General features: G+C 41.2%; 1 protein-coding gene across 1 annotated transcript; it reads left to right on the forward strand.

Annotated features, from left to right (window-relative positions):
• The first annotated feature begins 52,990 nt into the window (after nucleotides 1-52,990).
• On the forward strand, nucleotides 52,991-121,564 carry LOC132402343 (calcium-activated chloride channel regulator 1-like). The gene is made up of 14 exons (XM_059985222.1): nucleotides 52,991-53,152; nucleotides 53,326-53,469; nucleotides 64,385-64,535; nucleotides 71,197-71,305; nucleotides 76,057-76,222; nucleotides 80,140-80,361; nucleotides 92,260-92,484; nucleotides 92,566-92,743; nucleotides 95,150-95,256; nucleotides 95,341-95,562; nucleotides 108,497-108,758; nucleotides 110,757-110,924; nucleotides 117,598-117,825; nucleotides 121,128-121,564. The coding sequence occupies exons 1-14, from the start codon at nucleotides 52,991-52,993 to the stop codon at nucleotides 121,562-121,564; spliced, it is 2,781 nt and encodes a 926-aa protein (XP_059841205.1).
• Nucleotides 121,565-127,986: the final 6,422 nt, after the last annotated feature.

A 127,986-nucleotide genomic window follows, 5' to 3' on the forward strand; every position in this document is an offset into this window, starting at 1 on the left:
TGTGAATAGTTCACAAGGTGTAAGATAAATATATCCCACAGAAGAAGAGTTCTTAAATGGCAAGGGTAGGCAACCGTGGCTGTCAAAGGAAGTCAAAGACTGTATAAAAGCCAAAGAAAGGGCATTTAAGGTACCAAAAGAGAGTTGGAAATTGGATGATTGGGAAGCTTTAAAAATCCAACTAAAGGCAACTAAAAAAGCTCTAAGTAGGGAAAAGATGCAATCTTAGTGCAAACCAGTCAATAATATAAAGCAGGATACCCCAAGTTATTTCCAGTTATATCAAGAGTAAAATGGAAGATAAAGTTGATATTGGACCACTGGAAAATGATGCTGGTGAGGTAGTAATAGGAGACTAAGAAATGGTAGATGAACTTAATGGGTACTTTGCATCTATCTTTACTGTGGAAGGCACTATCAGTGTGCCAGAGGTCTGTGAGAGTCAGGCAGGAGGAGTGAGTGCCATTGCTATTGGAAAGGAAAAAGTGTAAGGCAAAGTTAAAGGTCTTAAGGTGCACCTCGACCAAATGGACTATAGCCCAGAGTCCTGAGAGAGGTTGCTGGAGAAATAACAGATGCATTGGTCATGATCTTTCAAGAATCACTTGATTCTGGCATGGTCCCGGAGGTCTGGAAGATGCCAAATATCACTCTGCTCTTTCAGAAGGGGGGAAGGCACAAAAAGGAAATTATAGGCCCGTTAGCCTAAACTCGGTGGCTGGGATAGTGGTGGAGTCTATTATTAAGGATGAGGTTTCAGGGTACTTGGAGACAAATGATTAAGTTAAAGTAAGCATGGTTTCTGTAAATCTTGCCTGACAAATCTGTTAGAGTTCTTTGACAAGTAGTAACAAGTAGGGTGAACAACGGAGAGGCAGTGGATGTCATTTACTTGGATTTTTTGAAGGTGCTTGATAAGGTGCCATGCATGAGGCTGTTTAACAAGATTAAACCCTATAGCATTACAGGAAATATACTGACATGGAGAAAGGCATAGCTGTCAGGAGACAGCAAGCGGGAATAAAAGGGTCCTTTTCTATTTGGCTGCAGTTGAGTAGTGGTGTTCCTCAATGGTCAGTATTGGAACTGCTGCTTTTCACATTGTTTGTCAGTGATTTAGATAATGGAATTGATAGCTTTGAAGCAAATTTTGCAGATGCTGCGAAGATAGGTGGACGGGTATGTAGTTTGAGGAAGCAATGCGATTGCAGAAGGGCTTAAACAAATTGGAAGAATGGACAAAAAAGCTGCAGATGGAATACAATGTTGGGAAATGTAGGAAAAAGCATTTTGGTAAAAAGAGCAATAGTGCAGACTATCATCTAAATAGGAAGAAGGTTCAAACATCAGAGGTGAAAAGGGTCTCTCAGAAGGCTCCATGCAAGACACCCAGAAGGTTAATTTACAGGTTCAATCTGTAGTAAAGAGGTCAAATGCCAATGTTGGAATATATTTTAAGAGGAATAGAATATAAAAGCAAGGAGATAATGCAGAAGCTTTATAAGATGTTAATCAGTTCACACATAGAGTATTGTCAACAGTTTTGGGCCCTATATCTCAGAAAGAATGTGTTGTCATTGAAGAGTCCAGAAGAGGTTCATGAGGATGATTATGGGAATGAAAGGGTTAACATGGAGGAGCATTTGCCAGGTTTAGGTCTGTACTCACTGGAATTCACAAGAATGTGGGAGGATCTCATTGAAATTGACTGAATTAGCAGCGGACCAATCAGTTCGCAGAGAGAGAGAGACCTTCACATAGGTCGGAGAGTAAAATTTAAAAAATGCTCAAGAGGTTTCGGTGAGGAGGCAGAGGTAGGTAACAGGTAAGACTGTTGTAGTATTTGAATAAAAAGTCACTAATTTACAGCTAATTAAATAAAGTAGGAATGATGCAGGATCAGGTGATGTGCTCTAGCTGCATGATGTGGAAGCTGGTGGACCCCATCTGCAGCTAGTGTTGGCTGCTCGAGGAACTCAGGCTCAAAGTTGATGACCTGGAATCTGAGCTTCAAACACTGCGGCACATCGGGAAGGGGGAGAGTTACTGGGATTCTCTGTTTCAGGAGGTAGAGACACCCATTAGATTAGCTGCCTCAAATTTGGTCTGTGGTCAGGGACAAGAGGGTGTGACTATGAAAGAGTCGGGCAGTGAGATCTAGAGACTGTGCTGGAGGACCCTCAGCCCTTGAGATTGTCCAACAGGTCGGAGATTCTTGCTCCCTGTGTGGATGACAAGGGGTGCTGTAGGAAGGATGAACAAACTAACTATGAAACTGTAGTTCACGAGGGGGAGAGAAGATAAATGTCGTGGTAGTTGGGGATAGGATAGTAAGGGGAATAGACGGAGTTCTCTATTGCGAGAATAGAGGATAGAAGGCTGTGTTGCCAGCCTGGTGCCTGGGTTCAGGACATCTTATCCAACCTGCAGAGGAATTTGCAGTGGGAGGGGAAAGATTCCATTGTCGTGGTCCATGTGGGTACCAATAATATAGGTAGAATGAAGAAAGAGGTTCTGCTGAGGGAATTTGAGCAGCAAGGGGATAATTTAAAAAGCAGAACCAGAAAGCTGGTCATGTCTGGATTACTACCAGGGCCACATGCAAATTGGTATAGGGTCAAGAAGATTAGAGAGTTAAAGGATGGCTCAAGGATTAGTGTGGGAGAAGTGGGTTTGAATTCCTGGGAAATTGGCACCAGTATTGGGGAAGGAAGGAGCTGTACCAATGGGATAGGCTCCACCTGAAGCATGATGGGACCTGGATTCTAGCAAATCACATAACTAGGTCTGTGGATAGGGCTTTAAGCTAAATAGTAGGGGAATGGATCCAACAGATTGGAGAAGTAAGGATAAAGTAAAAAGGAAAAGTGTAGATAAAGATAAAGAAAAAGCAAAAGAAAAAAAGTAAAGTAAGAGTGGGGTGAAGAAAAGTCAACTGCAAAAGAGTAAATGATTACAAGATATTAAAAACACAATGAGTGTAAGGGCGTTGTATTTGAAAGGGAGGTGGGGTAGCCCTTTTAATTAGAGATGAGATCAGGGTGTTAGTGACAGACGATATGAGATCTAAGGAGCAGAATGTTGAATCACTTTGGGTAGAGATTAGGAGTTGTAAAGGGAAAGAAATCACTGGTGGGAATTGTCAATAGGCCACTGAATAATAAATTTACAGCGGCACAGGCAATAAAGAGGGAAATATTTGATGCATGTCAGAATGAGACAGTAATTGTAGGAGACTTTAACTTGCACAAGTTGGTCAAGGGAGTTTGAAGACTTCATGGAATATATCCATGATGGCTTTCTTGAACAGCATGTTAATGAATCTACCAGGGAACGTGTTATCTTAGACCTGGTCCTGTGCAATCAGAGCGGTAAAACTAGTGATCTTGTAGTTCGGGATCATCTTGGAAAGTGTGATCACAGTATTCTTGAATTTCTCATACAAATGGAGGGTGCAATAGTTTGATCTAAAACCAGTGTATTATGCCTAAGCAATGGAAACTATAATGGGATGAGAGACTGGGAACACAGGCTATGTGTTGGGACAGCTGAGGAACAGTGGGAGACTTGCAAAGAAATTTTTCACAGTGCTCAACAAAAGGATATTCCAGTTAAAAGCAAGGACAGAAAGGGTGGGGAGAGCGAGCCTTGAATAACTAAGGAAATAAAAGAAGTATCAAACTACAAACTTGTGCATACAAAGTCACCAGGAGTAGTGGGAAACAGGAAGACTGGAAAACTTTAACCAGCAACAATGTACCACTAAGCGAGCAATAAAGCAATAAAAAAAGGGAAGCTGGAATATGAAAATAAACCAGCACAAAATATAAAAATGGATAGTAAATGTTTTTTTATAAGTGGAAAAGGGTGGCTAAAGTGAACATAGGTCCCTTGGAGGACAAGAAAGGGGAATTGATATTGGGTAATGAGGAAATGGCCAAGGCTTTTAATGACTACTTTGTGCCGGCCTTCACAGTGAAGGACACATCTAACATGCCAAAGAGAGATATTATGAATGCAATGGGAAGTGAAGACCTCAATACAATAGATATCTCTAAAGAGACAGTGCTAAGCAAACTTGTGGGTCAGAAGATAGATAAGACAGAAGGAATTATCCATAAGATAAGGATTTATAGAGTTGGGGGTGATGTCTTAGCATGGATAGAGGATTGGTTAACTAATAGAAAGTAGAGAGTTGGGATACATGGGCATTCCTCTGCTTGGTCAATCTGGTTGCCACAGGGGTCAGTACTGGGCCTGCAACTGTTCACAATATACATTAATGATCTGGAAGAGGATACTGAGTGTAATGTATCTAAGTTTGCTGATGACACTAAATTGAGTGGAGAAGCAAATTGTGCAGAAAATATATGGAGAGTCTGCAGAGAGTTATAGATAGGTTAAGTGAATGGGGAAGGTTCTGGCAGATGGAGTACAATGTTGGTAAATGTGAGGTCATCCATTTTGGAAGGATAAATGAAAGAGCAGCTTATTATTCAAATGGTAAGAAATTGCAGCATGCTATCATGCAGAAGGACCTGGGAGTGCTTGCGAATGAATCACAAAAGGTTGGTTTGCAGGTGCAGCAGGCTATCAAGAAGGTAAATGGACTGTTGGCCTTCGTTACTAGAGGGAATAAATTTAAGAACAGGGGGTTATGCTGCAACTGTACAGGATATTGGTGAGGCCACATTTGGAGTACTGCATGTAGTTCTGGTCTCCTTAATGAGGAAGTGCACACTGGCTATGGAGACAGTGCAGAGGAGGTTCACCAGGATGATCCCGGAGATGAAGGGGTTAGACTGCGAGGAGAGATTGAGTCACCAGAGACTGTCCTCATTGGAATTCAGAAGAATAAGAAGAGATCTTATAGAAAAATACAAAAACAGTTTTGAAAGGAATAGAAAAGATAGAGGCAGGAAAGTTGTTTCCACTGGTGGATGAGACAAAACTAGGGGACGTAGACTCAAGATTTGGGGAAGTAGGTTTAGGACGGAGATGAGGGGGAGTTGCTTTTCCCAGAGACTGGTGAAGCTGTGGACTTCTCTGCCCAATGAAGCAGTAGAGGCTACCTCAGTAAATATGTTTAAGACAAGGTTGGATAGATTATTGCATTGAAGGGGAATTAAGGTTTATGGGGAAAAGGCAGGTAAATGGAGATGATTGCATGGTCAGATCAGCCACAATCTTACTGAATGATGGAGCGGGCTCGATGGACCACATGGCTTACTCCTGCTCCTATTTCTTATGTTCTTATGAATATTGATAGGATTAGATAGGGTGGATGTGGAGAGGATGTTTCCGATGGTGAGGGTATCCAGTACTAGAGGGCACAGCCTCAAAATTGAGGTGCGACCATTTGGAACAGAGGTAAGGAAGAACTGTTTTAGCCAGAGAGTAGTAAATCTGTGGAATGCTCTGCCACAGACTGTGGTGGAGTCCGTGGGTATATTTAAGGTGGTAGTTGTTCATTTCCTGATCAGTCATTGCATCTAAGGATACGGTGAGAAGGCACATGTAAGGGGTTGAGAGGGATCCGGGATCAGCCATGATGAAATGGCCGAGTAGATTTGATGGGCTGAATGGCCTAATTCTGCTGCTATTCTTATGGAACTCAACAGATTCGGGGTCATCTGTGGAGAGGCACCAACAGTCAGCATTTCAGTTCAAGACCCTTCATCAGGACTGGAAAGGAAGGGGTGACAAGCCAGAATAAGAAGTTGGGGTGAGGGGAAGGAGTACTGTACAAGCTGTCAGTGATAGGTGGAAAAGGTAAACGGAAGAAGATGATTGGAGAAGAGTGTACCATAGGAGAACGGAAGGGGGTATGGTTTCAGATAGAGGTAATGTGCAAGAACAGAAAGGGAAAGAGGGGAACAAGTAAAATCTGTATGTCCCAGAGAGATGCAGAAGCTACATTCTGGAGTCAGAGTTCTGTATGAGCAGGAGGAAGGTGTTCCAACCCCTTGAGTTCGCAAATTGGTGAGGCTGTAGCTCAAAGCCTATGTTGGTGACTGGCGCATCCTAAGAACAATGTCGAGGATCAGGTTCCAGGTATTGAATTGGAAGTCTGGGGGTGTTGTTAATGCAAACAAGGCATTTCACTGTAAGTTTCAACGTACACATAACAAATAAACTTGAATGCTGAATCTTGAAGGAAATGCTAAGAAAGTTCAAAGTAAGCTAAAAGGATCTTGGCACAAGCAATTAAAATTCTCAGACTTCATTGCAACATAATCACATGGTTATTCTGCCAGAAACCTTGAAACAGGTGGTCATGGTAGAATTCATAGTGACTGGATTGAGAAGGCATTTGAACTTACAAAAACTAAATGCCAGTTGTTGGTAGGGCAGTACACTGTTGAGTTTAGAGGTTTTGCTGGTTGTTCTCTCCTTGGCATTACGAGGGCTGCAAAGAAAAGAGCCATTAGGGCCATGACAGAGGCTGCCAAGCAAGCCTCCAGGTGGCTATAGATCAAGAGATATGACCCATGGACCATTGCTGCTGGGACACAAGTAAGTGCTTGATCAATCCTGTTTGGGATACCTGGGTGAGGGTACCTGATTGTGTAAGACCTGAAACCCCCAATGACCACAGGTTACATCACTGATGATGTGTCCCAGTCCATCCTAGGATGTATCTCAGAATCAAAAGCCAAGTTATCTCTCCTCATGTCTATATGAAATCCAGAAATTGCCTTTCAATGGAATTGGCAAATTTTAATCCATTCTGCTTATTTCTGTCAATATATCATTGAAAGCCAATTGATGCATTTGGGGTAATTTTCTCAAAGTCTTCCGCTGTTCTACTCTGCCTGCTATTTTAAGCCATTTTAAACCTATGGCGTCACATGGAGGAATTTTAAACTCAATAGTTCATAAAAATTTCTGTTTTTCTGTTAGAATATTTTGGATCCAACCACTTCTACTGACCTCGGATTCTTCTGACATACAGTTCTGCAAAATCCGTTCAGGATTTTTATTTTTATCTTCATTCCTTTTAAAAGCACTATAGCAATGCAGGTTGTTACCATTGTAAGAAATATTTCAACTATTAATGAATAACATATCCAGAAATTGCAGTTGTAGTGTATATGGATTTTAGCAAGGCATTTGATAAGGTACCCCATGAAAAGCTTATTGAGAAAGTAAGGAGGCACGGGATCCAAGTGGACATTGCTTTGTGGATCCAGAACTGGCTTGCCCACAAAAAGCAAAGAGTGGTTGTGGATGGGTGATATTCTGCATGGAGGATGGTATCCAGTGATGTGCCTCAGGGATCTGTTCTGGGATTCTGACTCTGTGATTTTTATAAATGACCTAGATGAGGAAGTGGAGGGATAGGTTAGTAAATTTGCTGATGACAGAAAGGTTGGGGATGTTGTGGATAGGGTGAAGGGCTGTCAGCAGTTACAGTGAGACATTGATAGGTTGCAAAACAAGGCTGAGAAGTGGCAGATGGAGATCAACCCAGGTAAGTGTGAGGGTGTTCATTTTGGTTGATCAAATATGATGGCAGATTAATGGTAAGACTTTTGGCAGTCTGAAGGATCAGAGGGATCTTGGGTTCCAAGTCCATAAGACACTCAATGTTGCTATGCAGGTTGGTTCTGTGGTCCATAAGACATTAATGGTAAGACTCTTGGCAGTCTGAGGATCAGAGGGATCTTGGTTTCCAAGTCCATAAGACACTCAATGCTGCTATGGTTCTGTGGTTAAGAAGGCACATGGTGCATTGGCCTTCATCATTCATGAGATTGAGTTTAAGAGCCAGAGGAAATGTTCCAGTTATATAGGATCCTGGTCAGACCCTACTTGGAGTACTGTGCTCAGTTCTGGTTGCCTCACTACAGGAAGGATGTGGAAATCATAGAAAGGGTGCAGAGGAGATTTTCAAGTATGTTGCCTGGATTGGGGAGCATGCCATATGAGAATAGGTTGAGTGAACTCGGCCTTTTCCCCTTGCAGCAACAGAGGAGGAGAGGTGACCTGATAAAGTTGTACAAGATAATGAAAGGCATTGATAGTGTGGATAGTCAGTGGCTTTTATCTAGGGCTGAAATGGCTAGCACAACCGGACATAGTTTTAAGGTGTTTGGAAGTAAGTACAGAGGAGATGTTAGGGTTAAGTTTTATATGCAGAGAATGGTGAGTGCATGGAATGGGTTGCCGGCGTGGAAACTATAGGGTCTTTTCAGTGACACCTAGATGGATGCATGGAACTTAGAAAAATAGAGAGCTATGGGGAAGCCTAGGTGGATCTACTATAAAGACATTTTTGACACAGCTGTGTGGGCCAAAGAGCCTGTATTGTGCTGTAAGTTTTCTATGTTTCTAGTGTACCGTCTGTTTGCATTTTTCCTACTGCAGTGCAACACCTCACATTTATCTGGGTTAAACTCCATCTGCCATTTCTCAGTGCATATCTGCAACAGGTGAATATTGTGCTGTAATATTTTCCAGTCTTCTACACTAACTACAACTCCACTAATCTTGGTAACATCTGCAAATTTATTAACCCAACTTTCTATAATTTCATCCAGGTCATTTATATACATTGTGTCGAGTCCTTGGATTTTCCGAAGGCCTTTGACAAGGTGCCACACAGGCTGCTTAACAAGCTACAAACCCATGGTGTTACAGGAGAGATTCTAGCATAAATAAGTCAGTAGTTCATTGGCAGGAGGCAAAGAGTGGGAATAAAGGGAGCCTTTTCTGGTTGATGAGTGGTGTTCCACAGGCTCTGTGTTTAGATCAATTCTTTTTACATTATATGTGTACAATGTACTGTGTATGTTAATCAAAATGGCTTCTTTGGTTTGCTGGAGTAGGAATGCTTTTATTTTTGGTAAGTGTTTTCTCTCGCAGTTGTTTAGCTTTGGACTTGCTGATATTGGGATTGCATTCATTTTTTAACCAATGGGGAATGTTATTTTGTCTTGTGAGGCTGGGTGCTTGGAGGTTTCGCAGTCTTTTCAAGGGAGGTCAAAAGGAGACGCCAAGGAAGGTGGACGTGCGTTGCACTGCTCAGTCGACCACCGGGGCTGGTCCCAGGTGCGAGGATGTGGAGGTCGGAGGAAAGTGACGAGGGGTCGAATGGTTCGATGGTTGAGCTCCAACGATGTGCACTAAACTGACTGAACTTTGATAAGTTGGTGCCTTTTACTTTATTTTCTTTTCCTTCATATATACTGTATTGCATAGTACTCTTTTAGTTTTAGTAAAATCTTTAAAGTGTATTCCATAACGGTATTTGGTGTGAGTTTGATATTGTGTGTGTACACGCGGCATAAACTTGATTCTCACAGCACCTGCGTGTACGGGAGGTGGGGTTGGTGAGTGGCGGGATCTCCTTTTCCCCTAGACGTATACCAGCCTGTTGGGTAAGTGTTACATATGTCAATGATTTGGATGATGGAATTGATGGCTTTGTTGCAAAATTTGCTGATGATATGAAGGTAGGTGGAGTGGCAGGTAGTTTTGAGGAAGTAGCAAGACTATAGAAGAACTTAGACAGATTAGGAGGATGGTCAAAGGAATGGCAGATGGAATACTGTGTCAGGAAGTGTACCGTCATGCACTTTGGTAGAAGAAATGAAAAGACTGACTATTTTCTAAATGCAGATAAAATACAAAAAAACTGAGGTGCAAAGGGATTTGGGAATCCTTGTGCAGGATTCCCTAGAAGTTAATTTTCAGGATGAGTCTGTTGTAAGGAAGGAAAATGCGATGTTAGCATTCATTTTAAGGGGACTAGAATATAAAAGAAAGGATGTAAAGTTGACCCTGGTGAGGCCTCATTTGGAGTATTGTGAGCAGTTTCGAGCCCCTTATCTTGGAAATGATGTTCTGAAACTGGAGAGGTTTCAAAGGGTTTGCAAAATTGATCCCAGGGCTGTCATATGAAGTACATTTGATGGCTCTGGGCTTGTATTCAATGAAATGCAAAAGAATGAGCGGTGACCTTATTAAAACTAGGGATGTCAGTGGTAAGTTTCTCACAGAGCGAGAGGTGGGTGCATAGAATGCATTGCTGATGATGGTGGTGGAGGCCAATACAATAGGGTCTTTTAAGAGACTCTTAGATAGGTCCATGAAGCTTAGAACAATAGAGGACTATGCAGTAGGGAAATTCTAGGCATTTTATAGAATGTTACATGGTCAGCACAACATTGTGGGCTGAAGGGACTGTAATGTGCTGTAGATTTCTATGTTCTATGAAGGTTGAAAGGACTCGAAAGAGTGGACATGGTGAGGATGTTCCTATGGTGTGAGAGTCTAAGAGCAGAGAATACAGCCTCAGAATAGAGGGCTGTCCATTTAGAACAGAAAAAAGGAGGGATCTCTTTAGCCAGAGAGTAGTGAATCCTTGGAACTCTTTGCCACAAGCAGCTGTAGAAGACAAATCTTTATGTATGTTGAAGGCAAGGGTTGATAAATTCTTGAGTGATCAGGGCATGAAAGGGTACAGGGAGAATACCGTAGATAGGGGCTGAGAGGAACATTGTATCAACCATTATGAAATGAGACAGCAGTCTCGATAGGCCAAATGTTCTTGTTCTGCTTCCATGTCTTATGGTCTAACTTTAAATTAGCAGCAGACAATTAGACTGAGAACAGCAACTTAGCAATGAGTGTGTATGATGGTAAGATTTCCAAAGGTGAAAATGTTCTCATTTCATTGTGCACATGACCAAATACTAAATCAACTTAATCTGATCCATTTTCAATGCCACCTGGAGTGAATTGTGGTAGCGTTCACATCTGCGAGAATAGGTCAAATGTGTGATTTTATTGTGGGGGCTTTTGGTAGGAATCCATGTCAACTTCCAACAGCATCAGACCTACAAGTGATAATGACATGATTCCCGCAGAGTCTACTTCTGCCCACTGGGACATCTAGAGTTTGAGGTTTCAAGCAGTGATTTTCCTTGAACATTCTCCCCGAAACTAGTGATCCAGAAAAGTGCATCTTAGTTCTATACTCACTCTTTAAAGAGACAAACCTATAACCTCTCCCACCAAATAAGACAAAGTTAACACCACCAACTACAGGTTCTCTTTTAGAATCAGAATCAGAATCGGGTTTATTATCATTGGCATATGTCATGACCTTTGTTAACTTAGTGGCAGCAGTACAATGAAATACATGATAATATATGTAATCGGGTGACCATGAAATGCTATTCATTATTGTTAAAAAGTGTACTCAGGCATCCATCTGGGTAATGCTAGAATAGTCTGTGCCTTTAAGTGGAGATGGTGACGTCATTACGCACACACGGGATAGTGGGAGACCATTTTGTTTTCTGCTGAAGAGGCTGGTGGGGCATTGGAATCGAGTTCCTCCCAGAGGTACTGGGCTCGGTGAGGAAAGGTGAGCATTAATTTATAATATCCATGTGAATTAGTTTATGTTTGTTGGTGAATTGAGAATATTGGTAATTTGGCATGTTTTATATGTGGATGCTTTAGATTTTCATGAGTAACGTACTCAACGCTGGATAGCGTGGCTTGTGCAAAGTTCCTTACCAGCCAAGTAGGTCAGTCTTCCTGTAATTTAACTACCAGGCAATATCTTGTAAAAGTTATGCTAAAGTGTACCTTTTGTCTAACTTTATTGTCTCATGACGGATTGTGCATGTAACAGCGTAACATGAATGTTTAGTCTCTGTTCGGGATTTCAGCACGTGTGTACTTAAAGTAGTAGATGTCTTAGATGAGATGTATTTGCTTATATTTTTCGCTGCTGTGTATAAGGTCCAGGCTTGGGGGATTCTAATGTTGTTTGTATTGTGTTCATTCAGAATTGCCACTACCGTATTAGTACCATATTAATTTTGTGTGGTTTTCTTTAAGTCTTTTTATACTACATATGCAATTGGTCAATACACAAGTGTGTGGATCGAAGGTTAAATGGAGATAGACAGACAGACAGACAGACATACTTTATTGATCCCGAGGGAAATTGGGTTTCGTTACAGTTGCACCAACCAAGAATAGAGTAGAAATATAGCAAAATAAAACCAGAAATAATTAAATAATAATAAGTAAATTATGCCGTGGAAATAAGTCCAGGACCAGCCTATTGGCTCAGGGTGTCTGACACTCTGAGGGAGGAGTTGTAAAGTTTGATGGCCACAGACAGGAATGACCTCCTATGATGCTCAGTGTTACATCTCAGTGGAATGAGTCTCTGGCTGAATGAACTCCTGTGCCTAACCAGTACATTATGGAGTGGATGGAATGCAACTTGGACAGCATCCTCTTTTCAGACACCACTGTCAGAGAGTCCAGTTCCACTCCCACAACATCACTGGCCTTACGAATGAGTTTGTTGATTCTGTTGGGATGGCAGGACCTGATTATAAAGTCGTTCGTTTTGTTTTAAGGCCCTCTTCTGGCACTTAAACATCTAAAACAGATAAAGGAATTAAAACCTGAAAAAGTATTTGTTGTCCTGAGTGTGTACTTTTCCCCAGGCTACAACATATTAAAAAAAATAAATACATATATTTATTTACATACATGCATATTGTCATTAAATTAAGAATAGTGGTGCAATAGTAATTAAACAAAAGTGAGGTAGTGGCCAAGCATTCAATGTCCATTTAGGAATCAGATGGCAGAGGGGAAGAAGCTGTTTCTGAATCACTGAATATGTCCCTTTGGGCTTTTGTACTGTGTTCTTGGTGGTAACAATGAGAAGAGGGCAAGTCCTGGGTCATGGGGATCCTTAATCATAGACGCCACCTTCCTAAGACACCGCTCCTTGAAGATGTCCTGAGTACATTGTAGGCTAGTGCCCAAGATGGAGCCGATTAAATTTACAGACCCTCTGCAGCTTCTTTTGGTGTTGTGCAGTAGCACCCCGCTCCCCATACCAGACAATGATGCAGCCTGTCAGAATGCTAGCCCTCCACCTATCTTCGCATCATCTGCAAACTTTGCCACAAAGCCATCAATTTCATTATCACAGTCATTGACAAACAATGTGAAAAGTAGCAGTTCCAATACTGACACATGAGTAACACCACTTGTCACTGGCAGCCAAACAGAAAAGACCCCCTTTATTACTATTCGCTGTCTCCTGCCTGTCAGCCATTCCTCTATCCATGAAATTATCTTTCCAGTCTTTCAAGTAATGCCTTTGGATTTTATCTTATTAAGCAGCTGAAGCAGGGACAGTGGGCCTTGGTGATAGCAGAGAGATACAAGGTGAGAACAGAGTACTTTGACGTCTTCCTGATGGGAGATTGAGGTGTATAGGGTACTGGACATCCATAGTGAAAATAAGATGATGGGGCTAAGGAACTTGAAATCATTGAAAATATCCAGAGCATGTGAAGATAACAATAAGATGCGGGCATGTTCTGGGTGCCTTGCCCCCTACACCAGTCTCATAGCCATGTACTAATATGCCTGATCATGCTATTCTTGTGCTTGTTAGCACGTGGTACAGGCAACAATCCTAAGATTACGATCCTGGAGGACCTGCTTTTCAGCTTCCTACCCAACTCCCTGAATTCTCTCTTCAGGACCTCCTCCCTTTTTCTACCCATGTCATGGGTACCAATGTATAGCAAGACTTCTAGTGTTCACCCTCTCCCTTCAGAATACTCTGCACCCGATCTGAGACATCCCGTACCCTGGCATCTGGGAGGCAACGCACCATATGGGATCTCTATCAGGCTGACAGAACCTCCTGTCGGTTCCCCTCACTATGGAATCCCCTATCACTACTATATTCCTCATCTTTCTCTTTCCCTTCTGCACCACAGAACCAGGCTCAGTGCCAGAGACCCGATCGCCAAGGTTGCATCCTTCAACTACATCCAAATGAGATAACAATTACTTATAGGGATGGCCACAGGGGTGCTCTCTACTATCTGAGCTCTTCCCTTCACTTCCCTGACCATCACCCACTTATCTAGGCTTGAGGTAACTAACTCCCTGTAGCTCCTCTCTATCTCCTGGAGGTCACCGAGCCACAATTCCAGACATAATCTCTCAAGGTCTCTCAGGAGTTGCATCTCGACCTTTTTTCTTTTATTTTTTCATTGTAACATCAGTATTGTTTTCAACCTCTCCTTGACTGATGAATCCAATTGCAGCCGAAGTTGCGAGGATGAACATTGCTTCTGACTGATGACAATCAATTTGAATTCAAACTTTCCCCTTCAGCAACTCCAGAAGATTTTTGTGCATTTATCAAATATTCCACCAAAAAGATATTCAATTATTTCTAATTTATGGCTACCAACTCGAAGTCCCAAACCACTAGATACAGAAGAGCTACATTTCCATATATTCTGTGTAGATAGGACACATAGAGAGGTAGTTACATCCAAGGTTCAGGACATAGGAAACTGGGCGACAGTCAGGAAGGGGAAAGGGGTCAAGGTGACAGTGCAAAGTACCTTTGTGGCTCAGAAGGGAAAGGGGGAGAAGAAGCATTGTGGTGATAAGGGATTTGTTAGTTAGGGGAGCAGAAAGGAGGTTCTGTGGGTGATGACAAGATTCACAGATGGTATGTTGCCTCCCAAGTGCCAAGGCCAGAGATATCTCAGATTGAGTCTTCAGCATTCTTAAGCAGTAGGATGAACTGCCAGTGTTAGCAATGACATGGATAAGATGAGAGACAAAGTTCTGCTTGGGGAGGTCAGGTAACTAAGTGCTAAGTTAAAAGGCAGGATATCCAGAGTTGTAACCTCTGGATTGCTACTCATGGCACATGCTTGTGAGGCCAGAAATAGGAAGATTATACAGTTTAACATGTGGTGAAGGAATTGGTGTAGGAAGGAGGGCATAAGATGTTGGATCACTGGGCTTTCTTCCAGGGAAGGTGGGACCTGTTCAGAAGAGACGATTTACACCTGAACTGGAGGGGGATGAATATCCTAGTGAGAAGTTTTGCTAATGCTGCACAGTGCGGTTTAAACTAGAGTTGCAGGGGAATGGGAACTGGAGTGTCGGAACAGTTAATGGAGTGGTTGTGGAGCCAGATGTTGGTTAGATCTCAGGCAAAAGTCAAGAATCAAAAGATTAAGCATGATGCTACTCGCATCTTGAAATATGTATATTTTAATGCAAGAAGTATCGTAGGAAAGGTTGATGAGATCAGGGCATCGATCAACACCTGGATATTGCAACACTTGGTTGCAAGAGGGACAAGACTGGCAGATGAATATTCTGGGATTAGCATTACTAGTCAAGAAAAAAGACATGACAATCCACTGCCAGGACAGACTGAAGAACCCAACAGGGGAAACATTATGGGTGAAACTGAGTAATAAGAAAGGTACGGTCATATTAATGGAGCTATATTACAGATCAATAAAAAGTCCTAGGGATTTAGAGGAACAAATTCGTCAAGAGGTTGCAGGTTAAGGGTGAACGGGGAAAAGTTTAAAGGGAACATTGGCTTCTTCACGCAGAGAGTGGTGGGAGTGTGGAGTGAGCTGCCAGATGAAGTGGTGAATGCAGGCTCACTTATAACATTTAAGAAAAACTTGGACAGGTATATTGATGAGAGGGGTTTGGAGGGAAATGGCCCAGGTGCAGGTCATTGGGACTAGGAATAAAAATGGTTTGGCACTGCCAAGAAGGGCCAAAAGGCCTGTTTCTGTGCTGTAATGTTCTATGGTTCTATGGTTCTACTGTTGCAAGAAAAGTTAGTTTGCTACAGTAGGTGATTTTAAATTTCCATATATTGACTGGGAATTCCATACTGTAAAAAAACTAGATGGAATAGAGTTTGTCAAAGGTGTTCAGGAAAGTTTCCTTCATCAGCTCGTAGGAGTCCTAATGAGAGAGCCTGTGATAATAGATCTGCTATTAGAGAATGAGTTGGCCTTTATAAAAGTTAGTACAATGATGGGATGTTATACTGAAGTTTTATAAGATATTGGTAAAGCCTAATTTGGAGTATTGTTTGAAGTTTTGGTCACCTACCTGCAGGAAAAATGTAAACAAGGTGATGCACCATCAATAACTCACTCTGAGATGTAAAGGCGAGATATCGGCTTTTATTGACTGGAAGAAGGAACCAGCAGTGAGTGACCACCATACTACATCCTGGAGACTGAGAGGCCGGGCCCAGGCTCTGATCGCCTTTACACAGGGGTCTGTGGGAGGAGCCACAGGAGCAGTCAGCAGGGGGCATGTCCAGACAGGCACACGTAGTTCACCACACAAGGTTGAAAGAGTACAGAGAAAATTTGCAAGGATGTGGACGGGTCTGGAGGTCCTGAGTAATAAGGAAAGATTGAATAGGTTAGGACTGTATTCCTTAGAACGTAGAAGATTGAGAGGAGATTTGATTGAGGTATGAAAAATTATATGGGGTGTAGATAGGGTAATTGCAAGCAGGCTTTTTCTACTGAGGTTGGGTGGGACTACCACCAGAGGTCATGGGTTAAGGGTGAAATGTGAAAAGTTGAAGTGGAACATAAGGGAAAGCTTCTTCATTAAAAGGGTCGAGAGAATGTGGAATGAGCTACCAGCACAAGTGGCACATGGAAGATCATTTTCAACATTTAGGAGAAGTTTGGATAGATATATGGATGGTAGGGATATGGGGGGGACTCTAGTCCCGGGGCAGGTCTATGGGAGAGGGCAGTTTGAACATTTTCAGCATGGACTAGATGGGCTGAATAGCCTGCATCGGTGCTGTACCTCTCCATGATTCTATGACTCTATAACCAACAGGTTCTTGACCTTACCTGGGCAACTATTACTTTCTTCACAGTCTGGTATAATTTTTATGTATCATTTGGGTATAATTTATATTATATGCATGTCCTATACCAACATGCATAACAGAATTTAAAGATTAGCTTTATTTGTCACAAGTACATCAAAACATTCAGTGAAATGCAACATTTGTGTCACCAACCAACATAATCTGAGGATGTGGTAAGGAAAACCCGCAAGTATTACCATGCTTCTAGCATCAACATAGCATGATACATTTTACTACCCAAATCCATACTTGGAATGTGGGAGGAAATCGGAACAATTGAAGGAAATGCACACAATCCCTGGGGAACGTAGAAGTCCTTTATTGCTGGCACGGTAAAGCATTATGCTGGCCGCTACTCTGCTGAGCTACATTTTCTCTGTACTTTACTGAAACTGTTGCATTGTATTCTGCACTCCGCTAATTTTTTACTAGTGCTAACTCAATGCATTGTGGTAATAAAATGATCTGTTGAGATGCCATGCAAAACAAAATTCTTTCACTCTGCCTCAGTACATGTGATAATAATGAACCAATTGAACAATTTACTTTGGAAAATTTAAAAATAACTCAACTTCAAATTAAAAGCAGATAATTAGACTGAGAATAGAAACTTATTAATAAGGGTGTATGATAATGAGATTCTCAAAGGCAAAATAGTTCACATTTCATGGTTCACATGACCATAACTTGACTCAACCAAATTTGATCCAGTTTCAATGCTACCCAGAGTGAAATGCAATAATGTCCTCATCTGGGAGAAAAAGTTCCAGGCCTGGTTTTACAGTGGGTGATTTTGGTAGAGATTCAAATCATCTTCCAACAGCAACAAAACTGCAACTGATAATGACATGATTCATGCAAAGTCCACTTTTGCGCAACAGGGACATCTAGAGTTTGAAGCTTCATACAATGATCTTCCTTGATCTGTCTCCCTCAAACTAGTGGTCAAGATAAGTGCATCTTAGCTCTTTGATCCTTCATTAAAGAGCCACACCTACAACCTCTACCACCAATTAAGACAAAGGTACCATTTGCTCCTACAGGTTCCCTTCCAAACCACACAGCAACCTGGCTTAACAATTCTATATCATTATTGAGTCTAAATCCTGCACTAACTATCCAATAGGGCCATGGGAGCATGTTTATCAGTAGTTCAAGAAGGAAACAGAGTAGATTTAGTAGATCGCACATCGCTTTACAGAATCCGTGATTGGGATTCAATTCTTGCCACTGACTGTGATTTATTGCATGGGTATCTTCTGGGAGCTCCATTTTCTGCCCATGTTCCAAAGATATACAGGTTAAGATTAGTCAGTTGTGGGCATGTTATGTTGACACCAGATGCATGGTAGCACTTATGGGCTGTCCTCAACACATCCTTAGATGAAAATGTCACATTTCACTGTATTCTTTGATGCACTTGTTACAATTAAAGCCAATCTTGGAAAAAAATCTTAACTACCTACTTAAGTGCAGTTGGGGATGGAAATAAATGTTAGCTTTGCTGATGGTGACCAAGTCTCAAATATAGTTCAGTAAAATGGATTCTTGACCTCAAAATCTACCTCATTATGATCTAACACCTTATTGTCTACCTACACTGCACCTTAGAAAACATAAAAAACCTCCAGCATAATACAAACCCTTCAGCTCACAATGCTGTATTGAACATGTACTTACTTTAGAAATTACCTATGGTTACCTATAGCCCTTTATTTTCCTAAGCTCTATGTACCTTCCAGGAGTCTTTTAAAAGACCCTATCGTATCCACTTCCACCACCATCACCAGCAACCCATTCCACCTGCTTACCACTTTCTGCATAAAAAAACTTACCCCTGGCATCTCCTCTGTACCTACTTCCAAACACCTTAAAACTGTGTCCTCTCATGATAGCCATTTCAGCCCTGGGAAAAAGCCTCTGACTATCTACACAATCAGTGCCTCTCATCATCTTATACACCTCTATCAGGTCATCTCTCATCCTCCACGGCTCCAAGGAGAAGAGGCTAAGTTCACTCAACCTATTCTCATAAAGCATGCTCCCCACACCAGACAACATCCGTCTCCAGCTGTTATACTTTATTCAGCATTGCTATTTAACCTTGTACTATCACAATGCACTATGTAAGAATTGATCTGTATGAACATATGCATCAAATGCCTTTCACACTACTGAGATGTACGTGGCAACAGTAAACCAATTTATTATTAAGGAATTGATTTCTCAAAGTTGTTATAACCAGGAGTGATAGTGGGGACAAGCTCCCACTACCTATCAAGTATTCCCAATGGCATGCACCTCAAATATCCTCTGACAACCAAATCCAGCTCCTGAATTTTGCATGCAGCTTAGCTTTTAAGCCCAGTGGAACCATTTTGTGTGTGTTGCTTGAATTTCCAGCATCTGCAGATTTCCTTGTGTTTGTGATAGAGAATATGTGCCAGGCAATGATGCTGAACAAATAATTTCACTACAACACATACAAAATGCTGAAGAAAATCAGCATGTCAGGCAACATCAATGGAAATGAACAAACAGCCGATCCCGATTCTCCCGTGATCTTTAAGTTCTTGAGGCTGTAGTGCTTTACATAGCAAGCCAGCCATCCCTTACTAGATTTAAACTCCTTCCTCTTGCTCACAACACAAGTAACGAACGAACGAGATGTGAGCCAAACAATGCTCAACTTTAGGGTTTTCCCGTTCTGTGGTAGGTTAAATCTGCGCATGTGGAACCCGCGATTAAGGAGGGCTGACTGTAATGGAAAGGTCATCCTATAACAGAAGGATGGACGGTGTTTTCAGTTTGAACAAGCATTAAGACCAAAAGGTACTGGAGTAAAATTAGACCATTTGGCCCATTAATCTGCTCCACCATTCAATTGTGGTTGACATTTTTAAAGTTTATTCTCCTGCCTTCTCCAAGAACCTTTAAATTCTTTTCCAATCAAAGGCCTGTCAATTTCTTAAAAGTATCCAATGACTTTCCTCCTCATCTCAGTCTTAAAGGGAAATCCCTTTATTGAAATGCTGTGCCCTCAGATCTTGTACTCACCTACTAATGGAAGCAACTTCTCCATATCCACTCTATTCAGATTAGTCAGTACCGGTAGGTTTCCTTCCTCCTTCTGTACATCAAGTACAGGCTCAGAACCATCAAATTTTCCTCATACATGAAGCTTTTCATTCCTGGAATCATTCTTGTGAACTATTTCTAGGCCTCTCCAAGATCAAGCCATATTTCCTTAGATACAGGGCCAAAAATTGCTCACAGTATGGTCATAATATTGACATATGGTCTGACCTTATATAGCTTTAGCAGTACTGTGGAAGTTCCGGCAAGGTTTAAGGTAATGTCTAGGCAAGTAGAGTTTACATATAATAGCAGTCAACCCAGGCAAGAAAGGCCTTTGAAGAGAAGCCTTTGATGAACATAGTTTCCCGGAGCCATTTGTCATGATGAAGTCTGATAAAGGCTATTGGCCGGAAAAATCCATTGTTTACACATTTCATTTGATGCTGCTTGACCTGCTGAGTTCCTCCAGCATTTTGTGTGTGTTGCCGCAGTGTGATTGGTGACTGATTATGAGAATTAGGAAGCTGATCATACACAAGGTTACTAATTAGTCTACATCTGTATCCTCATTCGATTTCTGAATAAAAGTGGTATTTGTTTGCTCAAACTTCGGAACAGTGTGGTGACAAGAGACTTGCTGTTTTCCTTGTGCACAAGTAAATGAAATGTGATTGAGGAGCAAGTGTGAGTTTCAGAGTTCAGTTAATCGGAAATGACAGTACATCCTTGCATTTATATTCTTGTCCTTTCAAAATCAATGCTAACATTGCATTTGCTTTCCATACTACTTATTCACCCTGCGAACCACGCACAAAATAAAAGGTCTGAAGGTAGATAAGTCACCTGGACCAGATGACGTACACTCCAGAGCTCCGAAGGAGGTGCCTGAAGAGGTATTAGTAATGATCTTTCAAGAATCACTGGATTCTGGAATGGTTCTGGGAAACCGGAAAATTTCAAACATCACTCTTCAAAACGGGAGAGACAGAAAAAAGGAAATTTTAGGCCTCTTTGTATGATTGACCTTATTAGTTGGAAAAATGTTGGATTCAATTGTTAAGGATGTGGTTTCAGGGTACTTAGGGGCACATAATAAAATAGGCTGTAATCGGCATGATTTACTCAAGGGAAAATCTTGTCTGACAAATCTGTTGGAATTCTATGGAGAAATAACAAGTAGGATAGACAAAAGAGAATCAACAGATGTAGTGTACTTGGATGTTTAGAAGCCTTTAATAAGGTGGCACACATGAGACTGCTTAATACATTAAGAGCCCATGGTATTACAGGAAAGATACTAGCATTGATAAAGCAGTGGTTGATTGGCAGGAGGCAAAGAGTGAGAATAAGGGAGCCTTTTCTGGCTGGCTGCCAGTAGCTAGTGCCGTTCCACAGTGATCGGTGTGCTTCTTTTTACATTATCTGTCAATGATTTGGGTGATGGAATTGATGACTTTTTTTGCAAAGTTTGCAGATGAAATTAAGAAAGGTGGAAAGGCAGATAGTTTTGAGGAAAGAGAGAGGCTACAGAAGGACTTAGACAGATTTGGAGATGGAATACAGTGTTGGGAAATGTATGTTCATGCACTTCTGTTGAAGAAATGAAAAGGTAAACTATTTTCTAAATGGAGAGAAAATTTAAAAATCTGAGGTGCAAGGGCATTTGGGAGCCCAGTTGCAGGATTCCCTAAAGGTTAATTTGCAAATAGAGTCTGTGGTAAGGAAGACAAATGCAATGTGAAAAATAACAGAATTGGAGTGGAGTGTGTGAGATATCATTGACACTGCGAGGGATCATTCGATGTGGAGAGCCATGATCTCCCAAGTGTGTAACGTGCAAGGCACATGAAAAGGAAGATCTCAGAAAGGATGTATTGTCATTGGTGAGAGTCCAGAGAAGATTCACAAGGATAATTCTGGGAATGAAGGGGTTAATGTATGAGGAGTGTTTGTCAGTTTTGGGCCTGTTCTCACTGGAATGACACAGATGACACAGGTGCAGAACTAATTTGATGGGTCAAATGGCATAATTCCTGACCTATGTCTAATGTGTTATGGACATAATGCATTATGTTATTAGACATTGGGGTTAATTATGTGCAGTGTTTGGGAGCTTTGGGCTTGTACTCACTGGAATTTAGAAGAATGCAGGGGGTATCTCATTGAAACCTACCGAATGTTGAATGGACCGGATAGGTGGATGTGGAGAGGATGTTTCCTATGGTAGGGGTATCCAGTACTAGAGGGAACAGCTTCAAAATTAAGGGGTGACCTTTTAGAACAGAGGTAAGGAGAAATGTTTTTTAGCCAGAGAGTGGTGAATCTGTAGATTTCTCTGCCTCAGACTGGAGTGCAGCTAGGTCTCTGGGTATAATTAAGGTGGAAGTTGATCATTTCCTGATTGGTCAAGGCACCAAAGGATATGGTGAGAAAGCAGGTTGAGTGGGAATCAGGAACAGACATGATGGAATGGTAGAGCAGACTCAATGGGCTGAATGGCCTAATTCTGCTCCTATGTCTTATGATCTTATGGAAACTATGCAAATGTACACATTTTAAGTATTTCTTATGGTAAGACATTGTCTAATGGACAACCTCTCTTTTTATTCAAGAAAGCACATTTGTAAAAATGTTCTTTTAAATTAGACAGAGCTCTTGGAGTCATGGATTTCACCAAGCATGTATAATCACAATGAATCACGGAATTTCCTGTCTTGGGATGCTGAGGGAACAAATTGTCAGTATTGAACTTCTCTGATAGCTGTACAGAAATTAAATCCTGGAGAATATATTTTATATGAACTATATTTCCTTCTGGGCTCTTGTCTTATGATCATGTCATCAAGTATCACAAGTTATCATATGGTTCCAGTGTGGTAGATCCTGTTTTCAGCAGGACTTGACAGCGTAAACACCAGGGGAAAAATTGTTACCAACTCTCAGACTGCATATAAACTCAGACGTCCTCCCCATCAAAGCATGGTTGTTGGGTTAATTTTTGGTCATCAAATATCCCTATGCTGGACATGAGGGACCAGAGGAGATTCACAAGAATGATCCTGGGAATGAAAAGGTTAATGTATAGGAAACGTTTCATTGCTTTGGGCCTGTGTGCTCTGGAGTTTAGAAGAATGAGAGGGATTTCATTGAAACCTATTGAATATTGAAAAGCCTAGCTTGAGTGGACCTTAAAAGGAGGTTTCCTATAGTTGGAGGAGTCTACCTGAGGGCAGAACCTAGGGGTAGAAAGCTGTCCCATCTGAAAAGAGGAATTTCTTTAGCCAGAGGATGATGAATCTGTGGAATGCATTGCCACTGATGGCTGTGGAGACCAAGTCATTTGGCATATTTATAGCACAGGTTGATTGGTTCTTGACTAGTAATTGTGCCAAAGCTAAGGGGAGAAAGCAGGAGTACAGGGTTGAAAGGAGTAACCAACCAGCCATGATGGAATGGTGGAGCAGGCTCAATGGGCTGAATAGCCTAATTCTGCTTCTATGCCTATGGTCTTAAATAATTTCCTTGCCTTAATATTCTTGTCTTCTTGAAACGAATGCTAAGTTGTAAACGAATACTGATTCAACCTGCAAATTAATCTTTAGGCAATCCTGCACAATGACTCCCAATTCCCTTTGCACCTCAAATTTTTAGAAACATAGAAAAACTATAGCACAATACAGGCCCTTTGGCCCACAATGCTGTACCGAACATGTACTTACTTTAGAAATTACCTAGGGTTACCCCTAGCCCTTTATTTTTCTATGCTCCATGTACCTATCCAGGAGGCTCTTAAAAGACCCTATCATATCCGCCTCCACCACTGTCGCTGGCAGCCCATTCCATGCACTCACCACTCTCTACGTAAATAACTTACCCCTGACATCTCCTCTGTACCTACTTCCAAGTATGTTAAAACTGTGCCCTCTGGTGGTAGCCATTTCAGCTCTGGGAAAAAGCCTCTAACTGACCACACTATCAATACCTCTCATCATCTTATACACCTCTATCAGGTCTCCTCTCATCCTCTGTTGTTCTAAGGAGAAAAGGCCAAGTTCACTCAACCTATTCTCGTAAAGCATGCTCCCCAATCCAGGCAACATCCTTGTAAATCTCCTCTGCACCCTTTCTATGGCTTCCACATCCTTCCCATCGTGAGGTGACCAGAACTGAGCACAGTACTCCAAGTGGGGTCTGACAAGGGTCCTATATGCTGTAAGACTGACGCTGATTGAAAATGAAAAAGAACATCTTATGCCCTTGGTAGAATTCCAGATTCTTAGTGTAATTAGGTTACACAAACTAATCCTTTATTTATTTAAGGACTCCAGTCAGCATGGTTTCTCAAGGGAAAATCTTGTCTGACAAATCTGTTGAAATATTAACTGTTTGAATTCTCTCCTCCTTTAGAAAATAGTCTGTACATTTAATCCTTCTACCAAAGTACATAACCATACACTTGCTGACACTGTTTTCCAACTATCACCTCTTTGCCTTTTCTTTTAATCTGTCTAAATTGTTCTGCAGCCTCTCTGCTTCCTCAACACTACCTACCCTACACCTATCTTCATATTGTTTGCAAACTTGGCCACAAAGCCATCATTTTCATCATCCAAATTGTTAACACACAAAGCAAAAAGAAGCAGCCGGAATGCTGACTCCTGTGGAATACCACGAGTCACCGACGGACAATTTGAAAAGGATCCCTTTATTCCCACTCTTTGCCTCCTGCCAATCAGCCAATCCTACTATCTTTCCAAGGTTCCAAAGTTGTCAAGCCAAGGAGTGGTAATAGGGATAAGCTCCCACTACCTAAAAGTGCTCCTCACAGTATGCGCCTCAAATAGACTCTGACAACTAAGTCCAACTCCTGGCCTTTTCATATGGCTTAGCCCCTAAGCCTGGTGGTACTGTTTCTACTGACATGAGAAGGTGCGAAGGCGGGTCCTGGCACCTTAATATCAATGCTTTGAGTAGATGGAGCTCATCAGCCCAGGAAGGCAGTTCATCTGAGAGAGGGAAAACTCTGATTTCAAACCCCCACTGCCTTGCGGCCATACCCACTCATGGGAAAGTCTTCGGGAGTAAACTCTAAGGACAAATAAGGAGTTGGAGTCCCTTAGGCAGTCTGACATTGCCTTCAACCTCATTCTGGCAACTCCTACGATGACACCGGTGCCAAGCTGTATTGGCCCTTGCCCTTCCGTTAGACAACATCACTGGCATCGTGAGGGGAGACTCACTGCATGGGCAACTGCCAATCTTCCATACAACCTTGCTCAGGCCTGCGCCCCGGAAAGGAAGACTTTCTTCCTTGGGCTCTTATCTTGTTTATCAGCCTCATGTGACAACTTGTCAAAGGCTTTCCGATTCTCCTTTGCCTATCCTGTTTGTTATTTCTTGAAAGTATTTGAACAGATTTATTACCTTGAGAAACCATGCTAACAGGAGTCTGTAAATAAATAAAGGATTAGTTTGAGTAACCTAATTACTATAAGATTCTGGAATTCCACCAAGGGCATAAGATGTTCCTTTTCATTTTCAATCACCTTCAATCTAATTTGAAATGATTTACTTCACTAGATTTTCAAACGATCAAACAAAATGTTATTATCATGTGCAGTGGGACATTGATAGGATGCAAAACTGGGCTGAAAGGTGGCAGATGGAGTTCAACGCAGATAAGTGGGAAGTGGTTCATTTTGGTAGGTCAAATATGATGGCAGAATATAGTATTATTGGTAAGACTCTTGGCAGTGTGGAGGATCAGAGGAATCTTGGGGTCCATAGGACACTCAAAGCGTCTGCGCAGGTTGACTCTGTGGTTAAGAAGGCGTATGCTGTATTGGCCTTCATCAATCGTGGAATTGAATTTAGGAGCTGAGAGGTAATGTTGCAGCTATATAGGACCCTGGTCAGACCCCACTTGGATTACTGTGCTCAGTTCTGGTTGCCTTAGAAAGGTTGCAGAGGATTTTTACAAGGATGTTGCCTGGATTGGGGAGCATACCTTATGAGAATTGGTAAATGAACGTGGCCTTTTCTCCTTGGAGCAAAGAAGGATGAGAGGTGACCTGAAAGAGGTGTACAAGATGATAAGAGGCATTGATCATGTGGATAGTCAGAGGCTTTTTCCCAGGGCTGAAATGGTTGCCACAAGAGGACACAGGTTTAAGGTGCTGGGGAGTAGGAACAGAGGAGATGTCAGGGGTAAGTTTTTTATTCAGAGAGTGGTGAGTGTGTGGAATGGGCTGCTGGCAACGGTGGTGGAGGCGGATATGATAGGCTCTTTTAAGAGAATTTTAGATAAGTACATGGAGCTTTGTAAAATAGAGGGCTATAGGTAAGCCTAGTAATTTCTTCATTTTTATTATTTTTATTAGATTTACAATGAAAGAAAACAATAAAGAAGTTTGTACAGTGCAAAACAAAGATATTGAATGTACAGTTCATAACAGTTAAAAAAAAAACACCCCACCCTCCCATTGCCTGACTCCAAGCCAACCTTACAATATATAGAAAAGTTAATCAGAACTTTTATCTCCACAGAGCTGTTTTTATAAAAAGGTATATTGTACACTACCTGGACTATACTATGTTTACACATCAAAAACCGTAAATCTTAAATGAAAGAAGTTGGAAGTAAGGGATTTATATGCAGAAGGAAAAAAATGGATGGACCTTTAATCTGTGGGATTATGAAAATATTCAAGAAAAGGTCCCACACCCTTTGGAACTTTATGTCCAAATTAAGAAGTGAATAATGAATCTTTTCAAGGTCTAAGCAGGACATAATGTCTCTGAGTCATTGAGCATGACTGGGTGGGGCAGCATCTCTCCACCTAAGAAGGACTGCGCGTCTGACCAAAAGAGAGGCAAAAGACAGTGCACGACGTTTAGTCGGACTCAGATGCATGTCAACCTCTCCTGAGGTGCTGAAAAGAGCAATCAGAGGGTTAGGTTCCAAATAGTAATTAAGTATATGGGATAAAGATAGAAAGACATCTCTCCAGTATTTCTCCAAGCCAGGACAAGTCCAACACATATGAATAAGGGAAGCTTCACTCCCTTTACACTTGTCGCAACAGGGGCTAATTTAGTTTTAGACATATGAGCTCTGTGTATGACGTTAAGCTGTAACAGGTAATGGCGAGCACATAAAGAAGTTGAATTAATTGACTTGAGAATTGAATCCCATACAACATGGGACAAAAGAAAATTTAAATCTTGCTCCCAGGCAGTTTTAATTTTGTCAAGGGGGGCTCACCTCAAAGTTCCTAACTTATCTCGAATATTAGATATTAAACCTTTACACAATGGAGTCATGTGAAGAAACAAGTCAACAGCATTTTTATCGGGTACCTCCGGGAAATTTGATATTAAAGGGTTGATAAAATGTCTAATTTGGAGATATCTAAAGAAGTGAGTGTTGGGTAGGTTGAACTTTACAGACAGATGTTCAAAAGATACAAAAATGATTGTCTATATAAAGATCTTCGAAGCACCTAATGCCCTTTCTGTGCCAGACTTGAAATGTTAAATCGTGCATAGAAGGCTGAAAAAGATGATTATGCAGAATAGGACTAGAAAGAGAGAAACCATGAAGACCATTATATTTTCTAAACTGAGCCCATATTCTCAAAGTGTGCCTGATAACAGGATTAACAATTGGTTTATGCGGATGGCAAGGAAGTGCAGATCCAAGAAGAACAGAGATAGAGAAATTCTTATTAGAGTTCAACTCCATTGCTACCCATATTGGGCAGTCAGGCTGATTATGAAAGTAAGACCAAAAGTTAAGATAATGTATGTTCACTGTCCAGTAATATGAGTGGAAATTGGGCAAGGCCATACCACTTACACTTTTAGGTTTTCGAAGGTGAGCTTTATTTCATTGGGGACATTTGCCCTTCATAAACAGGAAGAAATAAATGAGTCTAACAGGTCGAAGAAAGCTTTAGAAATAAAAATTGGTAAAGATTGAAATAAGTATAAAAAGTTAGGAAAGATATACATTTTAACAACATTAATTCAACCCATCAGGGACATGGACAGGAGTGACCATTGTTCTAGACTCGGTTTTATATGATTTAAGAGATTTGTAAAATTTTCTCCAAAAAGATACTTATAGTTCCTTGTTACTGTAATGCCAAAGTAAGTAAATTGATTATTCACTACTTTAAAAGGGAGGTTGTGAAACCCTAATATTTGTGCTTCTCTGTTTATTTGAAAGAGTACACCCTTATGTAAATAAAGATCGTATCTGGAAAACTGGCTAAATTTGTTAAGGAGTGAAAACTTAGGAGGTAGGGAGGTAGTTGGATTTGATATAAAAAGTAAAAGATCATCAGCATAAAGAGAAGCTTTGTGATCAACACCTACACCCTCCAAATCCCCATCAGATCAGCACAGCCATGAAACGCAATCACCAATGGTTCTGTGGCCAGATCGAAAAGTAAGAGACTTAAAGGGCACACTTACTGGGTGCCATGTTTAAGATTGAAAGGTTGGGATTGCTGAGAGTTAGTCAAGTGAGAGAGGCAGTGGTATGGGAGTATAACAATTTAATCCACGTAAAAATCTTTGTCCAAGATCAATTTTTTTCTAAAACTGCAGAGAGATAGTTCCACTCCACATGATCAAACACCTTCTCTGCATCTAAAGAAATGACACATTCAGGAATCCCAGCTGAAGGTGAGTGTAACATATTCAATAGATGCCATATATTGAAAAAAGGGAGACAATTTTTAATAAAACCTGTTTGGTCTTCAGAAACAATTAAGGGTAGAATGTTCTCCAATCTTCAGGACAAAACTTTAGCCAAAACTTTAACATCAACATCTAGCAAAGAGATCAGCCTGTACGAAGAACACTCCATTGGATCTTTGCCACCTTTCACTAAAAGAATGACATATTCCTCATTAAATGATGCTGGCAACTTACCTTGTTTAAATGAGTCAGATAAAACCAAGTTTAGTTGAGGTGAAAGCAATGAGGAAAATGATTTATAGAATTCTACAGAGAACCCATCAGGTCCAGGAGATTTACCAGATTGCTGTACTGAAATGGCTGAGGATATTTCCTCTAGTGATTCAATTTTGCTTTGAGATCAGAAGAAAGTATAAGAATATTTAGACTATTTAAGAAATTCTTGGCCGAAATGTTATCATTTGAAGATTCAGAAGTATAGAGTCGGGAATAAAAATTCCTGAAAGTGTCATTGATGTCAGAATGTTTCAAGGTAATATTCCCATTTCCCATTTGAATTTTTGTAATGTGTTGTTTAGCTTTGAAGCATCTTAGTTGGTTGACTAAAAATTTATTGGATTTATCACCATGAATATAAAACCAGCTCTTACTTTCCAAAAATTGCTGTTCATTTGAGTGAATGGAAATAAGGTCTAACTTAGTTTGAAGTTCCACTGGTTTCTTATACAGCTCCAGATTTCTGGTTTGGACATATAGTTGGTCTCTTCTTTGATTTGATTGACCAGATCTAATTGCTTTTTATAGATCTTTCTTTTCAAATTCACTGAGTATGAAATTATTTGACCTCTTAGGTATGCTTTCATAATGTCCCAAACAACCAGACTTGAAATTTCAGATGATATGTTAGTACTTAGGAAAAAAGTTATCTGGTCCTCCATAAATCCTACAAAATCATTATCTGACAGTAAGGTCGAATTAAAATGCCAACTCTTATTTATTTGTGAAGAACCAGGAAGAATTATAGACAGGGTGACTGGGGCATCATCTGAAATCATTATACTCTGATAGTCACAAGAACAGACAGATGGGATCAACTGATTATCAATTAAAAAGTAAAGAATTCTAGTAAAAGTGTGATGAACATGTGAAAAAAAAGAATAATCTCTTTCATTTGGGTGGAGAAAATGCCACACATCGGAGATACCATAATTGGAAAGGAAGGACTGAATTAATGAAGCAGATTTGCTTGGTAGTCTGGAAGTAGAAGATGATCGATTCAAAACTGGATCTAATCAACAGTTAATGTCACCACCCGATATAAGAGAGTATGAACTCAACTCAGGTAGTAGAGAGAAGAAACCATCAAAAAACTCCACATCATACGAGTTAGGAGCATATAAGTTCGGCAACACTACCAATGTATTATATAATTTCACCGAAACAATGATAAAATTACCATTTGTATCTGATACTTTGTTATGGAGCTCAAAGGGAAAATTAGGATTTATGAGAAATGAGACCCTCCTGGCTTTAGCCTGAAAAATAGAATGGAAGTGCTGCACCGCCCATCTTGACATGAGATGAGAGTTAAAAGAACTCTTGCAAAAAAGCAATTGCTGCATTAAGCTGTTTAAGATGCAAAAACACCTTCCTTCTGTTAACAGGATGGTTCAATCCCTTAACATTCCAGCTCACAAAATTCAATGGACTAACCACAGTCCTTTAAAAAAGATATTGGATAATAGGCATAATCAATATCAGAAATTCAAATAACTGCTCTGGGACAAAAGTATAAAACAAAGAAAAACAGGACAAAAACATGTCCTGAATAACAAAAATATCTAAAAGCTCTATGAATGATATTGGCGTTAGAATTCCCTCCCACCACCTTCCAACCCACAGCAAGACAGCTACTGAAAAACAGCAGCAAGCTCTTCAAAACAAAAAGTCACCCCATAATTCAAGTTCCTGTCTCATGACATCATCAACTCCGTCTTTTATCAATTAAAAAAAACAGAAAACTTTTAGCACTCCAGACTAATATTATATATCATGAAAAATAGAGTAATTCCTCCAAAATTTGTTAAGCAGGACTCAAAGTAATAATCCAAAAAAGGATATAAACTAGTATTTAGAAAAAGAAAGATAAAAACAAGTAAACAGATTTTACCTAATGAACCACCCATGAAAGACTGTAAAAAAAATCACTGAATTGTAAAAAAAGTCATAGAAGAAAACAGAAAAAAAATTAATGCTTCTCCACCTATTTAACTAATCAGACTGAATCAGAAGAAATTGAAGTAATAGAGAGGCTATCAATAAATTTCTGAGTTTCTGCAACTGAATTTAACCACTTCTTTTCTCCACTGGGAAGAGTAATTCAAAGTCATGCCGGAAACCGAAGAGAAGGCCTGAATCCAAGATTATATAGCTCCTTCATAACTTCTCTATACTCTGTTCGTAGAGTCAAAACTTGAGGATCATAATCCTCAACAACACGAATCGATTGACCTTTGTACTCTAAGTTCTTTCTCCACTGAGCTTCCCTGACCAGGAGATTTTTAATCTGGTAGCAATGAAATCGTAAAATTATTGGGTGTGGTCTGTGTCCCGAAGCTGGTTTAGGTGATAAGGAACGGTGAGCTCTATCTATCTCAGGTGGAATCGAAAGTATATCCTTCCTGAAAATCTCACGTGGCAGAGTGGAGAATCAATGGGACATTCACGTTCGATAGACCCTGAGAGGCCCAAGATAAGTAGGTTCTGGTGTTTGCTTTGGCTTTCCAGATCGGTAACTTTTGCTGTTAGCTTATTGTTCTTGCGCAAGCTAGAACAAATGTTTTCCAGCTTGTTAACGTGTTGGTCCAAATTTTGTATAATGAGCTCGAGACTTGATAAGCGTTGGGCATGATGCTTCACTTTGGAATTAATTTGATCCAATTTCGATTCCAACGAACTAAAAGAGGACTTAAGTTCAGCAATTCTCTCCTGACGGTGCTGATCCAGTAACAAGGTAATGTTTTCGCCCGACGGGCCAGCCATTGGAACATCTTTTTTCCTGGGTTTGGAACTCTTTGAGGTCGTTGTGGAGCAGGAGTATTCACAGGTGGGAAGGAGAATAAAAAGTTCAACAGTTGGGATAAAAAACAGGGGAGAGAAGGAATGCGGAGATAAGAAACAAAGGTTTTAGCGACTAGTCCACAGTAATTTCTAAAGTAGGGACATGTTCGGCACAACTTTGTGGGCTGAAGGGCCTGTATTGTGCTGTTGGTTTTCTATGTTTTTTATGTTTCTATGTAAGTACATATATGTCACTATATACAACCCTGAGATTCATATTCTTATGGGCATACTCAATAAATCTATAGAATAGTAGCTATAACAGGATCAATGAATGATGTACAAACTAGAGCTTTCAACAAAAGTGCAGAAGACAACCAACTGTGCAAATGCATAAGGAAAAAGACAATAATTTAAATAAAGAAATCTTTATCACCTCTTCAAAAAATGCAGTCAAATTCAGAGGACATGTTCTGCTCTGCCCAAAGCCATGTTCACTGACCTAATAAATCCACATTTTTCCAACAGGGAATGAATCCTAAACCTAAGAATCCTCTTCACGAGTTTCTTCAATAACACTGTGAGACTCACCTGCCTATAATTTGCCAGATTACTGATTGCTATTCTTAAGCAAAAGAACAATAATGACTATTCTCCAGTTTTTCTGGGACCTCACAAATAGCTTGAAAAAATGCAGAGATCTCCATCAAGGCCCCAGAAAACTTTGTTCCTGCCTCTGTCAATAATTTGGGATAGATCCCATTCTCGGGTATTTATCCATCTTAATGCTCTTCAAGTAATGTGACACCTCATGAAGATAGACAGACAGACATAGTTTATTGATCCCAAGGGAAATTGACTTTCGTTACAACCGCACCAAGAATAGTGAAGAAATATAGCAATATAAAATCATAAATAATTAAATAATAATAAGTTAATCATGCCAAGTCGAAATAAATCCAGGATCAGCCTATTGACTCAGGGTGTCTGACACTCTGAGGGAGGAGTTGTGAAGTTTGATGGCCACAGGTAGGAATGACCTCCTATTCTTTTCAGTGTTACATCTCAGTGAAATGAGTCTCTGGCTGAATGTACTCCTGTGCCTAACCGGTACATTATGGAGTGGATGGGAGTCATTGACCAAGATGGCATACAACTTGGACAGCATCCTCTTTTCAGACACCACCGTCAGAGAGCCCAGTTCCACCCCCACAACATCACTGGCCTTATGAATATGTTTGTTGATTCTGTTGGTGTCTGCTACCCTCAGCCTGCTGCCCCAGTACACAACAGCAAACATGATAGCACTAGCCACCACAGACTCGTAGAACATCCTCAGCATCATCCGGCAGATTTTAAAGGACCTCAGTCTCCTCAGGAAACAGAGACAGCTCTGCCCCTTCTTGTAGACAGCCTCAGTGTTCTTCGACCAGTTCAGTTTATCGTCAATTCATATCCCCAGGTATTTGTAATCCTCCACCATGTCCATGTCCATGTCCATGTCCATGACCCCTTGGATGGAAACGGGGTCACTGGTGCCTTAACCTTCCTCAGGTCCACCACCAGCTCCTTAGTCTTTTTCACATTAAGCTGCAGATGATTCTGCTTGCACCATGTGACAAAGTTTCCCACCATAGCCCCGTACTCAGCCTCATCTCCCTTGCAGATGTCTCTATGGCAGAGTCATCAGAAAACTTCTGGAGATGGCAAGACTGTGTTGTAGTTGAAGTCCGAGGTGTAGATAGTGAAGAGAAAGCGAGACAGGACAGTCCCCTGTGGAGCCCCAGTGCTGCTGACCACTCTGTCTGACACACCGTGTTGCAAGCGCACGTACTGTGGTCTGCCAGTCAGGTAATCAATAATCCACGACACCAGGGAAGCATCCACCTGCATCACTGTCAGCTTCTCACTCAGCAGAGCAGGGCGGATGGTGTTGAATACACTGAAGAAGGCAAACAACATGACCCTCACAGTGCTTGCCGGCTTGTCCAGGTGGGCGTAGCAGTGGATCTTGACTAACAAGACCTTTGACAAGGTTCCACATGGAAGGTTGGTCAAGAAGGTTCACTAATTCTGGATGAGGTAGTAAAATTGATCTGACATTGGCTTTGCGGAATAAGTCGTAGAATGATAATAGACGATTGCCTCTCATACTGGAGGTCTGTGACCAGTGGAGTGCTGCAGGGATTGGTGCTGAGTCCATTATTGTTTGTCATCAATATCAAAAATCTGGATGATAATGTGGTAAACTGGATAGCAAACTTGCTGATGACAACAAGATTAGGGGTGTAATGGACAGTTAGGGATACTATAATACCATTAAAGCTTTCAACAGGATCTGGACTAGCTGGAAACATGGGCTGTAAATGGCCAATGGAATTTAATGCTGACAAGTGTGAGGTTTTACAGCTTGGGATGACCAACCAGGTTAGGACTTGTTGAATAGAGGCAATACAGAGGGATTTCGGAATACACATCCATAATTCCTTGAAAGTGGTGTCATAGATAAATAAGGTTGAAATAAGAGCTTTCCTATATCAAAGTATATATATCAAAGCCTTCATAAATCAAATGTAATACCCTGGATTAAGACCATGCTTTATTTTATTAATACAGTTATGCTGTTGAATATTTTATTTTCTGCAGTATTTCTCAAAATGCAATAAGTATTCATTTAATTACAGTGTACAATTTGGTATAAAATTTTTTTGCTGTTAAAGACCAATATTCAGTTGATTAATAAGTTAGGCTTGTTGAATTTGTCAAGCAGATTTATCTTGGGAGCATTGTACAAAGTAGGTAGAGTGCAGGAAAAAGAAGAGATTTCTATTTATGTTTTGCTTGGACTGTTTTGTTAGACCAGAACCATTTTGATTCCATGAGTAAATGAAGTGAAGCAAACTGGATTGATTATGCAACTATGAGCTCATTACTTGCAAATTAAAGAATAATGTATATATGAAGGGCCCTTTACCTTGTTTTTCTGTGTAATTTTAAGCTAAATTTATACTGGTGTAAACTAAATTATTGCTTCTTGGTAAATGGTAAATTTGTATGGTTATGTCAGTAGTCATAACTAGTGATAGGTTTACTTACCCTTAAGGAAACATTCAAACATTTATTTGTGTTTACCCATATCATATCTACCCTAGACTTGTTTATTTATTGGAAATGCCCTTTTCATCATTATTCCCATGCATTGTAGAGTAATGTTACAGTTCGTTCATGTTCACAGTAATAGTTAAATCATTATGAGCTCACTGTGAGGGGGTTATACAAAGTATTGCACAAAGTACAGGAGTTGGGATGTTACTTTGAGATCTAGTTTGAAGTGATGAATACAGGTCTGGTCAGCTACCTACAGAAAAGATAACAATAAGATTGAAAGAACACAAAAATTTACAAGAATGGTGCTATGACCTGAAGACCTAATTATAGGGAAAGACTGAATAGGTTGGCACATTATTTCTGGAGCACAGATGAATGAGGAGAGATTTGGTAGAGGTGTACAAAATTAAGAAAGGTATAGATGGCATAAATGCAAGCAGGCTTTTAGATTAGTTGAGACTAGAACTAAAGGTTACAGGTAAAGGTTGAAAGGTGAAACATTTAAGGGGAACCTGAGGGGGATCTTCTTCACTCAGGGGGTGGTGAGATTGTGAAAGAAGCTGCCAATGGAAGTAGTGGATGCAGGTTTGATTTGAACTTTAAACAGAAATTTGGAAAGGTACATTTCCTTTTGGGAAGCTGTATGGAGGGCTATGGCATGGGTGCAGGTCAATGGGACTAGGCAAATTAATAGTTTGGGACAGAATAGATGGACTCCTGTTTCTGTGTGCTAGTACTCTATGAATCTATGACTCCAACGTAAGTTACTAGCACATAAAAAAGACTAAGGGACATTAAGATGCTGCAGCAAAGCAATCAGATGCTATATAATTGCACACATTTTAAGGATTTCTTATGGTGAGACTTCAGCTAATGGACAAACTCTCTTTTTTCAAGAAAAAGACATTTGTGAAAATGTTCTTTTAAAATAGATGGAAGTCTTGGGGTCATGGCTTTCACCATAGAACATTACAGATCTGAACCAGGCCATTTGGCCCACAAAGTTGTGTCAAACTAGCTAAAAAGCAAATCAAAAACACCCATACACTAATCCCTCCTACCTCCTCCATGTCATATTCCTCTATCTTCCTCTCATTATTATGCCTACCCAAAGGTCTCTTAAAAGTTTCTCTTGCATTTGCCCTACCGCCATACTAGGCTGCGCATTCAGGCAACTAGATATGATTCTCTGAGTGAAAAGCTTACTCCTCACACCCCCTTCACATACATTTCCTATACTCTGTTTAATTGATCTTTAAACATGCTCCATATATCTAATGCGGACTTGCCAGAGAAAAGGCGTTCCCAATTAACATTCCTTAGTTCCTGCCTAATGCCTTCATGATTTTCCATACTCCAATTTAAAACTCTCCCACAAGAACCATACCTATCCTTACCTATAGCATTCCTGAAAGTTAAGGTATTGGGTCACTGTTCGCTAACTGTTCACCCATTGCGAGGTAAGTCACCTGGCCAGGCACATTACCCAACACCAGGTACGACCTTTCCTCTCATTGAACAGTCCAAATTTTGATTTAAGAAACCTACCTGGATACACTTAGCAAATTCTTCCCCATCTAAACCCTTACACTAAGAACATCCCAGTTTATGTTAGTGAGTTGAAATCCCACATGACAACAACCCTATTATTTACACACATTTCCTTAATCTGCTTACATATCTGTTCCTCAGTGTCCCAGTGGCTGTTAGAGGGCCTATAGCATAATACCATCAGTGTGATTGCATACTTCTTATTTCTGAGTTCCACCAAATAGACCCAGTTTCTGACCTCTCCATTATGTCTCCCCCGAGTGCAGTTGTGATATTGTCCCTGATTAATAGTGCAACTCCCCCTCCACACTTTTACCTCCTCCTCTATCTTTTATAAAATGTCAAAAACCTGGAATATTAATCACTTATTCCTGCCCCTTTTCAACCAACTTTCAGAAATGGCCACAGCATTGTAGTTCCATGTACTGATTCATGCACTAAGTTTATCACCCTTACCATAATACTTGTGCAAATGGAACAAATGCTAAAAGTATACACACTTCAAACTATCCAACTCATCATACCTGTTTATTGGATTTCACCTTTCAGAACTTTCCCTGACATCCACCTTCAAGTCCAATCCTTCCCTTACTGACCTAGGGTTCCGGGTCCCATGTGTGTATAATCACAAATTGACTGAATTTCCCTTTGCAAGATGCTTTGGGGAACTTATTGTCATTCTGAACTTCTCTGATGACTGCACTGGAAGGGAAATCCTGGAGAGTATATTTTATACATACCAAATCTTCTTTCTGGACTCTTGTCTTATGACCATGTCAGCAAATATCACAAGTTATCACATGGCTCCAGTGTAACACAGTCTGTCTTCAGCAGGAATTGACAGTGTAAACACCAGAGGAAAATTATTAACAACTCGAACTGTTGATAAAACACAAACTTTGCTCCCATCAAAGCATGTTGTTTGGCTTAATTGTTTGGCATCATACGTTCCTGTATTGGACATGAGAGACCAAAGGAAGTTCACAAAAATGATCCTGGGAATGAAAAGGTTAACATGTGAGGTGTGTTTGACGGCTCTGGACCTGTACTCACTGGAGTTTAGAAGAATGAGCGGGGGATCTCATTGAAACCTGTCAAATATTGAAAGGCCTTAAAAGACTGGACATAGAAAAGATGTTTCCTATAGTGGGGGAGTCTAGGACCAGAGGGCGCTGCCTCAAAATAGAAGAATGTCCTTTTAGAACAGATGAGGAGGAGACTCTTTAGCTCGAAGGTGGTGATAATGTGGAATTCAGTGCCACAGACGGCTATGGAGAGCAAGTTATTGAAAGCAGTGGTTGATAAATTCTTGATTATTAAGGGTGTCAAAGGCTACAGGGAGAAAACAAGAGTATGAGGTTGAAAGGAATAATAAATCAGCCATATTGGAATGGTGGAGCTGACTCAATGAGTCAGATGTCCTAATTCTCCTCCTGTCTTATGGTCTTAAATCATGGTCTTGCACCATGTTGACATGATGCAGATGGAGTCATCAAGAGGTAAGGTTGTTGGAACCAATTTGCCACTAGGGTGATCTTTAGATTGGAAGGTGAGCAGAGCTCAAGAAAGAGAGAAACAATTCACAGGAAACTGTTGACAGCACATTCCACAATCTATAACAAACAAGAGAAAATCTGCTGATGCTGGAAATCCAAGAAACATACACCATACCCTGGAGGAACTCAGCCAATTGGCCAGGCAGCATCTATGGAAAAGAGTACGTCGACATTTTGGGCCAAGACCCTTCATCGGGACTGGAGAAAATGATGAGAAGACAGTGTAAAAAAGTGGGTGGAGTGGAAGAAGAACCACAAGGTGATAGGTGAAACAAGGAGAGGGAGTGGTGAAGTAAAGAGCTGGGAAGTTCATCAGTGAAAGAGGTACAGAGATAAAGAAGGGGGAATCTGAAAGGTAAAAACAAAAGGCCATGGAAGAAAGAAAAGCGGGGAGGATGTGATGGGCAGGCAAGGACATGAGATGAGACAGGGAAAAGGGGATGGGGATTGGTGAAGGGGAGGTATTACCGGAAGTTCGAGAAATTGATGTTCATGCCATCAGGTTGGAGGCTACCCTGGCAGAATACAAGATATTGCTTCTCCAACCTGAGTGTGACATCATCATGACAGTAGAGGAGGCCACCGACTGACGTGTTGGAAGTGAAATTACAATGGGTGGCAACTGGGAGATCCCCTTTTTCTGGTAGATGTAGCATAGGGGCTCGGGGAAGCGGTCTCTCAATTTATGTTGGGTCTCACCAATATACAGGAGGACACACCAGGAGCACCAGGTACAGTAGATGACCCCAAACAGACTCACAGGTGAAGTATCTGGAAGGACTGTTTAGGACCCTGAATGGTAATGAGGGAGGAGGTGTAGGGGCAGGTGTAGCACTTGTTCCACTTGCAAGGATACATGCCAGGAGGGAGATGGATGAATGGACAAGCTCCACCCTTTCCTTCACAATTCCCCATTCCTTATTCCCATTTCCCTCTCTCACCTTATCTCCTTACCTGCCTATCATTTTCCTCTGGTGCTACTCCCTCTTTTCTTTCTTCCATTGCCTACTGTCCTCTCCTATCAGATATCCCCTTCTCCAGCCCTGTAGCTCTTTCACTAATTAACTTCCCAACTCTTTACTTCACCCTCCCAGTTACACCTGCCACCTTGTGTTTCTTTCTCCCCTCCACCCACCTTCTTACTCTGACTTCTCATCTTCTTTCTCCAATTCTGATGAAAGGTCTCGGCCAGATGCTGCCTGGCCTGCTGAGTTTCTCTAGTATTTTGTGATCCCACAATCTATGTTGCTTTCAGGGTAACCTCTGTCTAAGGTCATTAAAGAGTGAGTAATATTTAAAGTTGAATAATACTTCACCAGGAACATGCAAGCACTTGTAGAGAGAGACATCTGTATGAATCACTTTCATTACCACTGACAAATGTTGTGTAATCTGTTGTTTTGTGGCAGCAGTACAGTGAACGACATAACATATTACTGTAAGTTACCATAACGAATTAAATTGTGAAAAAAATCAGTATTTCCCCAATTACATCAATGACACTTCAGATGCTCTCGATCTTTTCAATCACTTTCAGAGCCCTGGACCCGATCAGTTCATAATCACTATTGATAACTAATCCCTATACACTGCTATCCCCATGAAGAAAGCATCTCCCACATCCATTCTTTCAAGGCCTTTCAGGAATCGATTTTTCAATGAGATCACTCCTCATTCTTCTGAATTCCAATGAGTACAGACCCACAGTCCTCATAACCTTCTCATATGAAAAGCCTTTCAATCCCACAATCATTTTCTTAAACCTCTTTTGAAACTTCTCCAGCACATTCTTTCTTAAATAAGGGGCTCAGAACTGTTCACAATACTCCGTGTGATATCTCATCAGTGTCTTATAGAGACCCAGCATTATATCCTTGCTTTAATTTTCTCGTTTTCTTGAAATGAGTGCTAACATTGTATTTGTCTTCCTCAAAACCGATTGAAAATGCAAATTAAATTTTAGGGAATCATGCATAAGGACTGCCAAATCCCCTTATTTCTCATATTTTTTGAATGCTCGCCCTATTTAGAAAATAGTCTATGCTTTTATTTCTACTACCAAAGAGCATGACTGACACCGCCATCACTGTTTTTCCATCTGCTACCTCCTTGACTGTTTTCCTAATCTGTTCTGCAGCCTGTTTCCTCAACACTACTTACCCTACACCTATCTTTGTATCATTCACAAAGTTTGCCACAAAGCAATCAATTTCATCATCCAAATCGCTGACAAACAATGTTAAAAGAAGCGGCCTCAACATTGACACCTGTGGAACCCCACAGAGCACAGGCAGTCAATCTAAAAAGGATCTCTACATTCCCACTTTTGCCTCTTGCCAATCAGCCAATGATCTATCCATGCTAGTATCCTTCGTATCATATCTTGGGATCTTAACTTGCTTATCAGCCCCACGTGCAACTACTTCTCGAAGGCCTTCTGAATATCCAAGTACACAACATCCACTAATTCTCTTTTGTCTCTCCTGCTTGTTATTTCTTGAAAGTGTTCCAACAAGTTTGTCAGACAACATTCTCTTTGAAGAAACCATGCTAGCTGGAGTCCTTGAAAAAATAAAGGTTTAGATTTGATGATGACTAACCTAGTTACAGTAAGGTTCTGGAAGCCTCCCAACGGCTTAAGATGTCATTTTTCATGCTCAATCATCTCCGCTAATTTGAAATGTGTCACTTAACCAGATTTTCAAAAAGCTCAAAGAAAATTTTATTATCGAAGTATATATATGTTACAATATACAAACCCATGATATATTTTCTTTTAGGCATACTCAACAAATCTATAGAGTAGTAACTTTAACAGAATGAATGAATGGTCGCCAAACTAATGCTTTTAACTAGAGTGCAGAAAACAACAATTGGTGCAAATGCAAAGAGAAGAAATAATAATATAAATAAATAAGCAATAAATATTGAGAATATGAGATGAAGAAGCCTTGAAAGTGAGTCCACTGGTTGTGGCAATAGTTCAATGAGTCCTGAAGTTCCTGTACCTTCATCCTAATGGCAGCAGTGAGAAGAGAACATATCCTGGGTGGTGGAGGTCTCTAATGATAGATGCTGCTTTCTTGCAACGTCATTTTCTGCAGATGTGAAGCATAATCCTACAGCAGGTATGCTGCACCATGCAGGACATTCTCTCTATCACATGGTTCAATGTTTATATGCACTACAAAGCTGAATTTCTAAACATATGTTCACAAACAGAAACTGCAAACTATAATGTAGATCTCAAAGTTAGGACATTAGATTTAGAACTGCTCTATGAATTTACTTTGACTTATTTGTCACATGTCCATCGAAACATTGATAAAACTAGAGTGAAACACATTGTTTGCATCAAATCATAGAAAAAGGACCTTGCGCTGGGTCTACACGGTGTTCTGGCGCGTCCCCAGGTGGTGGATGGGGGATCCCTCGTGTGAGGGGTGCACCGGATAATATGGAAGAAGGTGCCGCGAAGCAACATAGCCTAGGAGAAGAAACTCCGATTCCAAACCCGGGTAGATAGGACTCGTTAGCCTTGGATGGCAGCCTACCTAGGAGAAGCTTAACTCTTATTTCAAACCCGGGCAGGTGGAGCTCGTTAGCATGGAAATCCCATCGCCTCGGGGAAGGTGACCCTGATAGAAAACCCCTGGTCCTCCAGGTTTGGGGTTGTGCAATGGGCTAACAACCCGTTCACGTAAAACAAGCAATTGTTACAGAAACCGTCAACAGATTGTCAACCACTTACCTAGATCTCAGGACAAGCAGGGCCCCATTCAGGAGGATGATGACGCGCTGCAACCAAACCCATCAGGAAGCTGCAGTGCTGACAACCCTCCTTCACCCGAGGAAAACCAAAATGGAGGTTCCAAAGCTGCTCTCACAGAAGAAATCAGTCCTAATCGGAACATGGAATGTGAGATCGCTTTGGGAGACAGGTAGGTGTGCACAGGCAGTGAAGGAAATGAACTGATATCACCTCACACTCCTGGGCATGTGCGAAGCAAGGTGGAATACTTTTGGTGAGACCAAACTGCAGACGGGAGTAACTCTGCTCTATTCCGGCAAAGAAAAAGAGGAAGACCCGCATGAGGCTGGTGTGGCCCTGATGTCGTCCAAAGAAATAGCATGAAGTTTGTTAGAATGGCAACCAGTGTCCGACTGTATCATCACAGCCAGGTTCGAGTCCAGATTCCAGAAAGTATCCATTATCCTGTGCTATGCCCTAACTAACAACGCAGAGGAAGAAGAAAAAAGATCTCTTCTACACCCAGCTTCAAGCAGTAGTTGGAAAGGTATATAAGCAAGATATGTTGGTCGTCATGGGAGACCTGAATGCCAAATTAGGCAGCGATAACACTGGCAGGGAGACAGAAATGGGCCAGAATGGTTTGGAGAATATGAAAGAAAATGGAGAACTCCTTACCAATCTCTGTGCCTTCAATGAACTGACTATTGGGGGTACTCTCTTTCCCCACTGACGCTGCCACAAGATAACCTGGGTCTCGCCTGACCATCAAGAAGAGAACCAGATTGATTACGTCATAGTCCACCAGCGCTGGAGAAGTTCATTGCAAGATGTGATATCCAAAAGAGCAGCAGTTATTGGATCTGACTACCATTTGGTTGTTATAAAGCTGAAGATGAAGCTGTCAGCCAAGAAGAAGCAACAGAACACGCGAATAAAGATTGATGTTAGAAAACTACAGACAGAAGAGAAGAAGAAAGATTTCCACATCGCCTTGCAAAACCGCTTTGGGACTCTTCTAATAGAGGAACAAGATGAGAGAACAGTGGAACACACCTGGATTACCTTCAAGCAGGCAACTGTAAGAGCAGACAGTTTCCTCAACTCTACTTACCCTACACCTATCTTTGTATCATTCACAAAGTTTGCCACAAAGCTATCAATGTCATCAACCAAATCGCTAACAATGTTAAAAGAAGTGGCCTCAACATTGACACCTGTGGAACCCCACGGAGCACTGGCAGCCCATCTAAAAAGGATCTCTACATTCCCACTTTTTGCCTCTTGCTAATCAGCCAATGCTCTATCCATGCTAGTATCCTTCCCATCATATCTTGGGATCTTATCTTGTTTATCAGCCCCACGTGCAACTACTTCTCAAAGGCCTTCTGAATATCCAAGTACACAACATTCACTAATTCTCTCTTGTCTCTCCTGCTTGTTATTTCTTGAAAGTGTTCCAACAAGTTTGTCAGACAACATTCTCTTTGAAGAAACCATGCTTGCTGGAGTCCTTGAAAAAATAAAGGTTTAGATTTGATGATGACTAACCTAATTACAGTAAGGTTCTGGAAGCCTCCCAAGGGCTTAAGATGTAATTTTTCATGCTCAATCATCTCCAAGCTAATATGAAATGAGTCACCTAACCAGATTTTCAAAAAGCTCGAAGAAAACTTTATTATCGAAGTACATATATGTTACAATATACAAACCCAAGATTTATTTTCTTTCAGGCATACTCAACAAATCTATAGAATGGTAACTATAACAGAATGAATGAACGGTCGTCAAACTAATGCTTTTAACTAGAGTGCAGAAAACAACAATTGGTGCAAATGCAAAGAGAAGAAATAATAATATAAATAAATAAGCAATAAATATTGAGAATATGAGATGAAGAGTCCTTGACAGTGAGTCCACTAGTTGTGGCAATAGTTCAATGAGTCCTGAAGTTCCTGTACCTTCATTCTAATGGAGGCAGTGAGAAGAGAACAAATCCTGGGTGGTGGAGGTCTCTAATGATAGATGCTGCTTTCCTACAATGACATTTCCTGTAGATGTGAAGCATAATCCAACAGCAGGGATGCTGCACCATGCAGGACATGCTCTCTATCACATGGTACAATGTTTATATGCACTACAAAGCTGAATTTCTAAACATATGTTCACAAACAGAAACTGCAGACTATAATGTAGATCTCAAAGTTAGGACATTAGACTTAGAACTGCTCTATGAATTTACTTTGACTTATTTGTCACATGTCCATCGAAACATTGATAAAACTAGAGTGAAACACATTGTTTGCATCAAATCATAGAAAGAGGAACATAGAAAGACTATAGCACAATACAGGCCCTTTGACCCACAAAGTTGTGCTGAATATGTACTCAACTTATAAATTACTATGCTTACCTCTAGCCCTCTATTTTACTAGGCTCCATGTTATCTACCTAAAAGCCTCTTAAAAGACCCTATCCTATCCGCCTCCACCACTACTACCTTTCCACGTACTCACCACTCTCTGAGTAAAAAACTTACGCCTGATATCTCCTCTGTACCTACTCCCCAGCACCTTAACCCACTGTAACCTCTGACAGCCCTCCACACTATCGAAAACACCCCCAACCTTTGTGTCATCAACAAATTTACTAATCCATCCCTCCACTTCCTCATCCAAGTTATTTATAAAAATTATGAAGAGTAAGGGTCCCAGAACAGATCTTTGAGACACCCCACTGGTGACCGACTTCCATGCAAAATATCGCCCGTCTACAACCACTCTTTGCCTTCTATGGGCAAGCCAGATCTGAATTCAGAAAGCAATGTCCCTTTGGATCCCATGCCTCTTTACCTTCTCAATAAGCCTTGCTTGGGGTACCTTATCAAATGCCTTGCTGAAATCCATATACACTACATCTACTACTCTTCCTTCATCAATGTGTTTATTCACATCCTCAAAAAATTCAATCAGGCTTGTAAGGCACGACCTACCCTTGACAAAACCATGCTGACAACTAATCATATTATATCTCTCCTAATATTCATAAATCCTGTCTCTCAGGATCTTCTCCATCAACTTACCAACTACTGAGGTAAGACTCACTGGTCTATAATTTCCTGGGCTATCTCTACTCCCTTTCTTGAATAAAAGAATAACATCCCCAACCGTCCAATCCTCCGGAACCTCTTCCATCCCCATTGATGATGCAAAAATCATTGCCAGATGCTCAGCAATCTGCTCCCTTGCCTCCCACAGTAGCCTGGGGAACATTTCATCCGGTCCCGGTAACTTACCCAACTTAATGCTTTCCAAAGGCTCCAGCACATTCTCCTTCTTAATATCTACATGCTCAAGCTTTTCAGTCTGCTGCAAGTCATCACTAAGATCCTTTTCCATACTGAATAATGAAGTATTCATTAAGTACCTCTGCTATTTCCTCTGGTTCCATACACACTTTTCCAATGTCACCCTTGATAGGTCCTATTCTTTCACGTCTTATCCTGTTGATCTTCACATGCTTGTAGAATGCCTTGGGGTTTTCCTTAATTCTGCCCACCAAGGCCTTCTCTTGGCCCCTTCTGCCCCCCTGGCTCTCCTAGTTACCTTCTTCAGCTCCCTCTTAGTAGTTATATAATCTTCTAAATCTCTAACATTACCAAGCTGTCTGAACCTTTTGTAAGCTTTTCTTTTCTTCTTGACTAGATTTATTAGAGCCTTTATACACCACGGTTCCTGTACCCTACCATAACCTCCCTGTTTCATTGGAACATACCTATATAGAACTCTACACTAATACTCACTGAATATTTGCCACATTTCTTCTGTACTTCTCCCTGAGAATATCTGTTTCCAATTTAAGCCTCCAATTTCCTTACTGAAAGCCTCATAATTCCCCTTACTCCAATTAAACGCTTTTCTAATTTGTCTGTTGCTATCTCTCTCCAATGCTATTGTAAACAACATAGAATTATGATCACTATCTCCAAAATGCTCTCTCACTGAGATCTGACACTTGACCAGGTTCATTTCCCAATAGAGTTCAGCCGCTCCTCTTGTAGGCTTATTCTGTCAAGAAATCTTCCTAAACACACCTAACAAACTCCACCCCATTTAAACCCCTTGCTCTAGGGAGATGCAAATCAATATTTGGGAAATTAAAATCTCTCATCACAACATCTCTGTTATTATTACACCTTTCCAGGATCTGTTTCTCTATCTGCTCCTTGATATCCCTGTTACTATTGGGTTGTCTATAAAAAGTTATTGACCCTCTTCCTGTTCCTAACCTCCGCCCACAGATATTCTGTAGACAATCCCTCCATGGTGTCCACCTTTTCTGCAGCTGTGACACTACCTCTGATCAACAGTGCCACGCCCCCACCTCTTTTTCTCCCTCCCTTTCCTTTCTGAAACATCTAAAACCCCGCATTTGAAGTAACAATTCTTGTCCCTGAGCCATCCAAGTCTCTGTAATGGCTACCACATCAGATCTCCAAGTACTGATCCACACCCTAAGGTCATCCGATTTGTTCACAACACCCCTTTCAGGAAAATAGACACATCTCAAGCCTTCGGTCTGAGTGCATCCCTTCTCTTTCACCTGCCTATCCTCCCTCTCGCACTGTCTACAGGCTTTTGCTATTTGTGAGCTAACCTCCTCTTCCCAAGTCTCTTCAGTTCAGTTCCCACCCCCCCAACAATTCTAGTTTAAACTTTCTGCAGTAGCCTTAGCAAACCTTCCCGCCAGGATATTGTTCCCCCTGGGATTCAAGGGCAACCCGTCCTTTATGTACAGGTCACTCCTGCCCCAAAAGAGGTCCTAATGATCCTGAAGTCTGAATCCCTGCCCCTCCTCAAATCAAATCAGCTAGGATGTTCTGGGGGCAGCCCAGAAGTATCGCCACACTTTCGATGTTAACATAGCATGCCAACAAATCTCCGACCTTAACTGTATGTTTTTGGAATGTTCAGTCACAAGGAAAACCTTACAAACTCCTTACAGACAGTGGTAGGAATCGAGTCACAATCATTGTTTGATGGCACTACTATGCATCATTAGATTCACAATTAGTTCAATGGTAGGAAGCAGAGGGTGATAGCATCTTGGTCCAAAACGTCATCTGCTTATTCATTTCTCCTAATGCTGCCTCCAGCAACTAGTGTGTGTTGCTTTGAGTAATAATGGAAGGCTGTTTCTTGGACTGAAGGCCTCTGAATAGTCGTGTGCCACAGGGAACAGTGCTGGGACAGACAGACAGACATACTGACATATTTTATTGATCCTGAGGGAAATTGGGTTTCTTTACAGCCAATCCAACCAAGAATAGTGAAGAAATATAGCAATATAAAACCATAAATAATTAAATAATGTTAATGATACCAAGTGGAAATAAGTCCAGGACCAGCTTATTGCCTCAAGGTGTCTGACACTCCGAGGGAGGAGTTGTAAAGTTTGATGGCCACAGGTAGGAATGACTTCCTATGACGCTCAGTGTTGCATCTTGGTGGAATGAGTCTCTGGCTGAATGTACTCCTGTACCTAACCAGTACAGTATGGAGTGGATGGAAGTCATTGTCCAAGATGGCATGCAACTTGGACAGCATCTCTTTTCAGACACCACCATCAGAGAGTCCAGTTCCACCCCAACAACATCACTAGCCTTACGAATGAGTTTGTTGATTCTGTTGGTGCCTGCTACCCTCAGCCTGCTGTCCCAGCACACAACCGCAAACATGATAGCATTGGCCACCACAGACTCATAGAACATCTGCAGCATCATCTGGCAGATGTTAAAGGACCTCAGTCTCCTCAGGAAATAGAGACGCTCTGACCCTTCTTGTAGACAGCCTCAGTGTTCTTTGACCAGTCCAGTTTATTGTCAATTCATATCCCCAGGTATTTGTAATCCTGCACCATGTCCACACTGACCCCTTGGATGGAAACAAGGGTCACTGGTGCCTTAGCCCTCCTCAGTTCCACCACCAGCTCCTTAGTCTTTTTCACATTAAGCTGCAGATTATTCTGCTCGCACCATGTGACAAAGTTTCCCACCATTGCCCTGTACTCAGCCTCAGCCCTGTACTCAACTGGACCTTTGTTGTTCATTATTTATATGAATGATTTGGATGACAATACACAGGGCATAGTTGGTAAGTATACAGATGCAAAATGGTGATCAAAAATCACAGAGGATCTTGATCATCTTGGTAAGTGGACCAAGGAATGGCCAATGGATTCAAATCCAGATGAAAATGAGAACACAAAAATACAACTGCAGATGCTGCGCATCAAAGAATACATACACAACGCTGGAAGAATTCAGCATGTCAGGCAGCATCCGTAAGAAAAGAGTAGCCAACGTTTCGGGCCGAGACCCTTCAGCAGGAATCCTGATGAAGGGTCTCGGCCCGAAACGTTGGCTACTCTTTTTTCACGGATGCTGCCTGACCTGCTGAGTTCTTCCAGTGTTGTGTACGTATTCGCAGATAAAAATGAGCTATTGCATTTTGGCAGATCAAACCAGGACAGGACTTTAAAATAAATGGACAGACTTAGAACATACTTAGAACAAGTGTTGAACGCAGAACAGTAGAGCAGAGTACAGGCACTTCAGTCCACAATGTTGCACCTTTTAAACAACTCTAAAGTCAGTTTAATCCTTCCCTCACACATAGCCCTCCATTTTTATTTCATCCATGTTCCTATCTATGACCTCGGAGTTTAAGTACTGTGCATTGTTTGTTGAAATAGGTATCACAGATAGATAGAATGGGGAAGAATGCATTTGTATGTTAGCTTTCATCAGTCATGGCACAGAGTATTGGAGCTGGGACATTATGTTGCAATTGTACAAGATGCTGGTGTGGCCACACTTCGGAAAATTGTGTGTAGTTTTGGTTGCTTGTAATGGGAAAGGTGGTGTTAAGTTTGAAAGCGTGCCCTCTTAACACTATTCTCCTGCTTCTCCCTTTGATGCCATAGTTAAACAACAACCTATTAACTACTACCTTAAATATACCCAATGACTTGACCAGCACAGCACAGCTATCTGTAGCAATGAATTCCTCAGATTCACCACCTTCTGGATAAAGACATTTTCCATCATCTCTGTTGCAAATGAACATCCCTCAAGTCTAAGCCTCTGTGCTCTGGTACAAGGCTCCCCCACTGAAGGAAACATCCTCTCCACATTGGCTCTGTCTAGGGCTATCAATATTCAAAAGGTTTCAATAAAATATCCACATATTCTATTAAACTCCAGCGAGTACAGGCCCAGTGCCATCACATAATTTTCCTTACAGAGATGTATAAAATGACAAGGCCCAGAGACAGGATGAAGGCACACGGTCATTGTTTTTCCCCTAGAAAAAGAAATAAAATGCAAGGGAGTATAGGTTTTAGGTGAGAGAAGAAAGCAGGGCCAGAGAGGCAACTTTGGAGAATGGTATATATATGGATTGATTTGCCAGAGAAAATATCAACATTTAAAAGATAAATGGATAGGAGGGGTTGCAAGGGATATGAGCCAATGTGGCCAAAAGTTTTGGTGGGCAGCTTGGATGACATGGAAAGGTTGGGCTCAAGGGCCTGATTTTGTGCCACATTACTCTGTGTCATTCTCCACCCCAAAAATGCATTGAAATTAGACCATCATACCATGTTCCCAGAAGAAGCCATTTAAGTCATGCCACATCCAAATTGCCTTGTAAGGTCATCAGCAATATGGAAGTAATAATGCTCATCGATCTGCGTTCCATCTGCCACTACTTTGCCCATTCCCAGAATATGTGTAAGTCCTTCTGCAGACATATTGCTTCCTCAAAATTACCTGTCCCTCCACGCATCTTCGTATCATCCGCAAACTTGGACAAAAAGCAATCAATTCCAAAGTCATTGACATATAATGTGAAAAGGAGCAGTCATAACACTGACCCTATGGCACACAACTAGTCACTACAGGCAAACAGAAAAGGCATACTTTATTTCTACTCTGAGCCTTCTGCCAGTCAGCTAATACATCTCCTGATACACCAGTGGGTCTTAACTTGTTAAGCAGACTCATGTGTGGCACCTTTTCAAAGGTTTTCTGAAAATCCAAATAAGCAACACCAACTGGCTCACCTATGTCTATCCTGCCCATTAGTTCCTCAATGAATTCCAATGGATTTCTCAGGCAAGATTCTGTTTTATAAAACTATGCTGATTTTGGCCTATTATATCGTATGCCTCCAATTACACCAAATCTTCATTCTTAGTAATAGATTTCAACATCTTTCCAGCCACTGAAATAATGCTAACTGGCCTATCATTTCCTCTCTTCTGCCTCCCTACCTTCTTAAATAGTGGTGTGATATTTGTAAATTTCCAGTACTCTAGAACCATTCCAGAATGTATTGATTCTTGAAAAATCATTACTAATGGTTCAACAATCTCTTGAGCTACCTTTTTCAGAACTTTATCTGTAGTCCATCTGGTCCAGGTGACTTACCTTATCTTCAGACTTTCAGTTTCCCGAGCACTTACTCTTTAGTAATAGCAACAATATTCACTTCTTCCCCCAACACTCCCACATTTCTGGCATTTCTTCCACAGTGAAGACTGAGGCTAAACTCTTATTCAATTCATCCACCATTTAATTTTTTTTCCCACAACTACCTCTCCAGTCATTTTCCAGGGGTCCAATACCCACTCTCATCTCTCTTTTACTCTTTATATATCTGAAAAATACTTTATAAATTTATCTTCTTTAATATTATTTTCTAGCTTACCTTCATAGTTAATCTTTTCTCTCTTTATGGCTTTTAAATGATAATTAATTTCATTGTATGTTATGATTTACATGTGAAAAATAAAGCTAATATTCCTCTTTCATTCTACTACTTAGCAGTTGATTCCACTATGTGGAAAAATAATTCCCTCATCACTGTTCTACCAAACTCCTCAGAGCCTACTACTCACTGTGGAAGCTCTGACCTCCTGACGTACAGCACCTTACTCTTGTGTGCATTAAATTCCATCGGCCATTTCTCAGCTTATTTTTTGCAGCTGGACCAGATCCCACTGGTATTGTGTTGTCTCTCATCACTTTCGATTCCTTGGTCAAATAAAATTCTATCAATGAAAATGGCTGAAATTGTAGGGGTCCTAGCAACAGGTAAGGTATCAGAGGACTGGAGGATAGCTAATGTTTTCCTGTTGTTTATGATGAGCTCTAAAAATAAGTCAGAAAATTATAGGCCAGTGAGCCTGACATCAGTAGTGGGAAAGTTATTGGAAGGCATTCTGTTCGGATATGTAAGTACTTGGATAGACAGGGACAGAATAGGGATAGTCAACATAGTTTTAAGCATGGTCAGTCATGTTTAAAAATATAACCATACAACAATCACAGCATGGAAACAGGCCATCTCGGCCCTCCTAGTCCGTGCCAAACTCTTAATCTCACCTAGTCCCACCTACCCGCACTCAGCCCATAACCCTCCACTCCTTTCCTGTCCATATACCTATCCAATTTTACCTTAAATGACACAACTGAACTGGCCTCTACTACTTCTACAGGAAGCTCATACAACACAGCTATCACTCTCTGAGTAAAGAAATACCCCCTCATGTTTACCTTAAACTTCTGCCCCCTAACTCTCAAATCATGTCCTCTCATTTGAATCTCCCCTACTCTCAATGGAAACAGCCTATTTACGTCAACTCTATCTATCCCTCTCAAAATTTTAAATACCTCGATCAAATCCCCCCTCAACCTTCTACGCTCCAATAAATAGAGACCTAACTTGTTCAACCTTTCTCTGGAACTTAAGTGCTTAAATTAACTTAAATACTTAAGAGTTTTTGAGTGAGTTACCAGGAACATTAATGAAGGCAAGACAGTGGATGTTGTTTACATGGACTTTAGCAAGACTTTTGACAAGGTCCTAAATGAGAGGTTGGTCAAGAAGGTTCGGTCACTCGGCATTCAAGATGAGGTAGTAAATTGGATTAGAAATTGGCTTTATGGTTAAAACCAGAGAGTGGCTGTAGATGGTTGCCCCTCAGACTGGGAGCGGGTGATTAGTTGTGTGCCACAGCGATCAGTGCTGGGTCTGTGGTTGTTTGTCATTTATATCAGTGATCTGGCTTTTAATGTAATAATGTGGATCACCAAATTTGCAAAAAATACTCTGACTCAGATCACCAAGTGCACAGCAAGGAAAACTATCAAAACTTGCAGTGAGATCTGGTTCAGCTTCAAAACAATAAGCTGAAAAATGGCCGATGGAATTTAATGCAAACAAGAGTAAGGTGCTGAACTTCAGGGGGTCCATCCAGGGTGTAGGGCTTCCACGGTGAGTAGTAGGCACTGAGGAGTTTGGTAGAACAGAGAGACCTGGGAATACAGATGCATAATTCCTTGAAAATGGTATCACAGGTAGTCAGAATTGTACAGAAAACTTTTGGCACATTGGAGTGCATAAATCAAAGTAATGACTGCAGGAATTGGGATGTTATGTTAAAATTGGATAAGATGTCGTTGAGACTGAATTTGGAGTATTCTGTGCTGTTTTGGTCACCCACCAACAGAAAAGATGTAAATAAGATTAGAAGCATGCAGAGAATATTTACAATAATTTTAACTGTACTTGAGGACCTGTGTAAAAGGAAAATAGGATAGCACTTTATTCTGTAGAACGTAGGAGAATCAGGGGAAATTTGATATAGGTACACGAAATTATGAGGGGTATAGATAGGGTAAACGCAAGCAGGCTTTTTCCACTGGCGTTAAGTGAGACTACAACTAGAGGTCATGGGTTGAGAGTGAAATGTGAAATACTGAGGGGAAACTCATTCACTCATAGGGTTGTGAGAGTGTGGAATGAGCTGCCAGTGCAAGTAGTGGACGCAGGTTTGATTTCAACATTTAAGAGAAATTTGGGCAAGTACATGGATAGGAGGGATATGATCTGAACATAGTTCGATGAGAATAGGCAGATTAATAGATCAGCACAAACTAAGTAGGTTGAAGGGCCTGTTTCTCTATTGTACTTTTCTATGACTCAATGACAGTATATCTCTCCATCTGTTCTTCTGTTTCCTTCAGGACAGAAATATCTCTATTGCAAGAAGGACCTGCCTTCTCTATTCCATCTACAGTACATAATGTTCCTCAGGTTCTCACGCCTTAAACCTGAAAAGTCACAAAGCAAGCTGAACATTTACTCACAGAAGGGTTCCTTTCACAATGACTTATTCTTGCAGCTCTGTGTCTGTTGCAATTGCTTGTTATGTTAAGATTTGCAGATGCTGAAAGTCTGCCATATGTGAAATTTTGAGCCGATGTCACACCCTTTTTGTGCTGAAGGTATAATATTTCACTTATTACTCTGAATTTGCTGGCAAAGGTGCATTTGCTGGCACAGGAAGCAAGTGGAGTGGAGCAAAACTATGGTTCTGCGAAAAACTTTTGCCTTGGTGTTCACCTATGTCCTCTGTGTTTATGTTGAGAGGAGCTATGTAATACATGTGGTGGATAATGGATACAAAGACATTGTGATTGCAATTAAACCGGGTACCCCATGTGATGAGAAGCTTCCTGAAAAAATCCAGGTAAGATATAAAATGATTCATATCTGTTGCTTTGTGTCAATGTTTTGTTGTTTTACCTTGAAATTAGGATTTGATGACAGGAGTAAGAGTTAAAAGAATATGCCTCCATAATTTCTCTGGTATTATAATTAAAATACAATGAGACATTGATTTTAAACTTTTGTTTCCTTTAGGAAATGATGATTGAAGCCTCCTCCTTCTTGCATCAAGCTACCAAACACAAGCTCTATTTTTCAGATGTTAAAATCCTTTTGCCTAAAACCTGTTCAGTTAGCTCCAGCTTGGTTCAAAGACCAACTAATCAATCATATGAGAAGGTAAGAACAAAGAAATCAGAGAGTGATATGATAGTAAATGGTTGTGTATCAGATTGCATAAAGGTAGAGAGCTAGTATCTACTTGCCCAGGTTTCAATACTGAAATGGATGTGTTGGAAGACATTTATAAATTTACAGATGAAGGAGTGGTAAAGTGTGAGAGGGTGATAATGTACACTGATGTAGATGGACCTGCTGAATAGGCAGCAAGTTACAGGTGAAGAGAATGACTGAGGTATATAAAATATAACACCAATAATCTGCTGTCTAATTCAAAAATCACAGAAACGTAGAAAACCTACAGCGCAATGCAGGCCCTTTGGCCCACAAATTGTGCTGAACATTTCCCTACTGTAGAAATTACTAGGTTTACCCATAACCCTCTATTTTTCTAAGTTCTATGTACCTATCCAAAAGTCTCTTTAAAGACCCTATTATATCCACCTCCACCACCACTGCCGGCAGCCCATTCCACACACTCACGACTCTCTGAGTAAAAAACATACCTCTGACATCTCCTCTGTACCTACTCCCAAACACCTTAAACCTGTGTCCTCTTGTTGCAGCCATTTCAGCCCTGGGAAAAAAGCCTCTGACTATCCACATGACCAATGCCTCTCATCATCTTATACACCTCTATAAGGTCACCTCGCATCCTCAGTTGCTCCATGGAGAAAAGGCCATGTTTACTGAACCTGTTTTCATAAGGCATGCTCCCCAATCCAGGCAACATCCTTGTAAATCTCCTCTGCACCCTTTCTATGGTTTCCACATTCTTCCTGTAGTGAGGTGACCAGAACTGAGCACAGTACTCCAAGTGAGGTCTGACCAGAGTCCCATATATCTGTAATATTATCTCTTGGCTCCTAAATTCAATTCCATGATTGATGAAGGCCAATACACTATATGCCTTCTTAACCACAGTCAACCTGCGCAGCTGCTTTGAGCGTCCTATGGACTTGGACCCAAAGATCCCTCTGATTCTCCACACTGCCAAAAGTTTACCATTGATACTATATTCTGCCATCATATTTGACCTACCAAAATTAACCACCTCACACTTATCTGGGTTGAACTCCAGCTGCCACTTCTTAGCCCAGTTTTGCATCCAATCAATGTCCTGCTGTAACCTCTGACAGCCCTCTACACTATGCACAACACCTCCAACCTTAGTGTCATCAGCAAACTTACTAACCCATCCCTCCACTTCTTCATCCAGGTCATTTATAAAAATCATGAGGAGTAGGGATCTCAGAACAGATCCCTAAGGCACATCACTGGTCATTGTCCTTCATGCAGAATATGACCCGTCTACAACCATAATGGTTAAATCCTAGCCATCTAAATCCTAATAATTCAGCACCTGGCTCACTGATGATGTTTCCCTCCAGCCACCTCCCCCCCTCCCAAAAAATTCACCAGTTCCCATACTGTTCTCCCTTCAACTCATCAGAATATCAGTTTCTGTGTTCCATTGAATGTACTAGAATTCCTTTTCCTGTGCTCTCTTTATTCTCACTGGGATCCCATTTCCAAAGCTCCCTTTCACTGCACTGAAACCCAGTTTCTGCTCTCTCCTTTTCAACTCACCCAGTCCTGGTTTCTGTCCTCCTCCTCAACTCACTGGGACTCTGTTTCATGTGATCTCTTTAAAATCAATAGCACCTCAGATTCAGATTCATTTATTTATCATTTGTACACTGAAACAGACAGTCTAATGTATTACCAATAAACACAATCTAGGGGCAGCCCACAAGTGTTGTTGCACCAGTATAGCACGCTAGCATGCCCACCATGTCTGGCGAAACACCATAGAACACCACAGGCAACAAAACTGCATCACAACAAGCCCCCCTTCTTCTCTCCTTTCCATTCTCATATGTGGACAGTCCTTTAGGCTCTGGACTTCGGCTATCGGTCTTTGATTTCTGGTTTACTGATCCACAATCAGGCCTTAAATTTTGGTTTTGACCCTCACGTAAGCCAGTGATGGGACCCCTAACTCCAGGCCTCACATCACGGGGTCTCCAGTCTCCACTCTTTAGATTTCAGCCATTGCGCTTCATTTTCTGATCGACCTTTAGATCTCAATTTTTGGCATCAGCCTCCATACAAGCCAATGACAATCCTCAAACTCCAGGATCTCCGACTCGTCAACCCTCGAATGGCAGAACACACAACGGGCTAAATGGCTAACTTCTGTTCCATATCTTATGGTCTTTGATGTTGTTTATTATAGTTCTTCAGTACACAAATGTAAAGGAGAACAACATGATTGTTACTTCAGATCTGATGTAGCATATAAAAAGCACACAATAAGCATAAAATAGAATAAATATAGTTGTAAAATACATAGTAGAAATAAAGTGCATGGGTGGGAAGAAGGGTGCTGAGGGGCTTCAGAAAGGAGTGGCTGATGTGTGTGTAGTGATGGCTAGGGGTGGTGCAGTGGGTTAATGGATTAGCCTGATTGCTTGGAGGGAAGTAATTGACTTTATATCAGATTTCCCAAAATGTTTAGGTTTACAAATCAGGGAAAACCCCCTTGGACAAAACAAAAGATACTCTTTAGTGAATAATTATGCCGCCAGAGTCTAGAATTTATCTAAAAATGGGATAACTATTGTTTTATAACACATTAATCTAGTCTTTGCATTGTACTCTAGAGGCAAGACTGAAATTAATTATGTGAGTTTAATTATCCATTCAGTTTGAGCCTGTTTACAGTAAGAGAGTCTGGCATGCAAACATTCATTGACAATTACACTCAGAAACAGACCCTCAAATTTGACCAGGCTCTCTGTCAAGTACTTATTTATAGCAACCCCACTTACAGAGACTAGGTCATTGGCAATGAAATATTCATCAGATAAATTTTAAACACTGTATTACCTACACCTACCTGTAATCTGCACCTGCTCCTCTTCCAACCTGGTTACTCACTGCTTGTGATGTGGCCTCTAATGTTGATGAAAACAAGATGCGAGAAGCACACAAAATTCTGGAGGAACTCAGAAGGCCAGGTAACATCTATGGAAAAGAGTAAACAGTTGTTATTTTGGATTGAGACCCTTCTTAATGACTAAGAAGGGGGAAGATGCCTACATTGTTGAAACCCATCTTAGACTGGGGGACTGTCTCATCAAGTACTTCCATTCCAACTGCCAAAAAACAGAATTTAATTCTGATTCCTATTCCGATATGTCATTCCTTGGTGTCCGGTTGTGCCATGAGGAGGTGCTGCAACTTACATGCTTCCAAGCTGATGACATAAACGTCAATGTCTCCTGCGGGTAAAACAATTTTCCTCTTCTCCCCACTTCTATTACCCTCACTAGCCTCTTCCCTCTTCTCACCTGTCTATCATGTCCCCTGGCTGCCCTCCTCCTTCCCTTTCTACTGTGGTCCATTCTCCTCACCTAGCAGATTCTTTTCTCTCTATCTCTTTCTACCCACCTGGCTTCACCAAACAGCTTCCAGTTATCCTTAAAAACACAAAATGCTGTCAGAACTCAGCAGACCAGACAGCATTTATGAGAGGAGGTAGTGACAACGTTTCAGGCCGAAACCCTTCATTAGGAGTATGAAGGTGGAGGTGTTCATTAGCCTGTCTGCAGAGAGTAGGTGACCATTTTGCAGAGCACCTGTACTCCGTCCACAGTGGCTACTACAAGTTTCCAGTTGCATGTCATTTTAACTCTCCATTCCACTCCCACATTGACGTGTCTGTCATCATCCTCCTCCATTACGACGGAGAGGCCAAATATAAATAAAAATAACTTAAAGCCATAGATCTACACAGCATAGAAGTAGGACATTCATCCAACTCATCCCTGCTGACCTGCATCCTTTGAATTGTTGACTATCCAAAAAAGGGTGATAGTGTTGTGAATAGTGTGGAAGGTTGTTGTAGGTTACAATGGAACATTGTGCTTTGGATGATTTGACACTGGTGTATACATTATGAGAGGCAAAAACAGAGTGAACAGACTTTCCAGGGCAAAAGTGGTTAATATGAGGGGACATAATTGTAAGTTGATTGGAGGAGTGTATAGTGGTAAGTTTTTGACAGGGATTGTTGGATGTGTAGAATGCATTGCCCGGGAAGGTGGTAGAAGCAGATATATTGGTGACATTTAAGAGACACTGATAAAACTCATCGATAAAAAAGATGGACAGTTATATGGAAGGGAAGGGTTAGATTAGTCATAGAGTACAGCACAGAAACAGACCCTTTGGCCCATCTCATCCATGCCAAAACCATTTAAAATACCTTCTCCCATCAACCTGCACCAGGACCATAGTCCTCCATATGTACAAGCAAGCTGGATGAACTCAGTAGGTCGGGTAGCATCTGTTGAAACAAGCAGTCAAAGTTTCAGGCCGAGACCCTTCATGAGGACTGAAGGAGGAAGGGGCAGAGGCCCGATAAAGAAGGGGGAGGGAGTGCAGAAGGTGCCAGGTGAAAAACCAATTACAGGAAAGATGAGGGGGTGGGGATAGGCAGGAGAGGTGAAGGAGGAATGTAAGGGGAGAGCAATATGGGTAGCAGAAGAAGACAGAATCATGAGAGAGGCCCCTGCCCCCTCCTTCTTTAATCCTGACAAAGGGTCTCGGCCCAAAACATTGACTGCTCATTTCAACGGATGCTGCCCGACCTGCTGAGTTCATCCAGGTTGTTTGTACATGTTGATTTGACCACAGCATCTGCAGTGTACTTTGTGTTTACCATAGTCCTCCATACCTCTTATCCAGGTACCCATCCAAACTTCTTGTAAATCGAGCTCATTTATACCACTTGTGCTGGTGGCTCATTCCACACTCTTATGAAACTCTGAGTGATGAGGTTTCCCCTCATGTTCCACTTAATCTTCTCACCTTTCACCCTTAACACACAACTTCAGGTTGTTGCCCCACCCAACCTCAGTGGAAAAAGCCTGTTTGCATTTACCCTATCTATAATCCTTTACTTTTGTTTGCATACCTCAATCAAATCTCCTCTCAATCTTCTACATTTGGAAGAATGCAGTCCTATCCTATTCAATCTTCCATTATAATTCAGATCCTCCAGACCACGCAACATCCTTACAAATTTTCTCTACTCTTTCAACCTTGTTTACATCTTTCCTCTAAGCAGGCGACCAAACGCGCACACAACACTCCATATCAGGCCTCACCAACATCTTATACAACTTCAACGTCACATCTCATCTCATCTCCTGTACTCAACACATTTATTTATGAAGGTCAATATACCAAAAGCTTTATGACCTTATCTTTCTGTGACCCACTTTCTTGCATTGCCAAATCCTTTGTTCTTCCACACTCCACAGTGCCCTACCATTCGTTGAGTAAGACCTATCCTGGTCGGTTCAACCAAAGTGCAAAACCTCACAATTGTCTGTATTAACTTCCATCTGCCATTTTTCAGCCCACTTTTCCAGCTGATGCAGATCCCTCTGCAAGCCATGATAGCCTTCATCACTGTTACTACACTCCCAATCTTGGAGTCATCTGCAAATTTGCTCATCCAGTTAACTACATTATCATCCAGATCATTGATATGAATGATAAACAGCAAAGGACCCAGCATTGATCCCTGCAGCCCACCACTAGTCATAGGCCTCCAGTCAGAGAGGCAACTCCCTTCTACTACTCTCTGGCATCTCCCAAAAAGATGATGTCTAATCCGATTCATTACCTCATCCTGATTGCCAAATGACTAAAGTATTTTGACCAGCCTCCCATGAGGGACCTTGTCAAATGCCTTGCCAAAGTCCATGTCAAGAACATCCACTGCCTTCTCTTCTTCCACATTCCTGGTAACTTCCTCGAAAATCTCTATATGATTGGTTAGACATGACCTACCAAACAAAGTCATGCTGACTACCCTTAATCAGTCTACGTCTATCTAAATAGTTATATATCCAATCCTTTCAAATTCCATTACTCTCCCACAACTAATGTCAGATCACTGGCCTATACTTTCCTTCTTCAAACAGCACCAAAACATTGGCAATCCTTCAGTTCTCTGGTACCACTTGGTCCATAAGACCTTAAGATATAGGAGCAGAATTAGGCCATTTGGCACATCAAGTCAGCTCTGACATGTAATCATGGCTGATCCAATCTCCCTTTCAGTGCCAATCTCCTGCCTTCTCCTTGTATCCATTCATGCCCCGAACAATCAAGAATCCATCAACCACTGCCTTAAATATACATAAAGACCTCCATTGTTGCCTGTGGCAAGGAATTCCACAGATTCACCACTCTCTAGCTAAAGAAATTCTTCTCATCTCCACTCCAAAAGGACTTCCTTCTATTCTGAAGTTGTGTCCTCTGGGTTTAGACTCCCCACCATAGTAACCATCCTCTCCATAGCCACTCTATCAAGGTCTTTCAACATTCGATAGGTTTCAATTAGGTCACCCCTCATTCTTCTGAATTCTAGTTAATACAGGGTCTGCCACAGCCATCAGATGCTCTTCATATGACAAACCTTTCAATCCTGGAATCATTGCTGTGAACCTTTTTTTGTACTGTCTCCAGTTTCAGCACATCCCTTCTACCATAAGGGGCCCAAAATTGCTCAGAAGCCTCACTGGTGCTCTATGAAGTCTCAACATTACATCCTTGCTTTTATATCCAAGTCCTCTTGAAATAACCATATAACAATTACAGCATGAAGATAGCCATCTCAGCCCTTCTAGTCCATGTTGAAATGAATGCATTGCATTTGCCTTCATTACCATAGATTCAGCCTGTAAATTAACCTTCAGGGAATCCTGAACAAGGACTCTCAATTCTCTTTGCACTTCTTTTTTGTATTTTCTCCCCATTTAGAAAACAGTCACCCCTTTCATTTCTTCTACTGAAGTGTATGACCATACACTTCCCAACACTCTGTTCATCTGCCAGTGCTTTACCCATTCTCCTAAACTAAATGTTTCTATAGCCTTGCTACTTCCACAAAACTATCAGTTTCTCCACCTATAGGCTGCAAACTTGGCAATAAAGCCATCAATTCTATCATCCAATCATTGTTATTGTCAGGTCACTGGAGTAGGGATCCAATCACAGACCTAGTACTGTGCACACAGAGATATTGAGTTACAATCCCAAGCTGCAAACAGAGTCAGCATCAAAATTTAGGCAGAGATCAAAACATCCAGAGAAATCCAAAAACCAGAATCAGGAAACAGACAGAGTTCAGATATGAATGCTGGAAAGGCTCAGGAAAATTCACTGGAACAAACTGGCAATGAACAGGTGAACACACAGGACTGAAATACACTGAGCAATAAACAGAGAGGCAGATGATAGGTGGAGCACAATGAGACACAGGTGGCAGCAAAGCTGGTAATAATGAGAAACAGGTGAGAGATGGAGTACTCAGTAATACGGGCCAGAGAAGAGCAGGAGCGGGGACAGAAGTGCATGGCAATACAAAACCACAGACTAACAGCTAGGGGGAAACATGCAAAAAGACAGAGTCCAACTGGAGGTACTGACAGACGTATTACATAAAAAAGAATCGGTCTCAACAGACACCTGTAGAACACCACTAGTCACTGGCAGCCATTCAGAAAAGGCTCCCCTTATTCTCAGTCCTTGTCTCCTACCAATCAGCCACTGCTTTATCCATGTTAGACTCCTTTCTGTAATACCATGGACTCACAGATTGTTAAACAGCCCCATATGTGGCACCTTGTCAAAGACATTCTGAAAATCCAAGTACACAACATCAACTGATTCTCCTCTGTCTATCCTGCTTGTTATGTCTTCAAAGAATTCTAACAGATTTTCAGGCAATATTTCCTCTTGAGGAAAACATGTTGACTATGGCCTAGATTATCATATGCTTCCAAGTACCCTGAGACTTCATCCATTATAATCGACTTCATTATCTTCACAATCACTGAATCTGACTAACTGGCCCATAGTTTTCTATCTTCTGTATCTCTTCCTTCTTGAAGAGTTGAGTGACATATACTATTTTCCAGTCTTCCAGAACCATTCCAGAATCCAGTGATTCTTGAAAGATCATTGCCAATGACTCCATGATCTCTTCAGCCACCTCTTTCAGAACTTGGAGTGTATACCATCTGGTCCAGGTCATTTATCCTTCAGAATTTGCTGTTTCCTAAGAACCTTCTCTTTAGTTATGGCAACTTCACACTCTTCATCAAAAACTTTGACCACACTGCTAGAATCTTCCACAATGAAGACTGATGCAAAATACTTATTTAGATCATCTGCTATTTTGTTGTTCCCCCATTACTACCTTCCCAGCATTGTTTTCCTACAGTCCAATATCCACTCTTACCTCTCATTAACACTTTATATATCTGAAGAAACTTTTGGTGTTTTCTTTAATATTACTGGCTAGCTTACCTTCGTATTCCATCTTTACTTTCTTACTGACTTTTTAGATGTCCTCTGTTGGTTTTTAAAAGCTTCCCAATCCTCTAACTTCCCAATATTTTGTTCTATATTATAATGTCCTCTCTTTGGCTATTGTGTTGGCTTTGACTTCCCTTGTTCACCATGGTTACTCATCTTTCCTTTGGAATAACACTTTCTCTTTGGGATGTTTATATTCAGTGCCTTCTGAAAAGTTTCCAGAAATTCCAGCCATTGCTGCTCCGCCGTCATCTCTGCCAGTGTTCATTTCCATTCAATTCTGGCCAACTCCTCTCTCATACCTCTTTATTCCACTTACTGCACCGTAATACTGATACATCTGATTTTAGCTTCTCCTTCTCAAATTTTAGTGTGAATTCAATCATATTATGATCACTTGCCCCAATGGTTCTTTTAATTTACACTCTCTAATCAAATCTGATTAATTGCACTGATTCATTGCACTAAATCCAAAATATCTCATCCTCTCGTGGGCTCAACCACAAGCTGCTCTATAAAGTCTTCTCATAGGCACTCTTGATATTCCTCTCATGTAATCCAGCATCAACCTGATTTTCCCAATTTACCTGCATATTGAATCCTCCCTTGATTATTGTAACATTGCTCCTTTTGGCATGCATTTTCTCTTACTGTAATTTGTAGGCCATATACATACTACTGTTTTGGAGTCTGTATATACAACTCCCATCAGCTCTGTCACAACAGATGATTTAAGTATCTCTGCCCGGACTCTAGCAATTTCTGCACTTGTCTCCTGAGGGGTCACCTTGAATATTGTGAACAGTTTTGGATCCTTCATCTTAGAAACGATATGCTGGCATTGGAGAGGGTCCAAAGCAGTTTCACAAGGATGATTCGAGGAATTGAAGGGTTATCATACGAGGAATGTTTGATGGCTTTGGGTCTGTACTCACTTGAATTCTGAAGGATGGGGGGAGGATCTCAATGAAACCTTTTGAATGTAGAAAGGCTTAGACAGAGTAGATGAGGAAGGGATGTTTCCCATCATGGGAAAGTCTGGGACATGAGGGCACAGCCTCAGGATAGAAGGGCACCCTTTCAATACAGAGATGCAGAGAAATTTCTTTAGGCTAAGGGTGGTGAAATTTGGAATTTGTTGCCACATGCAGCTGTGGCGGCCAGGTCATTGGGTGTATTTAAGACAGAGATAGGTTCTTGATTGAACATGGCATCAAAGGTTATGGGGAGAAGTCTGGGAACTGGGGTTGGAGAGTAGAAAAAAAAGGACCAGCCATGATTGAATGGCAGAATAGACTTGATGGGCATAATTGCCTAATTCTGCTCCTATGTTTTATGGTTTTATGGTCTTATGGGTCAGAAGGAACACTTTCTCAGGCTCTAGTGACTTATCCACCCTAATTTACCTCAGGGTAACAAGCACCTCTGTTTCTGTTATCTGTGCAGGATTCATGAAGTTGATGCCATTTTGTCTCACTTCTACAGACTCTGTGTTGATTTCCAAAATATGAGTGGTAATTGATAACTTCGTGGTGAATGTAGAAGGATATGAGTTATACAGCTCTCGTTACATGAACGTGAAGTTCAACTCTTTGAGTGATTATGCAGAAAGTTTGAAGTTAATAACATTTGTGGTATTTCTATTTCAGCTAATTGAAAATTGCAAGTAAGCACTGTCTGAGAAAATGGACCTTAGGCCACAAACTTACCAATCACCCCTCGTAAATATAGGAGCAAAGTATTCATTTAAGATCTGCACCATCTGTTTTGGTTTACCATTCTGGTCTTCCAAAGGACCAATTTTGTCCATTGTTATCATTCTGCTCTTAGCATATCTATAGAATTCCTAAGGATTCTCCTGAACCTTGTCTGCTAGAACAACTTCATGCCTTCTTTTATTCTTCTGATTTCTTTCTGAAGTGTTCCCTTGCATTTCTTATCTTCTATAAGCACTTCATTTTGATGCTGCTTGCCTTACCTGCTATGCACCTCTTTTTTTCCCTTAACCAAGTTCTCGGTACCTCTTGAACACAAAGTTTCCCTACAACATGTGTAGGGAATCTTTGTTTTCAAGATGTATATTTACATACTTACTTTATTGTCACCAAACAATTGATACTAGAGCGTACAATCATCACAGCGATATTTGATTCTGCACTTCGCACTCCCTGAAGTACAAATCGAAGTAAATATAATAAGATTTTAAATTAGATTATATTATTAGATTATGAGGACACTCAGTCCTCGTTTATTGTCATTTAGAAATGCATACATGTATTAAGAAATGATACAATGTTCCTCTGGAGAGATATCACAAAATAAAAAAAAAATTATAAATCATATTTAGAAAATAGAAAAGGGAAAGTAAGGTAGTGCAAGTCAGGTCCGGATATTTGGAAGGTACGGCCCAGACAGGGGTTTCATAAATTTACCTTTTATTCCGACGGGTACATTGTGCACAGTGTAACTATTACAGGATTTTCACATTGAAATGTGGAATTGTCTTTCACAGGCAAACATAATTATTGCTGAACATAATCCTCTGCATGGAGACACCCCATACACCCTGCAGTATGGAGGATGTGGGCAGAAGGGCCTCTACATTCACCTTACACCGAACTTCCTACTAAATGACAGTCTGGTTCAAGTTTATGGCAAAAAAGGTAAGTTAATGTCTTTACAGCATATATTTTGAAGTTGATGGAATCGTGTCTTAGGTTTCCAGTGACAACAACCTGGAGAAACTAAGAAGAAATTAACAGTTTTTTGAAAAAAATTATGCCTGTTGGTACATGAAGTGAGAACTTATAAACCAAACTTTGTTTGGGTGAGTGACAGGAGAAAAAGGATGGAGTTGAGAGGGGTTGACTAGGACACGGAAAGTAATACTAATCTGAAAACCGGCATGTTTCACTGGGCCAAATCTCCTCTTAAGGGAAATGATACATATTACTGCAGTATTTAAACATTCAAAAATGAGATTTTTAGTAGCAGTAAATTAAAGTATTACACTGGAAAAATGCACTTTTTTTGGTGGGTGTCAGGAAGATTATGCTGGAGTTGCTGGGTGTGAATAAAGTACAAGATAGATGAATTGGGACTGTGATGAATGTTAGTAATCTAGGTAGGTGATAGGATTTAGATTTAGATTTCTTTATTGTTAACCACATGTACTTCGAAACATACATTGAAATGTGTCATTTGCATTAACAACCAAAACAATCTGAGGATGTGCTGGAAGCTGCCCGTAATTTATATATTCCAAGACCAACATAGAATGACTGCTCACTATGTTCAGCAGTACAACATGAAGTCAATACTTAACAAGCAACAAAAATGAAACAAACACCTTTGCCAACACCCCTCCCCCCTACAGACATAGACATGGACACGCAGACATCGACACAAACACGGACGCAGTCACCTTCAACCCCAGAGAATAAGGTTGGAGTTGATCGGTATGACTGGAGCATGTGAGAAGTGGATTGGGAATGAGGAAATAAAGATGGTATTTCTGAGACCTGGCATAGACACAATGGAAAAAATGCCCTTTTCCTATGTTATAGAAATAAGAGATAGGAGGAGGTCTCCTGGCGGTGCTCATGGCACGAGGTTCAATTTGGCTTTGCTCCATTCTCTTTGCTTCTATTACCTGTAGCCACCCTTATTTACTTTGTTTTATACCTACACTAAAAGACTTATGTTACAGACATATTTTTGGATTTTGACTTTAAGTCGTTGGAAAAGATAGTGATTCGAAGCCATCTAAGCAACCTCCTTTAACTTTTGAAACAATATGGAAACTTCTAGATGATAAACTTACTCAAAAATTTGCTGTGTTCGAAGGAGTTTTAAAGACAGTTGAGGATAATTTTAGATCGCTTAAAGGTGAATTTGAACTACAGCAAGCAACAATTTCAGAACTTGATGAAGGAGCTCGGCAGAGAGACCAAAGATTTACAACTCTGGAACAAAGTTTAGCTTCGATGTCTCAACAGCTGGATTGTTATAAATTTAAAGTTACTGACCTTGAAAATCTATCTCGAAGACAGAATCTACGGATTATCGGTCTCCCTGAAGATGGTGAGGAGGGTGATCCTATCAAGATCCTTTCTTGATTTTTATTCGATGTGTTTGGCACAGAAGTTCTGGATGCATCTCCATTAATCGACCATGTCCAAAATCTTCTAAATCATGACCAGCTATTGTTCGTCTCCATTACGTTCATACTCAGGATTGATTGATTTGCTTTGCTCGGCAGAAAGGCATTTTCAAATTTAAAGGTTTTAAATTCCGTTTTGTTGAAGATTTCAGCCCCAAAGTTCTGAAGGAATGAATGGCATTTAAGCTACTGATGTCGGAATTCTTTCGAACGGGTCTCAGACCACTTCTGCTGTTCCCTGCTGATCGAGAATTGTCCTCTCTGATAATTCCCATTGTCTCTTTAAGTCATTAAATGAAGCTCAGAAATTTCTCAACCAACAAACTTCCTCTGCTATGGCCTAATTAAGGTTCTGCTTTTTTTTTGGCTTTTACTTAAATTTTCAAGCTATTTACCAACTTACAGATCGGGTCAGCTAGAATGCGAGGGGACATTTTTTGCTTTGTACTATAGGTATTTTTAATATTTCTAGATTAACTTTTCTGTTCCTTTTGGGATACTGCTTTATTATTTTTTTGAAACTATTTAGTGTTCGATTTCTTTTTTTTGAACGGAGATGCATTCGTTCTCTCTTTTTTTTTACATTTTAAGATGGCGTCCTGCTTTCTTCTTCCCATAAGATCTTATTTTCTTGCTGCATTATTTTCAATTGTTTATGCGTGAAAATAGCCAACAACATGTATTGGCATTTGTTTTCTCTGTTTTTTGAAATACCAGTATTTTAGTACTCTATTTATGACTTAAACCTTTTCTAAATAAATCACAGTAGTTTATTTTTCTTGTTCTCTGTTATTGATAATTTTCTTCAAATATTTTTTGGATTATGGGTGGCTTTTCTTTAAAAACTTTAATCTTTTGGGCTGCCATCAGGAGAGATGGGATAGATTTAGCTTTAGCTTATCTCTTGGCCAATCTCTGGCCTATTTCTGGGTGAGGGAAGAGGGTATTTCTTTTCTTAGATTTTTTCACCTGGACTTTTTTGAAACTACTGAAATGTCTGATATGTCGTAACTTCTGGTTCCTCCTTGAACCTTTCCTCCTCTTCAAGGTTCATGAGTTTGTATTCTGGTTAACCCCTTACATCCCATATTACTGGTTTTACTATAACAGATAAGATTACTAATTTTGTTTCGTGGAATACCAACGGTTTAAACCATCCAATTAAACAGAAAAAAATTCAAAGTATTCTATAGAATGAATGCCCATATTATCTTTACACAAGAAACTCAGGTGAGGAAAGAGGATAATCAGCGTTTTTTTAGGTTTTGTAAAGTGCAACAATACCATTCAAATTCTCAGGCTAAAGTGAAAGGAGTCTCTATTTTTATAGATTCCTCAATTTCATTTGTTCACTACAAAACAATTTCGGATCTGAATGGTAGATTCTTGTTCATTACTGGTCTACTCTGTAACAAAAAAGTGGTTATGGTTAATGTTTATGCTCCAATTGTTGACTACCCTAAATTTTTAAAAACTTATTTACATCTCTCCCCAATTTAAATAGCTGTATGTTGATAATGGGTGGAGATTTTAATTGCTGTTTAAATCCTTCAATGGATAGATCTAAGTCTAATCAGGCACTTCCGAATAAATCGGCTTCCTTTATTAATTCCTTTATGCTTGATTTTGGAATTTCAGAAATTTGGAGGTTTTTACATCCAAAGGATAGCTTTCATTCTTTTCCTATGTATACCCCAGTTATTCTAGAATTGACTACTTTTTATTGACTCTTGTTTAATTCCCTCTGTTACTGACTACAATTACAATTCTATTGCAATCTCTGACCATGTGCTCCTGAAACTCTTTATTAAATTAATGGATACACCTTCTAGTTTTAGATAATGGCAATTCAATTCTGTATTACTACAGGACTTGGACTTTGTGAATTTCATTAAGGAACAGATTGATTTCTTCTTTTCAACAAACTCTATGGAAGAAATTTCCATCGGGATTCTATGGGATACTTTTAAAGCAGATTATTTCATATTCTGCTGGGCTGAAAAAATGAATTTATAAAGAGATTTGTATGTTGGTTGATAACATTTAAGTAATCAACAAGAAATATTCTATTGCTCCTAGTCAGGAGCTTTATAAAAAGAGGGTCAAACTTCAAATGGAGCTTAGTTTACTTTTAACATCCTCGTTTGAAAATCAATTAATTAATCTAGTAGTCAATTTTATATACATGGTAAAAAATCTGGTAAACTATTGGCTTGTCAATTGAAATCTGCTTCGGTTAAACATCAGATTATTAAAATTTGTAAATGAGATGGATTTATGATGGTTGATCATGATGAGATAAACAAATCTTTTCAAGAATTTTACACCTCCTTATATCAATCAGAATTTCTTGATGACTCCACTATAATGCATGAATTCTTAAGGAAATTGAATGTTCTGAAATTATTACCTAATGAACGTTTAGTATTGGATGTTCCTATTACAGAACAAGAAATAAAAGATGCTATTTCTTTGATAAATTCAGGTAAAGCACCTGACCCAGATGGCCACACAGTAGAATTTTTAAAATGCTTCTCTACTATACTTTCTCCCTGGTTATGTAGAATCTTTAAGGATGCATTATTTATAAGTAAATTACCACAATCTTTTTATGGTGCCTCTATTTCTTGGATAAAAATCTTGGATTTAATCTTGGATTAAATTGATATATTATACCCATATGGCTTCGGCACTTACCAATAATACCATATCTCTTTCTTTTCAGTTTTGTGGAACTAGGCAATGCTGTCCTCTTGGCCCATTGTTATTTGATATTACCCTGGAACCTTTAGCTATTGCTTTTTCATGACTCATCTACTATACTTAGCATTTCCCGTGGGAATGTGATACATAAGCTATCATTATATGCAGATGATTTGTTATTATATATTTCAAATCCTGAGAAATCCATTCCTGCTGTTATATCCTTGCTCTCTCAGTTTACTAACTTTTCTGGTTACAAAATGAATCTTAAAAAGAGTGAAATTTTCCCTTTAAATATGCAAGTTCCAATTTATAGACATCTACCATTTAGATTGATTACGGATTATTTTACTTATCTAGGTGTTAAAATTACTAAAAACATAAGGATTTATTTAATGTCAATGTTTTACCTTTAATAGACCAGGTCAAACAATTACTGACTAAATGGTACTCACTGTCTATATCATTGATTGGTCAAATTAATGCTATTAAGATAATTATTTTACCTAAATTTTTGTATCTTTTCCAAGCGGTACTAATCTTTATTCCTAAATCCTTTTTTTGATGCTATTGACTCTAAAATTTTGTCTTGTATATGGCAGAATAAAAATCCTAGGTTAAATAAAAAATACTTGCAGGAAACCAAAAAGAACGACGGCCTGGCACTGCCAAATTTAAGCTACTGTTATTGGGCAATTAATATTTGATATTTAATATTTTGGACACAAGATGTGGATATTAATGTCAGTCTGCAATGGGTTAAGTTTGAATGCAATTCTGCACAAGGATTTTCATTGGTTTCAATCTCAGGGACTTCGCTTCCCTTTGTTCTTTCTAAATTGAATAAGCAAATGTTTAATCCAATAATTAAACATACATTACGAATATGGTTTCAGTTGTAATTTTTTTGGCTTGAATAAATTTATTTCATCAATTCCTATTATATCTAATTTTTTCTTTCAACCCTCTGTCATGGATCAAGCCTTTTTGGTATGGAAAACGAAGGGGATAATATGGTTTCGTGATTTATTTTTGGATAACTCTTTCATGTCTTTTGAGCAGTTGTCTAGTAAATATAATGTGCCCAGATCCCAATTTTTTTTGCTACCTACAGATCAGAGATCTTTTGAATATGATGTTACCTACTTTTCCGATTTCATATCCAACCGATATCACGGAAAAAAATTTCAGCTTAAACCCTTATCGAGAGGGTTTAATAGCATTCATTTATGATATGATTATCAAAATACAGTCAGATATATCCGATAAAATTAAAAATGATTGGGAGAAGGAAAGAGAAATGGGAGAAAATTTTTCAATTAGTTAATTTTTCTTCTATTTGTGCTAAACATACTTTGATTCAATTTAAAGTGGTGCATAGGGCTCATATGTCTAAAGATAAATTAGCATGCATTTACTCTCATATAAATCTGATCTGCAATAGATGTCATTCTGAGGTAGCCTCTCTGATTCATATGTTTTGGTTTTGTCCTTTTTTGGAAAAATTTTGGAAAGATATTTTTGAAACTTTCTCTATAGTTTTGCACACTGATTTACAACCTCACCCGATCACTGCAATTTTTGTTTTATCAATGATTGACCTGCCCTCTTCAGCTCAGCGGATAATTGCATTTGCTACTTTAATGGCTAGAAGATCTATTTTATTGAATTGGAAAGAGATGAATTCTCCAACTACATCTCAATGGTTTTCCCAAACCATATCCTGTTTAAACTTAGAAAAAATTAGAAGTGGTGTCTTTGATCACTCAGTTAAATTTAAAGAGACTTGAAGGCCATTTACTCAATACTTTCATTGAATGCAATTTGACCTTTTCAATTCCTATATATTATTTATTAATTTGAGTAGGAGAGTGGAGTTGATGACATTAATGATTTTATCTAATATAATAGAATAACCCAGCTTTGTTTAGTTTAGTTTTAGTTCTGTTTAGATTGTTTTTGATTTTTCAATTTGGGTTTTTTTTCCATCTTTTTATTTTCTTGCATCTTGTCTATATTAAGAGTTTGGGAGGTCAATTATATTGGTGTTACCTATAGTTTCTACTCACATGTGTTAATTGCCAACAACACACTCCCACTCCCTTTATACTATTATGACCACTATATATCTGTCTTTGAAAAATTTAATAAAAAGATTGAAAGAGAAAGAAATAAGAGATAGGAGAGATATCATACCAATAGCTAAACATTCTGAAAAGTATTGTTAACAACTGCAAGGAGTTTGTATGCTCTTCCTGTGATTATATGGATTTCCTTCTGATACTGTGGTTTCTGCCAACATTCCAAGGGTGTATGGGTTAGTATGTTAATTTGTTGCATAGATTAATTGGGCAGTGCAGGCTTACCGGGACAGAATATTGCATTACTGCACTGTAACTCAAAATATCTTTTAAAAAATTAATGCATTGTATTGAACAAATACACTTCTTTCCCTACAGAACGATCGTTTGTTCATGAATGGGCCCATCTCCAATGGGGTGTATTTAATGAATATGATGATCAGATGCCCTTTTACATATCTAGTGACGGAATCATTGAGGCAACAAGGTGAGGCACTTCAAATTAATTTCTTGGAGGCCTTGATGAAGATCTTTGTATACTTTATAACTGTATATGAAGTTCCAGAAAACTGGAGAAGAGACATTGTTGTTCCTTTGATTAAGAATAGCATTTGCTAATCTAGCAAATTATAGGCACGTGAGCCACACATCAATGTCAGGGAAGCTATTGGAGAGGATTCTTAGGTATAGGATCTACTCATATGTGGAAAAGTGCGGATTTATAAGGTAGTCAGCGTGGCTTTGGGTAGAACAGGCCTTGTCTTATGAACCTGAATCAGCTTTTAGAGGAGGTGACAAAGATGATGGATGAAGGTAGGGCAGTGAATGTTGCCCATATGGATTTTAGTTAATCAGCAACACACAAACAAAGTGCTGATGGTGGTAGAGCAAGTTCCCAGGAAAGAACAACATTTTGTGTGGCTCTGGAGTTTAGGAAATCTTTTGACAAAAATCCTTCATGCTATTCTGATCCAGAAGATTAAGACACATAGGATTCATGGAGATATATAGTGTCATAATGGGAGCAATGGGAACAGACCCAAATGTAAGACACAGACACTGAACAACCAGGAACAGGACTAGGGGTGAGAAGGAAGCAAGGAAAGTGGGGAAGAAAGGATGCTGGACGTGACACGGGCCCTGGACGAGAAAAAGATTCTGGGCCTGGGGCTAGGACTTGACTAGGATAGTGGAACCAGGATATGGAACTGGGAACTAGGAACCTGGGCTAGGACTCCGATCCAGAGACTGGACAAGAACCCAGAACCTGGGTCTTGACACGGGCTCGGACCCCAGAACTAGGCAAAGACATGATGAGGCTTGGGTATGGACTTTGAGCCAGAGGCTGGGCAAGGACACAGAACCTGGGTTTTGACTCAGGCTCAAACTCCAGAGCTAGGTGAAGACTCCTGGACAGGACAAAGGAACCCCAGCACAGGATGAGGGAATCCCAGCAACGGGCTGGGCAAGATATTCCTGGGCTGGGCGAGGCACATGGACAAGATGAGAAGACAAAGGCATGGCTTGGACAGGGCAAGGTGCTAGGACATGGCTACAAGGTTGAGGGAGAGCAAAGTAGAAGCGGGGAAGGCGTAGCTGGACATGGACACTAGCCCTGGATGAGACCAGGACTCAGGGCCTAGGCTACGACTTGGACTAGACTTGGACACGGAACAACAAACAACGACAGTCCATTCGAGTGGCAGGAAGTGGCCTGCCTACTGAGCCTTGGACTCGAGCATGGGAAAACTGAACATAGAGCTGGGACCCTTCCTTTGGGACAGGACATAGGGCCAGGACTCACACATGGAATGCAGAATACAATGAGATGGTTCCCAACACAAGGTAGCAGCATATGGCCGGACCTACCTAGTGAAGTCATGGACTCAGACAGTTCCCAACACTAGGTAGCAGCAAACAGCCGAACCCACCTAGCGAAGCCGTGGACACAGAAACAGTTCAAAACAATGAAAGACAATTCCTATCTTATTCCAGTGGTTAAACTTGACAGCAGTGAAGGCAAGGCTCGAGGCGAGGCAAGACTCCAGGAGGAAGGTGAAGGGAAGGGATACAGACAGGGGGTTTGGACAGGAACAATCCAACAGCCCAAGGCTGAATCCTGAAGCTATTTATGAAGCCAGCCCAAATGAGAATCAGCTGCCTCAACAGAAACTGGGGAAAACCGGAAAACCTGGAATAAGGAACGTGGACCAGACCATCAACCAGAATGCAGATTTCATGACATATAGCTTGGATTCAAAATTGGCTTCACCAAAATGGTGGTGATGGAGGAGTTACTTGAGGAGTGGAGAAAGATGATTGATCATGGTAGGGCAATAAATCATGGACATAGACTAGGAATTTCACTGTTTGGAAGTCTGTGAGTAGTGCTATTCTGCAGGGACCAGTGCTGGGACCTCTGTCATTTATGACCTATATAAATGACTTGGACTAGATCTCTGTTAAGGCCCCAGCAACCTCCATTCTTTCCTCTGTCAATAATCTAGAATGGATACCATCCCTGGGAATTTATCCACATTAATGGTCTTCAAGAGACCTAACATCTCATGCTTCTTAATATCAAAATGCTCGAGACTATTAATCTACCCCAGACTGATCTCACAGTCTTCCATGTCCTTCTTCTTGCTGGATACCATCCCAAAGGATTCACTTAGTACCTCCCCGACTTCCCCTAGCTCCTGAATGTTTCTACCTTCTACCTCTTGGGAAGTCATGTTACAGCTGTAGAAATGCTTGGATAGGTCAATTTGGGAATATTGTGTGCAGTTCTGGTCACCAGACAAAGGAAGTCTTTGGAGAGGGTGTAGAAGACATTAGCCAAGATGTTCCCTGAATCATCTATAAATGTAAGTTGGAAAATTTGGATTATTTTATGTGAAGTGGACCAGGTAGAAGTATAGAAAACTATGAGATGCACAGACACGTTACACAAGGGATCCTATGGATGGCAAAACCTGGACACACACAAAATGCTGGAGGAACTCAGCAGGTCAGGCAGCATCTATCACAAAAATTAAACAGTTTATATTCCAGGCCATCGTTCCCACATGCAGCTGTGTAGACCATGTCATTAGATATATTTAAAGTGGATGTTGATAGGATCTTGATTCAAAACCATGAAATTAGAATTACAAACACGAAAAAGTCTGAAGATGCTGGAGTCCAAAGCTACACAGCAGGCCAGGTAGCATCTATGGAGAAGAGTAAGCAGTTGAAGTTTGAGACCAAAATTGTTGAGTTCCTCCAGCATCTTGTGTGTATTGCCATGAAATTAGAAGAGATAAATGGGAATCTCTTTAGCCAGAGGGAGGTGAATCTGTTGAATCGTTGCCACATGCAGAGTCATTAGGTATAGTATTAGGTATATGACTATTAGGTATATGACTATTAGGTATAATAAAAGTGGAGACTGATAGGTTCTTGATGAGTAAGAACACCAAAAGCTGCAAGAGAATAAGGTTAAAAGGGATAATAAAAGAGCTAGGATAGATTACTGGAGCAGACTGGATGGGTCATATGGTTAATTCTGCTTCATGGTCTTGTGGGACTCCTTTATTGAACACAATTTTAAATGCCTTGGCCAAAAGCATTGAATGTTTACATCCCTGCATAGATGCTGCCTAACCTATGAATTCCTGAAGCATTTTGTGTGTATGTTGCATAGATAAGGTAGATCAGGGGTCATCAACCTTTTTTGCACCGTGGACCAATTTAATACTGACAGTATTCTTGCGGATCGGCCGACGGAGTGCAGGGAAGGGGTGTTAATCAAGACCGAAATTTAGATGGTGAGTCAACTAGAAGTCACTTATAAATGGCTAATACACTCAATTTCGTTTCTAAAGGGGCTTATCTAATGAATTTAATATTAAATACACAGCGCATATTTTCCTCGTATGAACATATAAAATCATTGCAACATACCAATATCACTGAATCAGTGGATCCCTGGGCTTGTTTCCCTGCAACAAGACAGTCCCATTGAGGGGTAAAGGGAGACAGTGATACTTGAAGGGGGTTCCTTATGTCTAGTCTATTCTGCAATTCAGTTTTCGTAGCTCTCAGCACTAGATTCTGTCCCGCTTGCTCACGATTTTTTTGCTCAAAAATATTCAACGGATTTGTCTTTAAGTGCAGGATGCTTAGACTCAAGGTGCCGAAGCAGTTTTGAGGGCTTCATTAGGCAGTCCCCTGCCCACCTGACGCCTGATGCCTTGGCCAGGTGCGGCTGATCGTGGGTAGCATGAGAGGGCAAAGTAAGGGCTGAAGGTCCGGACAGAGTGACCGACCGACCGAGCGACGAGTGAGACAGGACACATGCCCTTGTAGGATCTATCAGCCATCAAAAGTTTGGCTCAAGGGATGACTTGCAGTAGATCACAGCAAGGTAGTGACTCTGCTACTTAGGAAACCCAAGCCCGAATTAGGTCGTCTGTGAATATTTTAGCACCGGGTTCCCCACAAACATTCGGCGTGCTAAACAGATTTAGAGACGGTGCCCATCTGTCCACGCTCCAGGCCAGTACCAGCGGCACTTCCCGCGAGGCCAACCAGTGAGCCCTGATGCGAGGGTATCACTGTGGTTAGACGACTGATGACCTCCCGTGCGTTCAAGTTCAACAGTGGGCGTGACAGGGAATGAGGAAAGCTGCAGCTGACTCATATCTTTTCATATCGCCAAATCATATCGTTGCCTCGGTGCCCGGTAGCACATGCTTTGTTGGTTGGGGACCACTGGTTGCTCAGTGGCTGGGGACCACTGAGGTAGATTGTCAGTCTTTTCCCAGGGTGAGCATTTCAATTAATAGAGAGCACAGATTTAAGGTTTGAGGGAGAATGTTCAAAGGGGATGCGTGAATTAAGATTTTTTTTACATAGAGAATGGTGGGTGCCTGGAATACTCTACTGCAAAATAGTAGAAGCAGATAAAATAGTGATCTTGGAGAGGCATTTGGACAGGTGGGCATTGGAGGGGGTAGACATCATGTGCAGACAGATGGGATTTGTTTAATTTGGCATCATGTTTGGCAGTGACAATGTGGGCTGAAGTGCCTGTTCCTGTGCTGATCTCTTCTGTGTTCTATGTATATCTTCCACCTGAGAGAAATTCCAATTCTCAGCCTCTTCTAATAAAGCTGGCACACAATTACTCAATGGTTAATGATAGAAACGTCACTCAGAAACAAATCTAATTTATCTTTGTCACTGGTCTTTCAGGTGTTCAAAGGAGGTAGAAGGAAGGAGAGAAGTTTGCAATGGGAGAAACTGTTCAGACTGTACCATTAATAAAAAGTCAGGATTGCCAGTTGGATATTGTACATTTTATCCAGAGAGGAACCAGAATACATCATCTTCAATAATGTATAATCAAGGATTGAAAAATGTAAGTGGAGTCACCGGACTGCATTCTGAATGTTGATGAATTTCTGTACCAAGTGATTGTTCCTCAGCCACAGTTGATCACTGCAGAGCATCATCAATGCAATATCCCAGGCCAACCTAACTTCAGCTGCTTTAAAATCAGGTTTATTGCTTGAATTTCAAATGTATTGTTATTCAACTGTATATACTTATAATCAACCAAAGAAAACCATGTTGCTCCAGACTAAGGTGCACAGCACAGTACATGTAACTTACTCAGAACATATAAAGTAGCTTTACCACAAATAAATGAACAATTAATAAAATATATTCCAGAAAATCTACATTTAACATAAGGTGCATTTACAACACAAGTCAAAAAGAAAGATGTTTAACGCTACCGACATTTCATAAGTGATGAGAACATAGTGGTAGGAGGGAGTTCAGACATCCCACAGGGAAAGACTGTTTCCCATCTTAACAGTCCTTGTCCTAATTCTATAGTACCTCTTGTCTGATGGTAGGGATCAAAGAGATTGTGGGACAGGTGGGAGGTACTCTTGACAATGCCAAGCACCTTGCATACTCCTAATAAATATCTCAGATGAGTGGAAGAGAGACCCCAACGACCTTCTCAGTAGTCCTCACAATCCTTTGTAGGGCCTTGCCGTCAGGTGGCTTGAAATTCTGGTACCAGATGGTGATGCATTTTGTCAGGACATGCTAACGGTGCTCCATTAAAACTTGATTAGCAGTGTGAACAGCAGCAGACCAAGCACGCAACCATAGGGTTTGGGGGAGGAGGGGGAGGTTGTAGTGCTGGTTCCCAGCGTGATAGAGCTAGAGGTGTTGCTGCCAAGACAGACTGTCTGTTGTCTTTGTGTCAAAAAGTCCAAGATCCAGTTATAGAGAGAGGTACTGAAACCCAACAAGACCAGATTACCCATCAGCTTCTGAGGGAATGATCATATTAAATACGAAGCTGAAGTCAATAAACAGCACCCTGACATATGAGGCACCATTTTCCAGGTGGGACAAGGATAAAGGCTATAAGCATTGACATAGGTTGTGAATTTTGTCATTTTGCAGCAGCAGGGCAATGCATTATATAAAAAACTATAAATTACAATATAATGTATAAAAATAAATTAATATTGAAAAAAGGAAAATAGTGAAGTAGTGTTCATATATTCATTTAGAAATATGAAGATGGGGTCGAAGAAAATTTTCCTAAAATATTGAGTGTGGGTCTTCAGGCTCCTGGACCTCTACCTGGATGGTAATAATGAAAAGTGGGGCATGATCTAGATAGTGTAAGTTCTTACTGATGAATCCACCCTTCTTTAGGCAGCACTTTTTGAAGATATCCTCTCTTCAAACTTTAAAGTGAATTTATTCTTCAAGTACAGCGACTGGGCCAGATACTCTCTGTAGGTTCACTTTCCTTAAGGATGCTCCCATGTTGGCCTCAAGGACTCACATGGTCAGCAGGGACTGTGGGAGTTTGTGAAGGTTCCTCCATGTTCTGTTGGTCATAACAAACATAAAACATTGAGCTCATCTTGGAGTGAAACCTTTTTGTCACATATGTCAGTTGTTTTACTATGTAGAAGGTGATAGCATTCAGCCCTTTCATGTCTGTTGAGTATCCTCATGTGGTTTTTGTTTGCTCTGGAATTGCCACATCACATGTGAGATGGCTTTCTTGAGAATGTACTTGGATTTCTTGTAATGGGGAGGAGGATGGTGCAGATGATGAAGTTGGCTGAATGGACAGTCCTCTGCAGCTTTCTCCAATGCTGTGGAATGGCACCTCCATACCAGACAGTGATGCAATCAGTCATAAATTTGCCAGTCTTTGATTGCATACCAAATCTACTCAAGGTTCGTCAGTCACCTTAACCTCACAGTATTACTGCCACTGCTTGTACATTCTTCAGTGTGACTTTATTCCTCAGTCATTAAAGCACTCCTGAATGACACCCAGATGTTTACTGATTTCAAACAGAACAGGGTAGGTCAGAATCCGTAATAACTGCATCCATCCCTTCATGCCAGATGATGGTATTTATTTATGCATGGGATGTGATCATAGCTAGTAATACCTCTGATAAATGCCCCTGATATGGAGAACTACAGTCTCATGACTCCAGTGATCTGACTTCAGTCATGACCTCAGTCTCTGAATGTGTGGAGTTTGCATGTTCTCCTCCAGTTTCCTCCCATGTCCCAATATAGTTGGTTGACGAAAGAGCTATTCTAAATTATTCCTGTTGTATAAGTGAGGAACTTCATGGTTCAGTTATTGGAGCCAGCTCTGATTTTACATTTTTATTTAATTTCCTGAATTTATATTTTCCATCTTCTATGGTGGGATCAGAACTCAGTCTTCCTGATCAATTGGTCAGAGGTCATGCTGAATCACTAACTTCTTAGGACATCAAACTGACGAAGTACTTCTAACACACACCGACAGCTGCCTCTCAGCTCCATGGATCTGTATTTGATCCTGACCCTTGAGATGGAAAATAAGTAGGGGGATGGGATGTATGATATTGCTAGGATGCTGGCAGTGACTCATGGAAGATAGAACATAGAATAGTACAGCACAGGTATAGACGCTTCAGTCCATGATGCCCATGCCAATCTAAACTAATCCTGGTTGTCTACACGTGGTCCATATCCCTCCATCTCCTGTCAGTTTACAATCCTATATAAATACCTCTTAAACAATGCTATTGCATTTTCTTCTACTACTCCAAGTTTGTCTGACCTATTTTTAAAAATGTATTTGTTCATATTTGGATATTTCAAGATACAGCACAGCAGCAGGCCCTCCTGGCCCAAAGAGTGTGCACCACATGACTATTAACCCACTTACCTACACATCTTTAGAAAACCAGAGCATGTGAATAAAACCCATGTGATCACAGGGAGAACATACAACATCCTTAAAGAAAGCAGTGGCAATTGAACCTGGGTCAGTGGCTCTGTACGTAATAGTGTTACACTATCTTTCACATAACTGTGTCACCCTATTTTTCAGCAAGTATAGTGAAATCCAGGCAACATCTTTATTCACAACACAGTATCTCCTGTTTTGTTAAAGAGGATATTCCTTAACTCGTAATCCTGAATATTTTTGGAAATCTGATAGCACCATAAAATATTGGAGCAGAATTAGCTCATTTGACACATTGACTTTGCTCTGCCATTTAATCATAGCTGATTAATTTTTTCAACGATTTTCTACCTTCTCCCTATAATTTTTAATGCCCTTGCTAATTAAATACCTATCAATCACCACTTTAAATACACCTAGTGTTAGACACATTAAAAAAGATTTAAATAGAATAGAATAGATCATGTAGGTTCTAGGACAAGAGGGCTTGACTTCAGGTTAAAGGACGTTCATTTAGAACAGAGATGCAGAGAAATTACTTTAGTCAGAGAGTAGTAAGACTGTGGAATTTGTTGCCACGAGTGGCTGTGGGGGGCCAAGTCACTGGGTGTATTTAAGGCAGAAATAGATAGATTCTTGATTAGCCAGGACATCAAAAGGTATGGGGAGAAGGCAAGGGAGTGGGGATGACTGGACGAATTGGATCAGCCCATGATTGAATGCCTGAGTATACTCAATGGGCCAAATAGCCTACTTCAACTCCTATATCTTATGGTTTTACAGAGTATGGTTCAGATGGGGGCAAATGGGATTAGTGTTAAAGGGAAAAAGACTACATGGATATGGTAGGTCAAAAGGCACATTTCTGTTGTTGATCAGGTGATCTGTTGTTTATGATGTTCATTGAAGTATAACTATCAGGTAAAATAGTATTAAACCCCATACTATTTGAAATAGGTTTCAGAGATCAGTTGTGAACTTCAGGGAAGGACCTCCTTTTAGCTACTCATCTGTTTAACACATTATATGTTTTCTAGGTGGCTGAATTCTGCACTGACAAGACTCACAATACCGAAGCACCCAACATGCAGAACAGAATGTGCAGTTACAGGAGCACTTGGGATGTGATCAGCCAGTCAGAAGATTTCAGAGGCATTTCTTCACCCTACACTGGTTCAACCATCCCAACATTCACACTCCTACAGGCCAAGGATCGTGTACTTTGCTTAGTCCTTGACGTTTCGGGAAGCATGCAGGGGGTAAGTTCTATGATCTACATTTGATGAATTGTGTAGATACAGTAATAAGAGAGGTATTGCAAATGCATGCTGATACTTATTTACTTATCTATGCATAGTTTATTCCATTCCATCCTTTAACCTCTAAACTCATCAGTTTTTATTTGTATACTGTATAATTCTATATTTTTATATAATTCTTTATAATTATTGAATGTTTTTTGTTGCATGTTATGCCCTGAGCAACACACCAGAGCAAATTCCTAAAATATGTAAATGAATATGGCAAATAAAGTAGAACTTTGATTCTTAATCCCTGATCCTTGAAAACAGCCTCAGTGTCGAAGCTCTGCAGTCTCTTGTCTATAACATTTTACTTTAATTTACTCTATGTGTGTAGAAACAATCATAAGGTCATCATTTGGTTCAAATTTATGCAAAATGTTGAAGTGGGTTTACCATTCCTGTTGGACTAAGAGTCAACATTCATTTAGTGATGGGGTGGGTTTTTGGCTGATGTGTGTAAAGTGAACAGTTAGGCAGCTTTACCATCTTATTCTCAGACATAGCTAAGCATCAGGACCGATTGTGTGAACCCTAAGGTCTTGAGGGAGTGTGTTGAGCAGCTGTGTGGAGTTCTCCAGTGCATTGTCAGTCTTAGTCTCAGCCTGGAAAGGGTCCTGACAGTTTTAGAAACAACATCTGTGGTCCCAGAACCTAAGAAGGACCAACTGAAAGATTTAAATGACTACCGTCCGATGCCCCTGACATCACATATCATGAAGACTCTGAAGTGGCTGGTCCTGGCTCGCATCTGACCCCTGGTCAGCTAGGGTGACCTTGATCCCCTGCAGTTTGCCTACCAGGAGCACATTGGAGTCATCAATGCTGTCATCTACCTGCTGAACAGAGCCTACTCCCATTTGGATAAACAGGGCAGCACTGTGAGGATTGTGTTTTTTGATCTCGCAAGTGTTTTAAATGCCATACAGCCCTCATTGCAGCGGGGGGTGGGGGTGGTGGGGAAACTCCATTTAATACAAGTTGGTACTTCCATTGTATCCTGGATAATGGACTATCTGAATAGCAGACCACAGCCTATGCAGCTTCAGAGCTGTGTGTCAGACATAGCTATAAGCAGCATTGGCACCCACCGGGCACTTACTTTTAAACCCTGTATAGCTCGGACTTTAGATACAACACTGAGTCAAGTCATCTGCAGAAATTTTCTGATAACTCAGCAATAGTTGGGTGTATAAAGGGAGGACAGGAGGATGAATACAGGGCTCTGGAGGAGGACTTTGTCAAATGGTGCAAGTTGAATCATCTGCTGCTCAAAATCAGTAAGACAAAGGAGCTGAAGGACTTTACGAAGACTAAGCCTGCACTGCTCCCTGTTACAATCAATGGTGAGGACTTGGATGTGGTGAAGACCTACAAGTACCCGGGAGTGCACTTGGATGACAGACTTGAGTGGAGCACCAACACAGAGGCTGTATAGGTGAGGCAAGAGTTGCCCCTGCTTCCTGAGGAGACTGAGATCATTTAGAGTATGCAAGCCTCTCCTTCAAATATTCTACCAGTCTGTTGTTGCTAGTACGATCTTCTATGTGATGGTATGCTGGAGCATTGGCATTAATATGGGTGATGCCAACAGGCTCGATAAACTGATTAAAAGGCTGGCTCTGTTATATGAATCAAACTGGATGTATTGGGGGTGGTGGGAGAACAAAGGACCTTTGAAAAAATTCTGGCAATTCCGGAGAATGTTTCTCTCCCTCTGCACACGCCTTGGCTGAATAGAGGAGCACTTTTAGTAATAGATTAAAATGACTGCACTGCCCCAAAAAGTGCTATATGAAGTTATTCTCACCCTAGGCTATTAGGGTCTATAATGAGCCAACCTATAGCTAGGGAAGTGATGATTGTTGGATTGTTTGAGGTAACTTTTTTTATTCTTTCTTATATCTCTTCTAATATTTGTATATCTGTGCACTTGTAATGCTACTGTGACACTGTAATTTCCTTTAGGATCAATAATGTATCTACCTTTCTGATTACATGAGCTGATGTTATTTCTTCCTTCCCTTCATTTCTTCAAAACTGTAATCCTTAGTACCACTCAGAAAAAGCACATAACTATAACCCTAATGCATGGACCATCCCTTGGACCCAAATGGTCAGTGCCACTTTGTAATCAAATGGGGGGGGGGGGGTTGTCAATGATTGAATGGAATTGTGGATATGAAGAAAATCTAACTTTTATCTAACCAGCCATGAATAATACAGAGACTTAAAACAATTAGATACTTAGGAGAGCATAGAAAACTTTATTATGCTGACGACACACCTTTAGACAATCCAAACAGCTACATAGGTGAATTCATCCAACCTGATCCCTCAACTAGAAGCTGGGATGCTTGGATAAAATGGACAGCTTTCTGTGTTCACTTTTCAGCCCTTCAATGTAATTGTGCAGATATCACCAAGTGCTGTCAGTATGTCAAAGTGCTGACATTGGTGAACACTGGGAGTCAGTGAGGGGTGTGAGCAGCAGTGAGGTCAGACAAGGTAATATTTTACCTTTTTCCTCAACTGTTAAGGCCAATGGATAGTATGGATATATTTGGTATATGTTATGTGGGTTTATGTTAGAACATTTTATTACTGTGCATGCTTAACCCCCATCACCATTGTCACCTCTAGTTCAGGGTGAACCTCTCGCATTGCCCACTGGGAACTGAGATTCTTTATTATGCATATAAGAATACTCTTCCCCCCTTGAAAGAAAAACAAACACAACCTGCAAAGGACAACAATCCTTTGCAACAAAGAGATTTACATTCCTTAACCAGTTTCTTTTCTTCTTTTTTAAAATTTTAACTGTTCAATATTTCTATTTCAATTGTAATGAACAATTTCATCCACTTATTATCTTTCAATCAGTCTCTGAGGTGGTTTACTGATACTTTTTCATCTGCTCTTCGCTTCCAAAGGTGTACTGCTTGCAGTTGCTGTGTTAATATTTGCACCTCTCTGAGAACTCTGACCAGCATGTTCATTTTTTACATATGCTGGCTCCTTTGGTGAACTGACATATGATGCATCACAGCTGTGGATTGGATCTTGTGATCGCAGATCCACGCAGTTCCTTCTCAGAGATGTCCCTCACTCTGCTTAGGTCTAGTAGGAATGTGGATCCTTGCATGGATCACGTGCCAGAATCTCAGATTCAAATTTGATCTTTAGGCTTCAAGACAGGTTGGCTTTTCTTAGTCTTATTGTGATACTGTTAGTATATTTCTTTTCTTTTCACTTCAGCCAATTTGACTTATTTGCTCCTTTAGGTGCCAACAGATTTTCACGGACTGGAAGGTTAATATTTATGCATCAACCCATCAGCATTTGGGCTAGTGAAAGGTCATTCTTTAGTGGGGGATTTCTGTAGATCATTAGACTTTTGTGGAAATCCTCTAGTCCATCTTGAGCTTTCTTCATGACAGCCTTCACAACTTTGACTGAACTATCTGTTAGGCCATTAGATTTTGGGTGATATGTACTTGACGTTATATGTTGAAACTTCCAAACATTGGCAAAGGATGAAAATTCACAACTCAAAAAGTGTAGACCATTGTCTACTACTACTTCACTACTTCTATGCCTCACAAACATATTTTCAGGAAGGTGATGGCTTCTTTGCTAGATGTTGGTTGCAGTGTTGCAGCCTCTGGATAATTGAAAAAGTGGTCTTTTATAACAATATGACGTCTTCCATTGCAATCAAACAAATATACTCCAAGTTTGAGTATGGCCTGGCTGGTAAAGGGTGTGGTGGACGTCGTTCAGCTTTCTGCTTTGGTTTTTAAGTAGGATGTATTTCACATTTAGTAGAGGTCTGGCTGATTCTTTTTTGGTTCATTCTTGGCCAGTGAATCACCTCTCAAACTCTATGTTTACAGTTTTCCTCACCAAGATGCCCTTCATATATCTTCCAGAGCATTTCCTTGTGCAGCATTAGAGGAATCACTTTGAAGACCATATCTTTCACTACAGACAGTTCAGTTCTGCATGTGCAATAACCCCGAATATTCATTGGACAGTCATTCTTTGCTTCTGGCCATCTTTTCAGTATTGTATCTTTGAGTTCTTTCATTGTTTCATCCGTCCATGATGCTTCTGTGTTCTATCAGCTGACACTGGAATACACATGACAATCATGTAAACATAGGCCTGTATATCTACGTTAAAGTCTTAGTCAGTCTTTGGTTTCTTGTCAACTGCTCAAGCCAGTGCATCACCAGCAAGTATATATTTTCCCAGTGTGTAGATCACCTTCACCTTATATTCCTGCAGCCTTATCAACATGCACTGTATCCTCATGGAACAGTTTGCATGTAATTGAGAGTGGTGGGTTACGGTCGGTGCAATTCAAAAGCTTGTTCATAGATGTTAACGTTTTGCATGTATATATGCTGGTATGAAGCTTTTTCACTGTCTGTGCATAGTTGACTTCCACACTTGTTAAAGCCCTTGATGCCAAGGCCACAGTTTGCCATGTTTTATCATGCTGCTGCAGCTGTACTGCTCCAGGGCCACGATGGGATGAATCAGCTGAGATCAGAGTACATCTTTCCAGGTCATAAAACTTAAGCATGAGCTCTTCAGTTATAATTCTTTTCAGCATCTGGAAACACTTTTCTTACTCATGAGACTAAATTCAATCATTTTGCTGCTCAAGGAGTGACCTAAGTGGTGCTGACACATTTGACATTTGAGCAATGATTTTAGCCAGGTAAGTCACCAACCCCAAGATACATCTCACCTCCTCTTTGTATTTGGGTTTCTCCATGTTTTCAATAGCTGATGTCTGTTTTGGGTCAGGCTTCACTCCTTCTTCAGATATGACATCTCTTTTGAAGATCAGCATCTTAACACCAAACTCACATTTCAATATATTTAATCTCAAATTGATATTTTGTGCCATGTCAAGCATTTGTCTCAGTCATGTATCATGTTGATCCTTGCTGGACCGCAGATCATGATGTCATTTATCATGGTCTCGACGGTAGGTATGCCCTCAAAGATGATGTGGATAGTTTTATGGTAGAGTTCTGGTGTGGATAAAAAAGTGATATCTTTCCTGTGGTCTCTTAAAAGTACAAAGTCTCGAACTTGCCTCATCGCTTCACCTGTCAAAACCTAGTTGACGCATAAAATTTGCTAAACCACCTGGTACCTGCAAACCAGCACATGATCTCCTCCTATGTTGGCAATTGTAAGTGTTCTTTTGCTCTGCTATTGCTTTCGGAAATGCCTTGTTCACTGCTCCTCTGTTGTGTTTGCCCTGTGCAGCTCCTTAGTTTAAGTTCATTTGGTCTCTTCTGCCCTGCACATGTTCACAGCCTTTTCCAGCATCAATTCTTTTTCACATAGCGTCCATTATCTGGAATTTCACAAACTATTCTGTCTATAACTGCTGAGTTTCTCCAATCTCCAAATTCACAGGACTTACTCAGCTTGTGAAGCTCAGCTAAATATTGATGGAGGCTAACACCCTGTTTCTCTTTCTGTGGGGGGGGGAGCTTATATCTCTCAAACATAATGTTTTTATTGAGAAAAAATACTCCTCAAATTTTGTCATCAGTGTGTCTAATGTAAAAGCTGTCTCATCATTTTGAAAGCTGTTGTAGTTGTCCAAAGCATCTTTACCAAATATATGCAAAAAAAAGAGGTGTTTTCAAATTTTCATCAGTCCCGCACACTCCGCTGGCTTTTGAAGTTATCAGTTAGATTGTCAGTAAACTGCCTAGGTGCAGGAGGACATAGCTTATCCATGACAGGAAGTCTAGACATCTTACCTGAATCTTTCTTGGTGAACCTTGGGAATAACATAAGCTCTCACATCGCTGGCTAGCTTCTTGCTGTCACTTGCTGCTAGCACATTTTGTGCTCACAGTCTCTTTCTCAGATGTGCATAGAATTCATTTACTCTGTGTTTAGAACTCACTCTGACTTCTGATGTCACTTCATATTTGTTTAAATGAAGACAAACTTGATGTGTCTTTATGTTAAAATATTTCATTATTGAACTGTTTAATGCTGTGCATGCAACCCCCATCACCATCATTGTCTCTGGTTCCAGGTGAACCTCTTGCATTGACTACTGGGAACTGATTTTTTTTATTATGCACACATAATAACACTATATGTTCCTTCTCTGTGGTGAGGGAGATTAGGAAACAGTCAGGTGCCACTGAGGACAATTTCTGCAGCCAGTGCTTACCAGCTGTAGCTTTTCTCAGACTGTATGGATAGTTGGAGCAGCAGTTGGATCAGTAAGAGAGTAGGAGAGTACAGGAGGCAAAGACTATTATAGTTAGCATTTCAGGGAGGTGGCCAGACCAAAGGTTCTGCCAGAGTTTTTGCTAGATATTCACCTTCCAGAGCCCAAGGGGCTTAATGCTAACATCAGTTTACCAGCACAGAAGCATGACCCTTTCAAGGGTTAGACTTGTTTCTGACAAAATTAAAATTCTAACCAACATTCTTAGTTCACGCTCACATCATAAACAACAGAACCACAAGATTCTCATTGGACTATGGTTTCATTAACAGAAACAATGTGATGCACCTAGGGTCATTTGATGTACATACTGTCTATATATATAAGCTAATTGTATGTATATGTATGTCCTGTTCAAATGTGGCAGGTTGCACATGAATCCTAGAGGAACCAATATTCTCACAGGCAGGTTTGTTAGAGTTGTTGGGGAGTGTTATATACCCCTAGGGTTAATTTTTTTCTGTGGGCTGTCACTTTAAAATGCCGGGAAAATGAGACTAACTTTTGGTCATTGTTTCCATTGCTCCAGAGAGAGAGAGAGGTGGAATTATTTGATGGACAATGAATGTTTATGGTTTCTCTGAGGCTTGTTCACTTTTTACAAGGGCAGTCACAGACACACAGTTAGAATCAAGATGGATTCGGTCAATGAAAGACACCAGTGAGTCAGTTGCTGGTTTAACTTTCAGTAGTTGAGATCAATTCAGAGTATTGATAAATGACTCTCACAAGTGCTGCAACTAGAAGAAGTTTGCAGAGAAGAGAGAAGAGGAAGGTTTGAAACAGAAGAAACCTAGTGACAGAGAGATCACTGTTTGTATTCTCTCTCTAAGTAGCCTGTAACGGTGAGCTTGTTTCCGTTTGGATAAGAAAGTGTGATTGTCACACAGTTAATCCACAGAAGTGGGTTCTCTGGTGAGGGGAAAGCCTTTGTGAATACCATGTGTGTGTTTACCCTTTGTCTGGGGGTGGTAGTTCACTGAAGAAAGGCACCCCTGTGGCAAATCACTGTTGGAATTATTTTGTATGTCGTGGAACTGGATAAGTGGCTATCACCTTGTGTGTGATTGGGGTAATCTTGTGGAATCTACCGGTGTGTAGATCCTTGCCTGGGTGGTGGCTCCCTTGAAGATGGTCCCCTTTGTGATAAGCTACTGTTGGTGATAATCCTGTTTGAGTATCCTGTGGCTACTACTTTGAGATGTCCCGTAGCTGAATTCAGGTGTGGTACCACCTGCATTGAAAGGATATTCGTTGAAGATCACTGTCGCTGGTACTTTGACTGTGGAGTGGAACAACTTCGGAGATAAAACCGACTGCTATTGTTATTTTGTATTGCAGTCATGGAATCTGTGGAATATCAACATATTTGCCTTCTCACAACACTCACCTTTGGATTACAAAAATCTCGCATAAATTAACCTGTGCATTTGAACTAAACTTTTCTTACATACCATTGTAAGACTGTAACTCTTGCCACCTGAGCTTGAATAAGTTTGGTAACTTTATATTTACCTCTATATATGCATAACACCATTAGTTCTTGATTTACCTGGTTTAAGTTACTATATGATGTAGTTACTAATGAAATAGTATTTGTTAACCAGCAAAACCAGACTCCAGATGTGCTCTATTGCTGCTAATACTTTTACAGGGTTGTGTGTATGTAACAGGGAGGTTTTAAACTAATTTCGCAGGGATGTGGGAACTGGAGTGAAGGGACTCAGGATAGTATGGATGGCACAAAAGCAAAGTAAACACAAAGTACACTGCAGATGCTGTGGTCAAATCAACATGTACAAACAAGCTGGATGAACTCAGCAGGTCGGGCAGCATCTGTTGAAATGAGCAGTCAATGTTTCAGGCCGAGACGTTGACTACTCATTTCAACAGATGCTGCCCGACCTGCTGAGTTCATACAGCTTGTTTGTACGTGTTGACTAAAGCAAAGGTACCATGCAGCCAGACTGTCAGGAAGGGCAGACAGATGATGAGACGTAATTGCAACCAGCAGGATGAGTAACGTCATAGAAACATAGAAAACCTACAGCACGATATAGGTCTTTTGGCTCACAAAGTTGTGCTGAACCTGTCCCTACCTTAGAAATTACTAGGGCAGGCTTACCCATAGCCCTCTAATTTTCTAAGCTCCATGTACCTATCCAAAAGTCTCTTAAAAGACCCTATCTTATCCACCCTACCACCGTTGCTGGCAGCCCATTCCATGCACTCACCACTCTCTGCATAAAAAACTTACCCCTGACATCTCCTCTGTACCTACTTCCAAGCACCTTAAAACTGTGCCCACTCATGTGAGCCATTTTAGCCCTGGGGAAAAGCCTCTGACTATCCACACGATCAATGCCTTTCATCATCTTGTACACCTCTATCAGGTCACCTCTCATTCTGTGTATCAGTGCATTAGGGATGCAGATTCAAAAGTGGCAGCAAATACAGTACTCATTGTATTATATCTCAATGCATGGAGCATAATAAATAAGGCAGATGATCTTGTTGCACTATTACAGATTGTCAGGTATAATGTTGTAACCATCACTGAATCGTGGCTGAAGGATGGTTGTAGTTGGGAGCTGAATGTTCACGTTGTATCAGAGCGATAGGAAGGTACGCAGAGGGGGAGACATGACTCTACTGGTAAAGAATGGCATCAAATAAGTAGGTAGTTGTGATATAGGATTGGAAGACATTAAATCCTTGTGGGTTGAGTTAAGGAACTGCAGGGGTAAAAGGACCCTGATAGCAGTTGGCCTCCCAACAGTATATGGGATGTGGACCACAGATTACAACAGGAAATGTCAAAAGGGCAATCCTGTGATAGTCATGGGAGAATTCAATATAGAGTTTGATCAGGAAAATCAAATTGGAAATGGATCTTGAGAGTGTGGTTGTTGAATGCCGATGAGATGGCTTATTAGAGCAGTTTGTCATTGAGCCTACTAGAGGATCAGTTATACTGGTTTGGGTGTTATGTAATGAACTGGAGGAGATCTGAGTGCTTAAGGTAGAAGAACCTTTTGTAGTGATGACAATATGATTGAATAAAACTTGAAATTTGATAGGCAAAAAGCAAAGTCTGACATAGGAATATTTCAGTGGAGTAAAAGAAATGACAGTGGTATGAGAAAGGAATTGGCCAAAGTAAATTGGAAGAAGATCTGACAGGGATGACAGCAGAACAACAATGGTGTGAGTTTCTGGGAGAAATGAGGAAGGTGCAAGACAGATGTATTCAAAAATGAAGAAATACTCGAATGACAAAATCATATAACTGTGGCTGACAAGGGAAGTCAAAGCCAAAGCTAAAGCAAAAGAGAGTGCATACATCAAAGCAAAATTTATTGGGAAGACAGAAATCTGGGAAGCTTTTAAAACCCTGCTGAGTGCAACTAAAGGAATCATTAGGTGAGTGAAGATGAAATATGAAAGCAAACTAGCAAACAATATCAATATCAAAGTAAAAGCTGCAGGACTGCAAGAAAATGAGGCTGGAGAAATAGTAACAGGGGCCGAACAGATGGCAGACATTCTAAAGGAGCATTTTTCTTCAGTCTTCACTGTGGAAGATATTAGCAGTGATCATATCTTGAAGGGTGTAGGGAAAAGAAGTGAGTGTAGTAACTATTAAAAGGGAAAAGGTGTTCAAAAAGCTGAAAGACCTACAAGTGCATAAATCACCCAGACCAGATTAACTGCACTCTGGGGTTCTGAAAGAGAGTGGTAGACATTGTGAAGGCATTAGTAATTATCTGTCAAAAATCATTGGACTCTGGCATAGTGCCAGGGGACTGGATCATTGCTAATGTCACTCCACTCTTTAAGAAAGGAGGAAGGCTTCAGAGAGGAAACTACAGATCAGTTAGCCTGACATCAGCGTTTGGAAAGATGTAGGAGTCAAATGTTAAGGATAAGGTTATGGAGTACTTGGTAACATAGGACAAGACAGGACAAAGACAGCATGGTTTGTTAAGGGAAAATATTGCCTGATGAACCTGCTGAAATTCTTTGAGGATATTACAAGTAGAATATATAAAAGGGATGCAGTGGATGTTGTATATGTGGACTTTCAGAAGGCCTTTGACAAGGTGCCACACATGAGGCTGCTTACCAAGTGAAAAGCCAATGGTATTACAGGAAAGTTACAGGCATGTTTAGAACATTGGCTGATTGGTAGGAGACCATGAATGGAAATAAAAGAATCCTTTTCTGGTTGGCTAATGACTAGTGATGTCCTGCAGGGAACTTAGACAGATTAGGAGAAGGGCAAGAGAGCGGCAAATCAAATACAATGTTGAGAAATGCATGGTCATGCACTTTGGTAGTAGAAATAAATGTGCAAACTATTTTCTAAATGGGGAGAAAGTCCAAAAACCTGAGATGCAAATAGTCTTTGGAGTCCTTATGCTGAACATCCTAAAGGTTCAATTGCAGGTAGAGTCAGTGGTGGAAGGCAAGGTGAGAAAGGCAAATGCACTTATCATTCAATTCAAGATGTCCAGAACACCAGAGCAGGGATGTGATGCTGATGCTTTATAAGGAAATGGTAAAACTTCACCTTGAGCATTTGTGAAAAGTTTTGGGCTCCTCATCTAAGAAAAGATGTGCTGGCATTGGAGAGTGTCAGAGGAGGTTCTGGGAATGAAAGAGTTATCAGACGAATGTTGGATAGCTCTGTACTCACTGGAATTCAGAAAGATGAGGTTGGATCTCACTGAAAACTTCCAATTGTTGAAAGGCCTAGACAGTGAAGATGTGAAAAGGATGATTCCATGGTGGATAGTCTAGGACAAAAGGGCACAGGTTCAGGATAAAGGGGTCTCCATTTAAATCAGGGATGCAGAGAAGTTTCTTTAGCCAATGGGAGGTGAATATGTAGAATGTATTACCACAGATAGCTGTGGAAGCCAGGTCACTGAGTGTATTTAAGAGAGAGCTTGATAGTTTCCTGATTGGAGATGGCATCAAAGATTACAGCGAGAAGGCCAGGGAGTGCATCTGAGTGGGGAGAAAAGGGTCAATGTGATTGAATGGTGGAGCAGACTCGATGGGCCAAATAGCCTAATTCTGCTGCTTATTCTGGAATAATGTTTTAAGGTCTTATGGTCAATACACAGACATAGTCAGCATTCTGTTTTATAGGATTGCTTTTACATCTATAATCATTATGCTTTTTTAATGTGTCAGATCCAAAGAAGCAATCACATTTTTTATACACATTTACTAAAGAATGACAGTATGCAACCTTGAATTGAATCATATCGGACAATTTTTGGCCCAGTTTTAGTTGTAGACAGCAGTGGAAAATAACACCAAATGAACATCCCACGCTCTGGGGATGTTGAGCCCCACATTACCAAACAGGTAAATGTGCTGGTCACTTACTCATCCAGTAATGTGGGGCTGAATTGCAACAACAGCTTGATTCCAACAGAATGGTCACAGCTTCATGGCTTACATCTAATGGCATTAAGATTTAGTTGTATCCAGCACTGTCTGGTCCATTAAACGGGTCTGAGATTAATCTTACATCATACTTTTTGCTTTATGTTGGTGAACAGGGGAATCGCATTGGCAGGCTTCGACAAGCTGTTGAGATATTCTTGCTGCAGGTCATTGAAGAAGGATCGCAAGTTGGAATTGTCACTTTTAACTCTGGTGCAAGCATTAAAGCGTATTTAAAAAAGATTGTCAATCCTGATGTGAGGAAGGATCTTGTACGGCTGCTACCAACATCAGCTGCCGGGGGAACGAATATCTGTGCGGGGGTTCGATCTGGCTTTCAGGTAGGTCTGGAAAACTTCATTAGCAAACTCCTTTCAGGAATTGCATTTTACTCAACTTGTTGGCAACTCGTTGTCTTGTAGGTACTTCGTGGTGATGATAGAGATACAAGTGGGGATGAAATTATTCTGCTTACGGACGGAGAGGACAGCAGTATTAACAGTTGTTTCACAGAGGTGGAACAAAGTAGAGCCACAATCCACACAATCGCATTAGGGCCAAGTGCAGACACGAACCTAGAGCAGCTCTCAGCAAAGACAGGTAACCAGCACCAAATAACTGGACTATTTGCAACTGGACAGCCAGCATGAGAACATATTTGGAGAGGATGCAGGGATTCATCAGAATGTTGCCTGAGTTATGAGGAGGGATGACACAATTATAGTAATAAATCCTATTTCTAACCTTTGTCCCTTTTGTAATAAAGGCCAATAAATCATTTGAAAGATTGGCTTTATTGGTCATATTTACATCAAAACATCAAAACATGCAGTGAAATGTATTTTTTTCAGTATGAATGGTGAAAATGTTGGCATTTCATTGTGAGCCAAAGGGACTGTACTGTGTTGTACTGTTCTGTGTTTTATGTACTCGAGGAAGCTCACAAGAGTTGCCAACATAGCAAACCAACAACTTACTAACTCTAACCCGTATATCTTTGCAAGGTAGGAAACTGGAACATCTGGAGGGAATGCATGTAGTCATGGGGTAAACGTACAAACCCCTTATAAACAGTGGCGGGAGTTGAACTCTGATCCTACAGCTGGCACTGTAAAGGACTGCCTTTCTAACTATGTGCTGCACCTGCCTGTTAACTTTATGTGATTCCTACAAAAGACCATGGAGATCTCACTGGCCCTCCTTCAAGTAATGAACCTAGTCAAAATAAATGAAGTCCACCAACTGATGTTTGGTGCACCGTCTAGTTATATCCCTTCAGCTGAAAAGACCCATTTATTCTGATTCTTTGTCTTCCACACAATAACAAATCTTCATCCATTGTAGCACACTCCCCTAAAAGTCTTGTTATATCCACATAAGTGTATTGAAGAGAAGGATGGACATTGTCATCACCAGAGTTGAAATAAAACTTTGTAGTATATTACCAACTTTTTAAGCCTGAAGATGACCAAAATTCTTATGGGTCGGTGTGCTAGAGCTGTTGTGGAGGGTTTACTCTAGTTTGACAGTGAGATGGGAACCAAAGGGATAGGACAGGAATGGAGCAGTTGATGTAAATGTAAATGCAGTGTGCAGGAAGATTGTGAGAAAGGCTAGGCAGTGGATATAGCACAATGTTGGATGGGTCTATTTTAATGCAAGAAGTATGAGATCAAGGATGATGAACTTAGAGCATGGGTCAGTACATGGAACAATGACATTGTGGCTATTAAACAAAACGTGGCTGTCATAAAGGCTGGAATGGCTAATGGATTTTCCGGAGTTTAAATCTTTCAGATGGACGGGGAGGGAGGTAAAAGAGGTGGCATGGCTAATCAGTATTAGTATCACAGTGGCAGAAAGTAATGTCTTGTGGCAGGATAGTCTATTGAGTCAGTGTGGGTGCAAATCAGAAACAAGAATGGAGTAATCATTCTTTTGGGAGTATTCTATAGACCCTCAATAGCAGCAGATTGGGAGGCAGATTTTGGAAAGGTGCAAAAATAACAAGGTTGCTTTCATGAGTGATTTCAATATCCCTAAGATTGATTGGCATCTCCTAGGTGTAAAAAAAGTGTAAAAAAGGTTTGGGGCAGAATTTGCTTGGTGGATCGAGAACAGATTGCTGAAACAATATGTAGGTAGGCTGACTAAAGGAGAGGCAATACTAGATGTTGTACTTGGTCATGAACTTGGTTAGGTGACAGATCTCTTGGTGGATGAGCATTTCAGAGACAGTGACCACAACTCCCTGTCCTTACCATAACCTTGAACAGGATAGGAGCAAACAGAATAGGAATATACTAACTTGGGGTATGGGAAATTTTGATTCTATTGGGCAGGAATTTGGGGGCATAAAATGGGAACTGATGTATTCAGGGAAATGCACAACAGAAATCTGAAGACTGCTTATTTATTTATTGGGATACAGTGCAGAAAAGGCCCTTCAAGCCATGCCACGCACCAATTCTCGGATTTAATCCTAGCCTAACCACAGGATAACTTACAATGAATAATTTACTTACCAACTGGTGCATCTTTGGACTGTGGGAGGAAACTGGAGCACTTGGAGGAAACCCATGCTGACACATGGAGGAGTGTACACATTCATTACGGGTAGTGGTAAGAGCACTTGCATGGTGGCATGGATATGTTTGACCCATTGAGGCAGGGAGAGGGTAGTAATTTGAGGAAACCATGGTTAACAAAAGATGTGGAATGTCTAATCGGGAAAAAAGAAGCTTACTTAAGGCTTAGGAAGCAAGAGTCAGGCAGAGCTCTACAGTTACAAGGTAGCTAGGAAAGAGCTTAAGGATGGACCAAGGGGAACTCGAAGGGGATGTGAGAAGGCTTTGCCAAGTAGAATTAAGGAAAACCGAAGGTGTTCCATAAGTATGAGATGAAAATAAGGACAAATAGAGTGAGGGTAAAACCACTTAGGGATAAAAAGAGGAAACCATGGCTAATATCTGAATTATTTATTATTTTTCCTTTTCCATTAAATAGGAGGTCGACAGTTTACAGCCGATGGTAAAAAGGACAGTAATGGACTAATTGATGCATTCAGTGGATTAGTATCAGGAGATGGTAACATTAAACAACAGTCAATTGAGGTTTGATTACTTTAGAGAATTAATTTCCAATTATTTTACATTACCATGTGTTTTGTAATAATATGTTTATTTCCTCATTTCTAGCTTGAAAGTACAGGAAGGAGTGTTGATGAAAACAGTTGGTTTAATGATTCAATTGTTGTTGATAAAACTGTTGGAAACAACACACATTTTGTATTCACTTGGGAGGTGTCCACACCAGAAATATTTGTACGTGACCCCAACGGAAAAGAATACGGCAAAAATGGCCTTATCATAGAAGAGAACGTACACACCGCACGGCTCAAAATTGAAGGCACTGCACAGGTATTTTCCTACATACCTGAAACATTATCTCTATTTCTCTCTCTACAGATGCTGATGAACCTGTCTGCTTTCCTCTGTGTTTTCTAGTTTTACTTTCTGTTACCATTGCAAATCCATTATTTGGACTTGTTGATTTAGATCTTACTGATTGAGTGTTGTCTGTTTACCTACCATCCAATTTCTATTTTACAGATCAAACTGGAATATTGAATATATAGGCTTCCGTTAGTCTCGGGAGACCATGAACTTGCGCCTTGGAAACTTTCCAGGGTGCAGGCCTGGGCAGGGTTGTATGGGAGACTGGCAGTTGCCCATGTTGCAAATCTCCCCTCTCCACGCCACTGATGTTGTCCAAAGGAAGGGCAATACAGCTTGGCGCTGGTTTTGTCGCAGAGCAATGTGTGGTTAAGTGTCTTGCTCAAGGACACAACACGCCGCCTTAGCTGAGGCTTGAATTAGCAACCTTCAGATCACTAGACCAATGCCTTATCCACTTGGCCACGCGCCAATACATTTATTTTATCATATTACATTCACTTTACTCACTTTACACTTATGAGCTGAAGGTAATTACAGCTTCTCTGTGGATTGTCACGTTGTCCTGGTGGTGAAGCTTGTGTGGTCCTGAGATCCCGAGAGCGATGCTGTCTGGAGCTAGGCTCCTGGTAGGGTCATCCATGGCAGTAAAGTCAAAGGTGAGGGTCCCTGACAAAGAACAATCCAACCAAGTCCTCAATGGTGAAACAAGCAGACGAAGTTACTTGGAGCTCAACAGCTGTGAAGGCGAATGAAGGCTGCAACAAATCCATCAGCTCCAATCGTTGTGGTTTCAAAACCATTGGAATCAGTTGGTTGAGTTGTGAAGTATCGTGTGCTTCTTGGAGTGCAACATTAGGTACACGTTAAACAATTACATGCACAGGCATCTTCACTTGGCCACTTCTTCAAGTTGAGGGATAGCCACGACGACAATAAATTACAGCTCCAATGCCATAGTGAAGTTTGCTGATGACACCACTATTGTTTGCCTGATCAAAGTTGGTGACGGATCAGCATATAGGAAGGAAATTAAAATTTGGCTGAGTGGTGTGACTACAGCCTCTCACTCAATGTCAGGTTGCAAAGAGCTGATCATTGACTTCAGGAAGAGGAAGCTGGACATCCATGAGCCAGTCTTCATCAGGTGATTATAGTGGAGAGGTTAAACTCTGCTGTGTTATTGTTAGGGAAATTAATTTGCTAAGGAATTTCAATTAAAGTTGGTCACTAGTAAATTGGATGTGGACTTCAAAGTGACTAGAGCATACCTTTATTCATGAATAAAGGAAAAATGACTTGCTAACGGCATGATTGTCAAGTCTTCCAAAGAACAATGGTCCCAGCCTTTTTTATACATGCACCAGAAAGTCAATTACAGTACATCAGTCAAAGTTAAAAAAGTCAATCCTGTGCATCTTGTCAATTCTCACAAAAATGCCAGAGACTGTGTCTTTTCTGCCTACAACACACAGAAATATGTTGTTGTATATCGTTGGAGCTAAGATAGATTATTGCAAGCGTGTTGATAACCGAGGTCAAATGGTGAGTCTTTATAAATAATCTAAGAAAGTTCATGAAATCCTTAGATCCAGTAAGTCATTAAAGGTACAAAGGTATAATTTGTTTTATATGTTAGTACCAGACAGATGAAGGAAAACTATACACACAGTTTAATTTACTTGACAGTCCATAGGGTGCTCCCTAAAATGTATGAATTTCACTGTCTCCCTTTTGTTTATGGTGTAGTATTATGCACTATGATCAGCACTAGGCATATTGCTAATTAAAGGAAGATGCAGGTTGTTAACCACTCAGATAGTTTAACTCTGTATTCAGTACTTTCTTCTACAATTAAGTCTTGTAGCCTTGTGTTGCACATTAGTATGCTAGAGGGCAGTATCACATAGTCTTGTGTTGCAGCAGTAGGCTAAAGGGAAACACCATGATTCTCTGCTAATCCAGGCAGTAAGCAATACAGACATGCATTCTATAGTCTCACAAAGGTATTTACCCAACCCAGTCAGCTAAAATCCTCCACAGTCCCCTCCTTTTTTGATCATTCTGATCAATTCTCCTCCTTGAAAAAAGGGGGTTCATGTAAAGGGGAGGGAGGAGCACATAGTCAGACAGGCTTCCTCATTGTACTCTGGATTGCTGGTCTGTCTCCAGTTGGGTAGCATACTCTGAAGCTGTCTAAGTATGTAAACACAGCCAAGTCTAGATGCTAAAGCAATAAGGCTAATAAGTCCATATATCTTCAGCCACTTCATTTCCTTTTCTTTAGTTTTCTGTCTTTTCCAGTACACTATCAGACTCCAGAAGAGAGAGACGATGCAGCTTACCCTTGGTACCATACACCCATTGGCTTTGACCCATCTTGATCTCCTTACAGGTAGTTAGCAGCATTTGATAGCGTCTTTTCCACTGAGGAGAAAGAGAAAGAGTTTTTCCAGTGATTTCATTTATATACGTAATCACTTGGTTTAAATGGATGTGTATTTCCCTCCCCATGTTTTGGTAGGGCCTCAGTCCCTTTTCCATGATTTATTCTAATAGCTTCACCTAGAGCTGTTACTGTTTCTAGGGTTTTCTCATCAGTTCGTATCAGTGCTGTTTGGGCAGTAGTCAAAAGGGGTTTAGAATCCATGGCTGTACATCCTCCCATCAATACTTCAAAAGGGGTCAATTTAGTGTCCTGTAAAATAGAAATAGGATGGTTCTCAAGCTATATAGAGCAATCAGCTGCGCCTCAGGCCACTTCAGGCCTCTTAGCATTATTTGTCTCAAGTATCTTTCAGTACTTCATTTATCCTTTCCACCATTCCCGATTATTGTGGTTGGTAGGGCACAGGAGAATCCCAGGGCTTGACTCAATACTTTAGTTAATTTCCCCATAAAGTGTGTTGCTCTGTCACTATTAAACTTGCAAGGAATCCCAAATTGGGAATAATCTCCTTCATCAGTAATTTAATTACTGTCCTACTGTCATCTTTTCATGTGGGAAAGGCCTCTCTCCATTTATAAAACATGTCCAATATTAATAAGAATATAAGAAATAGGAACAGGAGTCAGCCATCTGGCCCATTGAGCTTGCTCTGCCATTCAATAAGATCATGGCTAATCTGTCCATAAAATCAGCTCCATCTACCTGCCTTTTCTCCATTACCCTTAATTCCCTTACTATGTAAAAATCTATTGAACTGTTTCTTAAACAGTTGAAGAAGCCTCAATTGCTTCCCTGGGTAGAGAATTCCACAGATTCACCACACTCTAGGAAAAATAGTTTCTCCTCATCTCCGTCCTAAATCTCCTCCTTTGAATCTTGAGGCAATGTCCCCTAGTTCTAGTCACACCTACCAATGGAAACAACTTTCCTCCTCCTATCTTATCTATCTCTTTCAAAATGTTGTATGTTTCCATAAGATCCCCTCTCATTCTTCTGAACTCCAGAGGATATAGTCTCAGGTGACTCAATCCCTCCTCATAGGTTAACCCCTTCATCTCTGGAATCAACCCTGGTGAACCTCCTCTACACTGCCTCTAAAGCTAGTATATCCTTCCTCAAGTATGAAGACCAGAACTGCACACAGTACTCCAGGTGTGGCCTCACCAGTACCCTGTATTGTTGCAGCATGACCTCCCTGCTCTTGAACTCAATCCCTCTGGCAATGTAGGCCAACATTCTGTTTGCCTTTTTAATAACCTGTTGTACCTGCAAGTCAACTTTTTGCGATTCATGCACAAGCACTCCCAAGTCCCTCTGCACAACAGCATGCTGCAATCTTTCAGCATTTAAATAATAATCTGCTCTTCTATTATCCCTTCCAAAGTAGATGATCTTGCATTTACCAACGTTGTATTCCATCTGCCAGACATTGGCCCACTCACTTAACCTATCTATATCCCTCTGCAGACACCTCACATCCTCTGTACAATTTGCTTTCGGTTTTGTGTCATCAGCAGATTTTGCTACGCTACACTCAGTCCCCTCTTCTAAATCATCAATGTAAATGGTAAACAGCTGTGGGCCCAGCACTGACCCCTGTGGTACCCCAATCACCACAGACAGCCAATTGGAGAAACACCCATTTATACCCTCTGCCTTCTATTGGTTAACCAATCCACTATCCATGCCAATACACTTCCTCTGACTCCATGCATCCGTATCTTATTTATAAGTCTCTTGTGCAGTGTTACTACCAGATATTTGTATTTCCCCCTTGCTGGCATATGTACAAAGTTTGTCTGCAGATTCATAAATGGTGCCTCTGGGGTGGAGTAGATGATCAAATTTAGCAGAGGCTTCTGCCGATTGTTTCTTTGTCCAATCTCACAAGTTCTAACCAGCTGTTCTGCTACCATTAGCCCTGGCACAAGCCACTGCTGTCCTATTTGCTGTGTCACACCCCTTTTCCTACATGCACTTGACAGTCTAACAAGGGTAAAGAGGAGACTATGGGGACAAACAGGTCAGCCATCATGGTTCGACCATAATTCCCCAGCATCATGGGTGCAGTCAGTAAGGTCTCTATGGCAGGGGATCCAGGTGAAGTTTATTGTAAATTCATTGCAACAGTTATGGCCTCCCAGGAAAGGGCGGCAGATTTAGCATCTGTTTCTGCTGTAGCGCTACCTGGTGACATGGCATTGGAGCTACACTGATGGGCTTGACATTTTATCACAGCAATCTGCTGGGGCAATAAAACACCCTGTAGCAATTTTAATAAGTTGAGCAGGTTTACCAGAGGAAGTAATAAACCCCCCTATGATGCCCCTATGTAGCTAAGTCATGTACTGTGCCAAAACATATCCAAATCTGTATAGATATTCACAGTTTTACCTTCAGCTAAGATGCCGATCCTAGTGAAAGCAAATAACTCAGAAGCTTGCACTGATGTTCTTGAAAGGAAGAAACCTACTTCCAATATCTCATGAGGAGTCATAGTGGCATACCCAGCCAGTGTCTCAAGATCATTAGGTTTACACAGCGACACATCAGTAAAAAATAATTAGATCTGGATTATTTAAAGGGGTAGAATTCAAATCAGGACAAGGGAAGGTAATAGCTTCTACAGTTAACACACAATCATGTCGCTCAGCATCATTGTGAAAAGGAACAAGGGTGGCTGGATTAAGGGCAGGTGCTCTTTGAAAAATCACATTTGGCTTTGATAAATAGCAAACCCTGTTAGCCTTTCTGCTCTGAAGTGCTGTGTAGCCTTTGAATTGAGGAGTGGCATTACTGTGTGAGGAGTGAATACTGTGCAGGAGTGTTCCAATGTTATATGCGTTCTCTTTTCGACCATCACTGCTGTTGCTGCCACAGCTTGTTGGTGGCCAAGCAGGCCACTCACCACGGCTGGTGTAATATGCCATAGGTCTTTTCAAGCTACCGTGTTCCTGAGTCAGAACGGTGCTTGCAAATCGTTCCTTTTCATTAGTAGCTAACTGAAAGGATTTAGAGTAGTCAGGAATGCCCAAGACAGATGCGTGGAGCAATTCCTTCTTTAGAACCTCATATACCTGCTCCATTTTGCGGCTTCATTGGATTTAAGATGGTGCGTCCTGTAGTATAGCTGCCCATAGCACAGGATCATAGGTTCTGTATTCACGAACTGAGTGTCGACAGTAATCTGCCATTCCAAGGAATTTATCCATTTTTTTTTAGTTTTCTGCTGCAGGAGATTGTGCGGAGGTGGACCCTCATTCAGGACCAAGTCTTCTAGTGCCTTGCTGCGGAACAAAGCCCAAATAAGTAACAGTTGTTTGGCAGAACTGTAATTTAGATAATGAGGCTCGGTGTCCATGTGCCACCAGGTGGTTTAACAATTCTACAGTCTTTCTGGTAATCAGCCAGTGTCTTGGAGGCCAGAATTAGATCAGCAGCATATTGTAAAATGGCATTAGTACCATTCACATTCACATGTATTCACATTCACATCACTTCGTACTGCAGCTCCATTTACTGCTGGGCTCTCAGCATAGCCCTGTGGCAAACTTGTCCAGGAATATTGTTGTCCATTATACGTAAAAGAGAACGTGTATTGACTGTCCTCATGCAGAGGGACCCAGAAGAAGGTGGTCAATAAGCATGTACCTTTGAGAATCAGATGGTATAGAGGCCAAAATAACATTTGTGTCCGGTACAACTGGGAAAAGGGCTGTGCTATCTGGTTGACAGCCTGTAAACTGCCACTGGTCCGGCCTGTCTGGTTTTGGGATTGGCAGCATGGGGTGCTGCAAGGGCTTTACATAATGCGTAGCACTCCTTGCTGTAAAAGAGTCTCGGTAGCAGGTTTAATACTGTTAATGGCCTCAGGAGATAAACAGTATTGGTGAATGGAAGAGTCTCAAGTTTTTACGTGTGACTTGACGAGGTGCTGCAAAGGCAACTAGACCCAGATGATTCTTGTGCAATGTTTACAAGGACGGGTCCACTTCTTTCAGTCGAGGTGGTGGGTCATACTGAAGAGAAGGGGGTGGGGTTTCCCCTCTAAAGATATAAGGGATCCTAAAAGGGAGAGTTGCTAGAGGATTTGTTACTATCTCTCCAGTATCGGGACCAAAATAGGTTACGCCAATCGGAAGGGTGCCCTGAATTTGCTTTATGACCCAGATATTTAGGCTTTGTCCCCAGGGATACATGAGGTATGTAGTGATCTCCTTCCAGGAAATAATTTACCTGAGAGGGATATAGCAATATTTCAGCAGCTTGACCTTCAGGGCTAAATAAAAATGATTGACTCTTAAAGAACATCCTGTAACGTTCTCTGATCTAGCCTCGACTTTTTTCTTCTTTCCATCATCACTTTGAATGATTGTGTTACTTCGGGTCACAAACAATTTAAAAAGGTTTGCAATGCTAAAGGTCCATTTTGTTCCAATTGTATTCCTACAAGACAATAAGATATAGGAACAGAAGTAGACAATTCCGCCCATCGTGTCTTCTCCTCCATTCAATCATGGGCTGATCCAATTCTTCCAGTATCCACACTCCCCTGCATTCTCCCCATACCCTTTGATGCCCTGGCTAATCAAGAACCTATATATCTCTGCCTGAAATACACCCAATGACTTGGCCTTCATAGTCACTTGTGGCAACAAATCCACAGATTTACCACCCTCTGACTAAAGTAATTTCTCTGCATCTCTGTTCTAAATGGATGACCTTCAATACTGAAGTCATGCCCTCTTGTCCTAGACTCCCCTACCATGGGAAGTAACTTTGCCATATCTAATCTGTTCAGGCCTTTTAATATTCAGAATATTTCGATGATATCCCTCCTCATTCTTCTGAATTCCAGGGAATACAGTCCAAGAGCTGACATTTCTCATACAGTAATCCCTTCATTCCTGGAATCATTCTCATGAATCTTCTCTGAACCCTCTCCAATGTCAGCATATCCTTTCTAAAATAAGGAGCTCAAATCTGCACACAGTACTCCAAGTGTGGTCTCACAAGTGTCTTATAGAGCCTCAACATCACATCGCTGCTCCTATATTCTATACCTCTAGAAATGAATGCCAACATTGCATTTGCCGCCTTTACCACTGACTCAACTTGCAGGTTAACTTTTAGAATATCCTGCACAAGGACTCTCAAGTTCCTTTGCATCTCTACATTTTGAATTCTCTCTCTGTCTAAATGATAGTTTGCCCATTTATTTCTTCCACCAAAGTGCATGACCAGACACTTTCCAACATTTTATTTAATTTCCCATTCTCTAAATTCTCTCTGCAGACACTCTGATTCCTCAACACTACCCGCTCCTACACCTATCTTTGTATCATCGGCAAATTTTGTCACAAATCCATTAATCCCATAGTCCAAATCATTGACATACATCCAAAAAAGCAGTGGTCCCAACACTGACCCCTGTGGAACTCCACTGGTAACCAGCAGCCAACCAGAAAAGGATCCCTTTATTCACAATCTATTTTCAGCCAAACAGCCAATGCTCCACACATGTTAGTAAGTTCCCTGCAATTCTATGGGCTCTTATCTTGCAAAGTAGCCTCATGTGGCACCTTGTCAAAGGCCTTCTTGAAAATCCAAGTACACCACATCCACTACATTTCCTTTGTCTACCCTGCTTGTAATGTCCTTCAAAAATTGCAGTAGGTTAGTCAGACAGAACTTTCCTTTTAGGAAACCATACTGGCTTTGGACTAACTTGTCAGCTCCCTCAAGGTACTCCAGGGGTAAACGGCCAGAAGACTTGATACATATTGGTACCAATGACATGGGTAGAAAAAGGGAGGAGGTTCTGAGGAGGGAATTCAGAGGGATGGGTAGAAAGCTGAAAAGCAGGACTTACAGGGTAGTAATCTCAGGATTGCTGCCTGTGCCATGTCTTAACGAGTTCAAGACTAGCATGATCGGGCATATTAATGCATGGCTCTGAGACTGGTATAGGGGGCAGGGCTTCAGGTTACTGGATCATTGGGGCCAACGTGTACAAAAAGGACAGGTTACACCTGAACCCAAAGAGGTCCAATATCCTAGCAGGCACATTTAATACAGTCATTATGGAGGGTTTAAAATAATTTGGCAGGGAGATGGAAACTGGAGTGATAGGGCTGAGGAAGGGGAAACAAAAATAAATCAAAGATAGTGTGCAACAGAGATGATAGAAAGGACAGGCAGGAGATGAGGCATAATCACAGCCAGTGGGATGAGTAACAGGGCAATAGATGTGTGATGCAGTCAAGTCAAATCAAGTCAAGTCACTTTTTATTATTATTTTGACCATAACTGCTGGTACAGTACACAGTAAAAATGAGACAATGTTTTTCAGGATCATGGTGCTACATGAAACAGTACAAAATCTACACTGAACTACGTAAAAACAACACAGAAAAAAAACTACACTAGACTACAGACCTACCCAGGACTGCATAAAGTGGACAAAACAGTGCAGGCATTACAATAAATAATAAACAAGGCAATAGGAACAGTAGAGAGCAGTAAGTTGGTGTCAGTCCAGACTCTGGGTACTGAGGAGTCTGATGGCTTGGGGGAAGAAACTATTACATAGTCTGGTCGTGAGAGCCCGGATACTTTGGTGCCTTTTCCCAGATGGCAGGAGGGAGAAGAGTTTGTTAAAACAGAAAGCAACAAATACTGGACTGAAAGTGTTATAATTGAATGGATGCAGCATATGAAATAAAATGGACGATCTTGAAATTCATGTACAGATTGGCAAGTATGACATTGTGGCCATCTCTGAAACTTGGCTAAAGGATGGCTGCGATTGGGAGCTGAACATCCAAAGATATACATTGCATTGGAAAGATAGGTTAGTAGGGAGAAGGGTTGGTGTGGCCCTGTCTATAAGAAATAATATTAAATCATTAGAAGGGGATGACATAGGATTGGAAAGTGTAGAGTCTATGGGTTGAGTTAAGAAATGGAAAGGGCAAAAGGACCCTAATGGCAGTTGTATACAGGCCTCCAAACAGAAGGAGCGATTTGCGAGTACCGTTCTGACTCAGGAACACGGTAGCTTGAAAAGACCAATGGCATATTACACCACCCGTGGTGAGTGGCCTGTCTGGCCACCAACAAGCTGTGGCAGCAACAGCAGTGATAGTCGAAAAGAGAACGCATATAACATTGGAACACTCCTGCACAGTATTCACTCCTTGCTCCTTGTGCTCAAATGTCCTTTTTCCCAGCACTTCCTTGCAAGTTTAATTTATTGCCTCTTTGACAGCTCTCCATTCATCATTGATCTCAAGGTGTTTAAATGCTTGGAACCTGTTGGAAAATGTGAGGACATCTTTGTCTTTCAAGTAGATCATATTATACTTCAATCACAGGTTGAGCAGTGCATTGCTTCTATTTAGCTTCACCTGTACTTTGGTGACTAGAAGATGGTGGTCTGATCCTGCATCTGCACCACATTTCTCTCTTGCATCATAGAGTGATCTTCAAAACCTCTTTGAGATGCATACATGGTCAGTTTGGTTCTCTGTTGCCTTGTGCATTTGATTGTCTGGGAATAAGCTTCCTCCAGTACCTAGATGGAAGTTAGCACAAGTTTCAGCAAATTGTTCCCTGCTTTCATTCATATCTCCGAGACTGTGTTTCCCCATCACTTGTTTATATCCTGCATTATCCCTACTAATTTTGGCTTTAAAATCTCCCATGACAATGCCCAGATCCTTTTCCTTTCCTCTGCTGATGACTCCACTGAGTGTGCTGTAGAACTCCTCTTTGTCTTCTTCATTAGCGTCATTTGTTGGTGCATAACTTTGGATAACTTGAGTTGATATCCTCTTGTGCTTGATTTTAAAGATAAACCATAGAACCGTAGAACACTACAGCACAGTACAGGCCCTTCAGCCCTTCATGTTGTGCCGACCCATATAATCCTTAAAAAAAAGTACTAAACCTACACTACCCCATAACCCTCTATTTTTCTTTCATCCATGTGCCTCTCCAAGAGGCTCTTAAATACCCCAGCAACATGAATGAATCTGCAGATGCTGGAAATAAATAAAAAACACAAAATGCTGGCAGAACTCAGCAGGCCAGACAGCATCTATGGGAGGAGGTAATAACGACATTTCGGGCCAAAACCCTTCATTAGGAGCCTGCTGAGTTCTGCCAGCATTTCGTGTTTTTTTATTGTTTTCTTAAATACCCCTAATGTTTTAGGCTCCACCACCATCCCTGGCAAGTCATTCCAGGCACTTACAACCCTCTGTTTAAAAAAACTTACCCCTGATGTCTCCCCTGAACTTCCCTGCCTTAATTTTGTGCATATGCCCTCTGGTGTTTGCTATTGGCGCCTTGGTAAACAGTTACTGACTATCCACCCTACTTATGCCTCTCATAATCGTGTAGTCCTCTATCAAGTCCCCTCTCATTCTTCTACGCTCCAAAGAGAAAAGTCCCAGCTCTGCTAACCTTGCTTCATATGACTTGTTCTCAAAACCAGGCAACGTCCTGGTAAATCCCCTCTGCACCCTCTCGATAGCTTCCACATCCTTCCTATAATGAGGTGACCAGAATTGAACACAATACTCTAAGTGCAGTCTCAGCAGAGATTTGTAGAGTTGCAACATGACCTCTCTACTCTTGAACTCAATCCCCCTGTTAATGAAGCCTAGCATCCCATAGGCCTTCTAAACTAGCTTATCAACCTGCGCAGCAACCTTGAGGGATGTATGAATTTGAACCCCAAGGTCCCTTTGTTCATCCACACTCTTAAGTAACTGACCATTAATCCTGTACTCAGTCTTCTGGTTTGTTCTTCCAAAATGCAATAGTAGTGATGATAGATAGTAGTGATAGTGATAGATATAATAGTTAATAGTGATGATTCTGGAACTGATGGCTTCCTGTGTGATCATGGCTCTGCATGCTTGTCATCATGAAGGCTATATCCTCTGTATGTGGTGCGCCATTGTTCTGATGACCTGAGTGGAAGATACTCATCCTGTCTGTCAGTCGAGTCACTGCAGATGACATCCATCTTGTCTCGCTTAGTCTAAGAATTGACAGTTTGTACCCCTTTGCTGTGATGGTGGATTTTCCTGCCTAGTACATGGTTCTCACATTACAGGTATGTTGGTGACAGAAGAATTGTCGGCTGTGCAGAATCCTGATGACTTTCCCTGCATGGCATCTTGAGCTCACTCGATGTTGTGCCTCTTCTCACTGCCGATGGAATGGTCGGACATCATCAATGTTTCTGTAATCCATTGTATCCACTGTACAGTTGTGTTGTACAGCTTTACCCATTTCCACCTCTCATGTTGGGAATGTAGGGGGACTTTGAGAGGTTGATGGGAATGTAAGGAAGATAATATAGGGCTTAGGATTAGTGAAAATTGTTAGTTGATGGTTTACATGGATTGAATGGGTTAAAGAGCCTGTTTCTGTACCTTTGTGACCCTTTCAACCTCTTTTCTTCTTCTAGCATGATGTGTTATTTGCATCAATCTCAGCCTTTGATTCCAGAATTTAATATCCATGCTCAGACAATATCTAATTGATCCCCAGTTACACTATCCTTTATAGTGACATCCTTAAATCTCACTAACTCCATGCTTCTTCATCTCAGACCTGAATAACTGGGGTTAATTTTATCTTTATTTATTTAGAGATACATTTATGCTGCCTTATTTTTCTCAAAATAGAAAAATAAAGTTTTATCCTATGTACTACATGAAGTTATTTAAATGAATAGTCGTTAACTTGTAACAAAACCTGTGTTTCTCCCTCCACAGATGCTACCTGACTGGCTGAGATTTCCAGCATTTTTTTCTTTTATACAATGAATTTCCTCCTCCCTCTGGCACCACTCTTCAATAGCAAACTGACAAGAGTAATCTCCCAGTGGTAGGAAATGGGCCTGGATTCAACAGAATGTTGGTTAATATATTTAGGTTACCGAACAACATTTATTTGCACAAAATTCCTTCAAAATCATGAAATTAGAACGTCCCTTTAGTACAGAGATGTGTAGGAATGTTTTAAGCCGGCGTGGAGTGGGGCTGTGGACCTTTGGAATTCATTGCCACAGATGGATGTGAAGGCCAAGTTATTGGGTATATTTAAATAAAAGGTTAGTAGGTTCTTGATTACCAAAGGCATCAGAAGTTACATGGAGAGGACAAGAAAAAAAGGTTGGGAGGGGTAATAAATCAGCCATGATAGAATAGGGAAACAGACTTGATGGGCCCAATGGCCTAATTCTACTCCAGTGACTTATGATCTTATAGTATCTTTACAGTGCTGAAGATAATGACTTAACACAACTCTCTCAATGGTTCCCAACATAGAGATAATCATTCTTCTATATGTACAGTAATGATTTTAAATATCACTGAGAAGTTATTCCTGCCTTTGATTATCATAGGACTAACTATACTCATCTTCCAGGAAGGAAAATGGACTTACAGTATCAGGAATCCCGGAAATAAGCAACAATTAACAGTTACAGTAACATCTCAAGCAGCAAATGAGAATGTTTCCCCTGTCACAGTCAGCACAAAAATCATCAGAAAGGATCCCTCTGCTCCAGTGGTTATTTATGCAAAAATCTCCCAAGGATTTTTACCAGTCTTATCTGCAAGTGTGATAGTCACTGTTGAATCACCCACGGCTCCTAAAAAAGATGTGGAGCTTTTAGATAATGGTTTAGGTAAGTCATATAAAATTCTCTATGAAAAATAGAATTGGAGCTTTTGTGAATTGAATAATGATATAGTGAGCATAAGTATAAGTTTGAGGGAGATCTATTGACATAGAGTAAACTGGTTATGTAAAGGATATTTTTCATTGGCTGCCACCAGGAGATCTACTTAACCTATAGGTGCCTTGATCTGTGTTGTACTGGCTGACTGCTTATTTGACCTCGAGGTGTCCTTGTGATCAAATGAGAAGATCTTAGACAGCCTGAAGGTCAGATGGACAATCCACCTCACCGCTTCACATAGTAGTGAGCCCAGAGTCAGGCTCAGTGCTGAGACCTTAATGAAGCAACGGCTTACTGCACCAAGCGCTCAGTGTTAGGTTCAACAGACTTCCACAGAGATTTCTGGCCTTTGACTTATGGAGCACTCCAACCTGAACTCTGACCCGACCTCTATCTCCCCCACATCATTGTCCCTAAATGCTAATCTGACTTCAAATCCCCAAAACCATCCCCTCAAACCTCAAAAACAACCAAGTCTGAGACACAATCTCGATGAAGGCTGAAGCTCAGCACCATCTTGACTGGAACACAACCCAATGCCAGGGAGGACTGGTGTGTGAATGAGAGATTCATCTATCTGAATGGGGTCACAAATTTTGTGGAAAAAATATGTAAAAGCAGATGAGGTCTCATCCTTTTACTTTATCGGAATGTTTTAGAAATACACCAGTCAAAGGCTATCAGAACATTGTGAGGTAAGGACCTCAGGCATGATCCCTGAAGCCAAACTGATATACAGAGCTTGCCCTATCTTGTGGGACAGCTATAGCGGGTGCAGACAGTCATCTTGATTGGCCTTCCAAGTATAGATGAAGGAAGTCTGAGCAGGCAGCCAAGCCAAGAACAATTCTGTCCCAGGTGTGACTTCCAACAATGTGACAACTAAAATAGGAAGAATATTTAATCAGTTGCATAAATCTTCAACTGAGCTGCTCATAGAGATTATGGAAGATAGATGTACCTGTATTATATTTATTTAGCACACAAAGTGACTTAACACCCTCAGGGGATTTTTGCTGCAAGTTCCAGAGAAAGAAAAAGGAACAGGAGAGGGTAATTCCCAACAGGAAGCAAAATATTGCTTCACGTAACTTCAATTAAAAAATCAGCAAAGTAAATGGGACTTTATCTTCATCCCCTTAGATATGTGTGTGTTACATTATTGTTCAGATTGAACTGAGACAATGCTGAGAAGAATCAATATAGGATTAACAGCCAGCTTTATTCGCCATATATATTTACATGCATTAGGAATTTGCTGTAGTGTGTTAGTCAGAGCATGACATGCAACAAAGCACAACATTCAACGATTATGAAGAATAAAAAATTATTTAAAAATTAAGAATTATTCAGCATATAAATAAAAAAGCTAATAAATTTGGATGCTAAAGGATGGCTTTGGACAGGAAGGCAGAATAAAGGAATTACTTGCTAGTTTCAGACGTCTATGGGTTGTGATTGACTGGATCAAACTTGCCGGCCTACTGCTGTTTGGAAACTTTCTCATCGAACCATCCAGGGAGATTCAGAAGTGATTCAGATTCATTTATCACCTTGTATAATAAATCAGTTTTTGAATTTGACCGATGATGAATATTCAGGGTAGCTGGGTGTCTTTGTTCTGTGTGCACATAGTGTCTGCCTGGGATAATTTTGCAACTCATTCAGATGTCACAGTTTCTGTGGAACTGATGGAACAGAGAAATGTAATGAAAAGATTCTCATTTTTGTATGTTATCATAAATCTTGCTCAATATATCATACATTTGGAAGTCCAGACAGCAATAAAAACATATAAAATTAGAAATTTGTTCTTGACCCAAGGACATCATAATGGACTACCAATGAGATGAAAGTAGGAAGCATCTATAGGCAGCTTCTAACCAAATTGCATTATTGCATTCTCTCCTCGGCTGAAAATCATTCACCTTTACTTACTTTTAGGTGCTGATATTGTCAGCAATGATGGGGTGTACTCTAAGTATTTCCTAAACGCTATTGGACATGGAAGATACAACTTCAAGGTGCGGGTAAAGGGAAAGGAAGGGTCTACCACAAAGACAAACAGAACAGATGGGAGTGCCCTGTACATACCAGGATACACAGAAAATGGTAATAAATATTTGGCATTTCAGAATAAGACAACATAGGTTTCCTTTGTCATTGCAGTTGTTATAGTCAGAGAATAATGAACAATACTGGATGGAAACAGTTCCTTAGGCCCAACTTGTCCATGCTACCCCAATTGTCTGACTGGGCTAGTGCCTTTTGTCTTCATTGGTTTACATCCATAGAAACATAGAACCATAGAACACTACAGCACAGTACAGGCCCTTCAGCCCCCCATGTTGTGCCGACCCATATAATCCTTAAATAAAAGTACTAAACCCACACTATCGCATAACCCTCTATTTTTCTTTCATCCATGTGCTTGTCTAAGAGGCTCTTAGATACCCCTAATATTTTAGACTCCACCACCATCCCTGGCAAGTCATTCCAGGCACTCACAATCCTCTGTGTAAAAAACTTACCCTTGATGTCTCCCCTAAACTTCCCTGCCTTAATTTTGTACATATGCCCTCTGGTGTTTGCTATTGGTGCCTTGGGAAACAGGTACTGGCTATCCATCCTATCTATGCCTGTCATAATCTTGTAGACCTCTATCAAGTCCCCTCTCATCCTTCTACACTCCAAAGAGAAAAGTCCCAGCTCTGCTAATCTTGCTTCATATGACTTGTTCTCCAAACCAGGCAACATCCTGGTAAATCTCCTCTGCACTCTCGATAGCTTCCACATCCTTCCTATAATGAGGTGACCAGAATTGAACACAATACTCTAAGTGCAGTCTCAACAGAGATTTGTAGAGTTGCAACATGACCTCTCTACTCTTGAACTCAATCCCCCTGTTAATGAAGCCTGGCATCCCATAGGCCTTCTTAACTACCCTATCGACCTGCGCAGCAACCTTGAGGGATGTATGGATTTGAAGCCCAAGGTCCCTTTGTTCATCCACACTCTTAAGTAACTGACCATTAATCCTGTATTCAGTCTTCTGGTTTGTCCTTCCAAAATGCATCACCTCACACTTATGCGGATTGAAGTCCATCTGCCATTTTTCTGCCCAACTCTGCAGCCTGTCTATATCCTCTTGTAACCTTCGACCACTTACAGCTCCATCCACAACTCCTCTAATCTTCATGTCATCTGCAAACTTACTCACCCATCCTTCTGCCTCTACATCCAGGTCATTTATAAAAACCACAAATAGCAGGGGTCCCAGGACAGATCCCTACGGCACTCCACTAGTAACCGACCTCCAGGCAGAATACTTTCCTTCCACAACTACCCTCTGCTTTCTTCCTTTAAGCCAATTATTTATCCAAACAGCCAAGGTTCCACTTATCCCATGCCTCATGAATTTCTGGATGAGTCTCTCGTGAGGGATCTTGTCAAATATCTTGCTAAAGTCCATGTAGACCTCATCCACTGCCCTACCCTCATCAGTTTCTTTTGATAGCTCTTCAAAAAACTCAATCAGGCTCATGAGACACGATCTTCCCCTCACAAAGCCATGTTGACTATCTATACTATACTTCTCCAAATGCTCGTAGATCCTATCCTTAAGAATATTTTCCAGTATTTTGCAGACCACTGACATAAGACTCACTGGTCTATAGTTCCCTGCTTTCTCCCTATTACCTTTTTTAAACAAGGGAACTACATTTGCCATTCTCTAGTCCTCCGGCACTTTCCCTGTAACCAAAGAGGATTCAAACATCATGGCTAATGCTCCAGCGATCTCTTCTCTCAATTCCCACAACAGTCTGGGGGGTATCATATCTGGCCCTGGGGAATTATCAATCTTGATGTTTTTAAGAAGATCCAGCACTACTTCTTCCGTGATCTCCACATTGCCCAGCGCAGAGGCCTGCTCTATTTTGACCTCTCCCTGATCAAGATCCTTTTCACTTGTGAATACTGAAGCAAAGTATTCATTTAGGACCTCCCCAACCTCCTCTGCCTCCAGGCACACGTTGCCCTCTTTATTCTTTAGCAGTCCCACTTTCGTCCTCGTCAACCACCTGTCCACATACGCATAGTATGCCTTGGGGTTCTCCTTAGTCCTCCATGCCAAGGCCTTCTCATGCCCCCTTCAAGCTTTCCTAAGTCTTTTCTTTAGTTCCTTCCTGGCTACCCTATATTTCTCATGAGCCCCTCCTACTTCCTGTTTCTTATATCTAACATATGCTTCCTTTTTCATCTTGATGAGTTGCCTCACATGTTTTGTCAGCCACGGCTCCCTTTTCCTACTGTTTTCTCCTTGACTCAACGGGACAAACCTATCCTGAACCCAGCTCAAATGGTCCCTAACTTCTCCCACATTACTTCTGTGCTTTCCCCTTTGAACATCTGTTTCCAATTTACTCTTGCTAGTTCCTGCCTTATCCCTGCAAAATTAGCCCTTCCCCAGTTAATCACTTTACCATTTTGTCTGATTTTATCCCTTTCCATAGCTATGCTGAAGCTAAGGGAGTTGTGGTCACTCTCAACAAATTGCTCCCCCACCAAGAGGTCTGTCACCAGACCAGGTTCATTACCCAGAACTAAATCCAGTATAGCCTCTCCTCTCGTCGGCCAGTCCACATACTGTGTCAGGAATCCTTCTTGAACACACCTGACAAATTCAGCCCCATCTATCCCCCTTGCACTCAGGAGGTGCCAGTCAATATGAGGGAAGTTGAAATCACCCATAACTACTACCCTGTATTTTGTGCACCATTCTAAAATCTGCCTACTTATCTGCTCCTTGGTGTCCCGAGGGCTATTTGGGGCCCTTTAGACTACTCCCAGCACAGTGATTGACCTTCCTATTTCTGACTTCCACCCACACCGACTCAGTGGACACTCCCTCTGCAGCGTCCTCCCTTTCTATAGCTGTGATACTATCCCTGACCAGCAATGCCACTCCTCTCCCCTTTCTACCTCCCATCCTATTCCTTTTAAAACACCTGAACCCCAGGACCTGCATCATCCTATCCTACCCTTCCTCCAACCAAGTTTCAGTAACGATCACAACATCGTAGTTCCACGTGCTAATCCATGCTCTAAGTTCATCCTCCTTGTTCCTAATACTCCTAGCATTGAAATAGACACATTTCAACCCCTTTAACTGGCTACAATTATGTTTCGTCCCCTGTCTGTCCTTCCTCATCAACTCAGAATTTTTAGTATCATGCCCTTGTCCTTCTACCTTAATCCCTGCACTCACATTCTGATTCCCACCCCCTGCCAAACTAGTTTAAGCCCTCCCCAACAGCTCTATCAAACCTGCCCGCCAGGATATTGGTCCCCCTGGGATTCAAGTGCAAACCGTCCTTTTTGTACAAATCACACTTACCCTAAAAGAGGTCCCAATGATCCAGAAATCTGAATCCCTGCTTCCTGCTCCATTCCATCAGCCACACATTTATCCTCCACCGCATTCAGTTCCTATTCTCACTGTCGTGTAGCACAGGCAGTAATCCCAATTACTACCTTTGAGGTCCTGCTTTTCAGCTTCTTTCCTGACTCCCTGTAGTCTTCTTTCAGGACCTCTTCCTTTTTCCTACCTATGTCATTGGTACCGATATGTACCACGACCTCTGGCTGTTCTCCCTCCTACTGCAGGATATCTTGGACATGATCAGAAACATCCCAGACCCTGGAACCTGGGAGGCAAACTACCATCCAAATTTCTTTCCTGCGTCCACAGAACCACCTGCCTGATCCCCTGACTATAGAGTTTTAGGGGTAAGTTTTTTACACAGAGGGTTGTGAGTGCCTGGAATGACTTGCCAAGGATGGTGGTGGAGGCTAAAATGTTAGGGGTATTTAAGAGCTTCTTGGACAGGCACATTGATGAAAGAAAAATGGAGGGTTATGGGGTAGTGTGGGTTTAGTGCTTTTTTCTTAAGGATTATATGGGTTGGCACAACATGGAGGGCTGAAGGGCCTGTACTGTGCTGTAATGTTCTATGGTTCTATGGTAGTTCCCTATCACTACTGCCGCCTTCTTCCATTCCCCTACCCTTCTGAGCCACAAGGCCAGACTCTGTGCCAGAGGCACGGCCACTGTCGCCTCCCCCAGGTAGGGTCACCCCCCCCCCCAAATAGTACTCAAACAAAAGAGTTTATTGTCAAGGGGTGCAGCCACAGGAGTACTCTCTACTACCTGACTCTTCCCCTTTCCACTCCTGACTGTGACCCATCTCTCTGTCCCCCCCGTGGCCACAGAGTGACCACCTGCCTGTTACTCCTCTCTGTCACCTCCTCACTCTCCCTGAGCCGACGAAGGTCATCGAGCTGCATCTGCAGTTCCCTAACATGGTCTCTTAGGAGTTGCATCTCGATGCACCAGGTGTAGATGTGGCCGTCCTGGACTCCAGGAGACTCCAGAACCTCCCACATCTGACACCGACCACAGAAAATGACCTCACACTCATACTACTTCCTTTTGCAATCACCATCTGCCTCGCCTCATCCCGTTACCACCGAAGCCTGTTGAGCCAAAGCCCTTTCACTCTGCAGCCTCTCATTCCGCTGCCCGCTCCTAAGGCTGCCTGCTGGATATGGCTGCCTTCTTTTTCAACTGCTTTGTGAACTGGTGCCCATTCCTCCAGCATTTTTACCTGTGTTTGTCCAATGACTTATTAGGAAAAGCAAAACCCCACACCACCACCTACCCTGTTTAATGGGACAGTTTTCAGATTACTTTCTGCCTGCTTACAATATGTGGGCTGGTATGAATTACTGTCTGGTGTGTCCAAACATCAAATATAGAACATTACAGTACAGTACAGGTGTGGTGAACTACATATACCTGTCTGGACACGCCCCCCCCCCACTGACTGCTCCTGTGGCTCCTCCCACAGACCCCGGTATAAAGGTGATTGGAGCCTGAGCTCCAGCCTCAGTCTCCAGGATGTAGTGTGGTGGTCAATTGCTGCTTCTTCTTTTTTCCAGCCAATAAAAGCCTATATCTCACCTCTCGTCTCCGAGAGTTATTGCTGGTGCATCAACAGGTCCTTTGGGCTAAGATGCTGTGCCGACATTTTAACCTACTCTAAGATGAATGTACCCTTTCTTCTTACATAACCCTCCAGTTTTCTATCATTCATGTGCTTATCTAAGAGGTTCGTAATATTCATAATGTATCTGCCTCTGAAACCACCCTTGGCAGGTTTTATCACATCTATCACACTCTGTGTCAAAAACCTAACTCTGACATCCCCCCTAAACTTTAGGCCAATCACCTTAAAATTATGCCCTTTTGTATTAGCTGCTTGCATCCTGTGAAAAAGTCTCTGGCTATCCACTCAATCTATGATTCTTATCATCTTGTAAACCTCTGTCACTCCAAACTTATACATTGTGAAGGCCATGTTACCCAGACATTGGATCCAACAGTAAAGCTCTGAAAATATGCTATTGGTCAAATTGCAAATGCCAGTGTTCTCATATTGGACTCACCCGATGACATATATTATGTTCTCCACCCACTTACTTGGGCAGTAATTGGCATGATCCCTTCAGACTCTTCTGGTCCTGATGACTAAACACTTCTCAGGCTTCCAGCCGGGTACATATATCAATTATAACCAACATTTCAATTACAAACTCTGCTATCTTCTTCAGATATGATGCTTGGGTATGTCTAGTCCAGTGGTAAGTATACCACCATAGTTCATCCCTCCTTATTAGTTTGATATCATCCAATCGGATTTCTGCTCTCCCACCTTATTTGTAATCAAATTCCAGTTCTTACTTACAGCGAGACCTTCATCTTTGTCAAAAATTATTTTCCTCTAGTTTTATTTCAATGGTTCCTATAACCAGGCTGTCCCAAAGTGGCACAGTAGTTTTGTGCCATTGAATTCAATCCAAAGCTATAGCAAATGCAGTGTTCTGCTACCACCAGCTTTTCCGGGTAACACAAATGGATACATCCCCTGTGGTCCTTGATGCAGGCATCCACCGTGTGTCCCATCTGGCCGACGTATGGTGCTCAGCATTCATAAGAAAGCATGTAAACACCAGCTGGCCTGAATTCCAGTTCATCTTTGACACACATAAGCTGTGACTTGAGCTTCCTTACAGATTTGTGGATGGTATAAATCTGGCATTTCTTCAGGATCCTAGTGATCCTTCCAAAAACTGTGGAAATATAGAGAAGACAGGTGGTAGCAATGGGTTCCTTATTGTTGTTAGGAAGAACTTCGATTAACCATGAGAAAACTATTTTGGACCTGGAGAGTTTTCCTGAGGAAATTATGTATAATGTTCCTACAGAATAGCTACAAGGTGAAGGAAATCAATTGGGCCCTCAATTGACAGAAAAACCAGGAAACCTGACAACAAGGAGGAACCTTTCGCTACCACTTGTCATTCATATGTTTTCAGTTTCTGGAAGGATCCCTGAGATCCTGAAAAAATGCCAGATTTATACCATCCATCAACCAGTAAGGAAGCTCAAGTCACAGCTTACGCAGGTCAAAGATGACCTAAGGCTTGGGTCGGCTGGCGTTTACAAGATTCTGAAAGAATTTTGCACTTTATTGTTTACCTGCACTGCACTTTCCATGTAGCTGTCACACTTTATTCGGCATTGACATTACTTTACCTTGTTCTACTCAATGTGTAGTGTAATAAATTGATCTGTATGAACAAGGTTTTCACTGGACCTCGGCACATGTGATGTGAATAAACCAATTCCAATTTCAATTTCAGTTCCTTTCATTCCACGTAGGTGTTATCCACACAAATCCTCCAAAGCCTTCAGTTAGTAATGAAGATTCTGCAGCTCAAATAGGTATCTTCAGCAGGGTGAAATCAGGAGGAGCACTTTCAGTTCCCCCAGGTACACCTACTGTCAACTTTCCACCGTGCAAAGTCACAGATCTTCATGCAACCATAGAAGAGGACAAAATTCAGCTGCAGTGGACAGCACCAGGAGCAGATCTGGATCAAGGAGCAGGTAAATGTTCCTGTGTTTTAATAACTTACATGGAATTTTTCTTCCCAGCAATGAAGTGAATCAATAGTTGGGAAATCTGCTGACCAGTTGACACAATTAAAACACATTCCCCAGGAAGAAAAAACAAGAACAAATAAAGTTTGTAACTTTAATTAATTCCTATGTTAAAAAGTTATATAGAAGTACAGCATGGTAACAGGCCTTGCTGCCCCAATAAGCTTGTGCTGCTCAATTACTCATATGTGACCAATTAACTACTGGGCCATCATATGTCTTTAGCATATAGGATGAAATCAAAGCACCCAAAGGATACCATGTAGTAACAGGGAAAAGGTACAAACTCCTTACAGATAGCAGCAGAATCACTAACCACTACACTACTGTACCGGCTCTAAAGGAAATAGAATTTGTTATTCTATGATCAAATATCTTCACCTTCTGGAGGGATTGTTCCCTCTACAATTTCCTAGTTAATTCATCCCTCCCCACTAATCTCCCTCCAGGCATTTATCCCTGCAAGTGGCCTTAGTGTAAACGTGCCCAATCACTTCTATTAGGGACCCAAAGAGTCCTTCCAGATCAGGCAACACTTCATCTGTGAATCTGTCGGGGTCATCTATTATGTCTGTTGTTCCTGAAACGGCCTCCTCTACAATGGTGAGAATCATTTTAATGGGGGAATCCTTCATTGAGCACGTCTGCACTGTCTGCCACAAGTGGGACTTCCTGGTGACCAAACTTTTTAATATCCATTCCCATCTCCATTCCAACATATTGATCAATGGTGTCAGCCTGTGATGTGAGGCCACCCACAGAGTGGTGGAGTAACACCTTATATTCCGCCTGAATAGCTTCCAACCTGATGGCTTGAAATCAATTTCTTCTTCCGACAAAGTTCAACCCCCACTCATCGTTTCCTCCACTCCTCAATCTGACCTTGCACTTCTCAGTTCCATTTTACATCCACTGAGTCCTCATCTTCTTCCCCTTCAGTCCAGTCTGTTCTCCTCTCCAGTCATATTCTTTCTTTTCCAGCCCTTGCCCTTTCCCACCCACCTTGCTTTACCTATCACCTTCCAGCTATCCTCTTTCCCCCTCACCCCACCTTTTTATTCTGACATCTACCCCTTCCTTCTCAGTCCTGACAAAGGGTCTCAGACCAAAATGTCGACTGTTTACATTTTTTCCTCTAGTGTTTTGCATGTGTAGCACCTGACTCAGTACCTTTACTATTGAAGTGAATTTTGTTGCTGCGGGAATGAAGTCACCGTAGAGAAGTACTGGCAGAAATGAAGCAGTCTCTTTATTCCGCAAAGTGAGATACAGCAGGCATCAAATGGAGACCATTTTGTCGGGGGGGGGGGGAAGGTCTGCATGGTCTAACCCTACACAACATTTTATGTGCGAAAGATCACAGAAAAGTTCAGGACAATACAAACAAATCCAAATTTACTATGCTTTCTTTGAACTACATGTAACAACTTTGTGCCTAGATCTTCCCACCATCATGTCAAAATAATTGTTAATTATTGTCATATCCTTGCAATGTGATGTTGATTAGATATGTGCATATGTAGACAACTAGTTAACTGCCTGGTCTGTCTGGTCTATATTTTTATGTTAAATCTACAGTGCATATTCAGAAGATTGTTTGCTGAAGATAATATTCCATTATAAGTCATGAACCCAAAATATACCCTAACATATTTTATGACCACATTGTGAGTATGGAAGATCATAGTCAGTCAACGACCACAGGGGATAAGATAGTTGTCTTTCCCTTCCAGTTTCTGCCATACATCTTCACAGCTCTTACATTTTATGAAGCCTTTGTTCACTCTGATCCCAGTGGAACACTACATTTCCAGTCAATGTCTGGTACTGAAGATCACAAACTGACTCATTGTCTATGAACACCAATGCACACTAACACACACCGTGGCCCAGAGAGTTAAGGTAGGTACAGTTGGCCTCTCTTTCTGCTGGAATTGTTACAGGCAGGGAATCCTCCCGGTGTTGTGGTGCAGCAGGTAGTACAGTGCAAGTGATCACTGATCAAGGTTCAGTTCCCAGTCCTGCCTGTAAGGATTGTGTATGCAATCCCTGTGACCATGTGGGTTTCTTCTGGCTGCTCCAGTTTCCTCCCACATTCCGAAGACATATGGTCAGGGTTAGGGAATTGTGGGCATGCGATGTTGGTGCTGGAAATGTAACGACATTTACAGGCTACCCAGCACAATCCTCGCTGATTTGATTTGACACAAATGACACATTTCACTATATGTTTTGGTATTTCATTATACATGTGACAAATAAAGCTAATCTAATCTGAATCTACTGAACTGGAATAAAAATAGTTGAACAGTTAAGGTTTCAACATTAAAATGCATTACATTGTTCTGTTTTGTAATGACAACTTGAGTTGAATGTAAAAATTCAAACATTGGAGGTGCAAGGGGACTAAGGAATCCTCATTCAAGACTCCCAGAACGTTAGTTTACGGGTTGAGTCTGTGGTAACAAAAAAAGGCAAATGCCATATTGGCATTTATTTTAAGGAGAATAGAATATATAAAAACAAGGATATACTGCTGAAGCCTTATAAGACACTAGTCAAGCTGCTCCTGGAGTATTGTCAACAGCTTTGGGCCCAGAAAGGATGTATTGTCATTGGAGAGAGTCTAGAGGAGATTCACAAGGATGATTCCAGGAATTAAGGTATTAATAAATCAGCATTTGGCAGCTTTAGGCTTGTACTCACTGGAATTTAGACCTCGTTGATACTTACAGAATGCTAAAAGGACCAGATAAGGTGTATTTGGAGAGAATGCTTCCTCTGGTCGGGGTATCCAGAAATCGAGCGCACAGCATCAAAATTGAGGGCCAAAGTTGAATGTTCTGCCACAGGCTGCAGTTGAGCCCAAGTGCATGGGTATATTCAAAGCAGAAGTTGATAGATTCATAATTGGTCATGGCATCAAGGGATATGGTGAGGGGGCAGATGTATGGGGTTGAATGGGATCTGGAATCAGCTGTGATGGAATGGTGGAGTGAACTCGATGGGCTGAATGGCCTAATTCTGCTCCTATGTCATATGGTCTTAAGGACCGATAAACTGGGCCCACCGAGATGAAAACATATGCGCGCAAAAGCCCGCATAAATAGACAGAGCCTTCTGAACACAGGTGGCCCAAGCAATTCATCACATGATTGATCGGTCACATGTGCACTCGCCACATTCTCACAATTGATCCAATATTGTTCAATATATCAATACAATTCCTTATTTCTGTTCTTCATCAGCCTCCTACTATGAGATGAGAATGAGTGAGAAACTGCTGCAGCTACGGGACAATTTCTCAGGAGCAGAACAGGTTAATTTGACAAGTTTGAAACCACAACCATTTGGCTCCAAAGAAACATTCGCAATTGCCGTTGGAAGTACAGGACTTAAAAACACAACCACACTCTATTTAGCTTTGTGTGCTTATGATGAAAAGGATCAGTCTTCCGAGATGTCCAATGTTGCCAGCGTTTCTTCCTTTGTGCCTCTGCCTGATGAACTGATGTCCAACGAACCAGAGGACAATAAAGTACAGGTTCTGCACAGTATTTGGATTGCAGTAGTAGTGGCAGTAATTGTATGTTTGGTTATTGGGATTACTGATTATGTTGTGCAGAAGAAGTGCAGAAAGAGGTTGCCAGAAGCAGCACCAGCATATAGTCAATGCAACTGCTGAGTTTACTAATCTGAACATTTACTTTATTCTGAGTTATTATTGTTGCAGAGTGAAGATTTTCTGAGACATCTGTAGTCATTCTCAGACAAATGGAAGACCTTCCTTGGAGGAAATTCAGTCCAAGTTAGTTGCTTAGCCTATTGGGGTTGATCAGAAGATTGCATGCTTTATTTTGATTGGTGCCTCTGTTTTTGGAGGATATTGTGGTTCTTTTTCCTGGGGTAGAATCTGTAAAACTGCATAATCGTGATATAGCTCTGTACCAATAAATCAATATTTTCTGGAATGGTTGCATTACCTTATTTTATGATGCCACCTTTTAAGAGTTCATAATGGAAGTTATTTTTTGGGGTCCCCATAGTCTCCATAGTTTCCACAGAAACTTTAGATATCCAGTCAAGATGGAGCCAGAGGACAATTCCTTGAGCGACTTTTTGCAGACAGCCAATCTCTTCAAGTATTTAACTTTCTCTACATCTTCTGCTTGTTCTTTTTGTCTTGATTGTGTTTTGGCAACTGTTGAAGCTTGTGCAGTTTGTGCACTCTGTAGTCCCTGGAGAGCATTGAGAGTACGAGCTGCTTCGTGGAAAAGTCTAGAGATCAGGCTTGAGGCCATGATCAACTCCATTTTGGAAATGGCAAGAAAGACTGAAGCAGTGAGGTGAATGTGGAGGAGGTCAGTATTCACTCTCTACAGAGGCCACGATGTTGATGGCATAGCCAGGTCAGCAGAGCTTGGACCCAGCATGATGGCCACTCTTCACGGAAGTTCTGTGTTTTTGCAGCTATTCCACTCAGTGCTAATGGGCAAATGCTTTTGAAATTCTGCTGTAACTGAATACTGAAGCAAAGTATTCATTAAGTACCTCCGCTATCTCCTCTGGCTCCATGTACACATTTTCAGTATTCTCACATGGCTCATCCTCTTGCTCTTCACATACTTATGTCCCTTATGAGCCTGATTGAATTTTCCCAGAATGTGACTAAATGCATTGATGAGGGTAGAGTAGTAGATGTAGTGTATATGGATTTCAGCAAGGCATTTGATAAGGTACCCCATACAAGGCTTATGAAGAAAGTAAGGAGGCATGGGATCCAAGGGCACATTGCTTTGTGGATCCAGAATTGGCTTGTCCACAGAAGGCAAAGAGTGGTTGAAGATGGGTCATATTCTGCATGGAAGTCAGTGACCAGTGGTGTGCCTCAGGCATTTATTCTGGGACTCCTACTCTTCGCGATGTTTATAAATGACCTGGATGAGGAAGTGGAGGGATGTGTTAGTAAATTTGAAGATGACACAATGGTTGGCAGTGTTGTAGATTGTGTGGAGAGTTGTCAGAGGTTACAGTGGAACATTGATAGGATGCAACTAATTCCAGTTCTGAACCTCTGGGTTCAGAGGTGGCAGATGGAGTTCAACCCGGATAAGTGTGAGATGGTTCATTTTGGTAGGTTAAATATGATGGCAGAATAGAGCATTAATGGTAAGACTCCTGGCAGTGTGGAGGATCAGAGAGATTTTGGGGTTCGAGTCCATAGGACACTCAAAGCTGCTGCACAGGTTGATTGTGTGGTTAAGAAGGAATACAGTGCATTGGCCTTCATCAACTATGGGATTGAGTTCAAAAGCCAAAAGGTAATGTTAAAGCTACATAGAACCCTGGTCAGACCCCTCTTGGAATACTGTGCTCATTCTGGTCACTTCACTACAGGAAAGATGTGGAAATTATAGAAAGGGTGGAGAGGTAATTTACAGGAATGTTGTCTGGATTTGGGAGCATGCCTTACAAGAATAGGTTGAGTGAACTTGGTCTTCTCTCCTTGGTGTGATGCAGGATGAAAGGTAAGCTGTTAGAGGTGTATAAGATGATGAGAGCATTGATCGTGTGAATAGTCAGAGGCTTTTTCCCAGAGTGGAAGTGGCTAGCATGAGAAGGTACAGTTATAACATGCTTGGAGGTAGGTACAGATGAGATATCGGGGTAGGTTTTTTTACATAAAGAGTGATGAGTGCATGGAATGGGTTGCCGGCAATGGTGGTGGAGGCGGATACAATAGGGTCTTTTAAGAGTCTCCTGGATAGGTACATGGAGCTTAGAAAAATAGAGGGCTATGGGTAACCCTAGATAATTTCTAAAGTAAGTACATGTTCTGCACAGGATTATGGGCCAAAGGGCCTTTATTGTATTGTAGGTTTTCCATGTTTCTATGTGTCTTTGTTTCTATACTTGTAGAATGCTTTGCGGTTTTCCTTAATCCTGCTCGCTATGGCCTTCTCACAGTCCCTTCTCGCTCTCCAAATTTAATTCTTAAGCTCCTTCCTGGCAACCTTGTAATTTTCTGAAATTCTATTAGTACATAGTTTCTTGAACCTTTTGTAAGCTTTTCTTTTTTTCTTACATTTGCCACACTTTTGCTGTGCTTTTCCCTGAGAACATCTGCTCCCAATTTATGCTCCCAAGTTCCTGCCAATAGCATCATACTTCACCCTACCCCAATTAAATAGTTTCCCAAATTATCTGCTCCTATCCCTCTCCAGCGCTATGGTAAAGGAGATAAAGTTTGATCACACTACCTCCAAAATGCTCTCCCACTGAGAGATCTAACACCTGACCAGCTTCATTTCCCAATTGCTGGTCAAGTACAGCCTCTCCTCTAGTTGGCTTATCTACATATTGTGTCAGAGAAGCTTCTTGAACACATCTAACTAACTCCACCCCATCAAAATCCCTTGCTCTAAGGAGATGCCAGTCAATATTAGGAAAGTTAAAGTCTCCCATCACAACAACCCTATAATTATTGCACCATCCAGAATCTGCCTTCCTATCTGCTCCTCAATGTCCCTGTTACTATTGAAGAAACTATAAAAAACACCCAGTTGAGTTATTGACCCTTTCTGTTTCTGACTTCCAAACACAGAGACTACATAGACAATCCCTGCATGACTTTCTCCTTCTCTGCAGCCGTACCACTATCCCTGATTAGCAATGCCATGCCCCCATCTCTTTTGCTTCCCTCCCTGTCCTTTTTGAAACATCTAAGGTCTGGCACACTAAGCAGCCATTCCTGCCCCTGGGACATCCAAGTCTCTGTAAAGGTCACCATGTCATATTTCCACATATTAATTTACACTCTGTTCATCTGCCTTGTTTATGATGCTCCTTGCATTAAAATAGACACATCTCAAACCAGCTGGCTGAGTGCATCTTTGCCCTATCATCTGCCTATCCTTCCTCACAAACTCCCTATAAGCTGTCTCTACTTGCCAACCACCCCATCCTCTGTCTCTTCACTTCACTTCCCACCCAATTGCAAATCCAGTTTAAACCCTCCCCAACAGCATTCGCAAGCCTCCTTACCAGGATACTGGTTCCCTCTTTAATTCAAGTGCAACCCATCGTTTTTAAGTAGGTCATACCTGCTCCAGAAGAGGTCCCAGTTATCCAGAAATCTGAATCCCTGCCCTCTGCTCTAATCCTTCAGGAATGCATTTATCCTCCACCTCATTCTATTCCTATGCTCACTGTCGCATGGCACAGGCAGCAATCCCGAGATTACTACTCTTGCGGTCCTGCTTCTTAGCTTCCTTCCTAGCTCCTTGTAATCTGTTTTCAGGACCTCCTCTCTTTTTCTACCTATCTTATTGGTACCAATATGTACCATGGACTCTTGCTGCTCACCCTCCCTTTTCAGGATACGTATTGTGGACGCGTTCAGAAACATCACTAGCCCTGGCACCTGGAAGGTGTTTATTTTTCATGCCCACAGAATCACTTATCTGTCCCCTATTATTGCTGTCATCCTCTACCATTCCCTACGCTTCTGGGCCAGAGGTCCAGACACATTGCCAGAGGCATAGCCACTGTTGCAGGTAGGTCATCCTGTCCAACAGTACTCAAAATGGAGTCCTTATTGTTAATGGAGACAGCCATAGGTGTGTTCTCCACTTCCTGCTGCCCTCCCTTCACTAAAAATAGAAAATCTGCAGATGCTGTAAATCTGAGCAACACACACAAAATGCTGCAGGAAGTCAGCAGGTCAGGCTACATCTAGAAAAGAGTACTGTCGATGTTTCAGGCCGAAACCCTTCATCAGTCCTGCCAATGGGTTTTGCTCTCCCTTCCCTCACCTGACAGTCAACCACTTATCTGTCTCCTCTGGCCCCAGTGTGACTATTTGCCTGCAGCTGCTATCGATCACCTCCTCACTTTCCCTAACAAAACAAAGGTCCTTGAACTGCAGCTGCCATTCCTCAACCCGGTCTCTAAGGAGCTGCAGTTTGATGCACCTAGTGCAGGTGTGGCCATCAGGTAGGCTAGAAGTCTCCTGGATATCCCACAACTGACACACAGAGCAGATAACAGGCCTTGCCGTCATATCCACTATTCTTAACTTAGAGAGAAAAAGAGACATTAAAGTAACTTAGCTTCTTACCTCGCCTCAGCCCATCCTTGCTGAAGTCCCGATGAGCCAAAGCCCTACTACTCTGACTCTCACTACTCCAACGACCACTCTGTTAAGCAACATCTTCCCTCTTCTCCTAATCAAATCACCTGCTGAAAGAAACTCCGTGCTTTAAAAATCTTCTCAGCAGCATTGTGCGATGACAAGCTATTGTGTCTGCACACTTCTCCCAATCATTTTGTTCAGTCCACACAAAAATACGTTCTTAAATTATAGCTGAAGCTTATCCCAGCTCACAAGAAGAATTATATTTTGAAGAAAGAAAACAATATCCAGCAGTTTTGAAAGCTGTCTTCACGATGTCTCCATTGGTCACTGGTACCATCTTGCCAAAGATGATATGCACAGTTATTCAGCCTTGTAACTTCATGTGCTTGTTGTTCTCTGAACCAATAAAAGTATTCTCATTGAGATTCTCATTGTGCCTTATTGGTTATTATTGTTGAGGCTTAATAACGAAACATTCTCTAAGACAAGGTTATGCATAAGTACATTCTTCTCCACGTTCCTAAGAATAGAAATGAAAGTAGAGAAAGGGTAACCTCAAATACTTGCTATTTTCATAACAGGGATAAAATAGAATTTGAGGCAGTGAAAGTGATAAAAACTTAGAAGAATTAGTTTGAGCTCATAGGACTAGATGTTTCAATCCCTTTGGTAAGCAGATCCTAACTCGGGTTATAGCATAGATATCTTCAGGTGCCACTTGGTGGGTGGCAGATGCTTTCCAGGGGTTATCAGGTGGGCACCCTGCCTTCTTAGATGTTTTGTCAGTTTAAGCCCACTGCATCTCTAGAGGGCTCAACAGTGCAACCCGTCATCCCAGTTGCACCCCGCTTCACATCGGGCCACCCATGGGTCATTTCAGGGCCCAGCTGCCATCACTCCTCTTCATCCATAACCAGTGGCTGCTTGCTCAGCTACCTCTGAGAGTTATTGTATACATGCTGCTGGCCCTGGCCTTGGACTCTCAATCTCTTCAGTAATCTAACCATGGAAGTAACCACAAATTCTCTGCAGCCAACACTACTGGGAAAATTTGCACCTTCCATCCACACTGCTCAGCATCTGTGGCTAGCTCAGTGTTTCTTAGATGTTTCCGCTCATACACCTCACAGACTACATTTTCCCAGGATACTGTGAGCTCTGAGATTACTACAGCTTTCAGATTGCTGGAGCACAAGACCAAATCTGGTCTGAGGGTGGTAGTAGCTATCTCTGGAGGAAATATTAGACTTTTGTCAAGGCTCCTGTCAAGAGCAGGCTCCAGTATGCCTGACATCAACTATGTCACTGCCTGTCCTTGCCGGACAAAGGGGATGGCGGCATTCCAGTCATATGGGGCTTAGACTTGTTTGTCCACCCTTTACTTCTCCACAATGGATGTCAAGCACCTGAGGACCTGTTGTGCCTCCATGACCATCCTCCTTGAGTGAAGCTCACTTTGCAAGATGAGAGGATGTGGTTGATATTTGCTGTTCTTCCACAGAGTGGACAAGCTGGGTCTTCACCGAGCCACTGGTTTGGATATTTGGGAGTTGGGAGAACATCATAAACTATCTTTATAAGGTAGCTAATCTTTCTTCCTTACTTTTCCAATAAGCCTGTCCAGCTGAATTTTCCATTCTCAAAGTTTTCCCTCCTTGTCTACTGTTCCTATTTTGTCTGAGACACTGCTCTTGCATACCTCATCTACTCCTGTTACTGTACTTCCTCTACCACCATAGCTCACCTTTGCTTTTATGTTGTCACCTTTGCCAAATGGGCCTATTTGAGCCTGTGCCAAGGCCCCCTCTTCCAGATTGTACCTAGCCCACCAGGTCTGCAAACCTGAGTGCTGCTTTTTGCCTGATTTACTGACTTTCTGGATACCACTTTCTCCCTTTAAGGTCCTGGATGCAGTATCCTAGACAATACTGACACAGATTCTGACAGAATCATCTCAAGCCTCACCTTGG

Source organism: Hypanus sabinus, chromosome 11 (assembly GCF_030144855.1).
Source record: "Hypanus sabinus isolate sHypSab1 chromosome 11, sHypSab1.hap1, whole genome shotgun sequence".
Lineage (NCBI taxonomy): Eukaryota > Metazoa > Chordata > Chondrichthyes > Myliobatiformes > Dasyatidae > Hypanus > Hypanus sabinus.

What these genes read in the sequence shown, in the direction of transcription:
- LOC132402343 (XM_059985222.1), top strand. Translation starts at nt 52,991, where the DNA reads ATGGTTCTGCGAAAAACTTTTGCCTTGGTGTTCACCTATGTCCTCTGT. An exon ending in GGAATCATTGAGGCAACAAG is followed by an intron (nt 71,306 to 76,056) that starts GTGAGGCACTTC and finishes CTGGTCTTTCAG; the next exon opens with GTGTTCAAAGGAGGTAGAAG. An exon ending in TTAAACAACAGTCAATTGAG is followed by an intron (nt 95,257 to 95,340) that starts GTTTGATTACTT and finishes CCTCATTTCTAG; the next exon opens with CTTGAAAGTACAGGAAGGAG.